The sequence below is a fragment of the Podarcis melisellensis genome (assembly GCF_964234715.1).
Source record: "Podarcis melisellensis genome assembly, chromosome: 11".
In the NCBI taxonomy this organism is placed as follows: domain Eukaryota; kingdom Metazoa; phylum Chordata; class Lepidosauria; order Squamata; family Lacertidae; genus Podarcis; species Podarcis melisellensis.
In genome coordinates this window covers 13,798,716-13,920,611 of record NC_138543.1, presented here as the reverse complement: position 1 = coordinate 13,920,611, position 121,896 = coordinate 13,798,716, and the positions used below count along the sequence as shown (strand labels likewise).

The following is a 121,896-nucleotide window of genomic DNA, read 5'->3' as shown; positions in this document are numbered from 1 at the left end:
GTAAACGGCGTTTCCATGCGCTGCTCTGGTTCGCCAGAAGCGGCTTAGTCATGCTGGTCACATGACCCAGAAGCCGTCTGTGGACAAACGCCGGCTCCCTCAGCCAGTAAAGCAAGACGAGCGCCGCAACCCCAGAGTTGGTCACGACTGGACCTAATGATCAGGGGTCCCTTTACCTTTATAGGGGATGAAATGAACCTTGGAAGGAGGAGGAGGAGGGAAGAAACTGAATATAGAGAACATGATGGAAAATGTTTGTGGTGAAACGTAAAAACGGAAAACTCAATAGAAACTATCTCTCTATATAAAAGGTGAAATGAAATCTAATAATAATCCAGGACACCATTTTTCAGAGGCGAATTCCTGGACGTGTCCTGGAAAACACGGACGTATGGCAGGCCTGGGAATTCTGAGGGAAAGAAGCGATTGCGGAGAGGCCGTTGCGGAGGAGCCTCGGGTAGCAGCAACCCCCCCCCCCACCGTGGGAGTGGCGCCGGCTGTAGCCTCTCCTGCCTGAGGGAGGCGCTCGGAATCCACGGCCGGCGGCGCAGAGCGAGGCGGCGCGAGCGGCGGCGGCGCCGGCCTCCCTGCCCGGCTCCAGCAGCAGCAGAAGCAACAGCAGCGGTCGCTCGCTCGCTGGCTGGCTTCTTCTTCTTCTTCTTCTGCCGCCCTTGCGCGGAGGAGGCCGGGCCGTGGGAGGGGCCGCCGCCGCCCAGGTGCCGCCGCCGCCGCCGCCGCCGCCAGCGAAGCCCGACGTGTGCCTCCGCGGCGCCGGCGGCGGGAGAGAAGTTTTCGCTCGGAGCCGCCGCCTTCTCCTCCTCCTTTGCCTCAGCTGCGCGCCGAGAAGCGGACTCTGTGGTGACGGCGGAGAGGCGGCGGCAGCAGCAGCAGCAGCGGGACCCTCAGCTCGGGACGCCGCCACCCGCCTCCCCAGCGCCATGGCCGCGCGCTCCCGACGCCCGTGGCTCAGCGTGGCGCTGGGGCTGGTGCTGGGCTTCACCGTCGCCTCGTGGCTCGTCGCGCCCAAAGTGGCCGAGCTGAGCGAGAGGAAAAGGCGAGGCGGCGGAGGAGGCGGCGGCGTGAGTTCCGCCGGGGCGGGCGTCGTCGGCGGCCGCCTCTGCGCTTTCTACGGCCGCGCGGCTGCGCTGCCCGCGGACAAGAGGCAGCTGCGCCCTGAGGCGGCTGAGGCGGAGAAGCAAAGGCGGGAAGCGGAGGGCCAGCCCGCGCCCGCTTTCGCCGTGGCAGCCGCCGGAGAAGGAGACCCGTCGCCCCCGCCGCCGCCGCCGCCTCTGGAGGCGGAGGAGGAGGAGGAAGAAGAAGAGGAAGAAGGCGGCGGGCGCCACGGCAGCAGCAGCCACAACGGCAGCGGGGACTACGCGGGCGCGCCGGGCTGCGCGCCCCGCGGCCGCTTCCTCTACGTCGGGGTGATGACCGCGCAGAAGTACCTGGGCAGCCGCGCGCTGGCGGCGCAGCGGACGTGGGCCGCCTCCATCCCCGGCCGGGTGGAGTTCTTCTCCAGCCAAGGCTCGGTGCCTCCGGCCGCCTCGAGAGGGGAGCGGCCGCTGCCCGTGGTCGCCTTGCCCGGCGTGGACGACTCCTATCCACCGCAGAAGAAGTCCTTCATGATGCTCAAGTACATGCACGACCACTACCTGGACGCCTACGAGTGGTTCATGCGCGCCGACGACGACGTCTACATCAAAGGTGAAAAGGGGAGGGATGGAGAGGGGCGCCCTGTTTCACAAAGTAAAAGCCAGGACACCCCAAAAGTTGTTGAGTGTTTTTGTTTTTTTACCCGAAATTGATGAACTTCTTTTTAAAGGAAACCCCCAAAAGTTGTTGTTGAGTTTTTTAAAGACAAACCCCAAAAGTTGCTGAGCTTCCACCCAAAAATGATTTTTTTGATTGACTTTGGAAATCCCCCCTCCCAAGTCAATTCCGCCTTTGAAATCTCGGTCATGTCTTTGAAAATCTAGATGTTATGGCTAACCCATATTTTTATAAACATGAAATTTATAATGCAAGTTGCATGTTCTTTGGAGCAAGTGTGAAGTAGATTTGTTGTTTGGCCTGCTAAATGATGCTCAAGCTGTTTTCTGGGTGCAGTGTTAAAACACCTGAAGCTATGGCAGCCCTGTGGATGGATGGTGGGGCTGAAGGGCTGAGCCCCGGGACTTGCTACTGACGTTTCCGGGTTTTTAAGCTCTGAACAACCGTGTGAGGTATGGTGAAACAAGGCGGACCTGGCATGGGCAGAGTGCATGGGCGCACCACTGAGAAAGTCTCGGTAGATGCCTGCACGTGTGAAACTGTAGACCACCAGGCCTTCTGGGCATGCTAGAGTGGAGACTCGATGCCACTCATTTTAGGAGTTGTTCTGGAGCGGCGTCTTACACGTGTCCTGCAATCCTGAGCGTTAGGGCAGTGATGTTCCCCACTGACCTCAGTGCAAACATGAATAGGATTGTGCTGCAGCCCATAGGTGCTGGTGCCCTGGGTGCCCGAGCACCCACCAAATTCCCCATGAAGGGGTTGGGCAAATTTCATTGCCAGGGCCATTCACACTGCATGGCAACCTACAAGTGATTAAGAGTAGCACCTATCCTATTCAGGCCCTTTCTCCAGTTGGCTTACCTTCCAGAGTTGTCAAAAAGGTACACACTGAGATGTATTTCTTTTTTTGCAAAGCTGAGTTTGTTGCATCAGGTTTCAACAAGTTGGTTAGAATCTCAGGTGCTTTGGGTAGCTTTCTGCTGCATCCTACCTGCAATAAATAACTTGGAAAGTTATGCCATTTAATGACCCCTTTTTAAAACAGAAGTGAGTGTGGCAGCATGGCTGGCTTCCTAGATCTCTAGTGGTTTTGTTGAGCACACGCCTGCCTATGCAGGTCCCTGCCCCACCTTCCAAACTCCAGGACTTTGCTTAGACCTGTCAGTGTTTGTCAGAGTTTTAGGCTCTGTTTTTCCTTTGGCTGAGAGCCCATCTTGTGGAAGAATCTTAAGTCACCTGCAGTGTGGGATGAAAACAAACAAATTAAGTCTTCCCTCTGGCCTTAATTGATAGAAATACACACATTCACTTATTATTTCTACAAATTTGGAGTTTTACCTGCATTAACATATTATCAAGAGCAGTGATGTTCACAGTAAATGTTCTGAAGTACTGTAGTCACAGAAACTGTGGCTTGCTTGAAAGTGTGATGGGAGACCTGTGGCAACAACCAGGAAGCTTTAGGACTATTTTGTTGTATATTATTATTAGACTATTATAAAAGTTATACTGGTAGAAGGTGGATGAGTTGGATTTCTTCCTAGCAGTATACGCAGTCTGATGTGGTATTTAATTGCATGAAAGCTTTAATGGTTTGCAGCTTGTTAAGGATTTGCAGGTTTGTGATGAGTTCCAGCAGAACAGCTGGAATCCAGTGCTTAAGGATAAAGACAAACCAGTTTATTGTCTCAGAAAGTTTTGCAAGGTGAAGCTGGAAGTGGACGGAGAAAGTTGTAGGATGCATATACATTGTTGTGACAGGCTGAAGGGAAGAGAAGTGAACAAGGCAAGAGGTTGAAAGTGCAAGGAATAATTCATGCCAATAACTGGGTGTAAAACAAGATTATGATGTCTCATCCATACATAATCTATTCTCTTTTTTTAGATTTAGAAAGCATAGCCTATATTTTTTGTACTCAGCCACATGTAAACATTTCTTTAATGTCATTAACAACAAATACTGGAATTATCTTTCAATTCTTTGCTTATTTTCAAGATCACTTGGCATGTTGTGCAAGTGACATGTTGAGATCCTGGTGTCCGTAGCTCTGTGGGCAATGCAGAAAAGAGCATGTGTTTCAGAAGTAATGTGCTTGTCAGCATAATAATCAGTTTCCTCCATCCATAAGGAGTAAGGAATGTTGATAACATTTCCTCTTAGAAATAAGATTGAAGTGTTCACTTCAGTCCCTGATTTGGTTAAAAAGTTTTTAGTTTCACTTAAGTAACTGTTTATGCATTACAGAGACAGCAAATGGTCAAAGTGCGATAATCCAGATGTTATCGGTTTCATATTTCTGTATTGCACTGGTAACCAGTGGTGTTCTTTAGTCGGAACTTACTTTAAGTTACAAGGCAAAAGGAACTGAGCGGTCTCAAGACTTTTCAAGGAATATCAATATTAGTTATGGAACCAAGGCATCTTTTTGCTCAACTATGTCCCTTTGTGAACTCTATGACCAACTGGGAATATAGCCTTCTAGGAACACAATCACAGTTCAATATGTCTTGGGCTGCAACCCTAGACTCATTTACTGGTAGTAAAGCACATAGAACCTAGTGGAACTTACATTTGAGTTAATCGCTAGTTAACAAAAAGGTGCTGAAACCTGTCAAATGTTGTACAAACATAATTGTTCTCTGGCCTCTCCAGTAAAAAGAAATAATCCTCCCTGAGCCCCTCTGTCAGGGAAAAAGGGCGGGAGATAAACAATCAATCTAGTTTACATGGTGTGATATGTTACTAGGGATATGTTAATTTAGGGTTGATAGGATTTCAACATTGTTGTTTTTTAGTATGCTACAGTTGAATTTCTTGCATCACTCAGCTTTGCAACCTAAGGGTGGCAGTCCATCCTCATCTTACCCTTTGTAAGTATACAGGTAGCATTACATGTTGGTTATCCACTGCTGTCCTTTTTAACTTAGGAACTGGAATGCAAACGCTTCAGTTCTTTAATGACTTTAAATATTTTTTGCCCCCGTTTTAAAATGTAAGGAAGATAAAAGTAAAAAATTGCAAAGTATATGTTATGTTGTTGCTTAATTCAGTGCATTTTTGTTGTTGTTCACCATCTTTCCCCCTCTTCAGCTCTTAATAGAGATAGGCAACTTGTCACATTCCTGGTCTGGGTTTGCAGCAGGGCATTGTGGAAACCCTATACGGATTCATCAGGACAGAATCTGCATGCATAAGTACCCTCCCTTTGTGCACATTGCTGATGTACTTCCAGGTGCACATCTCTGTGTGCATTAGGATGCTTACCTGAGCCCCACTGAAGTGGATGGATGTGTCACTTGTTGCAAATGGGAATGCACGTCCTTTGACTACAGCTGGCTTTGGGCTACTGACAGTATATATGTTTTATTATTGTAAATCCAGAGAGTATGTTGCTTGAGTGGAGAAATTTTAAAGCAGTGCCCAAGGTTTTGCAGTACTTCCTTAAGAAACTCAAGTCCATTGATTTCATTGGGTATGTTCTGAGTATGGCTAAGGTTGGATGTCACACACTGTTATTATGTAGCAAATAATGGCCAATATTACCAGTGATGTTTAGAGACTGTGAAAATTGGTAATGAAGTGGATCAATCTGAGTTACACTGCAAAAAGAATAAAAATCATTTAATTGTGCATTGTGATAATCTCTCTCTCGCTCTATATATAAACAAACAAACTGTGGGTCCTTATATGAAATGGCCTTTGTTACAAGTGTCAGTTTTCAAGTTAACATATTCAGCCATGCAGGTGCAGGGGAACATACTTATTGACAATTCAAATTGCTTTCTACACCAAGGTTAAACTTTTTAAAAATGATGATGATGATGATGATGATGATGATACTTTAATACATAACATTGGACTCTGCAGCTGCTTTCAAAATTTGCCAGGTGCTAGGCACATATTGCACCTGGCTATCAGTCAGTTGCGACCAAGTGAAGATAATCGGGCCACCAGGGTGGTGCCTGACGTCTCCACCATCTGAAGGTGCATGCCTGAAGATCCTTGGATCTTGACTGGTTTCACACACTAGCAACACATCCTGTAGAATTCTGCCTGTGATATTTGATCTGCACAATCAGTCAAAATTTCAGGAACCAAAAGGTTGTATTGAAAAATAGACTTTTGAGGCATCTCGCCCAAAAATGGCAACCAGGCATTCCGTTTTTGGCAACTGTAACTCTGGTTTAAGGAGCCACTGGGTGCCTAGCGTATATACAGTATCTGAGTTTATAACACTGCTCTGCAACAGTGACGTTGCGGTAGCTTGCAACAGAATCAAAAGGAATGGAGGAATGGAGGAAGCTGCCTTATACGGAGTCAAACCATCGTAACTCAGTACTGTTTGCACGGACTTGCATTGGCTCTTCAAGATTTCAGGCAGAAGGACAAACCCAGTCCTATCTGGAGATGCCAGGCATTGAACCTGGGACATTGTGTATCTAAAGCAAATACATTGATACATTTCATGGCCCTTCCCCTTTAAAAGGTTTTTATAACATTCATTTATCCATATAACTATTGCCTTCTATTTTAAATTTAATTTGCGCTTCAGTATATTCAATTAGAATTAAATTCCATTGATTTTAGTGGGATTTACTTTAAGGAAAGTATATAGTTATACTCCCTTATTTTAACTTGCATTATTTATCACTGTCATAAACAGATCTCATCCTTGCAAATGTCGGTAATTTCATTTTAACATTTTTAAAAAAGGTGCATGCTCCAACTTTGCTTGCTTGGGCAGTTCCTCTACTTTTTCCATATTCTTCTTGTGCCACTGTTGTAGTTACTTAGCTCCCTTTATTGATTTTGGATCTAGTTGACGAATGGATCACCGAACTATTTTAGGTTTCGGTATACTTTTCTTCCACCCAGGTGCTTGAATGGCCCTTGAATGCCCAGAAACTCAGCAGTGTGTATATGATGGTAACAGTCATAGAGAAAGGGAAAAATAGGTACAGTTGCATCAGTAACCAAGTGGGGAGAAAGTGGATGGCGGACATTGGTGTATTTTAAGCTTGCCACTTAACTCTTGAATCTGGGAATTAGTTTATATCCACAGAACTCAGAGTTCTGCTTACATAATGGGGCTTTCCATTCCCTTTATCCCACTGCAGATCCTGAAAAGGTTGCTCATGAAGTTTGAAATCCAGTGTAGGAGGATGCGACTGGGGGTGATGGAGGTAGGAAATGTTAGGAGTCTGATTTCCCCTTGTGTAAGCAGAAGTGTCTTTTACTGGTTCTAGGGACTAAGCCACTGTCCTAAATAAACATTGGCTTAATATGACAGGCAGTCATGGCCCCAGTAGCATGTAGAAAGTTTTTCAAAGTCCTACTATCCTTCTCTTCCTTTTGCCTTGGTATGCTTTCATTTTGTTGAAGCGGAAGAGAGGTAATTGCTGTGTTAGAGCAAGTGATTATAGTTGTAATGTTGAAAGACAGAATCTCTTGATTGTGTGGCATAAACAATATTTCCTCTCCTTTTTCTTACAGGGGAAAAATTGGAAGAGTTCCTTCGGTCACTGAACAGCAGTAAACCTCTCTATTTGGGCCAGACAGGACTGGGGAATATTGAAGAACTTGGAAAACTGGGCCTTGAGCCAGGAGAGAATTTCTGCATGGGAGGACCTGGGATGATCTTCAGCCGCGAAGTTCTTAGGAGGATGGTGCCACATATAGGTGAATGCCTTCGAGAAATGTACACTACTCACGAGGATGTGGAAGTGGGCCGATGTGTTCGGCGGTTTGGTGGAACTCAGTGTGTCTGGTCGTATGAGGTAAGGAAGAGTGGATTAGTAATGGTGGTTTTTGAAGTTAAACGTCTTCCAATATATATAGAAGTGTAAAGCTGTCATCACACAGTCCTGATTGGAGGATATGTCCCCACACTGGAGGATTTGTAGAGCTCTATCACAATCCTGGATTTGCATGAAGTCAGGTTGGGGGGTGGGAGAGCAAAAGAGAAGGCAGGTTTTAAAATGGCGGTTGAATAAAGGAAACAGAGGGGGGAGTGGTTTTTTAAAACAATGGCAGAGGTGAGAGCTGGGTGAGCAGGATGGGTTGGGAGAAGTGGCCATTTAAAACATAACTTCTTTGCCTCAAGCTCATTTCCTGCCCCTCCCCCTGCTATATAGGTCCATTCTCTGGTGACACCGATCAACCCACTATGATGAGGGGAGCCAATTTAGGGGTGTGACGAAACTACTGTATGTCTGCTTAATATACATGGAGCAGATAAACTCTGATTTCTACATCCGTAGCCCGCCCTAAAAAAACCAGTTGTGAAGATGTCTACCAAGCTTGAAGCCCTATGCACATTTGATATATGTTTTGTCAAAATTAAATGAAAACATCTGTGTGAGCGTGGTCAGGATCAAGTTATTAATCCCCATAACTTTTCGGCAAGGCGACATGCCTAGATTTTGCATAGCATCAATGGACGACATAAACAGTCATAACTTTTATTATGCAAATGATCCATGTTTTTGTGCTGGTGGTTTAGTATTAGAATATGCTTGCCCCTGTGTCACTATCTCATTAAGTGGTGAAAAAAAATCAATTTAAATAGGCCAATGAAAGAGGTTATGTGCCATGAAAAACAAAACGCAGAAGAGCAATTGGATTTGTGCATTATACAGCAAATTTCAGCTAAGGGTACCCTGTTCTTTTGATTGAATGTATTTTTTAAGTAAAGCCTATGACTTCTAAACATCTATGTTCTATAAATATATTAAAACCAGTATGATATATTAAAATGTAATATGTAAAATATCAGCTTTATAGTTATTTCTATGAAACTCCTTAATTGAGTTGTGACCTTTGGGAGGAAAATTCTAATTTCAGGAGTTTTTTCAGGGCATTATTCAAGAATCTGTTCTGAGCTTTGGAAAGTAAGATGATGTGCTCTTTCTTTATCCAAAACATTTACTTGTGAGTTCATCTTCATTATTTCAGGCTGCAGTCCTAAGCACAACCACCTTGGAGTAAATCTCACTGAATATAGTGGGGTTAACCTGAGTAAATACGTATTTGTTGTTTAGTCATTTAGTCATGTCCGACTCTTCATGACCCCATGGACCAGAGCACGCCAGGCACTCCTGTCTTCTACTGCCTTCTGCAGTTTGGTCAAACTCATGTTGGTAGCTAACATGTTAGTTAGCTACTAATTCATGTTAGTAGCTAAACCTAAATATGTATCGGTTTGCATAATGTGTTGGTTTTTAAAGTGAGAATGTGACCATTTTTATTTGGTTGGCTGTACATTTACATTTTCAGTGTGCAAATACTGAAGTACTTACATTGTCTTTAGTGGGCCTTTGCTGAAAGTAATTTAAAGTGAGTGCAGATTATTTGCCGACCTTAAAAATAAATCCTTAGAGAAGAATCTCTACTGGCATTTTAGATATATTCTTTTTCATTTCATGTTGACTATTAGCACACGGTTTCTCTAGATTCCCTGGGATTAATGGTGTAATGCTAAATTAAGTACAGGATTTCACTGAATTTGCAGGAGCATACGTATTAATGGTACATAGTTCAGGGGAAGACCCGAAAAGGCTTAAAACACTGGGACTATTGGGATGGCCATTTAACCTTGGGTCGTATATGGAAATTTCTGAACACACTGCAACTCTGTGATGGAGGATCTTTGAATCAAATACCTGGAACATGCCACAAACAAGACTGATACTCACTGTCAAACATTTCTAGCTTGAAAATGTGACTGCCATACAGAGTGGGAATATTTCCTGTAAATGCCTTGCTCTTTTGTGTTGGTACATAATTTCTTCACAGCCGCTGCTTCTGTTACATTTTTCTTTGAAATCAGAACCTTGTCTTCCTAGGTGACGGCTGTCAGATTTTGCCTGGTAATGATGTCAGCGAGAACAAACCAAGCTAGTTCAGAGTGACGACAACTTTGTTATCTTCTCTTGTCTCGTACTTAGTTTGCAGCCTTAGGAAAATAGTTCGTCTATCTAATCCAGCATTGTGGTTGCAGCTGCTTTCTGTGTGGCAGAGAATATGGGCGACCGTGGCCCCATGTTTGTCTTAATGTTGTTCAAGGTAGAAAGATGAGGAATGTGTCATTTGTGACTTGGCTCACTTTCCGGAGGTATTTGCTTGAATAGCAAATTCCAACAAAAGAAACTGCATTGGGATGTCTGTTTAAGAGTGGAGGAGCAGTGTGTTTGGTTTTTTGGGGGTGGGGTGGGGGAAGATATGGTTTCAAAATCAGTTTGGTTTGGTTTGGTATGATTTAACAAACCACAGTTACAGCATAGATCTCCCTGCAGAAACTGCTGCTGTGCCATATAGAGTAGAGTGAATTCATGAACCTAATTTGTTTTTATTTTTCTTCAAAGGTAATTAAAAACCCTGGTTAGGGAAAGGTTATCTCAGTAAATACCAGGTTAATGAAATTGGTTCATTTTGACTTTCCACTAACAAGTTTCTATTACAGTGGTATCTTGGGTTACATACGCTTCAGGCTACAGACCCAGAAATAGTACCTCGGGTTAAGAACTTTGCTTCAGGATGAGAACAAAAATCATTTTCTGGCAGCGGGAGGCCCCATTAGGTAAAGTGGTGCTTCAGGTTAAAAACAGTTTCAGGTTAAGAACAGACCTCTGGAACGAATTAAATACTTAACCCGAGGTACCACTGTACTTATTTCCTGCATCCATTCTCAGACATGCAGCATGACTACAAATATACTATACTGTACTAGTACCATCAGATTTCGAGTCCTTATAGTAAATGTACATAATTATGGGATAGTTTGGACATCTTGCTAAACTGTAGTTTTATGAACATGCTGCAAAAAGGCTTACAAATTCTCTCATGCATGGCTGCAAGGAGTTATGAAATTTTTGCTTCCCTTTTAGATTAACTGTAGCTGGATGTGACATTTGAACCTGCACAAACTGTTGTTAGTCGTAACTGTGGCTTACTGAAATTAACTAACTTCAAACTGTTTTTTTTATTAAGCTACTTTGTTTCAACATGCCATAGTTTAGACTCTCCAGTTCAGGATTTGATGACATCTGATCCAAAGTTGGTCTAGGATGAAAATGGAAGCTTCCAATCTCCTTCCAGACACACTGGAATAGGAGAGATGAGCATATGAGCCCGTCTTGCTGCTGTTCGTTCACATAATGCAAATCTATTGTTTAAAGTTCTGTCTCATTGTGGCCATACTGGGGGGAAAATGCAATTATAGAAGCTTAAGTAACTTGCAATATCGCTTGTGAAGCTTCCTGACCCCCCATATGTATTGTTTCTCTAATAGTTTTTGTATTTGTTAAATATATTTTAATTATTTCACATAGATGTATTGGCTTTTCCAGCTGGCTTTCATTGGTATTTGGGTTAAGATAAATTAGTTACAGAACGTAATAGCTTAATATCTTGCACTATTAGGCAAGCTGATGCTTATTTGCTGAATGTGTTGGCCTAGTGAGCTAGTAAAATTGCTAATGAACAAGAACCCATTTTTATGCCTATAACCTAGTTACACAGCAATAGCCTAACTGCAACATAGAGCCAAATATTGCTCTGGGGCTTGTGGACATCACTTGTACATGTTAATATTATCTTAAAACAACAATTTGGCATTCCTTTGTTCTGTCATTATATTCTAAGGAGTGAAGAGAGTACGTAAACAGAAGGAAAAGACTGAGGGAAGGTGGGTGGCTTTTGTGTCCTGGAAATTGGCATTGATTCTGCTTTGGAGTGAGTTTTGCTCTCCCAGAAAGAACAAGTATGCCATTTCATTTCATGGTACTCCTTGATTTACTTGGCCTTCTGGTGGCCAGAGTGTTTTTTACCAGCTTCAGCTGGTTCGCAAAAAGTTACTGTTCCTGGATAAGGATAGCATAGCCATAGTGAGACAGGCTTAGGTAATCTACTACTATATTACTGTAATGCATTATATGTGTGGTTACCCTTCAAGACAATCTAGAACAGGGGTAGGCAACCTAAGGCCCATGGGCCACAAGTGGCCCACGGGGGTCGTTTAACCAGCCCACAAGCCACCCCCGAACCGAGCTGCCTACTTGGCGAGTCGCTGCATGCAGTGTGGGGACTCGCTTCCGTGGCGCCAGAAATCACATCTGCGCAGACGCCAGAAATCGTGGGCGCGATCCGGCCCATGGAAGGATCTCCACTAGAGTGAAATGGCCCAGGTGAGGTAAACCTTGCCGACCCCTGATCTTCATTAGTACAGAACCCAGTTGCAATAATTTTCATGGGGGTAGAAAGAGTTGTTCCATATTTTTTTGAAAAATCTACATTGATATAATCTACCCACTTTCAAGCCCAATTTAAGATACTTGTGCTGGTCTTTTAAAGCCTTAAATGATTTAGGACCAAGATGCTCTAGGAGAGCCTTTCCCCATCTTTTAGTATCCTGCTTTAGCCAAGGGTATGTTGTGGTTTAACGTAAAGGTAAAGGAGCCCTGGTCAGTTAACTTGCAGTTGCTCTGTCCAGCTTCTGCCAACCTAGCAGTTTGAAAGCATACTAGTGCAAGTAGTAAATAGGTACTGCTGCAGTGGGAAGGTAAATGATGTTTCCGTATGCTCTGTCACTCATCATGGTGTCCTGTTGCTCCAGAAGTGGTTTAGTCATGCTCGCCAAATGACCCGGAAAGCTGTCTGCGGACAAACACCGGCTCCCTCAGCCTGAAGTGAGAGGAACTCCGCGCCCCATAGTTGCCTTTCACTGGACTTAATGGTCCAGGTGTCCTTTACCTTTTTTTCTTTTCCTGTGTTGTGGTTTCACTAAGGCAAGGTTTTTTGGGTTGTTTTTTTTAAAAAAAATGGAATGCTTTTCCTAAGAAGACAAGTGTGGCATCACCATTTGTAGGCAAATAAAGATTTAAGAATTATTTAAATGCAACAACATTTAGTAAGCATAATTTGGAGTCGGGATGTGGAACGTCAGTTCTACTGCTTTCAAAACATTTCACATTTCAGGCCAAATCTTGATTTTGTTATTAAGTGTGTCCCTTTACAATATCACAATTTGAAACCACACTGAGGTAAGTGTGCTCACTGTGGCTTGAATACAAACATTAACCATAGTTTGCCTGCTCATACTTCATTAAAAGGAGGAGGGAACTTGCACGAGGAAAGAGCAAAGACTCAGCCTTCAGGTTACAGCAGTGAAAAATGTGAGCCTTCTTTTAATTGCTCATTTGTTTTTAGGAATAAAACATTTGTCATAAATATTGAATGATTAATTACACTGTCAATAGCATTTTAATTTTATGTGCCAAGGAGATTTAAGCTCACTTCTGTTGGACAAAATGGGAATGGCAGCTGCCAGTGCTTATATCTTAAAAGTGGTAACTTGAGCAAATGCTTCAGATATGCTTCCCTATCAAGAGGTGTTATAAGCTGGTATGCAGAATCCAGCTATTTTCCGAAAAGAACCTAGCAGTTTTTCATGATAAAGCAGAGGGCCTCTTCGCTTTGAGAAACTTACAGCTTAGATAACTATTGGAGCGCCTTCCTATTTTATAAAATGTGACATCTTTTAAGAGTTGCCATAATTCAATAAGGTGTTTAATTTAAAAGGTTGAAGAAGGACACACATAGGAGCAATACTGCAAAAATAATTGTATAAGAATAGATCTGTGTTCTTTGATTTCTAGCCTGAGGTGCAGTCCTAGCAGTCCAAACTAATTTTGACCTGTTGGTGGCTTCAGATTAGTCCTGGAGCATAGGTAGGATTTTAGAAACTCTTCGGTATAATCTTTTTTTCTCCCATTAGAGGTAAAGAAGACTGTGATTGTATATGTTGGCTTTTCCATTTGTAAGAGTGTTTTTTCCCTGGATTTAGGAACTTACTCATTCCCCCCTTTATATAGAAAGACACACTCTGATTCCTGCTTTCTAAAATAAAAACAGATAGGATTTATCTAATTGTAAGAGGTTGGAACTGTGGAATGAATGGAAAGATTTTCTTTGTGATCAGATGGAGAGACTAGCACAGTAAACATGACACAAAGTACTTTATTAGTAATTCTTGTATGTATGCAATCTTGGTTTATTATCCTGGTTTCTTAAGTTCTTTAAGGCAGAGTTCCCCTGTTCGGATGTATTTATTTTTATTTTATTTGCAACTGTTTTATACCATCAGTTAACCAAGTTTTCTGGGTGGAGGACAGAAATTATTCAAAATAACAAACTATTATATGCCTCAGGAACATAAAATCAGAAAGAATTTTTTTAAATCATCAGAAAACACCAAAGTAACACCAGCAACAGAGAAGACTAGTGATAAAGCACTAAACCAAATTTTTAAAAGTTGGAAAAGTTGGGGAAATGGAAAAGTTTTCACCTGGCTGCGAAAAGACCAGAAACTAGGCACCAGATGAGTCTCTCTGTTGAAGGCATTCTAGAACCAGTGTGTTACGACTGAAAAAGCCCTTTTCTTTAAAGCCATTCAATTTGCTTCATTTTGTGGGTACACCCAGAGGAGAGCATTTGATCATTATCTTGGGGTCTGGGCACATATCTATGGGAGAATGCAAAAAGTACCGTATGGTGATACCAAATGAGGGCTTTTTTGGGTCTTTTCTCCAAGGCCATCCAAATGTGCCCTTATTTGCTGAAGATACTAAATTGTTCAGAATCATTAAAACAAGAAGAGATGGACTTCTTCAAACTGAAAATGGCAAATTCACTTCAGTGTAAACAAGTGTAAAGTCTTAATCTCACATATACGTGCATAGGACCTGAACGGGCCACGACTGATGAGGACCAAGACCTTGGGATTGTAGTACAAAGCTTGATGAAGACATCGTCTCATTGTGTGTTAGCTGTGGAAAAGCCAAAATCCATGCTAGGGATCATTAGGAAAGGAAGTGAGAACTATTCATACCATAATGCTGTTACACAGATCTATAGTGTGACTGCACTTGGAGTGCTTTGTACAGTACTGGAAGCATAGTTATACAGGTGAAACTAAAAAAATTAGAATATTGTGGAAAAATTCATTTATTTCAGTAATTCAACTTAAAAGGTGAAACTAATATATGAGATAGACTCATGACATGCAAAGCGAGATATGCCAAGCCTTTATTTGTTATAATTGTTATTATTATGGCATACATAATCATCTGTACAGTGTCTTCATTCCTTCCTTGAGGAATGAACCCAGAGTATGGTGCTGCGGGACCCCTGTTCAGTGCCTTGGCTTGCAGGGTCCCTCCCTCAGGGTTCTATTCTGTCTCTACATGCTGTTTGACATTTACAGGAAATCCCTGGAAGATGTTGCCCAGACTTTTGGGTTTCAGTGTCACCAGTATGCTGTTGACTCCCAACTCTATTTTCTCATTTTCTCCTAAAACCAATGAAGGTGTGTCAGTTCTGAACCAGTGTCTGTCATCAGTAATGGACTGGATGAGGGTAAATAAACTGAAACTTAATCCAGACAAACAGAGGTGTTATCTGTCTTTCTTGGGAGACAGTGGAGGTGTGTGCCTTTGAGGGTGAAGTCAAACTGTTGGAAGGTTGCAACACTTGCTGTGGTTGTAGAGACTGATATAGGAGAGACATAGTTTGTTGTAGCTGGGGCGTCTGATTGTGCTGCTGCGGATGCACTGTGGTAGTTTTTCTCTCTGCACTCCTCCCAGCAGTTATTCCATCTCTGGTCACTGCTATGGATTCATGACCTGACTGTCTCCAGACACTGTGGTCATCTGCAAGGGATTTCCGCATGGTGGGGTTGATGTTAACAGCCTTGCAGACATCTTTACAACACAGAGTTGGTCTGCCAATGGGCCTGGTGCCTGAAGCCAGCTCCCCGAGGACAAGACAGGTTGTGGTGACAATGATGGCCGGCGAATGAGAACTGATTTTAATCTCCAGAATACAGATTTTAGCTGACGGAGTGTTATTTTTAAGGCAAACAAGTTTACAGTGGTACCTCGGTTTACGAACTTAATCCATTCTGGAAGTCCGTTCTTAAACCAAAACCATTCTTCAACTGAAGCGTGCTTTCCCTAATGATTCCTCCCACTGCCGGTGCCCTTCTACCATTTGGCTTCCGTTCGTAGACCAAGGCGGAGTTCGCTAACTGGAACACCTACTTCCGGTTTTGTGGAGTTTGTTCACTGAATAGTTCATTAACAGGGCTGTTCATAATCCGAGGTACCACTTGTATAGGGAATTTTTAATTACATCAACTTCTTCATGCGGATTTGGCATATGTTGCTGTTGTTAACTTTGCTGTCTGGTCTTTGACCGACCGCAGTAATGATTGATTGCCAGCTCCCTGTAGAGGACATCCTTGGGGATCCTGCCATCTTCCATTTTGTGGACATTTGGGATTTTTTTGTTCAGAGAAAAGGTGAGTAAGATGCAACATGATATAAATTTATAAAATTATGTATGGCATGGAGAAAGTAGTTAGAGAAAGGTTTTTCTCCCTTAACAACAAAAGAAGTTGTAGACATTCAATGAAGCTGAACGCCAGAAGATTCAGGTCAGATAAAAGAGGGTGCAAAGCACATAGTTAAATTATGGAACTCGCTGCCAGAGGAGAAGGTGATGGCCATCAGTTTAGATGGCTGGAGAAAGCGATTAGAGAATGGAGGAGAGGGCTTCCAAAGGCTGCAAGCCAAGATGGTTATGCTCTCCATATACTAGTGGCTGGAGAACACAGGAGGAGAAAATGTTCTTGTGCTAAGATCTAACCCCTAAGTGTTCTTGAGGGTTCCCCACAGGTATTTGGTTGGCCACTGTGAGAACTTGATGTGTACTGTTTATTAATACGTTGACCTGCCCAAAGGTGCTAAAATGTTCACATTTGCCAGTTATAATTTGGGAGGTGTCAGAATTAAGAAATATTTTGACAATGTGCACTTTATAAACCAAGGGTAACTCAATGTCCCTGTTTTAAAGCAGCACATAATATCCGTTTTGTCTCTTTATCTTTTTTTATTTCTAGGTTCCAGCCAATGCTGGTCTCTTGATTTGTTTACTTTTGCCAAAAACACACATATAGTATAGGCTTATGGGGCATGGGGAAAAGTAAGATTTTTAAAAATAAAAAAACCCAAGTATCTGTAGTTATAAATAGAACTATTGACAGTAGTACATGGTGTTTTCTTGCATGAATATTAAGTGAAACACTGGCAGAAATAAATGTTAAGTGTGGTAGAAAAATATGGATGAAAAATGTATTATATCTTACTGCAACATTGTGCAAAGCTATTTTAATTTGATTCTAAGAGGAACATTGCTTAGTTTATTGCTTCTGTAAATTAGTCAAGAGGGCCACTGGTAACTGAAAATAGTGTTATATTCCTAGCTCTTGCCAGTGCAGATAAATATATATCTCTCACAATTGCAAAATGTGTACTAAGTAGAAACATATAAATAAGCATATCAAATGTCCAAATTAAATTCTTATACAAATTAAAGTTCAGAGCAACCCTTATTTTAACAACAGTCTTTACTGTCACTAGCTTACCTTGGTCTCTGCAGGGAGAACATTCACCTAATCAGCTGAATGCCCTAGTTGGGATAATCGTGAAAAGGTGGCATTCTATCAAAATTTCTGTAAAAAACAGCACAATAGCAATATATAATTGAATGTTTCATTATTGCCATCTCTTCATACAATTTTGGAATAACAAAAACAACCCTCTTAAAACAACCCTCAAGTAGTGCTGAAGACAGCACATTAAATTGTTCTCTCAAGAAAGCACTTCTGTATTTTCCCTTGCTCAGGAAAGCTCTTTCATCTTTTAGAATAGATACATCTTTTAGGTAAGACATCATTGTATTCTGAATGTTATGCTAGAAGCACGTTTTGTTGGACCACGGTTAGCATTGCACATCCTGGTCATTTTCATGGTCTTATATAAAAAAGAGGCCCAATTTGATTTTTTTGGGGGAGGGGATCTGTAAAATTCATTTATTTTGACAATTTATATACCACTTAATTACAGTATAGTGTACAAGAAGCTCAATACAAAACCAATACATATCAGTTAAAATTATAAAACTAGAATTCAGTTAAATTGGCTGCTGGAATTTTTTTTTTTAAGTATTTAGTAGGTGCCAGAATTTCAACAGGGAGTGGACCTCAGCTGAAGTGGAGTTCCATAAAAGTGAGTCCATGATACTGAATGCAAAGCTCCTGGTGGATACAGGCTCTGCATCTGAGCCATGGGGGTGGGCCACCACCACTGACTCCCCTGAAGACCTCAGTGATCAGGCAGGGATATAAGGGTACAGGTGGTCCTTGAGGTCTCCTGGACCCAAATTGTTAATGGCCTTGTGAATTATTACAAGACTTGGATAGCTCAGTTGGTTAAAGCATGGCGCTGATAATGCCAAGGTTGCAGGCTCTATTACTGCATGGGACAACTGCATATTCCTGCAATTCCAACTATGATTCTATGAAGAACCTCAAACTTGGTTGCAAAATGTATGGCCAGACAGTGCAAGATGATCAGCCCTGGAGTTATGTGCTGGAAACAGTCTGTCCGCATCAACAGTGTAGCTGCTAACTGCAGTTTTTTTCACCAGTTGGAGCTTCTCTATTAGGCAGAAGGGTAGCCTTAGACCTAGTAACCAAATATATTTGGGTCAGTTTTACTTAAGAATAAGCAAGGGTGGGAAGCCTGGTGCTATTTTTCTCATATAGTTTGATGCAGTTTGCAACAGACTGCTAGAATAGGACTGAAAATTACTAAATAGCTCTCGTGAGGTTTCCAGGGGAACCGTGGATTGTGAGTCCTAAAACGATGGCTGCAATCCAACGCGTAGTTTTGTGAACATATAAAACCCATTAAAATCATACTACCTGTGTACGGGATTGCAGCCCTTTTCTGTCTTTCAACTTGCACTGTTTGTCATTGTGAAAAAGATTGCGTGGTTAGAAAGCCCAATAGATTACTTTGCAAGCAATCATTTTCACACTTGCAACAATACCATTATTTCAGCTTCAGAAAGCAATGTTTCCTGTTTCTGTAATGTTATTATAGCAGTGTTTTTCTTAGTTTTAATGTGCACTCTACATAACTAATATATGCACCAAGATGCATTGATGTGCATAAAGAAAAGAAGCAGGATTAGTAAAGCACATTTCCAAAAAGTGATTATGGGATTACAAATCTAAGCATGGTTTTAATCCCATAATGGTCTCATCACCCTTTTGAACATTTTTGGAAATCTATATAGGTTTAGGAGTTGGGACTTTTTTTTAAAAAAAACCCCAATGTGCTTCTTGTCAATTTGTCATCTATTTTCCAAGATGTATCTTAATGCCATAATTGTTTTGCAACTGTTTCCTTTTTAATTAGCCAAGTTTATAAAAGTGATCTGCAACATTGGAGAGGAGTACAGAGGAGGAATGCTTTTAGCTTTGGAAAGCATTGGAAAGAGAATTTCTTGGAAGTATGGAAGGAGAAAGTAAGATTTTCTCTGGAAAGTCTTAGCTCCCTCCCCTCCCATTATTATTATTTTATTTTTGCAGTAGTGATTCTAAACTATGTAGTGAAGGGTTAGATATCTCTCTCTCTCTCTCTCTCTCTCTCTCTCTCTCTCTCTCTCCACAGTTATGATTACTTATTTAAATTCTACCCTTTCTCCAATAAACTCAGAGCAGTTTACATGGTCCCTCCCCCCTTTATCTTCATAACAATATTGGGAGGAAGATTAGAGATTGTAATCAGCCCATAGACACCCAGTGAACTTCATGGTTGTGAGGATTTGCACCTGAGATTCCTGGTCCCAAACGAACGCTCTGAGCACTGTACTACACTTGCTATGAGTCTGTGTCAGGCAGCTTAAATAACTTTTTGCCTGGATCAGGCAAGTGTGATTTTTAAAATGGTCGAATCATGCTTTATCCAATAGAGAGTGAACTGTTTTCTCTCCTCTTGTCTGTAATACAACTCTTGTCCGGAAACCTATGTCCCCTCTGTGGAAGGTTGTGCGGAAGGTTGTGCGGAAGTGGCTGTGTGGAAGGTTGTGCGGAAGTGACCTCCACAGTCACTTATGGACTCACGGTTAAGACCGTGTTCATGGAAGACAATCTTACTCAGCTATGAGTGATCACTACAGGCAAAAAAAAAAAAAAAAAAAAAAAGGATATACAAGATAATTTAAATGGCAACATTTCCACTCCAGACCACCACTGTAGGATCACCTTATTGATTTAGTGACACCCACTGTTTTTAGAAGCTGATAAGCTCTCCAAGGCATTCCTAGGAGAAATAAAGGGGACTGGCAACATCACTGGGGAGCTGCAAAATATTGGTAGATGAATGTGAAGTTGGCTGGATCATGGTACCTTTGTATGTACATTTGCAGCATATCTTCAGAGTGCCTTTTTGGTGTGTGTTATGGATGAAAGCGATTAATTTTTTATAACTGAATTACTATAAATGATAAAATTATGTAACATATAATGAGATATTCCATGTTTTAAAGCCTCCATGAACTTGCTCAAAAGGCTTAAAATGTGGGTAAAAAATAATAATTCAATCACATTCCTTTTGTCCGCAAATGGTTTTGTATTTTAAATAACTTGCAGCTGTAGATTTTCCAAGTGTGATTGGTTTTAAAAATACAACTATGGCTGCTGTGCTGCTGCTGTGAAAAATCATGTGTGACCAACAAGAACCCCTAATTTGAATAGTATCTGATCTTATTTATATATAATCTGGTGCACAGATTTGCCTAGTCATTGGCACATTTGCTTTCATAATACAACCAAGGTACATCATGCTGAAATATATTTACTCTGTGTAAATATAGAAGTGATTTTGCTTAAACTGCAGAAGAGGAAATTGGGAGAAGAGGAAATTCAGAATATACTAATGAGAATTCATTGAATTGATTTCCTTTTAGCATGTGCATTAGAAACTGCATAAAATGGCAGGTGCCATCTATGTACCTAATAAGCCATGTGCTCATGTTCAAATCTGATGCGTGTGGTAATGGTGGTGGAAGACAAATGTTTTCGCCTGGTGCCTAAAAATATGTAAATTAGAAGATGATACTATTTGCTTGAAGATATTACATCAGGATCCAGGTTGGCTATGGAATTTTGTTGTTGGATAAAAACTGAGTGGTTTTTGTAACAGTTACTATCCTCGATCACATTTTTGAAATATATCCATATTTCACTCTATTCATTCTTTATGGGGGTATGGAAGGTGAAGGAATAAGGATATTGGGATGATAAAGATAAAGGGACCCCTGACAATTAAGTCTAGTCGTGAACAACTCTGGGGTTGTGGCACTCATCTCACTTTAAAGGCCGAGTTTGTCCGACAGTTTTTCCGGGTCATGTGGCCAGCATGACTAAGCTGCTTCTGGCGAAACCAGAGCAGTGCACGGAAATGCCGTTTACCTTCCCGCCGGAGCGCTACCTATTTATTTACTTGCACTGTGTGCTTTCGAACTGCTAGCTTAGCAGGAGCTGGGGCCGAACAATGGGAGCTCACCACGTCATGGGGATTTGAACCGCCGATCTTTTGATCGGTAAGCCCAAGTGGCACAGTGGTTTAACCCACAGTGCCACTTCTTTTGACTAGAAGTGAACCAGACCAGGATCCTGCCAGCAAGGTGTCTTTAAGGGGGCCTCTTTTGGTGGCATGTGTGGGGAACTGACTCTGCATGCCCCATGACTGTGGTTAATGTTGGGCAACCAAGTGTCCAACCAGCTATGACAATTCAAAGTGACTGAAGACAGTGATGGTGATAGTTACTATAACCACAGCCTACTGGAAAGGGACTGGATGAAAGATCCTCATATCACTGTTTCCTATGAAAAAGGCAAAAACCTTTTCCTAACTGCCCAAATAGAACGCAGGTAATTATTATTATTATTATTGGCCTTGTCCGCTGGTAGCTGACAGAGATCCATAGCAATATGAGAAGTGGATAGAGAGAACTTACTTTACCTCTTTCCCAACACTCAGCAATGTGGAATAGTGGAAGATTCTCGATGGATAAAAGGAAATATTTCTGTACGCATGTGTACAGCTAAACTATGAAGACCGAGTGAGGGAAAGGTGGGCGAGCCTTGAACTCAACTTCACTTTGGACCTATTTTTGTAGCTTTAGGAATAGATCAGAGGGAAGGAGTTTTTCTCCCACCCCTGAAGCTTGTCAGCTGAAGAGAGGGGTCAGTGTGGTGATGTGGCAAGGGACGTAGGACTTAGAAATTGGGGTGGGGTGCTGAAGCCACATCTTTATGTGCTTCCCTCTTTCAGGCACAGTAAGCTTAGCTTATGGTCAGTGTGTTCAGTCAAAGAAGTGGGCTTAAAGTTGAATATCCATGATAGAAAATGGGGAAACAAAGGTGCTGGTTTTTGTAGTGAAAGTGTATATATAGTCATACCTTGAGTTACAGACGACTCAGGTTGTGCGTTTTTGGGTTGCGCACAGCACCGAACCTGGGAGTACTGGAACGGGTTACTTCTGGGTTTCGGCACCCACACATGTGCAGAAGCACGCTTTGCTCATGCACAGAAGCACCGAATTGCAACCTGCGAGTTCGCAGACGTGGCGCTGCAGGTTGCGAACGTGCCTCCCACATGGATCACGTTTGCAACCCGAGCATCCACTGTATATTATTTTGTAGCCAAAAAGACATTATATTGCTGATGCAATCAATTAGATGAAAATAGCAATGTATCACTGGATTCTGTCTCTTTCTGGCTCTGATTATATTATGGCTAGAAAACTACTTCTAAAAACTAGTAAACATTTCCATAGACATGGATTTTTGTAGTGAATAAATGCCTTTATGTGGCAATAAGTATGTTTCTCAGAAGTTGTGAGCTTTCTGGTGGATATTAAAGCCTTATTCATGAGCACTGGCAGACTTCTCCCTCTCTCTTGGCAAGGCAGACACTTTTGACATAAACGATGTGGTTGCCACAGTCAGGTTTTTTTTAATAGAAAAAACTGAAACACTCTAAAACAGTTTTAGGCACTGGGCATGACTTTGTGCCATGATGCCATAATTTACTCCTCTGACCTTAATATGTATTTAATAATCTTAATATTCCCACCAAACCAAATATTCATCAAAAACAAGAAAGCTGAATCATAGTTGTGAGTGCTTTTTAGCATGATTTTTTTAAAGCTTAGCTGTTTGAGCAATCAGTTCAAAGTAGGTGAAATATTTTCTACCCTTTAATGAGAACATAAATACACCATTGTTGCATGCTTCAAATGCAGCATACAGAACAGAAAATACTTTGTTACTGTACAAATTAAAATAATGCATGTTGCTCACCGATCTAAGAGGACAGATGAGATTTAAACTAAATGGAGCTCCAGGTTAAGAACCTTCATTTGTAAGGACCAACCTGTTTTCTTCCCAATAGCATTGATGTTCTGTTGTCATGATTCCAAAGAAGCAAAAAACACTACTCAAAACATCAGTTCATGCTATAGTACTTTTTCCATTTGTTTCCTGAATTTTACTTCCTTTGTATGGATGAAGTTACTCTTCATGACCTTAAAAAATTCCCACACTCTTGTGGTTCTAAAAACACCTTATGCATCCTATAGATACAGCTATATCACCCATGAATATATCAACAAACTGACCATCCTAGCCCTAGACAGCATCTTAAAAAGCAGAGACATTACCGTGCCAACAAAGGTCTATATAGTTAAAGCTATGGTTTTCCATGTAGTGATGTATAGAAGTGAGAGCTGATCGCCAAGGAATTGATGTTTTTGAATTATGGTGCTGGAGGAGACTCCTGAGAGTCCCATGGACTTCAAGAAGATCAAACCTATCCATTCTGAAGGAAATCAGCCCTGAGTGCTCACTGGAAGGACAGATCCTGAAGCTTAGGCTCCAATACTTTGGCCACCTCATGAGAAGAGAAGATACCCTGGTGTGCTCTGGTCCATGGGGCACGAAGAGTCAGACACAACTAAACGACTAAACAGCAACAACAACAAGCCCTTGTGCAAAGAAAGAAGGAGTGATAGGGGTCCAGACTCCTTGGTGGATGAAGACTATTAAAAGGGACCTCCACTTTGACCTTGGCTAAAGTTATAGCAGAAGGATAGTCTTGAGTCATTGGTTACCTTACCTCACCTCATAATCTCAAGTTGCTGTGGGATCCAAGCATCATCAAGAAATTGTGCAGTGTGCATGTTTACTGCTAAGGTGTGTTTCAGTATGTCATAGTCCAGGATGTTTGTTGCTTAACCTGCTTCAATGTATGCAGGAAGAAAGACAGGCTATAGGTTAAACACTTAGCTAGGATGCAGACGGCTCCTCTTAGCGCTCTGGCTTTATACTCTGCAGATGACCCAGTTCCATGGAAAACCAATCCCGCATTGAAAAATTTGGACAGTATATGGATGGTTGCAAGGGAGCCAGTAAATTTTTTCTGCCTCTCACTTTCAGCAGAGGTGAGAGTGCCTGCCAATTGCACAGACAAGCTGATGAACAATTAGGGCACAGTGTCTGAATCAGCAGTGGTTGTGGGCGCTGTAAAAGGCAGACTGGCTGCCTAATATTTATAATTAAAGTATGAAGAAGGGACAGTCTTGACCTTAATGGGACTCTTGAGAAAGTAAACCAGGGGTGTCATCCATGCCAACCATTTTCATGGTGGTTTATTGAATCTTTACATAAACACACACAGTTTTTGAAGATGTTTCCTTGATCTAAACATTGTATGTGGAGGGAGTCCCATCTCTCTTCAGGATTGTTGGATTCTTCCTGCAGATAGAGATTTTTGAACTAGGAGATCAGTAGTCATGTATCTCCCCCACCCCAGAGTTTCTTTACTGGCATAAAAACCACAAGGCATGAAAGATTCTTTCTATTGCTTCATGAATATGCGGTATCTAACTTGGATGCTAAATCAGGTAGACTGCTTTATGACAAGGTAGCATTATAGGTTTATTCAAGCCATTGCCATGTACATTTCCACTGATTAATATTTCATATTGACTGGGCAACATTTATTGCAGTTACTTTAGTAGTCTTCACATTCCCCTGTGCAGTGCTCCCCCCCTAAAAATGTTTAGGGGTACTCTCCTTTTCCTACTCATATTGAAATACTGCCCTTCAATGAAGCCAAAGTTTAATTCACAAAATGTTTAGGGGTATGCGTCCCCTAACGTCCTTCCAGAAAAAAAGCACTGAGCGTGTGTATAAGTTCTGCAGCATTGGATGGGGCAAAATTATAAAAATCCTGCCAATTGTTGGCTTCCTTATAGGCTTGCCTTGGGGAAAATGAACAGCTGTCCCTATGACAGTGGTACATAAAATATGGAAGACAAGAAATGCGTATTTTAAAGCAGATTCCTATGAGTGGCATATGTAGTACTTTTATGTTCCAAGTTATGGAGAAAATGTCAACCAATCATCAGATATGAAAGAAATCTGAATCCATGTGAAGAAATGTTCAAAGTATGTGACTTGTCTGGGGATTAGACTTTGGCTTAAGATTTTCTTCAAGAACATGCTGTCTCCTACAGAGTGCCTAGGACTGTGATGAATTAATAAACTGGGAGATATTTCACTGAGCATTTGCCAGTACTAAACTGAAAAGACCATCTGACTATGAGGCACTAACTTGTAACAGTTCTTTGCATTTCACATTGATACCTGGTTAGTTATAGTAGCGGTCTGGGGGTAGAAATAGCAGGAAATGGAGGTTTTCTTACAAAGTCTCTTCATTTGTAGGTTATGCATTCGTATGTGCCCTACAGTCAGCCAAATAAGGATACAATTACCACATTTTTCTATGTATAAGACTAGGTTGTTGTTGTTTTTTAACCAAAAAATTAGATTTAAAATTGGGGCTTGTCTTATACTCGGGTAGTGCTGAGGGGTGTTTTCGTAATTTGGAGTCCCCCAAAATACATGAAAAAACCTCTCACAGAAGGCAAAGCTACCTACCTAAAGTCGCTTCTGTGACTCAGTTTGTGAATGACTGCTGCTGAAGCATCATCTGAGCATTGTTCTTATTTGAGATTCCCTGTATGGATCTGTTGAAGTCTTGCCTCTCCTTTGTACTGCTGAGGCCATTGCTGAAAACAGAAAAGTGTGTGTTGATCAGTTATTGGATCACAGAGAAAGAACAGAGATCTTATTGGTGTATTGCCCATCCTATTTCCCAACATTCTGCATGCTAGAGCTGGTTGAAATGTTATTGGAATATCCCCAAATAGTAGTGTGGGATGTGTGTCCTTCAGTTTCTATAGCAGTGTTCCCCAACCTTGGGCCTCCAGCTGTTTTTAAACTACAATTCCCATCATCCCTGACCACTGGTCTTGCTAGCTAGGGATGATGGGAGTTGTAGTCCAAAAACAGCTGAAGGCCCAAGGTTGGGAAACACTGTTCTATAGTAAGGTTGCAGTGCTAGGCCCAGCTTGGGAGTTCAGGATGATAACTGGAGGACTATTCCAGCACATTATTGGTCCAACACGCTTCACAGGTCACTTCCCTAGGTTAGGGGGTTTTTTGGTGGGGGGCTAGTCTCGGCTCCATATTAGAGGTGTTATGTTGTGAACTGACCATTTCCTGGTGAGGTTTGATCTCCCAGTGACAGCCGTCCCCTGCACAGAGGTAGGGAAACAATTAGAATGGTTCATCTCCAGAGACTTATGGACTCTCAAAGATGGTTTGCCAGTGAACTTCAGCTGGGGAACACACTTGAGAAGGTTGTGAGTGTGCAACTTCAAGTGTTCTTGGGTGAAGCTATTTAAGTCTGGCTTCAGACCTGGTTTTGGCATTGACACAGTTCTGGTGTCACCCTTTTGGTTCTCCGCTTTTTCTTCTATTTGTTTTTAAACACTGCATTATTTTGACGGAATGAATTTTATGGTGCATTGTTCCTTGAAGAGAATTGTAGGCAATGTTTGCCAACACAGGTGAAAGCATTTAATTAGCTGAGGGTATGCCTCGTAGTCCTGCTTTAGGATTATGAACAGGACTGCCGGGCATGAATGTTTAAAATGAATTCTGTGTCTGGATTCAAAATAATAAATGTTAATATAGTAGACTTGAATGACTTGAGGTCTGTCTAATGGCATTCTTTTTTATTTTTAAGTTTTCCAGTTTTACATTTGCACCTTTTCCCCATTCTTATACAGTAGTTCTGTTTGACTTCCCACCCAGCATTCCATGACAGTTCTTTTTACATCTTACTTAGCTGCATATACATTAATTCCTTCACCTTGTTTTCCACACTCTCGTATCTTTAAAATTGTCAACTGTTGGTCACAAAGTGCCCCCTACCTGGAATTTATATTTGAGGTCCTTTTTTTGGGGGGGGGGTAAATATTGCCCTAAGTACTCCCATTCACTCCTCATCTGTTTATCATATTGATTTCTTATTTTAGATGTCATGCTGGCAAGCTCTGCATATTCAATTAGTTTATACAGCCATTGTTCTTTCCCTGGGGTCTCTTTTTATTTCCAGTATCTTGCATATACTATTCATGCTGCTTCTGTTGCATATAAGAATAGGTTGTAGGCTTTCTTTGGTAACTTTCTTTGGTTTCTTGGGGAAAGTAAATTTAAAGATTTTCTTTAACTCGTTGCACACCATCTCCCAGAATTCCTTTGCCCGTTTACATTTCCACCATAAATGATGTCTAATGGCAATTCTGTGCAGCTGGCATGTTGACATATGTATGTTGAAAAGTGTTCCATAAATATACTAAATAATTAAATAACATAGGCAATATATAGAATAGTTTGGCATAATGTCAGAATATAGCCACTGTGTATGTTTTTTAGTTCCCCAAGTTCTTATAGAGTGGATTTTAAGAGGGCAACTGAGAAACAACAAAAATCTTACTTACACATATAAACAGGATATTAAAGAGACTTGGGAAAACTGCATATAAACCACTCAACTGATCTTGATAGTAGCCAACCTTTAAGGATTTAAAGGAATTATTATGCTTACGAAAGTCGTGGAACAGCAGATGGCATTTGAAGATTGGGAAGAAAAGCCCCGAATCTACTGCATTTCAAAGAGAGAGAGAGAGAGAGAGAGAGAGAAGAAGAAGAAGAAGAAGAAGAAGAAGAAGAAGAAGAAGAAGAAGAAGAAGGATGATCCAGATAATGTTTGATTATTGATGTTTGATTATTAAGTCCCTATCCTTTATTCTTTAGTAAGCAACTAGCAAATGCATCAGAGGCACATAATGTGTAGTTGTGATGCTTTTGTGTGCTGAACTAAAAGAGTTGTTTGTTAAATATGGAATAGACGTAAGCAAGCAATTCCAGCCTAAAGTCACCTACTATTTATACTACTACTGCAACTACACATCTGTTAGTGCAACAATTATGGTACCCACTGTAGCCACGGCACAAAACAAAATGTCAATCCGGAGGGAAGGGACAAACAACACTGATAAAGAGGTTAGTACCCTGGTATCCAACTAATTTTTAACAAGGGCAGTTGACTAAGGGCTGAAGGGGGACAACAACACTTTTTCTTGTTCCCATTCGAGACAAACACAGGAAATGGATTCCTGAATCTCCCAGTGTGCCTAGGAACAGGGCCTTTTCCAGATTTTATTTTTGCTTCTGGGCTGCTTGCACTCATCTTGGGGATGCTTGGGTGCATAATGGGATCAGAACCATACTGGGGGACAGAGTTTTGTGGGGCTGGGCTGAGCCTCACAGATAAGGGACCAACACTGCCCCTCTGTAGAAGTTTTCCTTCATATACTGAGCTTTGCATAGAGGAGAGAGCAGTACTGTGGTTACTAGCAGCGCTCTGACATTGTGCGCCCTGCCTCTGCCATAGACTTGCCTTTTGCAAATATCATGCTTCGTGCAAGCATATGTTGGGCTGTGTGGCTTGCAAGAATGGCCCTGCTCTTTTCTCCACATGTAGTGTCAACACATAAATGAAAACATCTGTATAGAACTACTGAGAAATAGGGATACAGTAAATCAAGGGTGGTCTTCCCATTTGGCCTGTGAGCCCATTTACCCCAAACCACACCCAGCTTCCCCATATTGGCAGGTGTGGAGCAGGTGGAGGTGTGGCTGGATTGGCTGCATATGCACCCCAATCTTGCAAAATTCAGCATTAAAATGTATAGGGAGTTCAATTCTGCTCCGTTCAGTTGCACCAGTGAGTCAAGGATGGAGCAACATAATCAAGAAGATGGGAGATTTTCATTTATGTTAATGACTAGAACCTTGAACTTGACACAGAATAGAATAGGAAACCAGTGCAACCAGCCAGATAGAGAAGAGACATCTTTACATCAGTAGACAGTGTGGTGCCCTCCAGGTGTTGCTCATCTACAAGTCCTCATCAGCATGGCTCATGGTTAGGGTTTGTGGGAGTAGTAGTTCAGCAATGTATGCACACCATATTGACTATGCTGTGCTAGCATAATGGCAGAAAAGACAGTTACGTTTGGAGAGGCATTCTGAACTGCTTAGAGAGGGAAGGTGTAATAAATACTAATTATAATAATAAATATTATTTATCCCCTGCCCATCTGGCTGGGTTTCCCCAGCCACTCTGGGTGGCTCCCAACCAAATATTAAAAACTTCTCTAAACAGGGCTGACTTCAGATGTCTTTTAAAAGTAGTGTAGTTGTTTATGTCCTTAACATCTGATGGGATGGCGTCCACAGGGCAAGCACCGCTACTGAGAAGGTCCTCTGCCTGGTTCCCTGTAATCTCACTTCTCGCAGTGAGGGAACTGCCAGAAGGCCCTCAGCGCTGGACCTCAGTGTCCATGTAGGATGGAAGGCAATCAAGATGGGAATTGCATTCGGTGCTTTAACAGTCACATATGGAGGGATGGCTGTATAGTGGACATTGTGAGAAGGAAAGACTACACGGGGTTTGGAAGCTGCTTGGATTTGTGAGGAGGTGAATAGCTTGCGTGAATTCAGGGATGGGGTGATGCTGTACCTCAAGAGAAGAGAATAAGTGTGGGAAGGAGAGTATGATGTTGGCAATACACGTAGTAGCCAATATTGTATCACCTTAACATAATAAAAAAAATATTTATACTGTAAACACTTTACATAGAAGCTATACAATGTAGAAAGTGGGCTTGGGATACAATATTTCATGTTAAGTTGCAGAATGAGAGAAGTCAGGCATAGAGATTCTATCTAAAAGAAAGAGAAGAAATGAGGTCACCCAGTGCAGGGTGACAGAAGAAGAGATGTATCAAATCCAAGGGCTAAGCCCTAAAGGGCCAAAGCAGGCAGGGAAAACATTGAATGGAAACATGCCCCAAAGAGACAGAATGTGTACTGTATTTAGGAAGACAGAGAGAAGGGGACCCAGGAGATGGTAGTCATAAATATTTTTTTGGAAGACAAAATTAAAAATAAGCATCAATTGATTGGAGCAAGAGTTAAACTCCATAGAAATGGATTTTTTTACTTGTTTATTTGTACAAATTTGTACACTCCTTATTCATAAAGACAATATCAAAGCAGTGACGAACAGTAAAACTGAACACCAAATATCGGGATAAAATTCCACAGAGCAATAAAATAAACAGTAATTGTTTATAGAGTGAATCCAGTAGCTTATTCATGCTACTGGATAATTTCACAGACTTCCCCTGGGCATGTGTGGGCAAAGAAAGGACTCGGCAACTTGTAGAAATACATTTTTTTTTAAAAAAAAACAACAACCAAAAACCCCCAACAGATGCTTAGTAGCACCTAGAGGGTTATATTGTGAATCCAATATTTTGTTATAGGAATCTTCACACTTCAGTTTATAAATCAATCACTGATTGCCTGAAGCTAGAAATAAACTTACCTGGGCTCCTTTTGCTCTTCTGAAACATGAAATAAAAGCTGTTTTATGAGACAGAGTGCTAGATACATTGTACTACTAGGTAAATCTTTTATGGCATCTTCTCTCAGCTGGATCTATCAACCAAAGCAAACATGACACGATGCAGTAGAGAATAATTTATAAATCCAAATGATCGTTTTTTTAAAGTTTACTTCTGGGATCTCATAAAATAAGGATTATACAGTATTTTTTTTTCTTGTGAAGAGGACAACATATCACCCCCCATTTTAAACTCTGCATTCACAGTCACCTAACATTTGAACAAGTACTTTGAAAATCCGCCTCTTTTCCCAAAGCTCATGCAGATAGAACATCCTTTTTTTAAAAAAAAGAAGAAGAAGAAAAATAAGCTTCTGAGGGCATTTGAAGAAAGTTGACTGATTTTTGATGCAGCTGGAAACTATGAAGAAAAGATTGCAGTGTCTATGAAAAGCATAACTTCCAAATCTAAAAGTTCTGAAATAATACTTTGTTAGGTTCCACATTTACCCCAGAACACACATTTTTTATTTCTGGAACTGCACTAAAAATGCAATGTTCAAATTGCTGACGGTTTTTATGGTCTCATCAGTTCTGGAAGCTGCAGGGCTCATATTTAGAACCTGGACCTTACTACAGCTGAGATTTATGTGTCAGTGAAGATTACATCTGTAGTGCGGATACAGATATTTATCTGGTTCCTCTGTCAGAAGTACTGATAAAATTTGATATCTGAATTGCCTAGATTGAGTAAGGAGTTTAAGGGCACTCAATTTATCTGTTACTTTTCTTTTGCATGTGGATACAAAATAGATAGAATATCTGGTGTTGAGATAAACAACAGAGATGCAGTTGAAATCTGGTAAAAACTGCCGAATAGAAGGAAACTAATTTTCGTATGTTCCTTGTGCTAATTTTTGTATGTTCTAACATCATAGCATCAGCTAACTACACATTCATATGAAATTTCCATAGTTGTGAAAACATAATATAAACGAGTGATTGCAAATAAATTTCTTTTAAACTTTATATTTCTTCTCAGTTTAGAAACTGGGATTTGGGGAAATCTTCTTATACATAGCCTTTGAAGCAAAAGTAAGCAATCATTTATATCCTGTTTCTAAGGGTGAAACATTTGCTCTTCTAGTAAATGAGTCTAGAGGTCTACAGATTGATCCTCTGGTCTTTCAGTTGGGACTAAGAGTGACCTAGTTGATAATATCTGACAAAGGGTTATTGTAAGATGAAAAACTGCAGAAGTTGTTCTATCTTTAGAACGTTTGCTAATGTCATTTTTTGCTTTTTCTGTCAAATGTGCTACATTTCTTAAGAAGAGGCAACTTAATCAGTGTCATGCTTTACTCATCATATAGCAGATGCAGTCCTGAAATTTTCTAAACTGTTTTAAGCAAACAACAGTTGGGTCATCTTCAGTGAAAGAAACAGCATGCAGCGTTTATCCATTCACACAACAACTTGTGCAATATGCATTTGCCAGTGAAAATGTGCTGCTTTATGCTGTTGATGGCAAGGAAACTAAAGAAGTATGTGATTCTTACTGCATAATTATATGAACTGTATTAAATGATAATATTAAATATAATATATTTAAATACTCCTAATTAAATATGATTTAAAGTCTTCATATAATTTACTATTAAAAATATAAATCTTTAAAAACTTTTTTTATATGCAGAGATCAGATTTACCTGCGCTATGGAAACGAATGTGGCTAAGATTGCAATCCTATATATGTGCACTCAGAAGTAAGACTCCCTGCATTCAATGAGGCTTATGTCCAGGGAAGTAGAAATAGGATTACAGCCTTAATTGTACAGTGATGAGCTTACAATCTCGTTATTTTTACTCTGTTAATATTTGATAGACATATAGAACAATTATTAACTATTGATGAAATGCAGATATGTTTAGTGTCCCCATACAAAATCAGTTCAAGAGTACATAAGTGGGTTCAAATAGAGGTACAGTGGTCCCTCGCAAGACGAAATTAATTCATTCCGCGAGTCTTTTCGTCTTGCGATGTTTTTCGTCTTGCGAAGCACGGTCCGTCGCAACTGCGCCTCTTCAAGCGGCTTTAGGAAAAAAGCGAACAAACTCGCAAGACTTTTCGTCTTGCGAAGCAAGCCCCTAGGGAAAATCGTCTTGTGAAGCGACGCAAAAACCGAAAAACCCTTTTGTCTTGAGCGTTTTTCGTTTTGAGAGGCATTCGTCTTGCGGCGCACCACTGTAGGAGGTTTAGAGAACCACCTAAAATTATAGGAATAGGATCATCTTGTAGGATATTCACCCTCCCTGCTGGGAAGGCGCTCTGGTGATCCTCAAAGGAATGCCTGTGTGTCCCGGCAGGATTGGCTGTCATGCATGTGGAATGCTCCCTCCCATGTTGGGCCCTACTCAATGCGCCTGGTGATGTATGTGCATATACTGAATATTAAAACTTGGTTTCATTTGCGTGGTGGATCTTGGTAGTACAGAAGTTGATTGTTGCTGCAGCAGATACTTTATTTTTAATAGTTATTTATAAACTAAAATGGTGCATAGCCTACCTTGCACAGTACTAAGAAACTGGTGTTGAGCTTTTATATTTTCCCTTGCTATTCAATACTTTGGAAATGAAATAAAGCATTTGTCATTGGCTGCATTCACACTATACCTTTAAAGCACATTTGAATAAGAATTTCCCTCAGAGAATTCTGGGCACGGGAGTTTTGTCAAGAGTTGCTGGGAACTGTAACTCTGTGAGGGTTAAACTACAGTGCCCAGAATTCTTTGAGGGAAATAAGGTGCTTTGAAGGTATAGCGTATACACAGCCAGGATTTGTTTTGCTTCCTTTAACAAGGGTGGGGGCGTAGGGAATTTTTTTTTTAAAAAAATTAAAACAAGAAACTGTAAAATGGCCTGGATGAGTTTTCAATTATTTCCTAGTCAGCATGATTACTGATTTATTAGTGCCAGCATCAACAGCCTGGCAATCTTGTATAATAAGCAGTTGTCCTTTAGAGCCAATATGATGCATAAGCTTGTTAATTTAATATACAAGCTGCTAAGGTAAGCAGAATTTGCTATGATATACTGCACTTCTGAATTAATAAGTGCATCCTATAAATATATCAGGCCTACTTCTTACTGAAATACTAAACCTGTGTCTGGGCCTGTACCACAGACTGCAAATGGGAGCTCTAGTTGATATATTTCTTCTTGCAAACAACAACAACAACCCTCTGCAGATAAAAGTACATGTCAGTGGGAAGGCTGGCCTAGAAGCTTTCTCCTTTTACATATATTTTATATTGATTTTTTTGTTCAGAGTATTTGGTCATTTCAGCCTGAGTTTGTACAGGCCAGGCACATGTTTAGCACCTCATTGAGAACTAGGCCTTGGACTCAGCTACATTAGGAAAGAATAGGCATTTTAAAATATGTTATAACACTTTGATGGCACTGTGGCATCCGTCTTTTGGCAACATGGTTTTCCATTATGAGGTCTATAATACGTTTTCCTGAAATGCTTTGTTTGATGTGTCTAGATCCAACCCTTGATAGGAAAATTACACAAACTGCAGGTATTTGAGACTTCACATAGAATCATAGAGTTGGAAGGGATGCCCAGTGTCATCTAGTCCAACCCTGTGCAATGCAGGAATCGAAACACACAGGCCTCCATCCAGTTTGAAACCATACTGGACCCTGCTTAGCTTTGCAAATGTGCTAGCGGTGACATCTGGCTTGTATGCACATTACACTGAGCCACAAACCATAGCTTAATATGCACAAGCCAATTGCACTTCTCTCTCTTAGTACTGGGAAGAACAAACAATGAAGCAAATCATGATTCCTGGTGTAGTGTTAGTTTAAACTTAAGGTTGTTTTAGGAAAACAAACAACAATCCTTGTTTAGGATATAGGGACAAACCAGAGATTGTGGTATGTTTCTTCCATGCGCTAGTGGGGAGGAACAAAACAGCTCAGATAGGCATGTTCATGGGTTTACTGTGACATGTGAACTGAACCAGTATGAAAATTCTTGTAAGTGTTGAGACCAGATAGTTGTTTCCAGATAGCCTCAATATCTCTGAGTAGCACGTTACTAGCTTCGGGAAAAGGGCAGGGCTTCTCTGATTCAGCGACAGCTTGCATGGAGTCTATAATATCTGGAGGTCACCAAGCTGGTAACCCCAACCATAATTTGTGCTGGGGAAGCTAAAATAAGAAAGAAAAAGAGCCTTCTCTTCTCCTTGTTTACCTTCCTCAAATAGCTGCACAAGCAGAGGAGGAATCAGTGTCTGGTCTGAGTTGCAGGGTATTGCTTTGACAGCCTGAATGGTGGAGAGATCACAGGGGAAAGGAAAACCCATCACAGATTTCTCAAGCAAAGTGTAGCCAAAATAGAAATCAAGGTTTCTATACTCAGCAGCTTGCTGCAGCTTCAGTTTAGGATTCAGACACAATTATATTAGAATTATGACATTTCTTTTGTTGTACAAAATTTCTGTACCATTTTTTACTTTTCCAGTTTTTAATTTGGAAAAGTATTTTTTTTGTTTTCCATTCAGTAAACTATTATTAGGGGGTATTTTAATATTAAAGTCATGCAGCTTTTTATTTTGCCAATTGTGTAGGCAAACCCTTCAGGGCAATTTTCATATATGATACTGTTTGCACTGGTTTAATATTCTAATCTAGAACTCTTAACTGGTTGGTTTATACGTATATGATTCATATTCAGCAAATTAAAAGGTCTTTCAATTGTCTTTAAAGAGATATGGTGTAGCCAGAATGACTTTTACTATGGTTGTTGCTGTAAATGAAAAGTGAATAACATATTTGTATGGATAATTATTGTAGTTCGGGCAGGGAGGGGGAGCGAGAACTCACTCTCTTAATTTCTTTTATATTTTTTGCTTCTTTGTGACTTTTTATCAGTTTTTTAGGTATGCCTTATACCAAAAAGTAAGATACACTGATAAACAATTCAGTGTTAAAATGCAAAGTTTGATGGGCAGAAAAGCTCCAGCAAAATTAGATTTTGGCAGCTTATTTTTTCCTTTGCTGCTGTAGTGTGTATTTATGTATTGGTTTCTACATAATCTCCTGAGTCTCTCTCTCTCTCTCTCTCTCTCTCTCTCTCTCTCTCTCTCTCTCTCTCTCTCTCTCTCTCCAAATACTAGAAGTAATAATGACTTGTACAGCAGCTGTTTTGCTGTTTTTTACACTCAAGTACCACTATACACTTTTAAACCTTTTGCATTGTGACTGTCTTGCTTTCTGTTTGTACACTGCATGTTTGTGTGGAACTGCTTCCCCTGAACTAAGGCAAGTGCCCAAACAGACGTCGTTGGGCTAATTAAACTATCAATGGCCTTGATTGAGGGGGGGGGGTATTGTTTTTGTTATTATGGAATGTATTTTTGTGTTTTTATATTGTAAACTGCCCTGTGATCTTTGGACGAAGGGTGGTATATACGGTAAGTTTAAATGATGATGTCCCTTAAAGTGCTTGCACTATAAAATTTTCTCGGGGCTTCACTGTAGGGTGGCCAGGTCAGGAGCATCCCAGACCCTGATATTTTGATGTGATGGCAGATCTAGAGAGTGGGACAAAGCAGATTGACTTTCCCAGCTTCAGCTTTAAACACCCCACTTACCCACCCTACCCCATGTATTCCCCAAGATCTTTGTTTAAGGCACAAGGGGCAAGGAGTCAAAAGTACCACAGGGGTAGCAGAAGGCCCCTTTGTGATAAAAAGACTACAGTATCTAGGAGTTGCTGTGGGTGGTGGAGACTCCTGCTTTTCATATGTTCTCCTTCCTTCTGCAGCCTTACACCTCACACCAGGCAAACATGGGCACTCATAACTCTCCTCTTCTTGAGCTTAGCCCAGTTATTCTTTTTCCTCTCTGTTCCCTCTGACTACTAAGTCCAGGTGATGGAGCGTAATTGGGAGAAGGCATGAATGAATGAATGAAGTCTACACAATACTTTGGAGCTGGCTTCTGCCAAACTGAAGCTTGTAAGCTGCATGCACGTTATTCTTAATTGAAAAAAAGTATTTTAAAAGGAACTCTCATCCGCCTGGGGATTCAAGCACCCCCCCCCCAACACCTGGAGGTGTGGCAACACTAACTTCATTGATATCAGTTGGTTATATTTATTAACAGCCAACTAATACCAGTGGAGGCTTGACCTGCTGCTTTATTTTTTATTGTAATCTTAATGTACCTTTTGCTACATACCAATACTGTTGACTGCTCTCCCTTTTCCCCATTGCAGACAGCATTTTCAGTGCAGATTTCTCAGAAAGATGGAGACGGAAATAATGAGCATGTTTAGAAGGAAGCTAGGCATTCCACTAAAGAGTAATGACTGCATATTTTATGTAACTTGGGATATAAAGGCCAGGATCTAAAGGAACAGTTTGGTGTTTCGCATTAGCGTTTCTTAGACAGTAGCTCCCTGTGCTCTGCAGCAAACCACATTTGAAATTGTGGAGCTCATAACACAGCATGGAACCTGTGGCACAACACCCAAAAAATGAATAAAATAATTAAATTAAAAGCAAATTTAAAATCTCTGTAAGCATGTGAACCTCTGGGTTTGCCAGAAGTAGTAGTACTTTTGATCCTCCCCCAAAACAGTAGAGCCCTTTTCCTAAAGGGTAGCAATTTATTATTTCCAATACTGATATGTACAGTAATATCTACAGAATGGATTGAATGTTCATTCAGGCTCCTGGAAAAAGCTAAGGATATATTAGAGTAGCTGTCTTTTGGGAGGTGTTGTGAAGAAGAAGAAGAAGAAGAAGAAGAAGAAGAAGAAGAAGAAGAAGAAGAAGAAGAAGAAGAGGAAGAAGAAGTAAGAGTGCCAGATTTGTGGCTGCACAGCTGTTCACTCTCCCAGATTAGACTTTCTCATCTGTTTTCTTGCCATGTCGACCTACCATTACATTCTGCATGCACTGAGCTTCAATCATAAAGCTAACAGGCAAGAATATGCTGACTGCAAACAACTTGCAAACTGGATTTTATTTTACAATGGAAGGTCCAGCAAATCTGTTCACCTAGAAAATTCATTTACACATATTATTCATTGCACAAAACAGAGATTGGATTAGGCAATGAGCTAGAGAGTAGTACTATTCTCTTCTGTTTCTTTTTTTAATAAAGAAATGAGAGTGTTTATGGAATCATAGAGTTGAAAGGGACCCAAGGGTCATCTAGTCCAACCCCCTGCAATGCTGGGATCTCAGCTAAAGCATCCATGACAGATGGACATCCATAATGTAACATTGCTCCGTAATAGGCATTCTCATAAACTTCACATTCTTTGTTCAGTGCAGGAAACCGCAACATCTACAGAGAGTTTGTGGTTAATGTATTCATTTCTCAGAGTTGAAGGGTGTTTCGATGTGTGGTTATTTTGTGTGTGTGTCAAAATAAGAGTGGAGTGTTCATTCCACTCTGAAAAAATATTCTATATGACAAATATATACTGTGGACCAGGCATCTGTCTTTTGCATTGCAATAGACCGACCGAAAATTAATTTGTGTATTGACAAGCACAGTGCAAGTATTTCAAAACTACCCATATTCGATATATGCTTGCTTGATTTTGTGGGGTAGCTATACATGTGAAGAAGTGTACATGTTTCTTCTCATCTCCCAGGCAGCCTCTCTGTGTTTCATCCAAATCTGCTAGAAAGTGTCCCTACCAATCTTCTTGAGTAGATAGGGTGCGTGCAACAGCAGTTGTGCATTTTATTGGTGGGAGAGCACCATGGATATGTTCTACTTGCTTTTGCAGCCCTTTCTGGTTAGAATATTCTTTTGTGTGACTATGGTTTGTTCTCGGCTACAGCTCATGGTTAAGAAGGACAGAGTTTATCCATAAGTCCTGGTTTGGACAGAACACTAAGTCAAACCTTAGATTAGATTAGTGTGCAGATTTCTATCTGGAAACCCACTTGATTGCATGGTTTCATTAAGCCAAGGTTTGCCTTAGCATGGCATGCAAATCATGTTTAAAATACAGTGGGTTACATATGCTACAGGTTACACACTCTGCTAACCCAGAAATAGTGCTTCAGGTTAAGAACTTTACTTCAGGATAAGAACAGAAATTGGGCTCCAGCAGTGCGGCAGCAGCAGGAGGCACCATTAGCTAAAGTGGTGCTTCAGGTTAAGAACAGTTTCAGGTTAAGAACGGACCTCTGGAACGAATTAAGTACTGTATTAGAATATTAACAGTATTTGATCCTTCTTATAGCCTGCTTTTCTGAGGGCCAAAGTAGACACAAGGAAACTATTAGAACTGTCCAGTGGAATGTGATCTTCACTTGTAGTATGTGCTGCACACCTACGCATTACAAATGTGTGTGCGTGCGTGCACTTTGTCACATTTTATGATACTTGGAAACATGCACCCAGTGGAAGAAAATCCATAAAACTGGAAACTTTAGAGTAGTAGCACAGAAACGACAGAAATAGCTGAAGGATGGGGGAGAGCTTTTTATTTGCTACTCATCTAACTTGTCTCTTCCTGTTTCTGTTAGTGGGTAGTGCAGGTTAGCATGCACACACCAAAAACATTTCTCGCTACTCCATAGGTTCCCTAAGCTCTTTGTTACAATATGTTAAGGTTTTGTGTAGCATAGATCAAATTGTAAACTAAAAAAAAGTTAAACTCTGCCCTTCTGAAGGCAAGGTCAGCAGAAACTCTAAGCCCAAGTGAAAAGCTAGGACATCTTGAGGATTATAGTAGTAGAAAAAATGATGCGCGTTGCTACATTTTTGTCAAATACAGAAAGTTTTACCGTTAGTGTCTTTTTTCATTAGACTATTAAATCAGAACAGCCCAAATCCCCATTAGATCTGGTCTATAACAGTGCATTTTGTGTTGAAGTGCACATTAGTAAAAGTCCTGACTAGACATGAGACCCATCTACACTAATTGCTTTATAACATTAAGGGATCATTATGGAAGGGTTATAACATGTATAAAGGCAGACTACGTCCTTCTATAATGCTGCTAATGTGTTATTACCTTGTATGTTATATCACTTCTCTTTTAATCATTTTGTAGCATTTTACATTCTTTTCTGCATTCTAACGCTGACCACCATCCAATGGTATTTGAGGGGCAAAGTTAAGTAAAATCGTTTTATTCCACAAGCCTGTCCTGTGATGTTTTAAAACGATCTACAGTGGTGCCCCGCAAGACGAATGCCTCGCAAGACGAAAAACCTGCTAGACGAAAGGGTTTTCCGTTTTTCGATGCGCTTCGCAAGACGAATTTCCCTATGGGCTTGCTTCGGAAGACGAAAACATCTTGCAAGTCCTGCGATTTTTTTCGCTCCCCCCCTTTTTCTAAGCCGCTAAGCCACTAATAGCCTTTTAGCCGCTAAGCTGCTAAGCCTTTAATAGCCGCTAAGCCGCTAATAGGGTTGCTTCGCAAGACGAAAAAACCGCTAGACGAAGAGACTTGCGGAATGGATTATTTTCGTCTTGCGAGGCACCACTGTATTTCAGATCATTTTGAAATCATTCTAGATGTCTATGTAGATCCAGCCATGGACTGTATTAATGTGCACATTTTGGATATATTACAGAAGCTTGGCTAGCTCACAGATCCTTTAGGTGGAAAGAGACAATGTAACTCCCCCCACCACAATGGTGAAGACAACCTGTCCTGAAGCTGCTATCTGCATCTTGTTGAGATTTTTCCTTTCTGCTCTCGTGGTCCTGGGGCGAGTTGGGCTTCTCCACAGCTGCTACTTACATAAAAAACAAAAGTGCAAATTAATTGCATCCATACAATTAATGCATTTGATTTCACTTTGAGTTTAATGATTTTGCTGGTGTCAATTCATAGTCTCTATAAGCTTCTCTTGATTGTGCACATTATATATTTCCTTCTAAAAATGTAGCACTAGAATTAAAACCTACGGAACTGATATACCCTCAAGATACTGAATGATTTTTGAAGAATATTACAAATGAGTTCTCTCAAAGATGCAATTTAATTTCAAGGCTGTAGGGCCTGGGGTTAACCCAAGTTTTCAAATTGCTTTGAATAGTTTAAACCTATAACATCTTGGATATATGTCAAAGTGAAAGGAGGCTGACTTTTGGCAAGTATTGGTTCTCTTTAGTCAAAATCTGTTCTCTGCCAAGACAGTCGTGCTTAAATTCCTGTTTACCAAATGTTGCTACAGAAATGTGCGCTTGTGCATATGAGTGCACGTCTTGTCATTTGTCGGCTTTTGTTTTCACTCAACAGAGCATTTTAACTAAAATATGCACTGTGGAGAGTGCTGGGCTCACCTCAATTTATGCCCCAGGGGGCGGACTCAAGCAAAGCCCATTGGCTGGTTGGCCCCACCCCCGGGGAATCCCCAGACCCAGGCCTGCCTACAGTCATCCTCAGCTGGCTGCTGGATTGCTAACCAGGTTCGTGACCAGGCTGCAACGCCGCCTGACCATTTAAAGTAAGCGGGCCTGTGGCATAAGTTTAAGCACACCTTGTTTATTCAGTTTATTTCTTGAATGGCATTGTAAGAGTTGTCCTCTTACTTACTACATGTGTCTTTAAATCACTTTTCTTATCACATTTTGCTATACTTGTGTGCACATAATGTAATTTCAGTAAATACAGCAATTAGAAAATATAAAGCAACGTCACACAAGATGCTGCATTTTTTTAAAAAAAGATTGGCTGTTTATGTGTCTGTCTAAAATATTAGACAGTAAGCCAACACTTGTAGTTTAAATCTTCCAATATCCTGATCAAGCCCCCAATGATTATTTTGTAAACCCATCTAATTAATATTTTAATATTTAATATTAATATTTTAAAACTTAAAATTAAGTGGTACTTCTCATTTTTCGTTTTGGGGACTGGTTCATGATCTGTGAGGAGCAAGCTTTCACCCTAAGATTTGAGTTACATAAAATGTTCTTATAGAACATGGATGGGGGAAGACTTTGAATAGGTGAATAGGAAGATGAATGGAGTAGTCTTACAACTCATGCCCCCCCCCCGCTGCACACCTACATCACATCAGTTGTTTTTCTGCCAGATGAACTATGAGGATGAGTACAGACTATATATTTATTATTATTGTTAGTATCTATTAAATTTATATATGGCCCTTCATCTGAAGATCATAGGGTGGGTTACACTGTAAAAACACAAAACACAAACCATAATAACAAACAAAAACAATACCCCCTCCCAAGTTTAAAGCCATAGATTGGCTAATTAAATAAAGGGTTGGGAGTAGAGGAGTGTTTCTGCATGGTGCCTAAAGATACGTATCGAACGTGCCAGGCGAGTCTCCCTGGAGAGAGCGTTCCACAAGCAAGGAACCAGCTCAGACAAGACCAGTTCTTCTGTTGCTGCCCAGCATCTGTGAATAGTATCCCTTGGGTGAACGTGCACAATTTTCCTCAGCGTCGTATTCTGAACTAGATGAAGTTGCTTCAAAGGTAGCCATATACAAAGGGACGCGGGTGGCGCTGTGGGTTAAACCACAGAGCCTAGGACTTACCAATCAGAAGGTCGGCAGTTCGAATCCCCGCAATGGGGTGAGCTCCCGTTGCTCGGTCCCTGCTCCTGCCAACCTAGCAGTTCGAAAGCACATCAAAGTGCAAGTAAATAAATAGGTACTGCTCCGGCGGGAAGGTAAACGGCGTTTGCGTGCGCAGCTCTGGTTCGCCAGAAGCGGCTTAGTCATGCTGGCCACATGACCTGGAAGCTGTACGCCGGCTCCCTCGAACAATAAAGCAAGTTGAGCACCGCAACCCCAGAGTCGGCCATGACTGGACCTAATGGTCAGGGGTCCCTTTACCTTTACCTAGCCATATACAAAATGTATTGCAATGAGCCAGTTTTGGTGCAACTAAGGAATGTCTCGCGGTGGCCAGGTCTACACACCTACACAGGAAATGGCTCATTTGCCACACAAAGATGATTCTGGCTATAGCAATCATCATAGCATCCAGCTGCAAAGCACAACGAAACTGCAAACCTAATTCTGCAAAGGGAGTACTGTCCAGTAGAGGCTGTCCTCCTGGGGCTACTGTGGCACAGCCCTCCCAAGGAGAATGTCATGCAATTAAAAACAAAACATAACACCTGAAATGGCTAGTTCTGACATGCGTCTTTGCAACTGAATCCCCAACACAATTGCATTATTGCTTTGCATGTACTATCTACATTATTTATAAGATGGCATTTCTAAATGATACTTTCTGAAACATTTATATATAGCCCAAGTTATAAAACACAGCAAAACCATATGTTTCTGGGACTAAATAAACCTGCATTTTCTAGCAAGTTGCACAAAATACCAAGGAGCCGAAATGAGGGATGATTAGTGTGATTTAAACTGGAAAAGTAATACACTTAGGTAGCATGTAATTATCTGAATTGCAAGTTGGCCCAAGACATTAGGGTTAGCTCCTCACCCTGGAGAATAAAGAACGTTTTATTATAGCTAGCTACATTGCAAGATTTAGCTTGCTGAATATATATATATCATACACACACGCATATATATACAAGATTAACTGTTCATAATCCTAAATGATACTTACTGACAGTGCAATTTGGCAAGCTTTATTACTATGCAGTGTTTTCTACTTCTTGAATGCATTAGCACTTTAATAGCATGTATATAATTTCTGCAGCTCATCTGTTGTTACCAGTCTGTGTTACACAAGAGAATTAGCTTGAGCAAGACAAATAATTCACATTATTGCTAGACATACATCGTTACCCTTTTACTGTCATTATTAACGCAATGCTAATTTTCATTTTCCATAGGTGAAATACTCCCACTGGTCAGCAACATGAAAGTCCTACTCTCTTTTGTAGAATAATATAAAACTCCTATATAGTACATACGTTGCTAAAAAAAAGCAGTAATGGATGGTACTTAGATCAGTGTGAAGCCACAGTGTTTAGCTGGCTTGTAGCTAACATTTGGCCCTCAGTATTTTTTTGACTCAAACTATCATTTCTGACCATTGGGCGTTGTGGCTGATAGGAGCTGGACAACAACATATGGAAAGTGATAAGATAGCCTTTAGTGCCCTAAACTATAGTTAATACTAAAGTGGGAAGCGGGTGGCGCTGTGGTCTAAACCACCAAGCCTCCTGGGCTTGCCGATTGGAAGGTTGGTGGTTCAAATCCACATGATTAGGTGAGCTCCTGGTGCTCAGTCTCACCTTCTGCCAACCTAGCAGTTCGAAAGCACACCAGGGCAAGTAGATAAATAGGTACCACTGCGGTGGGAAGGTAAACAGCGTTTTTGTGCGCTCTGGTTTCCATCACAATGTCCCGTTGTGCCAGAAGCAGTTTAGTCATGCTGGCCACACGACCCGGAAAGCTGTCTGCGGACAAATGCCAGCTCCCTCCGCCTGAAGCAAGATGAGCACCACACCCCATAGTTGCCTTTGACTGGACTTAACCATCCAGAGGTCCTTTACCTTTTACCTACCTAGTTAATACTAGCCAGGTTCAGACATGGGAAGTAACTGTAGTTAGCTGAAAATGGAAAACAAAGCTTCCCATCTCATGTCTGTGCTGGAGGAAGAAAGGACATGGATGAACTCAAGAATCTAAGTCTGACCCATATAACACTAGAGAGCAGTGTTTACCAAATTTGGGTCTCCATCTGTTTTTGGACTACAGTTTCCATCGTCCCTGAACGCTGGTCCTGCAAGCTAGGGATGATGGGAGTTGTAGTCCAAAAACAACTGGAAACTCCAGTTTGGGAAACCCTGGCATAGAGTTATGTCCCATCATAACCATATTGGCTGACTGCTTTATAACTCTTTCCCAGATAACTAACAAACTAAACATAAAAACCAAAAAGCTCTCACTGTCACATGATGCAAATAATCTGTCCTAGTGGTTAAAGCTACCAGTGACCGCTCAGTTCTAAACTGTAATTTCATTGTGTTTACACATGTTTCTGTAAGTCTGTAGCTCTTTTTGAGGTGGAGGTTTCTCACTCATTAATTGGATACAAGAAAAACATTTTAAATGTATATGACAAAGATTATTGCTTGAATATCTTTACTGGCAGCAAATATTTCAGAAATGAAGTGTTTTCGTGATTTGAAGAAAAGAGGCTAATAAAGCAGTGTTGGCATTTCATTACAAATTGCAGTCGAACGTCGGGGGTTTAGGTAATTGTACAGTTTATCTTTTTTTCAGGGTTAATGGAATAGAACCAAATTCTGATTAATTCACCTTATGTGTCAGACTTATGTAAGGGAAGTGCAACATTGTTTAATCATTTATAATTGTAAAAGTACAAGTGATTTTGCTTTTTTACTTGCAGGCATTAATAATAAAGAGATGTGAGCAAGTTTATATCCTTCATACTTCTGGTATAGCTTAGTGGAAAAAATATAAGTAGTACTAGTAACAAATTTTATTTCTGTCTCTTAACTGTATTACGTTGAGTTATAAATGGTTAAAATAAGAGGCACTTTGTTAGAATCATAGAATTTTAGAGTTGGAAAGGGACCCCAAGGGTCATCTAGTCCAACCCCCTGCAATTCAGGATTTAACCAGAAATGGCTGCTTTCACAAGTGACAATAAGCCCGAACCATGGCTCAGTGCAAATGTGCTTTACTGCTCTCTGGACCTTCCAATATCCGAGCCCCAGAGTATGGTGAAGGTCTCTATTCCTTATAGGCAAGGATTTTCCTATGGTTATAGATTGTGGTTAAACTGGTTTTGAAGTCATTTGTTTCAGCTAGCCATAGTCAAGATGAATCCTAGTTTTTCCAGGATCGGGCAGCATGTCAAGAAAAGAATCTAAAACAGAAGCAAAAGCTTCCAAGCTCTCCTGGTGATTGGAGCAGATTAGCCAGAGGTTCACTGCAACTCATTCCTGTATTGTTAAACTATAGCTTTTAGAATGCTGGAATATTCCCCTACCCATGCAGTTAATTGTGTTAAAACTATCTTGTTTAATAAGATCGCATTTCAACAGTAATGATTGTCCAGTAGTGCATTGTTTATCCTTAATTTAATAATTGAAAGATTAAATGAAATCTTAAATGGGTGGTTTGGTGTTATGTAATGGTTCACTTGCTTTGGTAGCTGTTAGAAATTCAATTAACCTTAGACTCTCTTTCTAGCTCCTTGCCAGCAGAGACTTAAGTATTATGAGATGCTGTATTTGACATCTGAGAAAATGGAATTAAATGTACTAGATTATATATAAAAAAGGTAAAGGACCCCTAGACTTTTAAGTCCAGTCAAAGGCGACTATGGGGTTGTGGCTCTAATCTGGATTATTATGTATGTAATCCTGTTGTGGGTAATGCCTCTCATGGTAGCTGGTCTTCAAGAAAGAAAGAGTGTATAAAAAAGGTAGAAAGAATACTGATGGGAGGGACTGATTTATTTATTATTTAACATAATTGCATACCAAGAAAAATGTAAGAGGCTATTACAGTAATAGAGAACAAAACACTAACATTCTTGATAAAAACAGGCATATGAAAGACAATTAAAATCAACAGTGGCTAAAAGAAGTGGCTAAAACACATAACTTCTATATGCAAGCTGCCAACTGAGCCACCTTCATGATTATGTGCACTACCCAGCAATTGGTTGGCTTCAGAACAAGACATGCACCATTCATGCTCTAGTTTTCATCACTATGCTGGCATGGTGATGAAAATTAAGAAGCATCATTTATCCATAGTGGGGCAAAACTGATAGATTTATGTCAGAGATTAATTGGTAAATATAATAATGATTGCACAACTGTATAAGCATATTAGATTTATTTTATTTGTCTTGAACTCTTACTACATTGCTACTTACATGTTGAGAAAATGTTATGCTCCCAAGCTTTAAAACTTCATATTGCAATTTCTTTTCTGTGCATATCAGTCTCTTGGCCTCAGAAAATACATGATGGCATCCCCTGGTTATTTAAAGGAAAGTGTTTTGCTCCATGGGTTATCAAGAATGTGCCTTATCAAGAATAGTGTCCTTGCAACTCACTCATCTTTTAAGAAGTGTGAGAGCATTTTTTCTAGCTTCTGTTGCTCTTTCTCTCCCTCCCTCTTTTTTTCCTGAAAATCTGAAAGGGTGGTGCTTTATAATTCTTCATGCTGAGCAGGTATTATTCACAAACATTCAAATCATCTTGCTCTGCCTAAACTCAGAGAGCACAGAACCCCTGACTTCCTTGAATTTTTGCAACCTGTCCTATGCTTTCACAATAATGTAGCATGATTTTACTTACAGCTCACAGTAACCTCTTTTTACATTATGAATCTCCTCCATGTATAATGCTTAAACCAGAACAAGGAACCCAGTGATCATGGAATATTGGCACATTCATTTAAAGAAATCTCAGAGTAACTTTATGATGCAAATACAGTAATGGCCTATAATTCTAGTCTAAACTGGTTTATCCTTTAATGCCTGGATGATCTTTTATTTAACTTTGCCATATTTAATACTCTTGAGTGGGAAGTAAGGCAGATGCACACTTAAAGATTTTCTTGTAGCAGTCTTGAAATATTACTAGGACTTGAATTCATAAGAGTCATTGCATGAGCGGAGTCATTGTTGGAGAACTGGGAAACCCCCAGAGCAGATTTATATAGGTTTGCAGGGGAGGAGGAATGAGAAGAAGGGGAAACTTCATTGCACAAGTGGAAGTTGTGAAACTCTAAATCATTTTATGATGATTCATACATCTTTTTGGGGGGGGGATTTTTTATTATAATGAGCGAATGAATGAATAAAAACAGAACTGCACTTCTAAAAAATGCATTTTGACTGCCAATAATATTGATGCACAAAATGGAAAAAGAAGCTTAATAAAACACAACATGGTTACCTGTATTGACTCCGTTGCTTAATGAACACATTCAATACTTTACCATAATCTCCCTTCTGGTTGAAGCGACAATCATAGACACACTCCCGAAACAGAAGCAACACCGAACAATTGTTTAGCCTTATGGGAAATGAGCTTGCTGAAGCCTTTGGATTTAGCACTCCCCTTTCCTCTTTGTGTCTCCAGTGCGTCTCAGATCAGGAGACTAGAAGCATATGCATCCTGCTTTAAGCTAACTATTGTGTGTGTATATCGATGGATTCTTTCAGGGATGGGCAACTGCCATCCTCTTGCTTGGCTTCAGCCTGCAAAGCCTTTCTATTTGGACCACAGCACCTCCTCTTTCATCAAATTTTGCCACTAGATTATAATTGCCCTTATGAAAACTATTCAGTTACTCAGGGCTGTCTTAAGCATATCTGGCGCTGTGGTGTATGTGAGATTTTGACCAGCTTCGGCCCATCTGAAGCTTATACAGGCTCGTCTTATCTTGAGCCCAAGCAGAGTAGTCCACACAGCAGAAGGATAAGCAGTATGTGCCACATTCTTAACTTTATTTCCACTCTATGCTGAGAGAATACAAACATGCATCTTGCCTCTGTGAGAGCAGAGAAGCAACTGTCTCTCTAACAAAGAAACCGAGAGAACAGTGAAAAACAGGAAACCAGTGTACGTCACATCCAGTCTCCCATTCCCATGGGAATCCAACAGTAACTTGGACTGTGGAATGCAAAACAATGTCTTGTGACTGCAGTTGCTGCTCAGTGAGGGAAATAGAAACCAACAGTGTAAAGTTCCCTCCGGCGCCCCCCCCCCCTTTTCCAGAGTTGTTGACCAAAGGGCTGGAGGAGGCAGGCAGCAGCTGGAGGGTGGCTCCTCTGGAGGGGAAGAGGCAGAGGCTGGACGCGGCGCCTCTTAGCTCAGCTGGCCGCTTTGTGCTGCGGTGGCCACGGCAGGCAGCACACCGAGCGAGCGTGCCTGCCCTGAGTGAGGGCACGTGCGCCACTCCCGCTGAGTGTTGGCTCGGTTTTGTACCTTTTAGCCTTCTGCCACCACGCAGAATTCGGAGGCTGCAGGCTAAAAGGGGAAAAACTGAGTCAACGCTTGGCGGGAGCGGCGCACACACCTTCACTCAGTGCGCTCAGTGGACTCTTGCCTGGTGCCCTCCAGAACCTGGCGCCCTGCTCCACTAGCCTCTATGGATAAGACGGGCCTGCAGTTACTCTTCCAATGTCTCCTGAGACAGATGGATGCCAACAATTACCCTTACAAATACTAATCAGTTTGTGGCATTAACAACATCCTATATTTTAAGTAGTAGGTAAAGGTAAAGGGACCCCTGACCATTAGGTCCAGTCGTGATCAACTCTGGGGTTGCGGCGCTCATCTCGCTTTATTGGCTGAGGGAGCCGGCGTACAGCTTCTGGGTCAGGTGGCCAGCATGACTAAGCCGCTTCTGGCGAACCAGAGCAGCACATGGAAACACCGTTTACCTTCCCGCCGGAGTGGTACCTATTTATCTACTTGCACTTTGACGTGCTTTCGAACTGCTAGGTTGGCAGGAGCAGGGACCAAGCAACGGGAGCTCACCCCGTCGCAGGGATTCGAACCACCGACCTTCTGATCGGCAAGTCCTAGGCTCTGTGGTTTAACCCACAGCGCCACCCGCATCCCTTTAAGTAGTAGATTCTCCCTCTATTCTCTAGAGATGTTTACTCTTGAGGCTACTGTTCTGAAGATACATTTGTTAATATTTCAAACTTTTCTTTGTTCACTTTATATCCAGATTATTTAATATAAATTCATATTATGCTTTCTGAATTAACAGGGTCAGTAATTGAAACAACACTGTCATTCACATATAACATAATTAAAGTCATTGTTGTGAACTGTATTAATTTCTCATTGTTTCCCTCTGTCCTTGAATAATGATAGTCAAGGGCTTCATCAAGAATATGAATATTATAGGAGGGAATGGACTCCTAACATATGCTGCTCTGAAGATAAAAAGGTTCTTTGTAATTCACTTTCCCTGCAACTTTCATGTGAATACTTCCTTTAATAGAGAAAGTAGGCTATCATTCACAGGATTACCTGATTTATGAGGTGTGACACAGTATGGGAATTGACTCAATTTTGGCTTAAAGCAACAAAACCAAACTTCCCATTGCTATATTCTTCAGCCATCTGAACAAAATCTTTATTATTTTTTTAGTTTCATTTATACAGTAAATTGCTTGATACCACATAGAATCTATGTGAAACACAAACCATAGCAACAGTAAAAGCAAAAATAGGAATAGCAGCAGTTCTTTCTTTTCTTTTAAAAAAGGATCAGTCAAAAGTCAGCACCATCTGTTTCACAAAAGCCAGAGTAGATGGAAAACTTTCATTTTGCTTGTAGAGAAAGACAGTTGCTGTTTCACCACATCATGCTAAGCCAAACCGTAGCTTAGTGCAAACGTACAAGGACCTGAAAAGGCAATCAGCCACTTTGCCCCTCTCCAATCATGTTATCATTTTGCTGCTGTACTGTGCTTTGGGTTGCCATATTTCAAAAAGTAAAAACCAGGACACCCCGAAGGTTGTTGAGCCTTTTTTAGACAAACCCCAAAGTTGTTGAGCTCTCCCTAGACTTACCGGAACAGTAACCCAGATTTGTCCTTCCCTCACAGAGGGAAGCATTCACCACCCCACAGAGCCCATCGCCCAGCCCTTCCCAGCTCTCTTTTACTAGCCAGGATGGGCAAGGATCAAGGAGTCAGGTGGTTGGTTTCACTCGTCCAAACAGCCTGTCCACATCCTCGGAGGTAATAGCTTGGAATTGATCCCATGTAACATGACTAGACAGGACTCTAGCACTCTCCCCTGCTCCCACGGTGGAGTCTACCTCCTTCCGAATCTGAGCGACTTTATCTGCGAAACACTTTGCAAAAGCAAAATAACTCTCTTAAAAACAGCACTGGGGGGTGGGTGGGGGGACAGCACTAAAACATTTCAAAACCTTTACAAGCACACGCAAAAGTACAACACCCATCCTCTAACTGATAACAGCCAGTTAGTGGACTGTGATAACAGCCAGTTAGTTGTCTTTTAGAACAAAGAAGTATTTGCCTCCCGGCAAAAGGAAATCGGGGAGAGAACAAGTCTAGCCTCTTGTGGAAGGGGGTTTCACAATTTTGGAGTACAGTGGTGCCTCGCAAGACGAAAAGAATCCGTTCCGCCTCTTTGTCTTGCGGTTTTTTCGCCTTGCGAAGCAAGCCCATTAGCAGCTTAGCGGATCAGCTGTTAAGCTGCTTAGCGGATTAGCTGTTAAGCGGCTTAGCGGCTTAGCGGATCAGCTGATAAGCGGCTTAGTGGCTTGGGGAAAAGGGGGGGGAACCCCGCAGGAACTCGCAAGACATTTTCGCCTTGCGAAGCAAGCCCATAGGAAATTCGTTTTGCAAAGCACCTCCAAAACGGAAAACCCTTTCGTCTAGCCGGTTTTCCGTCTTGTGAGGCATTCGTCTTGCGGGACACCACTGCAACTACCGAGAAGGCCCTCTCACCTGTATTCACCAAACGTTTCTGCGAAGCTAGTGGGATCAAGAGAAAAAGGCCTTTTCAGAAAATCTCACAGCGCAGCCAGGCTCATAGAGGGAGATATGGTCCTTCAGTTGTAGGAAGATGTGATCTTTAGTTTTAAACTTAAACATGAAGGTATGAGAAGTGGCCAAGGAGGTTAACCAGCCGTCAGAATAATATAAGATTCACCTGAACTGTTATGTGGTGGTTTAAACAGTGTTAACTCAACCATCATGCAAGATTAAGAGGATTGCTTGAGGCACTGGAAGACTTTGGGGAGGAGGAGATTGTGAATTATTTTATTGTGATTTGTGTCTGCAATTCCATAAACAGAGGCAAACACATGTTTGAAACAACAACAAAATCCAAACAGTAAAAATAAATAAATAACTAGGTAGGTAGGTAGGTAGGTAGGAAGAGAAAATAATAAGAACAAGCAACAACTACCTTGTCAGGGAAAGAATATGCTGTTGCCATAAATTAAAATTACTTTTAAATGTTGTTCTTTTGTTGATTTTTGCAGAAGGTTCAGGATCCAAATTTTCTTCAGCAGGGAAATATTGCCTGCTTAATGCAGTTTCACATAGGGCAGTACTACAGTTGTGGGCATACTTAACTTTGCTGCCCTATCCTATTTCTGCCCTGCCTCCTGCCACTTAAGAAAACTGTCCCATGGAGTTCAGTGAGGCTTTCTTCCAAGCATATGTGTATAGTCCCCCCCCCAGCATTTCATTTTCTAGAATCTGAATTGTTTTTATATATGCTTATCTGCATAGTTTGAAAATTTGTGTTGTTGTTGTTTTTAATTTTTTTATCATTTGGATTTCCTCGAATCAAGTTCCCTCCCCATCTCACAATTTACTTTCCTGGTGGGAAAGGGGCACAACTGGTTGTTCTGCTTCAGGCAGCAAAATGTATTGGACCTTATTTAGGTGGGAAATTTTATGAGTGACTGCTGTTATGGATAACCATGGGTGTTTTTTCCTTTTCACACAACAACAAAAATTGCTGGTTCGCTAGTCTCTCTCCCCCCCCCCCAGCTTCTTTTGATTTCTTATTTGCTGCAGATGGTGGGAACAGATCATTTGTTCTGTAACTCGTTAGTTTGGCAAAGGCCCATTTTTCCGCTACTGTTGAAGCAACAGATGTAAGTAGCTGAGAACAAATGTTTGGCATAATCTTATTTTTTTATGTGTGCCTTTATTCTAAGAACAATCCACTTTATTGTTAAACTTAGTAGCAAATTAGGCTATAGGTACTAAGGAAAGTCAAGGAGAAAGTGCACCTGTGTTCCACTTTTAAAATGGCAATATCTGTAAACTTTTAAAAAGACAACAACGTGAACATTCTCTGTGTAAGCTTAGGTGTAAAGTCAGTGGAGAGAACAAACACCATGAGATGTAGTGTTGGATAATTGTCTAATTGTTCTTGTTTTTGTATATATTTAAAAACCAGTAATAATAATAATAATAATAATAATAATAATAATAATAATAATAATAATTTTTAAAGGTGTTGGTGTGACAGCACTAGAACAGTTTCACAACTGCAGCATTTAACAGATTTATGGGAAATCCATCACTACAAGTTTAACACATACTCCAAAGATCTTTCGAGTCAATTTCTTTAGGAGCTGCTCTGTTCAGGGCGTAGGAATGGTGAACCTACCTAACAGCAAAAGTTTCAGCAAAGCTCAGTAAAGGCTTTAAGTATCGTATGCAAAAAGTGCAGCATTAACAAATGTGTGTGTTTACTTAGTATATAAAACTGAAGAGGTTGCATCATTAAAGGATGGAATCTACCATGTTTACTCGAGTCTAATGTGCCATCGAATCAAATGCGCACCTCGATTTTCAGAACCTTGAAACCCAAAAAAATGTATTTGCTGGTGGATGTAAATGTGTCATTGAATCTAATGCTCACCTTAATTTTCACAACGTAATTTGGCCCGACATGGTGAGCATTAGATTCAAGCAAATACAGTATTTTTTATTTGAAAGTAAGTCCCATTAAACATGGAGGAACTTCCTTTTTAAAGTAGACATGTATAGGTTCATGCTTCATCTTATCACCCATGCATGGAATACTCCTAAGTGATGGAGAATGGAGGGAATATCCATGGGGATATTGATAGCACTGTCACGTGGCAAATATAGCAGACACCTTCCCTCCCCCTTAAAGTGTGCTGTTGACCACATATTTCATGACCACCAGCCTTACAGTCTACATAGCCACAGTTCATGCATGTGTGGTAGTTTGCAGCACAGTGGTGACCAGCAAAGTCAGCTACACATTGACAAGGTCACTGAGACAGGTCTTGGGGTCATATCTTTCTGCCACCACATTTAGGAAGGAACATGTGACTAGATATACGTACAGAGGAAAATGTAGCATAATAAATGTGCCCAGTAGTTCTGTTTCCATAACTTTTGGGAAGTGAAGATTTCATCTAATGCATTTCTCTATGCTGATATTGGAGAAAAGGAACTCATTGAGCCCAGAAAAAATACATTGTTCGAAAACCATGCTATAAATAGTAGTGGGCATGTATATGAAATACTTCCCTCTCATGAGTGGAATATTTGAGAAGCTTTCATGTTTCACCACCCCACTTCAGTGGTTGCAAAAGAGGCTGCATTTAATCATCCTAAAAAACTGTAGAATCTGATATCTAAGCATTTTAATAAAATAATAAAGGTAGTTTTTCTAAATGCTGAATGTTTTCTAGAAAAGATCCAAAATATCATTTCTTCAGATATTGTCATCAGTGTTGTCACAATAAGCTACAAATCTCGTTAGCAATGCCCTCTTTACTACAAAGCCTTATTTCTTTCTCCACCCATCAGGGCTGGTACCCAGATCTCATTTTCAGAGCAGGGAGCAGATTATATTCTGTCTTCATACGCAAAGAACAGGCATTAGACAGCAGAACAAGTGAACCCAATTATTTCACTGTTCATCTGAATAAAATGAATACAGATTCTGGAGATACTTGCAATTTTTGAAGCTGTTCGCTTGTCAAAGATTCCTGCCTTCCTAATGGTAACCATTGGAAGGTCATTTCATGAGACTTGAAAAGGTATTCTTAATTGATGTGGAGAAGAGGTGGGAAGTTTTAAGTAGTTCCTATTGCTGCAGACCCATATAATAGTTTAGAAAGCTCCAGTAAATGAAGGGGAAACTTGTTGGAATGAAAGTTATTAAGCAATAACTTAAAATGTGCTAAGAAAATAGGTCAGGCCTAATCGTGCTATGCTTCCTTACATAAGCATATCTGTTTACATGTACTCATGTAGTCTTTTGTTTAAAGAACTGTGCGTGCAAGTGTATTCAAGTAGGAACTGAAGTAAGAGACATTATTTTATTTTTTGTCAACTCCCCTCTGCCTCTCCCCAAATTATCATCTGGAAGAGAAAGTGCTTTTGTGGGCAGAAAGGCTTGTTTTAAGTAGGGTTTCCATATGCCCACAATTTCCTGGATGCATCTGGAATACTGCAGTCGGCAGTAGTGTCTGGGTGAAAATCGGGCAAGTGTCCGGGAAAATCCAGACATTTCCCATAAAAATAGCTCTGTTTTTTAGGTGGGTGGGTGTGTGCGTGTGCTCATAAACCAAGAATGTTAGTGGGATATTCAATTAGTTGCTGGTGTGCCAACACCAATTGAGGGAGATTTCCCTGCCCCCCACTGACTGCGTTATGACACTGGACACTTACTGTATGATAGAAATACAGAACAAAATCAGTTAACTTAATAGGATAGCTTTGAGCAATAGATGTGATAAAGATCTATCAGGCAGGGTTACCAAACCACCCGCCTGTGGAGCTTATAGTCTTTCCAGTTCCTTGAAATTGAAACAATTCTAACTGTTCAGTCTATTAAACACTCTTTGCATATAGAACAAACAAACGTTGTGCCTCTTTATGTTCTATATGCTACAAAAAGGAGTCATCAGAATGTAAGAGTGGCTTGCTGGATCAGGCTAATGGCCCATCTATTCACTGTGGAAAAAGCAGTAATGCATCAAAACAAACTTTATCTTCTTGCTTTGCTATTTCGAATAAATATTTTTCAATGCAGGGTATTTCAAACGGGGTGCTTTTAGGAAGTGACCTTAATGTAGACGAAACCTTGACTTAATAGTTTGGGGATACATTTATATAAATTCAAATTGAAATACATACTAATTTTTTTAGTGGAAAATGTTTGTTTACAAGTCAATTAATAGGCAGTGATATGCATATATAGATATATTAATAATAATAATTCCTGTGGAAATGAGGTCACGCAGAAGCAGCTTTAATAATAATAATAATAATAATAATAATAATTTTTATTTATACCCTATCCTCCCCAGCCAAGGCCGGGCTCAGGGCAGCTAAGAAGCAATAATAAAAACACGTTGAATGAATACAACTTAAAAACAAGATTAAAATACAACATTAAAACATTGAAACAATAAAATATTAAAATGCAGCTTCATCACAGGAGGAGAAAGGAAAGAGAAAGAAGAAAGAAGAAAGAGGGGGAGGGAATAAAATTGGCTCCAAGCCAAAGGCCAGGCAGAACAACATAGGCTTGTTTATAACTATGCAGTCAATAGATTAGGCTTGTATATCTTCGGTTATACAAAATATTATAGACTATAGCTCCTAGGTTTATTTTTACACTGCCTGAAGGCCTCCTCCTCCTCCTTTTCAACAACTGGAACTGGAATATTTTAACTATGCAGGTTATTGCTGATACAGTATTGTAAGGGTCTCAGCCCTTCATTCCACTTCTCACTTGTTATTACCATATGAAATGAATGGATAGTTATAAGATGTTAAGATGCTTATAGTGCATTCAAGTATCTTGAGTATTTCTAACCATTCAGTCTCTTAAGCACTCTCTGCACATAGAATAAAGAATAATTGTGTCTTTTGTTGTCCTATATACTACAAAAGCAGACTGTATTCGTTCTGCATTTTCAAATAGCAAAGTATTACAGTGTAAGTGTTTTCCTACTTTATTAGGTGTTATATGACTACTTCTATTCCATTATGGCTGGTATCCAATAAATATTTTGACAATCACTTAGTTGTATGAACATGGCAGCCTTTAGCACAGGGGTCAGCAAACTTTTTCAGCAGGGAGCCGGTCCACTGTCCCTCAGACCTTGTGGGGGGGCTGGACTATATTTTTTTCGGGGGGTGGACAACAACAACAAATTCCTATGCCCCACAAATAACCCAGAGATGCATTTTAAATAAAAGCACACATTCCCGGACCATCCGTAGGCCGGATTTAGAAGGCGAAAGGTCTGTATCCGGCCCCCAGGCCTTAGTTTGCCTACCCATGCTTAAGAAGCACAATGGTTTTCTATAAAAATGATAGTCTTATCTAAGAAATGGTGGAGATATCTTAAAAACAACAACAACTACAACAACAACAACAACACCAGAGCAAGGAATGTTTGTATCAGATTAAGTAGTAAAGTGATTAGTTGCTCACCAGAGAAGTAAGTGCTATATTTATATTTTAGAAAACTGTTAAAAAAGGAAAACACCTATTGGTATTTTTTAGAGATCTTTGAGAATTTGTGAATTGCGTTATGGCAAAATAGAGAGAGGGGGTTCTCTAGTCACTTACTGGCAGAAGTTTCAGGTTTCGTCACCATTTGGGTTCAAACTTGGGATTTAACTGCCATTTCAAAAATGTTTGGAATGCATGAATGAAAGATGGGAAGTTATGTACTGAAGTGCAATCACAGGTCACTTATAGGCTGATATCATCCACTTAAACTGTATTCCAGAGTCCTCTAGTATGCTTACCTTAAATATTGATGGAGGCAACTTTAAACAAGCCTTGATAGTTACTTTTCAGGCACTCTCTAGCTTGCTTTTTTATGAACTCTTGGGCATGAAATTTTAAATGCAAGTTGTATGTTCTTTGGAGCAAGTGTAAAGCAGATTTGTCATTTGGGCTGCTGAAGATGTTTTCTGTGTGCAGTGGTAAAACATCTGAAATCATGTGAAGCGTTCTTTGCACATGACTGTCAGGAACAGTGGAAAATACAATTGGAAGAGATGGGCTTGTGAAATATTTATAACGACTACTTTAGCAGCAGATAAATGCTAACGAAGTTGGAAGCACTGCCAGGACAGCTCAGATTCGTTTCCTTTAAAAACCTTTTCAGTTCTTGTTTAACTGAAAACCTCTTGGTTTAATTCCTGCTTGCATAAAGGAGAGCTGATGTTACATACAAGGCCAATAAAAGGTGGTTTCATATCTTGCCTTATTGATTCAGTCACAAACGCAAGAGCTGTAACATCAGGTCATTTTGCTGAGGGTTAAGTTCAGTCATCTGATACTACGAATTGAAAGGGCTGATATGCTTCTGTAATTTTAGTGATGGATCTTGCTTTTCATTTATATCAAGAATTGGGGGGGGGGAATTAGTTTAGAATAAATAGGTTCTTAACCTTTTATTAGTTCCTTTAAAGTAGCATAGATTGATGATGATCTACCTACTAAAGTCTTCTTCTTCTTTGGCAATCACTCGTAGCTGAGTAAGATTGTCTTCCATGAACACTGTCTCAACAGTGAGTCCGTAAGTGCCTTTGGAGGCCAATTCTGAATCCACATGTCCTTCCACAGTGGGGACATAGGTTTCCAGGTGGAGGAGTTGTATCACAGACAAGAGGCAAGCAAACCCCTAGAAAGTTGAAACCATTTTGGGATTCAGGAAGGATATCCTTGGCTATAGTTAGACGGCTTGCTAAGATCCTTGCAAGAATTTTGCTGGCTGCAGATAATAAAGAGATGTTTCGATAATTTCCGCATTGTGTTCTATCCATTCTATAACCCACTAAAGGAGGAGGAGGAGTGGAAAACACTGATCTGCAAAATTCTTCCATCCTCATGGCTAGATGTTGCTGAATAACTTCGAATGCCTGGAATGGATCTATAGGAACACAATCTGGGGCTGTTGTCAGCCTTGTGGGATCTGGTTCAAGTGCAGCCAATTGATTACTAGTGGGGGTATTACCCTTAATAGGAAATGCTGGAGAAACCAAAAGGAAACTCTTCTACTTTGTTTTGGCTTCAGCACATAAGAAATAAAGCTGGGTCTACCTGAGCATTTGGCACCTGATAAATTGAGAAAAAATATGATTAAAACACAACTTATCAAAACACCCCAAATTAACTGAAATCCACAATATGACTAAAATAAAGGATGAAATTTTAAATCTTGGTATGTCATATATATTTCAGAACTCTGAGATTAAAAGAATTTATATAAAGGCAGTTGATGATTAAGATACATTCGTGTGTGTTTCTCTAGTTCTCTAAAGTTAGTGTGTTACACACTGCCAAACATTCTTAAAACAATGAGCAGGTGATTAGGCAGCTATATTTTTTTATTTGAGCTTTCTAAATCTGTACTGCAATGAAGACAACTCCTACAATTATATTTTCATGATATATCTCATCTAAAGGACAAGTTCTTATTTTCAAAATAGCAATTAATTAGAAATGGTGTGATACAGTTTCCATAGCAGCTTTACAGAAATGATGTACTTTTCACTGGTTTCTGGCAAGAATGTTATCTCTTTGAAACTTCAGAGGGCTTTGTTTGATTTATTGCTTACACAAAATTACATTTTCCCTCTAATCTCACACATATGCTAATTTTTCTCTCTCTCTTTCAATGCAGATAGTTTCATAGAAAATAGTGGAGCTGTTGATCATTATTTTAAGGTTTATTTTAGGATGTAACATTGTGAGGTCAGAGCAACTGGTTTTACTCTTAAGTACCACAGAGCTGCATGCTGTACTAATGGTGTAATAGCTAGTTCATGTCTTCCATTTCTATGCAAATGTCTCAAAGAATTAATTAGATTAGATCACTATTGTGTACCTATTTTTCCCAAAGGCACCAAAAGAGGTGTAGGAAATAGTGTTCTCTCTGAGTGCCCCGGGGATACATGTTTGATGTCTTGTTCAAACTGGGTTCCTCAGTTGCAATTCCTACACTACGGTAGCAATTTCCACTATTTTAGTTACAGATAGGTAGCCGTGTTGGTCTGCCATAGTCAAAACAAAAAAAAATTCCTTCCAGTAGCACCTTAAAGACCAACTAAGTTAGTTGTTTCCACTATTTTAGTTCAACTTCTTTTATCCCTTTGCAATCACTGGAATCACCCAAGAATAATCATTCTCTGTGTGAATGCATCCCTGAGACCTTTGATGAGAATCACACGGAGACAGTGTTGATAATAGTGCCAGGCTGTTGTCTAAGAAACGCTGAATTATAAGTAATAATTTATCTACACTGAAACCGTGACTGCATTAATAGGGCAGGAGATGAAACCACCTTTTGTCTGCCTTGTATCTAACATCATCTCTCCTCCTTTATGCAAGCAGGAATTAAATCAATAGGTTTTCAGTTAAACATGGCTTAGCTCTCTATTTGCATCTAAACCAGGAAACTATTTGAGGGAAACCAGGGCTGGATCTACACAGATATAAAAAATGCTATGAAAAAAACCGCTATGAAAAAATACAGCTTCCAATGGAAATTTTCATTGAATTCAGATCTCTGCTCTACAGTGCCATCTGGTGTCACCTTTTTATAACGCATAAATAGTGCTATAAATTTACCTGTGTAGCTGAGTCCCAGGTCATTAAATCACAGTTTATGCTGCCTTGTTCTGAAGCTGGTACATAATCAATTTCCTGGTTTGGCAAAATGGTTAATTGAAGGATTCCTGGTTTGTTTAATCATTCCACAAAGGGGGATATGGTCAGTGACTCATTCATATCTCTGCTTGTTCAGTTAATATGTGATCATCCAGCAGGGCTTGTCTCTTTATTCAACATGTATTATTTGTCACTGTTACAATTCATTACAGTGTTGTTGTTTTTTTGCATTAATTTAAAACTGAATGAATGCAAATTAGACTAGCAGAATTTGTTGTTCTATATTCAGAACTCAAAGGAGACCTGAAACTCAGTGCAAATTTACACTTGGTTTCTCAATACTCATTCTTTCTATCATCACAGAGAATTAAAATGTGTTTCTTGGGTGGTTCATTCAATAATACCGTATTGGCCTGAATATAAGCCTCACTCCCCCCCCCCCAATTCTGACCGTGAAAATTTAAAGCGCAGCTTAAATCTGTGACCTTACAAAAATTGGCTTTTACGATATCGTTGCTGAAACAGACATACGGTAAAACGGAATGGGTGAGTGCCTGTGGAATTTTAAGGGAGTGGCTTCTATTTGGGTATTGACTTTCTCCCCCCCCCCCCAAATTTTAAAGGTGTGGCTTATATTCAGGTGTTGCTTATATTCAGTCCAATACAATACTAGTGTGACTAAAAATATCATAGCAATGCTTTAAGTCTGATTGATGGAGCATAATATTATATGATGTACAACTGAATCAGGTTGTCATTGATATTGCTTGCTGCTCCAATGTTGCTTGCTTAAGGACACTAAAATCAGTAGTAATTAGTGAAGATTTTGGAAGTGGCAGATACTTGCCTTTCACCCCTAGTTAACTCACAGCCTGATATTTGAAACTTCCTAGAACCCTTGGAGTAACTTTCTGCTTTTGGTAACCTATTTGCACACCTTGTTTGATTTTTATTTACTGGTCATCTCAGTGCCTGTAGCACATAAAGGAAGTCAATTTAGTGGAGTTGATGTTTATCTCACTTCCTTAAAAAAAAAAATACTTTAGGTAGAGCAAATGCACTGCAAATTGGAACAGTGTGGATTTCTTATATTGCAGCATTTGCAATATGTTCTCAAAACCATAATATTTTCTTTTAGCATTTCTAAGGTTTTACAGATGCAGTACAGTCAGTGAAAGTTACTCTTATAAGTGAAGTTTATTTTACTCCTGTATAGTAGATCTGGTAATTCTTTTTCAATGTTTCCCTTTACAGCATTGGTAGTAGCACTGCAGGCATTTTTCATGGAATAAAGATCCATAAAACAGAAAACACAGTGAGTGATTTAGTACAATGCATTAGAGTATACCAAAAGTACATAGGGGGGGTAATTTTGTATTAATTCTAACATGAAAATAATTGTGTTGGCTTCTGTTCCATTGTTTCTGCAAAGGGAACAGTTGTCACATATGTCAATAGGAATCTGAAATTGAGTTTCACTAGCCCTTCTACGAGTCTTGCCATATTTTTTCACTGGACTCTAAGGAGAAAACATGACTGAGAAAAATACTTTGGCTTCCATTTAGAGTCACTGATTGGTAGTCAAAATGCATTTGCTTTCTCTGGTGATACATTCACTTAAAAATGAAGACATCAATTATGTTCCTATGCATTCTTAAGTACCACTGGTGTTAACTGAATTTATGAGTCGGTAAATAATTTTATGACGCTAGGCTCTTTCCACTTTTATTTCCTAATTGATAAAAAGGCTTGGGTTTTGATACGAAACACATACGTACTTGGGTTACAGAATGTACCGTAAATGTCAACTGCTATGAGCCACAGTATGCAAAGCAATCAACTTCTATATTTGAGTGATACAAAAGCCAGGACCAAACATAGATTAAAATGCTTAGTGAATGAAAATACGAAGCTGGTACTTTAGGTCTGTTATGTCGGGTTTAATAAAAATGAAAGAAATAGCTGTTCTCAGAGAAACATGCTAAGAATTGAAATATATTTCATCTAAGGATGCAGTCTGTCAACCATTTTTCTTATTGAAACGAAAGGGGGGGGTCACAGTTTTTGCACTACTTATTTTTTTTTACTAGGGGGTGTCTCTCTGCTTGCCAACTTCCTCTTCATGCCTCAGTTTTCCTTCCCTAGAGATTCCCTCTCCAGGATCATATCTCCTACTTGCCTGCCTCATTTCTCCCTCACAACCATCTTGCACCCTCCTCACGCCTCAGTTTCCCTAACACCTTTCTTCTGAACTCACAAAAGATTCACAATATCTGCCCTACCTTAGACCATGCTCTCTCCCAACCACAGCTTCCCACCAAAGAATAGTGATACAGTGGTACCTCGGGTTACATACGCTTCAGGTTACAGACTCCGCTAACCCAGAAATAGTGCTTCAGATTAAGAACTTTGCTTCAGGATGAGAACAGAAATCATGCTCCGGCGGCATGGCAGCAGCAGGAGGCCCCATTAGCTAAAGTTGTGCTTTAGGTTAAGAACAGTTTCAGGTTAAGTACGGACCTCCGGAACGAATTAAGTACTTAAACTGAGGTACCACTGTATCTCCCTTTCTCCGTCTCCCTCCTGCTAAGCAGAAGAGAGAGAAGAGAACCCCACAGCAGGTCTTGGCAGTGCCTCAGTCTCTATCCTTCCCCCTGCCAAAGTGACCCATTTGGGCTATGAAGTGGATTGCTGCAGGATATATCTTTCAAGTCTCAGCTCAGTCTTGTGCCCTCTAGCGACTCATACAGACATCACAGTATGATGGCAAGCCAGATATTTCTTGGACTTGTTCTAAGATGAAAGGAAGTCCCTCCCCCCCCCCCCCAGCAATGAGCGCTGCAGCTACTAGGCTGCCTTTCAAGGTTTGTCAGCTCTTTACCATATTGCTGTAGTGACATTATTTACTCTGGTGTGTCTGTCCAGCTCGTCTGTGTGTGTGTGTTAGAGAGAGAGAGAGAGATAGCCTGTTGGTAAAATAATGGGAGCAGTAGATCTATTACCTTCTTTTTTTAAAAAAAAATACTAGACAAATAAAAACCACCAACCATAAAATTGGTTCATTTTGTCTTTGGTGGCAGATACCAAATGTTTTATTTCTTTCCACAAGCTGCAAATCCATCTCTCTGGCAGTTGAGTTAATGAAACAGGTCTCGGGGCTTGAGAATGGTTGGACTTTTGTCTTTTCACAGCAACCTGTTTTTGAAACAGGATGCCTGGCCATCGTTCCACAGCAGACAACTTGCGCAAGAATATATAGTGTTCAGTATTTCAGCTCGAAAGATATGTATACAGACAAATTCCTACATGATAGTACACACTGCGTTAGATTAGATTTTATTTAGAACACTTTGCCAAAACAATAACAACTGTCAAACATAAAACCCCCCGCCAAACTTCTAAACCCGAGGATCAAATTCAAAGTTACACATGGATATGTGTGATGTTTTCTCATTAATTTTTCTTAAACTGAAAAGCAGCTTTGGAGCAGTGTTAGAAACTGAGATACGATTGTTAGGAGATAAATGGCACCTTAAACCTAGGTTATGGTGCAACAATGGAACATCTAGGCACACTTTTTTATAACAAGAATACAAAGCTGAAAATTAATGAACTGCAGCAAAAATATTATGCTCATTTTTCACATGGTCTAGTCCTTCCCTTCCCACCCCCTAATATTCTTAAGAGAGTCATTCTCCAGCCTCCAGAGAGTAGCTGGAAGTGGGGAGGCAGAAAAAGGTCCTCCTTTCTTTCCACTTTGCATTTTTAATCTGAAATCTTAGGCGCAGTTCTGCACCCAGAGCTCAGAAACTGCTCGCGCTAATGAAATTCCCTGTCACAAAATGCGCCTGGAACAATGAAAGTTTCAAACACTGCTTTGGAGGTGACTAGTTTGATATGTCATGGGGCAAGGGATGGTGGTATATTCCACTGAACATAGCTTGTTTTCGCTGCTACCTGCCCCATAAAACCATGCAAGTTAACCATGCTGATCTTGATTTAACCAGCTAACTGCATGGAGAGGTACATGAAGGCAGATGTGATGCTATAGTAGTATCTGGTGGGCTTTAAAAGAACTATTGGAGCATGTCTGCTTCATCTTTCAGTCTTACCTATTATGTTTTTAGTTAACATGTGTGGGTACCCATATCTTTGTCCCCACAGGGATGAAAATTATCTGGGGGCTTGGACTTTCAAGTAGAAATGCAGTTGGTGAAAATGAGTTAAGTATTCCTTTCTTTCACCGTAGTCCTCCTATTAGACAAACAGCCATCCTAGGTTGCTTTTCTTGTGCATCAAACGTAGTACAGTTTTGATAACCAATTAGGTAACTAAGATTTGATTAGCAACCAAGAGCTTATTACCTTTATTTGAGGTAAACCTGAGATGTTAATCTTTGCATAAAGAAACCTTGATATATTTTGATATAAAATGGTGCTTTTTGATCCATTAACTACTGTAGGGGCTTATTTGTATTTGAATAAAGATAGGCAATGAATACAAATGAATGACCGATTGCATTTTCGCTCTTTCACCCCTATGTGTGCAAATTTGGCACATACCTGCAGTCCTTAGACAGCGTCAAGGCAAGGTTATGCCTGTTTCTCATAGTGACAGGAAGCATGAAGGCAGGTTAGATACATGAAATCTAGTATTTTACTTCTTCAAGAGTTCGTTTAGAGTTTGCTTCTCTAAAAGCAAATGATGGCAATGTGATTTGAAAACAGCAGTAGATTGCCAGTGTTAACTTTTAAATCGCCCCAGGTAATCACTCCATTTCGAGCTTGCTCTGTGTGTGGCTTGAATTCTAAGAGTCTCATTGCTGTTAACGTAGGTTTATAAATAGCACTTTAAAAGTGCTTATAAAAAGCTTTGCAAAGTATGTTCAAGAATACTCTGCGAGAAGACTTCAAAATGGCATTATTTTTTAATAATCCCTAAAATAAAGATTAATTATTTATTTAAGTATATTAGGTGATCGTTTGCATAACATTATTCTTAAAAATTGTATTGATCCTTAGAAGCAGAGTAGCAACCTGGACATAAAGAAAGCCATACCCTCAGGGATGATAATCAAGAACCAGGATCCAATAATGATAGATTATTCCTTCCCAAGGGAAAAGTTTTCTTGAAGGGCTAAGCCGCTTTCCATTTCTGAGGAACTGCAGAATCTTGACCCAGCTCAGAAGGAAGCATCCTGACAGTCCACCGTTGCTTATGCTGTTCCTCTGTGTCCATTTTCCCCACTGTCCTGATGAGTGCAAAGTGACTACAGACTCAGCTACACTAGTCAAGAAACAGTGTTTTGAATGCGTTATAAACATGCAACACCAAATGGTGCCAGAGAGAGAGAGAGAAAATTCTGAGCAATTTTCCATAGCATTTTTGTTTTGTTTTGTTCTAATGATTTAATTTCTGACTTACCGGTATTTATAGTGGTTTCCCCCCAGTGTGTAGCTCTCATCAGAGATCTGCTACTATTGCAAACACCACTCCCCATGTCCTCTATTTCTGCTTCCAGAGCAGCTATCTACCACCATGTGGAGGCCGCATGCTGAGGGCCTTCTCAAACTCAAGTTCCTACATAAAGAGGAACAAGAGGAGACACAACAGACCTCAAAAGTCTGAAATGCTCTTGTGCAGATGGTTACTTTTTACCTGTTGCAACAGAGGACAGGACTAGAATTGATGGTTGGAAATACTTGCAAGGAAGCAATTTTTGGCTGAAAATTAGGAGAAAGAGCTATTTGATAATGAAACAGACTTCTGCTCTTTCAGTGGAGTTATTTAAGTGGAGGCTGGCTAGTCACCTTTCAGAGCTGCCATAGTTTCATACTGCACTGTAGATCCTGCATTGAGCAGGGAGTTGGGGTTGGGCTAGATGCTCTTCTGTGTCTCTTCTAATGTTATAATTGCATACTTCCAAAGAACAGAGTTATGTGGTAGTGTCCGGTCAGTTCTTGTTCAGTTGCATTTTATGTGCATTGTTCCCCCCCTCCCTTAAACCCCTTAAATGCAAATCATATTAGCTGGAAGGGGCCCTGACAATTAACTGGATCATATCAGGTGTGGAGGTGAAATTATAACCCTTTTCTCCCAGAGTTTTGGAGGAGCATAGTTGAATGTGCCTGTATGTGAAATTAGCAAGTACCGGTAGTTACAACGTTTTGGAATCAGCCCTGTCCAAATACCACTGCCATCCGTTTTGTAAGCTGAGCCATAGGACAAGAGAAGATTGTAAGGAAGGCAGCTGAAATAGTGCTGCAGTGCCCTGTAGCTAGGTCTCTGCTATCCCTCTCTGATAATGAACTCATGCTGCAATACAATTCCTGTACCATCACATTATTTCTGAACTTTTCACTACAACATAGTTATTAGCCTTTCTTGGAATCACTTTCTGTGACTACTGTTTGTGTGGACACACCTTGGCACCTTTGGATATTTACAATGGGAAAAGAAATGGGTGAAGGCAGAAGCATCAGATATTCTGGAGTTACCATTGTGGGACAGTTTGTTGGGGCTTGCATAAATGTTGTTAAACTTCAGACCATATCTTCTCATCAGTTTTCATTAGAAAAAACTCAAGTCTAATTTTCTAAGTCCCATTGAAGTCTAGGTTTCAAAAGGCAGGTTACCATCTTGTCATTGCTTAGATTTCTCTTTGCATTGTAGTATTAGACTAATAGCCTGAAAACTTAAAATGTATGTAAATTCCACATTGAAGACAAGATGGCATTCTAAAGTAGTACCGTTCTGCTCTGTGAATGCTTAAGTGTCTTCTATACAGATGGAGGTAACTAAGCTTTTATAACAAGTTCAGTCTCTGAAATCAATGTAATTAAATTTGGACTTTGGTTAGGGCATATGTACTCTGGTTTTAACTCATTCAGCTTTTAAGCTGTTTATAGACTGGTGTTTAGACGTATGAATAAACATATCCCAAAATACCACTGAGCTGTCAAGTTCGCCAAATGTTTCAGAAATAAGAATTTGGCTGAACTGACAAAACTCATTCATACAGCTGCATGAGGCTCTCATTGGCCCAGAAAGACAGGCAAAAAAATATTTTAGAAAGTCTAGCTGCCATTAGAATGACCTAATTATCTCTAGTTTGCCAGCTGCTGAACTGAATAGGGCTTGTTTTAGCACAGCAATTGATTGACTGAGGTTTCGGTTATCTATGTAGTGCAGCTTAATGTGCACTGCCTACTCTCAAGATGATGCTCTAAGGATTCAGACAAAATGCTCTGAGACACAGGGACAGCTCAGAGTTATTCCAGTACTGCAACAATTTATTACACAGCTACAGCAGACTGCTGTTTACTGCTTGTTCTCTTCGAGGCCTTCATCACATACTCCGGGTCCTGATAGAAATGGTACAGATTCATAAAGTCAGCAGCCCCCAGCCATGTTGTGATATTGTCACACACATCCCAGAAGCATGGCAGCACAACGCAGCAAACATGTCCTCATGTAACTGTGTATGTGAAGGGGCCCCTTCTATTAATGAACAAAAAGGCAAGTGACTGAAAGAATGGACATAGCCTGTTGTACAAAGGTAGCAGTCGCATCAATTTGCAAACCCTCCAATTGTCCCTATTTTCAAAGGGGCAATCCTGGATTTACAGACGTACCCACTCACCCACATTTTCTGATTTGATCCCGAAATGTTCCAATTTCCCTATTTTCATCAGAGAAATGTTGGCAGGTACGGAATCGGCTGTCCCTATTTTCATTGGAGTAATGTGGAAAGGTATGCAATTACGCCACCCACTTTGTCTCTGCTGCCCCCTTCCCATTGGCATGTAGCCTCCCAAAGTGCAGTGTTTGGGCTGAAAAAGGTCCCCCACTTCTATTTTAGGGGGATGGACTAGGAGTAATTTTGAACCATTTCCTTCTGTAGTTCATTCATCTTTTTTCTTTTTAACATTGAGCTTTATGATCATAAATAATAGTTCCTGCTTTTCCTTTTCTTTTCTTCTCTCTCTCTCTTAAAAAACACATTTGCTGGATAGTGTGCTTTGCTAGGAATAGCTATTGATAATTATGCTCACACTTTATGGCTTTGTAACATGAAAAAAAAAATGAAGTGTATAAAAGTATGCTTATTAAAACTGATGTGCACCGCAGTCTGTCTATAAAAGCTTTCAACTGTAAAAGCCTTTGATTGGTGTTTCGAGTCACAAAATGAAGTGAAGAGCACTGATTGTTCCAGATCTTGTTTGCCTCTACTCCTGCAATTAGAGCTTATACAACAGTTTTGATGTTTTCCTTCATTTTCAAAAGGAAGGGTATACACTTCCAGCTTTATTTCAGCAGTTCTTCCTCCTCCCACCATTATTTATGACTTCAAGGCAATTGCGTAAGACGCCTGTTTAGAGGATAGCTTTTCAGTCATACATAATTATCAGTTAGTGTGTGGTATGATATTTTATGATGACCCCAATCCAACCGTGTGCTTTCAGCAGCTGAGGCGGTGCACATGGAGACCTGTCAGAATAACAGTAATTACACCAAACAGAGGCGAAAGTCAAGGGGACTGAATATTGACTTGGTTTTCTTTACTGAACAACCGTGTGGCACAATTATTGCTGTCTTAGCATAGTCCCATGGATGCTAGAATTGCAATTGGACTGGTGGATAGAAGATATGATGGAATGTCATTTGTGCTGAGTTTTCCTCCCAGGTAGGTAAACAGCTGTCCCCATCATGGTGTCAGGAATATGTTGTCTGAATATAAGCCCCATGAGCCCTGACCATTGGCCATGCTGGCTGGAGCTGATGCGATGAGTTCTAGTTCTAGTTTGGGAAGGATGAGCAAGAGATCTGGTACACAGATGTTTATGGTCAATGATGGCCATCTGTGGGCCTCACCCAGTGGTGGTGCCATAAGAATAGTGCATTCAAAACAATAACTTTCTTAGGATTAGCCAGTGAACTTCACAACTGAGCAGGAATGTAAACTTGCATTTCTCAAATCCACACACAAGTAGGCTCTCAAGCCACATGGTGGTGACCAACTATTCAATAAAAATGTTCCTGTTGCTACTTGCCAACAAAATGTCATGTCTCCCTTTCATAAACCAGAAAAAATATAACAAATGACACTATAATTACAATGCAACCTCAGGAGCAGAGAAAAGGTAATCTTGCTCTATGATGAGTAAATAGCACCAGTATATGAATGCTTAATTGAAATTACCTCCTCATTATATGTAGAAACCTGGCAGCAAAAGCTTGCAAGAGGGTTTATGTTTTCTTACATGGCTTCATACTTTCTGATATTTCATTATTTAGCAATAATCACAATTAAATATATTCCAACTATCAGTTTGTGGGTTCTTGAAGTCCTAAATGTTAAGTCATGACTTAATCATAATTTAGGGCTGCCATATGTCCAGGTTCTCCCGGACATATCTGGGCAGGAAATCGGTGTCCAGGCAGATTTTCAGCAAATAAGGAAATTACCTGATGTGGAAGATACCATATTTACTCGAGTCTAATGTGCCATCAAATCTAATGCGCACCTCAATTTTCAGAACGTTGAAACCTAAAAAAGCATTTGCTGGTGAATGTAAATGTGCCATCAAATGTAATGCGCACCTTAATTTTTGCAATGTAATTTGGCCAAAAAAGGTGAGCATTAGATTCAAGTAAATACGGTAGTAATGGGGTTCAAATGTAGGCTTTCCTTGGGCTTAACATGGAAGCTGTAACTGGGACAGAACGCAGTATAATATCCAGGTTGTTGACTGGGTCATGCTGTCAGGCACCCTACAATGCCTCTTCTATGGGAGGTACTGTGCCTCTCCTTATGCTGCTGGGTGCTCTTGAAGGTTTTGCTATTAGCATTTGGAGCCCTGAAGAACTTGGGACCAGGTTACCTAAGGAACTGCCTCACCTCATGTATTCCTGCCTGCCAATAGCGCTCCTCAGATGTGGCACTGTTGAGAGTACCAGACGCCCTAGGTGTGCTCTTGGTTTGTACTAAAAATCAGGTTACTAGTGTTGCTCTCTGGAATCAATTGTGTGCCAAACCGCAGAACTCCCACCTGGCACACCTAGAATCATAGAATCATAGAGTTGGAAGAGACCACAAGGGCCATCGAGTCCAACCCCCTGCCAAGCAGGAAACACCATCCGAGCACTCCTGACATATGGTTGTCAAGCCTCTGCTTAAAGACCTCCAAAGAAGGAGACTCCACCACACTCCTTGGCAGCAAATTCCACTGTCAAACAGCTCTTACTGTCATGAAGTTCTTCCTAATGTTTAGGTGGAATCTTCTTTCTTGTAGTTTGGAACCATTGCTCCGTGTCTGCTTCTCTGGAGCAGCAGAAAACAACCTTTCTCCCTCCTTATGAGTGGGAAACTACCTAACTACTGAGTGGGAAATCAATGGACACGACAACTGTCTGGGATTTAGAATGGCCACAACATCATTGATTTCAGGTGTAGGAAGCCTTGGCATAGGCATTGGGCGTGTATCCCTCTCACCCCCCCCCCCCGCCCCGTGAGGGGACTGAGGCATGACATTCGGGGGGGTAAATCCATCTCAAAACACAGGTTTAAATGGATTGCCCTCAAATGCTGAAGGCCCGCTAGCCCTGTGCAACTGGTTCTTTGGACATAGACTTCCCTCCCGACCCCTCTATTATCACCGCCACAGACAACAAGGGGTGGGTGAATCACCACTTTACTGCACCCCAATTGGATCCCAGCTGACCAGATGCAGCGCTGAGTGGTTGGCTGGGCTAACTAGATGGTGAGCGGACCCGAGGGAAGCCTCCCTCCCTCAGGTCCACTCACCATGCTCTGCCCCCCTGGGCTGCCACGAATTGGCCCATTTGAATGGACGGGTTTGGCGGGAACTTGTGAGCCTCTGCGGTGGTTGAAGGTGATGGGAAAAACAGCAAAATGGCATGGTGTGTGCAGGTGAGAGTGGAGGTGCCACATCTGGCCTCAACCACCGCTCAACAGGAGGACGGTAAGTGGCCGTTAGTAGGCAAAATTATAGGTGCTCCGAATAATGATGGCTAGGCCCCAACTAAAGACATTTCTGTTTTACCTGAGGTGTGACCCACCGTACATCTGTAGGACTGGCTTTTTGCTTATAATTATCCTTATCATTATTAAATTTATATACTGCCCTCCGTCTGAGGAACACAGGGTGGTTAACAGTAGAAAAACACAAAATACATAACATTATAACAAAGAAAATGAAACAATCACAGCAATCTTACAGGGTTTTTGCAGTTCACAGTGGACAATGCATGATGGACAGATCCTTTTTTCTTCGTCTTCATCTTTTTATTCTTCTATGATTATATTTGTTGTTGTTGTTATTACTATTTATTTCATTTGCACCCTGCACCTCCTTCCAAGGGGCCCAGGGTGGCAAATACCTCTTTAATGAATTGTTTCTCACAGAGAAAGAGACCACGGGCTTCATCATGCTATAAGACATGAACAAACCCTCACGCCAGTCGTGTATAAAAAGCCAAAAAGCTGTAAAACGTTGTTGCCTGTAAGTTTAATATCTGCTTCTGTTTTTCTATCAAATACACCAGCTTTTGAATTTAATTTAAAATACACTTCATTTACCTTGTGGCTTCCACCTTCAATAGCAGCATAGAGCAAACATTTTTATTAACACACCAGCTAGATATTAAGTTAGCATCCCAATCCTTTTTAAACCTTTCTGTTGCGCTAGCCTAATATGTTTTGGGAAAATGAATCTTTCATACTGCTATTTGTACATTAAATTATGAACTGCGACATTCAACCAGGTAAAGTCTTATTGATACCATCACAGGCTAGGATTTGTAAGCACCTATTCAGCACTATGATGTAATATATTCAGATGAATATGTAACTGTGAAATTATGTAAGTTACTGTAAAAGCAGAGTATAATGTTTGCTCTTTTGGCTGCTTGCCCCACTGGGTTTCATTCAGATATAAGGATCTTTGTTCTGTGTGAAGACTTTAGAGCTTTCTTCTGAGACTGCTCCAGTTTATAGCCAAGTCTCTCTTTCACTCTGTCATAATTAACTTCACAGCAAAAAGGAAAGTGTGTGTCATATCCAGAAATTAACCAGTGTAAAGTACAATTTTGATACATCTTCTGAGGTGACTTGTGATACAGGCAATATAATTCCAGGAATCACTGGGAAATGTGTTTATTTAATTTGTTCTAATATTATTTTTTTTAAGTTGCACACATTTTTCCATTGTGGAAGAAAGGTTTACTTGTTTTTTATTTTATTTTAAGTTTAATGGACAAATCCTGAGTTGACCAAAGCTTGAAGCAAAGACAAGAGAAAATGACTGTCACCACACTGTCTGAGCAAGGGCCCCTGAACCTTTGAAAACGTCAGCATAGCCCTGGGCTCTTCACCACATTTTAGATCCCTGCCCCCAGCACTCCAGTGATTGTGTGATGCTGACCCAGCAAGGCAACTAATTTTCTTATTCTAGCACCCAAGTTAAGGGACTGTGTTTCCCTCCAGCTGAATGTATATGTGTGTATGTCATTGGAATAGATAATGTATTTTGTTGCCGCTGAGCTTCAGAGTCATAGGTGTAGGTTCTTAAGAATGCAGTTCTTGAATTAGACATGCAATTATATGAACTACAAGCAGCTCCCCGTTTACGCGTGCTCTATTTGTACACAACCACATACACACATGGTGCCAGGACTCTGGAAGTGGATCCCAGAAATGGAGAGCACCCTGGAGAGTCCTTCTGGCTTGCACGGAGACCCTTTCCAGAGCCCAAAGAGGGTGTCCTCCTCTTCAGGTACCTAACTAGCTGGTGTGCACAGTAGCGGAAATCGCTTCTCCGCATGTCAGCTGACATGCATGGAAGAACTTTTTGCACCCATCAGCTGTGTAAGAGCCGCACTGTAGGGTATGTGTGTGAGTGTGCATGTGTGTCTTTTCTCAGAGCAATATATTCTGGATTGGTGTCCAAAAAAGTGCCTTCATAGGTGCCACTTTCTGCAGCAAATAAATGCTAACAAAAAAATGCAAAGCTATTTACACAGTGGCATAGTTCACCTCTTGAATTGACAAGGCCATATTCAGCAAATTTTGAAGCAGTTGTTCTGTGACTACAGTACTATGTAAGCTAACAGCCCAGGTCCAGCATACCTTAGGAAAAAGTCTCTCTATGTATAGACCAACCTATTCCATGATATCTCAAGGAGTACCTGGTAATGTATGAGTCCATGTGAATGGAGGTTCCATCTGAATAACCGCCTTTGGTGTGTATGAGACATGAATGGAAGCCTGTTCACATGCCAAGATTGTACTTAATTGAGTTGATAACAAAATTTCCTTTATCATATCCTGCTTTTTTTTACCTAGGAGATGATGTCTGCTTTACTAGGAATAGTGAAAGCTATTTCATTTTCATTTTCTCTGTCTTATTATGCTGTATTTATGGGCAGTCAGTTCTTCATGCATAGACCTTCCAAGACACAGCATCACTTTCAGGGCATCACTTCCAGAGAAAATGAAGTTATTGGAATTCCTAGCCATGAGTAATAATAAAATGTGTGTGGTTTTGTTTCTTAATTTTAAATAGGGGCTAAGGGGGTAATTCAGGGTTTAAGATGCATGGATAGAATGCGGGTGATGAATATAGACTACATAAATTATGGAGAAAATCTAGAGACCAATATTTTAAAAGCAGTTTTTGAACATCCTACTGTGCCTTTTTATTTGTTTATTTATTATAGATATTTAGATATTTGCTGTTGCAAGTGTATCTGTATATGTTGAACAAGACACTTTCCCAGCAGCAAAAGCTTCCTTACATAACATTTCCATTATTAATCCAGGAGCTCCTTTTCACTCAGTTAAATGATAGTTCTGTACTTGGTCTATAATCCCAATTAGCATGCTAACTGCTGTAACCAGTGTACATCAGAATATTTGTACATAAACACTTAACCACAATCATCTTCCATGGGGAAATGACCATTAAAACATAGTTGCTTTTTCTATCTATGTTGCTGTTGAGCACGATTGAAATAGAGAACGGCCTGGAGGCAATTTTGCAGTGAAAAGCAATTATAAAAATATATACTAAATTCTAGGAGCTGCATATAATCCCCAATTAGTCTGCATTTTAATGCCCCAACCTGTCTCCAGTGTTTTACCCCAATGGAACAGATTTCCTGACAAGTCATACAAATTTAGTCCTGCATTTTCTTGTCAAGTCGAAGGTTTTCACTATTATATTAATAACAAAGCAATTTCTGCTTGTGATAAAACCATGCTGTTATATAATTTGTCAAATCAAACTACATCCTGAGGGTCCTAAATGAAGGATTTCCCATGCAAGAATTCTGGTTTCATCTTGAAGTCTGATTAAGAAGAAACATTGAAGTAGATTTTAGCCTATAAAAATGTATCCCACGAAAAGGTTGTTAGTTTTTAAGGTGTCACAAGACTCATTGAAAAGTTTCAAACAACTTATATCAAATAAAGCAATATTCAATAATCCATTAGTATCTGAAGAAGTGTGCATGCACATGAAAGCTCCTACCGATAACAAACTTAGTTAGTCTCTAAAGTGCTACTGGAAGGACACGGCTACCTAACTGCTATTAGAATCTAATAATAAACAGTAAAATTAAACATCAGCAAATAATAATTAAGCAGTTTACACTTATCAGTTACAATAAGGAATTACTAATCTGTAATCTAAAAATAACAACAAATCACAATGCATAAAATACCACAAAACGTACAAAACCATGTAAAACGATCAAATTGAGAAACAAGGACACACAACTTATTTTTTTTTTTAAAAAAATATATCCTTGAACTCTTCTCTTCCCAGATGATTCTGCAGTCTTCAAATTCATGCTCTGGGAAAGGCTCCCATGGTTGGAGTTGGAGCAAGGCGAGTGGAAAAGCCATTGCCTGATGACCATCAGAAAGTCTCTCTCCCCTCATCAATGTCTGCCTTACTGTCCAAAATGCATACTTCCTCCACATTTTTGTCCTGACCCAAAAAACCCCAACAACAATGTAGCGACCGCTACACTATTGTACTTTTATGGAAATACATATATTGGTGTGGCAAAAGCCGTCTTAAAACTTTGGAAATGAAAAGAACCTGTCCCAAACCACAGAGTGAATCACAGGTAGATTAGAAAGAAAAGACAGAAAGACAATTCCATCTGTTTGTTAACCTAGATAAAGCCTGATCTTACATAAATCAGTTTTATTGGATCGAAAAATATTTATTTTGAAAAAAGATAATATTGGTGCAGTATCATAGTAAGCTTGGACCATAACTGGTTAGATGAAAGTAATGGTTTGCTGCCAGGGCCAGGCACAATTTATGCAGTTGGCACTGGTCCGACTTCTCCTCTTCTCTTCTATAAGCAGTTTCGTGACAATCTTTCAATTTTATGCTTGTGTAGCTTATATTAAAGAAAGGGGTTGCAATTAATTATTTACCTTGGAGTGGCAATGTTATATTTTGTTCAGCCTATTTTGCAGATTATTCAGCACCCTTACTTCTGCTTTGAAGAAACTGCTTTATTTTGAAGAGTATTCTGCACTCAAGCAGCAGTCCTACAAACACTGAAGACCCACTGAACAAAGTGAAACTTATTTATGAGTAAACTTGAAAGGGTTCATACTGTTGGCATCAAACTATCCAGAATATTGTGCCTTTTATTTCTAGAGAAAATTATTTTCTACAAGTAGCTCTTGCAGCAAAAGGAGTGTATCCTTCCTCCTAAAAAGAACTGCTCCTGTTCAGGGTTCCAGTTTGCCATTCCTTCCTTGCAGAACATTTAAGCCTTACAGAGCTACAGTTCCCAGCACTCTTGAAAATCTACAGATCCCCCATGACTCTTCCCATTGCACCCGTCTTTTCCAGTCCCAGGGCTTAAGGCCTTGTTGGACTGGTTTTTGTTTTGCATTGCTCCACTGTTTTTTAAAATATTCTTTGTACTTCTGTAAACCTCAGCGTTTTCTCAAGCATGCTGATACTTTCCTCTTGTTTCTCATGACCCCGTTCTGGCTTCAGTCCTGGTGGCACAAGTCTTGGGAATAATACAGAGGATTTGGGTGTGTTTCTTAACTCATCCCAGAATTCATAGATTGATTGATTGATTGATTGATTGATTGATAGAATAGAATAGAAACACTACACACACACACACACACACACACACACACACACACACACACACACAAACTTACTTATTTGGAATCAGAAAATATCCTGTAATCTCCTGGCAGTTTTTCTGGAAATTACAATTTTCAGTTTCTAATGTTACTGAGTCCTGGTAGAAAAGTGAACCTTCTAAGGAAGGAATTTTCAAAGAATACTAACTTGCTTTTTAATGAAATGGTGCCTAAGTCTTGAGTTTGCTATAAAAGATGGGATAATACAGAGGATTTGGGCGTGTTTTTTAACTCATCCCACAGCTGATAGATTAGATAGATAGATGATAGATAGATAGATAGATAGATAGATAGATAGATAGATGATAGATAGATAGATGATAGACAGACAGACAGACATACTTACTACATTATAAATTACTTATTTGGAATCAGAAAGTATTTATCCCATAATCTACTGGCAGTTTTTCTGGAAATTACAATTTTCAGTTTCTGATGTTACTGAGTCCTGGTAGAAACAGTGAACCTTCTAAGGAAGGGATTTTCAAAGAATACTAATGGTGCAAACTTTTGAAAGAAGTTCATTTATTTATTTTTAAAAAATTATACACCACTTGACTGTGGCTGGGGGAACCCAGCCAAATGGGCGGGGTATTATTATTATTATTATTATTATTATTATTATTATTACTATCACTTGTTTCTTGTAGTGTTCAGAGCCAGTCAATATTGAATAAAAGAATCTAGGAAATAAATGATACGATTGGAAATAATGTTTTTCAACTGATTTCATTATTATGCACACTATGGATTTTTTAGAAGGTCACAGTTGGGGTGGTTTTAATTAACCATATGGTTTGAAATTGACAGATGTGGGTTGTGGATTTGTCGGAGGAAATAAAACTTGATTCCCAGAATTAACCAGATGTTCTATGCAGTAATACAGTGACCTTGTTGATTAAGCAACATCTATGTAATGCACACAAAGTAGAAACTGGAAAATTTGTTTGATATATCCTATCTGCTTCCCACAACAAATTTACAAGTATCATTCACTGAAATATGAGGTAGAAGATGACAGATGTGGAACTGTGACTAATAAACAACTTGTATTCCTCTAATAAGATTTCAGTGATAGCACTGACTTAATATCGCTGGGATTCTACTGAGCATCTCTAGTGCAGCTAAATGTAGTTAGATATTTGTACCATACAATAGAGCAATAACTGGAAATGTCTCAAGCACAAGATTGCTGGTTTTATGATATATCAAGGAGTTGTGATCACATTTGTTACTGTATTAGACCATCAGCCTAGGGATTACATTGCTTCTAACATCATCTCATGAGTCACAAAATGTATTAAGACTATTCTATTCAGACTGGAATGACATGGACATAAATGAAAATGTAACCCCAAGAGGAAAAATAAAAGATCAGTTTGTGAGAACATTTACACCCCATCTTTCAGTTCTACAATAGAACCTCCCACAAACATCTTATGATCTAAGCAAAAAACCAAAACCAAAATACATACCATAGTTATAAACAGAAACAGTAACACAGAGAGAGATTAAAAGGTTATAGATGTTTCTTGTACAAGGTGTTGAATTGTGTGGTTGCTGACTAACTCCAGATGAAACTAATACCTATATTTGTTGCAGTTTGAAATCTCACTCATATTGGGAGCTGAATCTACCTTGGTTGCCGTAATCGATGACCTCTACCCAGAGAAGCTGGGTGAAAGCAGCTGAATTGATTCTGCTGGACTTCTTGGTGGTATTTAATACCATCGGCCATGGTACCCTTCTGGATAGGCCCTCTGGGATGGAGATTGGAATCACCATTTTTCATTAGTTCCATTCCTACCAGGAAAGCCAATTCTACAAAGTAGTATTAATGGGCTTTACTTTTCTCCCGTGGCATTTATGTTAGGGGATGCCCTCAGGGATCCATTCTACCCCGCTTAAGTTTTCAGCATATTTATTTGAAGCCAGTGGATGAGGTCATCAGAAGATTTGGAACTGGTTGTCACTCATATGCTGATGATAGTTGACGTTAGAGAGATCACTTTCAGGATAGTAGCATCCATAGTAGGATCAGCCTTGCATTAAGATCAGCTTTGCGTAAAGGGTAGGTTAGAGCAGTGTTTCCCAACCTTGTGCCTCCAGCTGTTTTTGGACTACAATTCCCATCATCCCTTGCCACTGGTCTTGCTAGGCAGGGATGATGGGAGTTGTAGTTCAAAAACAGCTGGAGGCACAAGGTTGGGAAACACTGGGTTAGAGCAACACTCTTATAATTTTGGCATATGCTGAGCTGTAAAACAGAAGAGGTGTGGGGTGCGTATGAGCTGTTCTTAATATATCATGTAGTATTGTCTGTGGGTTTTCTTTTGTTCATTAGCGGTAGCAACTAATTCATAACCCTTACAGTGCGACAATCCATAACATCCTGTTAATTCTCTATTAAGATGGAAGAGGAATTGTAAATGTGGTATTTTCAGTCTCTGTGAAGCATGTAATTCCAGCTTGGATTTTACTTTTTTGTTTGTTTGTTAAGACTGATTCTCTATAAGGTTTTAAGAATACATTTATGCTAATTAATGCTGTATTTTCATCTCATCCCCTAACAAAACATAACTATGGCACTGGAAAAGTATAATGGCAATATAATTAAAATTTCTTCTAAGAAAAACATTGTAATAGACATCCTGCCATGCTTATGCTATTTTAATTGGATGTTTAGCTCTAGGGATGTTCATAATTTATCATAAAACTTTAATGTTAATAAAATCAGCTGGGAGGAAGCTGTACTTAATCTCCCTGATTACACCATAAGGGCTAAAATCTTAATTTGATTTTTTTATGTGCTAACAATGGAAGAAAGAGAAGGCAGGATGTTCGGTTCCTCATTTGTGAACTGGCTGCTCCTCTGTGTGTGAACATGTGTCTGTATGCAAGAAAATTAATTCTGAGCTAAGATAAATCTTGTTATAGAAGCCATGCTATATGTTAAACAGTTTTGGTTTGTAGTCCTGGGTGAGTTTCCCAAAGAAAGTTTGATATCATTGACAGTGTTCTAACAACGTTTAGCATGGTTCCAGTTTCCCTTTCATTCCCCTGCTGTTATTGTTGAAGTCACTCCAGTCCCCTCTTCCCATGGGTTTTTAATCTAGTCCACTTAATCAGTTTTGAAGAAGCATTTGCACATGTTTCATCTGTCGTGTAATGACACCTACTGTTGTAACATAGAGTTAAAGTCGTAGTGGTAATTTAAAGAAGGTAAATTTCCAGGGGGGCGCTGGGTAATATATTTTTTTCTGAAAAGAGGGTGGTAGTCCAAATACGTTTGGGAACCTCTGATCTAGTTCAACTCCCTGCAATGTATGAATTTTGCCCACAGCTGTCCCTGGGTGAGCGGGCTTCAACCACCCACCTTCTGGTTAACAGCCTGATGCATTGACTTGTGTGTGAGAGAGAGTGTGCATGTGCGAACACACAACCCTTCAACAGTACACAGCTACCCAAATTAGTGAACAATGCATGTCTCTGTGTAAGCCGAGACCCTTTGGCCTTTGGTGGCTGAGATGGAGCCACCAGAATGGAGTCTATATATTGCCATTCAGTTAACATTATCTAGAGAAGTTTACAATATAAGAGCAAAAACAACCCTAAAATAATATTCCAAATATTATTTGTCGTAAAACTCAGTAGATGTATAAAAAGCCTGGGAAAGCAGAAGGTCTGCCTGGAATTGAAAAGCTAGCAAAATGGGTTGCCAGGCAAGCCTTGGGGGGGGGAGCGGAATCCATTGGTGAATGTCATCTGTTGAGCTGCCTCCCATCCTCCTCAGATTGAGGGGGTCATCTAAAGATACGATCAGTCATAGACACAGAAAATCCTTCAAGCACCCAGATCTTACATAAACTATGTAGGGCCTTAAAGCTAAGCCTCAAACCCTTGCATTTATCCGTTAAGCATACAGCTGGGTAATTGGTAACCAGTACAGTTCTTTCAGGGACGCGGGTGGCACTGTGGGTTAAACCACAGAGCCTAGGACTTGCCGATCAGAAGGTTGGCGGTTCAAATCCCCGCGATAGGGTGAGCTCCCATTGCTCGGTCCCTGCTCCTGCCAACCTAGCAGTTCAAAAGCACGTCAAAATGCAAGTAGATAAATAGGAACCGCTCCGGCAGGAAGGTAAACGGCATTTCAGTGTGCTGCTCTGGTTCGCCAGAAGTGGCTTAGTCATGCTGGCCACATGACCCGGAAGCTGTACACTGGGTCCCTTGGCCGATAAAGCGAGATGAGCGCTGCAACCCCAGAGTCGGTCACGACTGGACCTAATGGTCAGGGGTCCCTTTACCTTTACCTTACAGTTCTTTCAGCAGTGGTGTAACATGGTAGCGATCAGCTCCTCCAGTGAGTAAGTTGAAACTTCCTGGCCTTGCTGAAACTTCCTGGCCAGTCTAAAGGATATCTCCACAATAGAGCTCATTGAATTTTACTTAGAAATGGATCAGGAGCTGTTGGAACTGTTAAGCACTGACAAGAGGTATTCACAACAACCAGTTTGAGTTGGTGTCTGTGTTGTACCAGATGCAGTTTTTGAACAGTCTTGAAAGGCAGTCCAGTGTACAACACTTTGCAGTAGTCCACCTTAGAAGTTACCAGAGTCTGGGTAACAGGAGTGCTGAGTCGAATAAGATATTGTGGGTGCCCAGGTAAGCCCCATACCACATAATTGATCACATGATGCAGTGCACACACACCATTGAATGGCAGTGGCCACCAACTTTGTGGGGAGCCAGCCTCATCAAATATTTTATTGTGGGGGCTGAAGCCCCCACAGCACCTAGGAGTTGGCTCCTATGCTGGGTAACTGTGGCCAGGCTATCTCTGTATGCAAAGAAGAGCTCCTTCTTCTATTTAGTCCAGAAAGTCAACTTACACCTCTTTGGTCTCAGTGGTGCCCTTGTAGAACTCAACAGGGAGGAGGATGGGGACAATGACTAGAATGAGTCATTGGGTCTGGTGCAATCTAGTGTTGGCCTTTCTGTCTTCTGCCCGACCAGACCCAATGGGTACCAGCCCCCATTGAAAAATGCATAAATCAAGACAGCTTATAAAGCCTTGATGCAGGACTTCAGAGCAGTTGCTGCTCTTAGAAAGCTCCAAAGTGCCCTTCCCTTGCTTCAGGGACAACCCAGTTCGCTTTGGAGGAGGTCCAAATACCAAACTGAAGTGGAGCTTCACTTTAGCATTCGGGCTTTGTCTGAAGCAGATGCATATTGCTAATACGTAATTGTACAAGTTAGCAATATGCATTCAGGAATATTATATAGCTAGAAACCATAAACCACAGCAGCCTACAAAGAGTGTGTGTCTTCTGAGTTGTCTGTGCAGTTTCTGCCATTGCTGTTCCAGCTGCAAACCACAGACTGCTTTTTAAATCTAATACTTAAACAGTGGTTTGGATTTGCTAAACTTCAGCATCAAACACTGGGGGGGAAACTAGGTTATTTGACTTAATGATTAACATATTTTGTACAAGGGAACTGGCTTTTAGTTTGATTTTCAGTTTTTATTTTGTTTTTATATACTGGTAATGAATTCTGCAGGGACACAGGTGGCGCTGTGGGTTAAAGCCTCAGCGCCTAGGACTTGCTGATCGAAAGGTCGGCGGTTCGAATCCCTGCGGCGGGGTGCGCTCCCGCTGCTCGGTCCCAGCGCCTGCCAACCTAGCAGTTCGAAAGCACCTCCGGGTGCAAGTAGATAAATAGGGACCGCTTACCAGCGGAAAGGTAAATGGCGTCTCCGTGTGCAGCTCTGGCTCGCCAGAGCAGCGATGTCACGCTGGCCACGTGACCCGGAAGTGTCTCCAGACAGCGCTGGCCCCTGGCCTCTTAAGTGAGATGGGCGCACAACCCCAGAGTCTGTCAAGACTGGCCCGTATGGGCAGGGGTACCTTTACCTTTACTTTAATGAATTCTGCAGAAAATGTTTATTAGATTATGGACTACACCATCTCTGACCTGTTGTAGATAATTAAACTTCTATGGGGGACAAAGAATGGATTGTGCATTGTGACCTTAAAATTGAAATATCCTGCTCCATTTACAATGGAATCCTCTACTGGACTCAGAAGTCATATACTTGCAGGATAAATACTATGAATCATTGCTAATTACAGATAATCACATAAATTGTTATGTATTACTAGAATGAAATATACGACTTAAACTGAAGTAAAAGGGTCACTACAAGTCAAAAGCAGAAAATTTTGCACTCTGTAGGAGCTTTCTACATTGCCTTTGATTGTATTCCATTTTTTGACTTAAATCAATAGGCCAGAATTGGATTTGTAGTGGTGCAGTATTGCCTAAGGGCCCAGCATAATTGTGTATTCTGTACTTCAACAAAGTTTCTAATGGTTTAAAAGGAGGACGGAGACTTATAAAATCCATTGTACCAGGCCTCTGCATGTTTGCATAAATGTTTTTGAAATGTCCTCTTTTTAATAATGCTTTCAAAACGTTGTGGTTTTTTTTCTTACGAGGCTCTGTTTTGTAATAATGTTTTCTCCCAAAGCTAAAAGGATTTCCCATTTGAGAAGATGGGAATATAATCCATAGAAATACTGAGTTGCTTTAACTGTAGTCTGAAAGCCGGGAAGTGTAATCAAAACAGAGAAAAAACAGCTGTCATTCCCTTTATTTCTGATGTTCAGTCTCGAGTGCTGATACTTATGTAGACAAAAGGACATCACACAAATGGGGTGGTGGCGGTGCTGTTGGCAAGTTCAGAAGAACTCAGAACTTTTCAGAAGTACATTTTTTAAAAAAACACACCAAAGGGGTAAAACCATATCCAAAATAATCTGCGCTTGCTTGTACTTGCATGTGTGAAGGGGGAGAAGGAGAGAGAAAACATTAAGGAGGTGATACTTTGAAGATGTGGATCTCCGCTTTCAAGGCCTCTCTGGTATCCCTCCACAAGCAAATAAATTTCCTAGAACTGTACACTCTCACCTAAGAAGGGAGAGCATTGAAGATGCTATAGAATCATAGTTGGAAGAGACCATAAGGATCATCTAGTCCAACTCGCTGCAATGCAGGTATATTTTGCCCAATGTGGAACTCGAACCCACCACTCTGAGATGAAGAGTCTTATGCGCTACTGACTGAGCCACTCTCATTCCTGATATGCACACACAACTTTGCATATACCGTACATGCTCCACATTTTTTGGTGGGGTTCAACTTATTCATATTAATTCATCAAGAACTGCACAATTGTATAAATAGTAGGAATGATCCAAAAGCGAGTATTGATGATGATAATGATGATGAATGTCCATGCTTTTTGTATGTATGTAGCAGAGCTGGAAAAGCCTGAGCAGTCTTGGGACAGGGTGGGTCTTAAGAGATGCAGTTTAACTCTGCCTCTCTCTGCAAGTGATTTAACATTAATCACCTCAGGAAAGCTATTGTTTGCACTAGAAGAGAAGCCTCCTTTGGCACCAATGGGAGCTTCCTTTGAAATGCAAACAATAGCTTCAGAGAGGTGATTTTTTTCCAGGACCATGGAAGGGAGAGAGCCAGCAGGCTAACTCAAACCTTCTATGGTGCCAAGGGTCCACAGAGCTTCTATTTACATAACAAAAAGCATGCACATGAATTTTATTAACACAATTAATACCATGTTTAGTTTTGCCTTCCTTAACTTCCTTCTGGATTGCACTGTTTCTTCTGGCATATCTGGTTAGCTTCTCCCTGCGAGGCTGCTATACTATGTGAGTCTTTTTACTCACTAAAAACAGAAAGCGCAACAGTGTGAATTGCCATACTTGAAAAAGTATTGTGAACTTTTCCCAGAAAGTGACAACATCATTTTTGCAGTTGAATAGATAATGCTAGATGGTATGGTCCTACTGAATCAGCAGCTAATAAATATTTATTGTTGTAATAAACAAGCAGCCACAACCTCTGTAGTGGCTGTTCTCCGCTTACTGGATATGCAGACTACTATAGGAAAGAATGTCTAACTATTATGTATAAGGAAACAAAGGTGTTTTCTGAAATGGAGGCCAAATATTATTGGGCCATGACTGGCCATAATTCAGAACAAGTTGATTCTTACAAGTACCTTGGGATCTGATTTCATGACTCTACCAATTGCATTGTTCCAGGCAAGCTAGGAAAGGCCATAGTGGTGCACTCAGTGCAGCTAGAGCATTGCTCAATTTTTTTTTGCGCTAAAGGAGGTGCAATTGCTCTAGCAGCCGTAGGGTATGCACGGCAAAAGTTGTGAACCAGATTTTATATGGAGCCTCCATCTGGTTCCTGGGACTTAAATTTTCTTTGCTCTTCTTTGAGGTATAATTGTTGTTTTGTTGTTGTTTAGTCGTCTTAGTCGTGTTCGACCTCATGAACCAGAGCATGCCTTGGAAACTCTCACTTTCTTCTCAAAGCTTCTCCTTTTTTTTATGTCCATGGAGTTTTCTTGGCAAAATACTGGAGTGGTTTGTCAGTTCCTTCTCCAGGTGGATCACATTTAGTCTAAACTCTCGGCTATGACCTGTCTGTCTTGGGTGGGCCTGCACAGCATAGCTCATCGCTTCTTGGAGTTATTCAAGCCCTTTTGCCACAACAAGGCAGTGATTCATGAAGGGGTTGAGCTATAATAGTTACACCTAAATATGTTGCTAGCACTGCTCTTAATTTTGAAGTGGATTCAGTGCATTCAGTAGCTTAGCATAAATATCCTCCATTCATTATGGTCTCTGAATCTGTTCCTCTGCCTCTCCTCTGCCTCTGGCATTGTTGCTTGAGTCTTTTGTATCCACATGGAGAACAGAGTTGCGTGTCAAGGTCCCCAGGGCCACCCCAATAACTCACACATCACACAGAATTTTTTGTTTAAGATTTTTGGCATAATTTTAGCCACAACTTTATTAAAATACAAATTTGTGAGTGGTCGCTTAGGCATTGGTTGCGACTATCTGCCCCCACCATGGGGGACAGACTGACATTCCGCACGATGCGAAAGTCAGAATAGGGGAATACACTTGGGGGGAGCGACGGAGCAGGGAACCTGTCCTCACCCCAAATGCAACCAGGAGCTCATTGCTATGGCCCGAGCCCCCTTGACAGAGTGTACAAGCAATAGTTAGCCCCCAATTCCTTTAACGGAATCCCTTGCAGCAGCAGCATTAGAGGGGCAGGCACAGCCAATCCATACCCCTCAACCAACCAAACCATAAACCAATGCCTAACCACAACCTTACAAGTTGTGACGATTTGCTATGCAGTAGGCAAAAACCAAATGGGCCCAGCCAATCAGCCAGATGGACAAAATTCCTACCGGGCCCCTGCCCCAAGAGCAGGCGACCCCATGACAGGCATAGCAAGGTCAAAGCGAACAACCCTATTCTAGGGAGGGAGGGACGGGCAATCCGATGCACTGTCGAAAAGAGGAAGCCCTAGCCTTGTGCAAGGAGTTTTAGCATTTCTGGCTGTCATTCAACAAATGGCAACATTAATTCTTCCCAACAACAAGGGAAGCCCCAATCGCATCAGTGGCCAAAGATCAATTAGCCTGCCCCCAACTTTGGAGTGTCCTGGCGGCCCCCACCGCAACACGTGCTCTCCATGAAGGAGAACACGCTTTGTGGGAAAGATTTCAGCAACACGGGTTGCCAGTTTCCCCCCAAGTCCAGTTCAATGTGTTCACATTAGTCTTTAAAGTCCGGGTTATTTGTGGGGCCTGTCTGGTGTTTTTACATGAGTAGAATGTGTGCTTTTATTTAAAATGCATCTCTGGGTTATTTGTGGGGCATAGGAATTCATTCATTCCCCTCCAAAAAATATATATAGTCTGGACCCCCACAAGGTTGAGGGACAGTGGACCGGCCCCCTGCTGAAAAAGTCTGTTGCCCCCTGGGCCACGTACACCACCCTCATTGTGCCATACTTAATCTACTTCAAACAAGTGTACGCCATATCTATATATTTTAACAATAGCCAAGTGCAGAAGAGTAGTTTGGTTGGCACATTTTAACATTTTATCCTCCAAGATCATGGACGACAGATTTGCGAAAGTTCCTTCCAAGGACAGATGGTGTTCTTGCATTCATTCAGAGCTTGAAACAGTCTCTCATGTGTTTTTCTATTGTAGATTCTATAAAGGGGTCAGAGGACACAATCTATCCCCTTAAGAGGCAGTTTCTTGCTTGATCCTTAGAGATGAGACCCTGTTGAGTAGAAGGGTTCTAATAAATTCAATACTAAACAAGTGGCAATATGTCTGAATGTAATACGTCTTAGACTCACTCTGATTGTTGGCTCCTAACTTGACACGTTTGTTCTTCTGATTTTGTATTTTTTTTATACTTTGTACTTCCTTTAAAACTTTGATTAATTGATAACAAGTAGGAGCAGAAATGTACAGACGATCGATCACCCAACTGTAGTAGCAATAATAGGTCAATAAAAATAGGAGACTTGGACGCTTACAAAAATGTACTTGAAATAGTGTTTTCACATTTTAAGATTAGAAGAACTGATTAGCTGGTCCTCCCGTTCCCTCTTCTCTCCTTACTCTTCTCCCCAATATACACATTCGTACTCTAAAATAGAGTAATTTTCCTGTAAAATAGATATAATTTCTATTCCTTACATGAGTGAGTGAAGAGAAACCTTTTTTTTAAAAAAAAAATCAGTGGTGAAAAGCAAGCTTGCAGGATAGTGTATTATTTAGGTAAAAATAAGTTAATATAAGTGAGTCATTGTTTTTCCTGATATCTCATAGCTGGAACAAACACACCTAATAATAGTTATTATTTTTGTTTTCTAGATGCAGCAGTTGTTCCACGAAAACTATGAACACAACCGGAAGGGTTATATACAGGATCTTCACAACAGCAAAATTCACACAGCCATTACACTTCATCCAAATAAAAGGCCAGCTTATCAGTATAGGCTTCACAATTACATATTGGCCCGTAAAATTTCAGAATTGCGTTATCGTACCATCCAGCTTCACCGGGAAAGTGCCCTCATGAGCAAGCTCAGTAACGATGAAATCAGCAAAGATGACCAGCTTCTTGGAATGATGCCATCTTTCAACCGCTTTCAGCCACGTGACAGGAATGAAGTCATTGAATGGGAATTTTTGACTGGAAAGCTGCTGTACTCAATGGCTGAGAATCAGCCACCTAGACAGAGTATTAATAGCATCCTGCGGGCAGCATTAGATGATACTGTAATGCAGGTAATGGAAATGATCAATGAGAACTCTAAATCTAGAGGAAGGCTGATTGACTTCAATGAAATACAGTATGGATACCGTAGGGTTGACCCTTTGCATGGTGTGGAATACATTCTGGATTTGCTTCTTTTGTATAAGAGGCACAAAGGAAGAAAAGTCACTGTTCCAGTTCGGCGCCATGCCTACCTTCAACAGTTATTTAGTAAACCGTTTTTCAAAGAGGAAGAGGAGCTGGATGTAAGAAGCCTGGTAGAAAACGTGAACAGCGACATGCAGTCTTTCTCCTTTCTTTCTAATTCTCTGAACATTTTTTCATCATTCCAAGGCACCAAAGAAATAGGGGGAAGCAGTGACAAGAAGATTCACATTCTTGTCCCTCTCACAGGGAGATACGATATATTCCTAAGATTTATGGAGAATTTTGAAAAGACCTGCCTTATTTCCAAGCAGAACGTAAAGCTGGCAGTCATTCTCTTCAACTCTGATTCTGGTCAGGATTCCAGCAAACACACAGAGCTGATCAATGAATATCAAAAGAAGTATCCTATGGCAGACATGACCGTCATTCCAATGTCGGGAGTTTTCTCTAGAGGTTTGGGTCTTGAAATGGCCGCCTCTAAGTTTGACAATGACACTTTGCTGCTATTTTGTGATGTTGACCTGATATTTACCCCCGATTTTCTCCAGCGGTGTAGAGCTAACACCATTCAAGGACAACAGGTTTATTATCCTATTATTTTCAGTCAGTATGACCCCAAAGTAACACATGGGGGCAACCCTCCAGCGGACAGCAACTTTGTTTTCACAAAGAAAACTGGGTTTTGGAGGGACTATGGGTTTGGGATTACCTGCATTTACAAAAGTGACCTTGTGAATGCTGGTGGATTTGATACCTCTATTCAAGGCTGGGGACTAGAGGATGTAGACCTCTTTACTAAAGTAATAAATTCTGGACTTAAGGCATTTAGGAGCCAAGAAGTGGGAGTTGTACATGTATTTCATCCAGTTCATTGTGATCCCAACCTAGATCCTAAACAATACAAGATGTGTTTGGGGTCCAAAGCAAGTACATTTGCCTCTGCCATGCAACTAGCTGAAATATGGCTAGAAAAACATTTAGGTGTCAGGTATAACCGAACACTCTCCTGACATTCTAACTTGTTCTGCCATCCTAGGGGATTTTACCTCATTCCTTCTTTCTTTTTGTTTGTTGCATACTTACAACTCCATTTTTGTCTTCCAAAGGATATGTTTTTGACCTCAAATGAACAGAGTCTGCTGTCGGGAACATTACAGATTCCTACTGAACTGATTCAGTGTGGTGTCTTTCTACTCTCTTTGATCAATAAACTCAGTAAAATCATGGCAATCAAATAATCCCATGGAGCACATCCGTCACGTGGAGCTGCATCAGAAGAATGTTCTCTTTGGGCTGTAGGATTCCATATCAATCTTCATCATGTCTGTCAAACTTAATGTGATACAAATATTTTCTGGTGAAGATACCACAAAAGTGCTTTATGCTTCCTCTGGGAAAGAGACTCTGCCAAACTTGAGTTTTATAATTTATATGAGAACTAAAATAAACAGTATTATTCTTCATCTTTATAATTTTTAAAGTAAACAAATAACTGACTGTATCTCTATTTTTTTAAAAAAGAGGAAAAACCACATACAAACTGAGGGTTTTCTTTCCTAGTGCAACTGGTACTGGCTACCAAGAACCTTAAATGTCGTATGCGAATGATCTCCTTATTACCGTCTACTCTGAATGCAATTGGACTGTGTTTTCTCAAGGAAGCATGACTTAGTCAAATATTTACATATGCTGAGAAGGTTTCTGAACCAATGTCCTTCATTTGCTGGCAAGAAGAAATCATGACACAGTGTGGTTATTTATAATAAAAGTACAGACACACCATATTTTTTTGTCAAAGACAAGAATATGTTGCTTTGTCTCTGTTTAGAATGAGCCTCTAATATATAAATAATTTTATATTTTGTTCCTTTCATAAGACTGCACTTGATACAAAGGGAAATAAAAGGGTACTTAATATTGTCTTTTTATAATTGTGCATTAATATTGATATTCTGAACCAATCCTTGTTAAACTTAAAAGGAAATGTAATTATTTAAGTATGAAATGACTATTGCTGGTCAAAGTTCTTGCCAATATATTTATATTAGTGAAGATTTATAGGAAATGGAATGTGTTAAGACCTCTCTCTCTGAAGAATACAGAAATGTCAAGGTATATCGGTGGAATACTGAATGGAAAATCAATTAGTTACCAAAATGTTAGGTCTGTTTTTTGTATTATTTTGCAAAAGCAAAGGAATAGCCATTTCAAACCATTTCTTGCCCAAATTCTTTTAAACTGCATTTATGACAGAGAGGTAGAATATTTTGTAACAAAACTGTTCTAAGAATCCAGAAGACATATCCAAGAAATGTAAAAATATATATATCAAGATGCATATGTAATATGATGCAAACAACATGAGCATATAATATTTATGGATGTTTTAAGGAAGCAACCCCCCTTACAATATGAGTTCAAATGCATTTCGGTTATAATAACTTTTGATCCTATTTCCATAAGTTTCCAATGAATCACAAATCAGCAAATGCCACACTTGAATGGGCTCATAAGGCTTGTAAGGAAATGAAGGGGAATGGGCATTAAAACGTGTATCCTCAAAACTCCTTTTAAAAATGACAAAGTCCTACCTAGCAATCATGTATCTAGATCAGGCATAGGCAAACTCGGCCCTCCAGATGTTTTGAGACTACAATTCCCATCGTCCCTGACCACTGGTCCTCTTAGCTAGGGATGATGGGAGTTGTCATCCCAAAACATCTGGAGGGCTGAGTTTGCCTATGCCTGATCTAGATACCCTTAAACCAGCATGAATTGTAACTGGAGAGACATCACATAGATGTAAGAACTAGAAAAATATTGTGAATTGATTAGAATATTTAAGTCAGAGCAACATTGTCCCCTGAATATTATCAGCAGGTTCCCAAAGCCATTTTCTGCCATATTTTAATCTTCCATTCTTTTCGGTGTTGGGGACCTATGATGCTGTTCTTAAATTATGATTTACTGTTCCTGCCCTTCATCTCTCAGAATCTCCCTGCAGATCTGAACAATCTACATGTTGCTACATGTTGCTCCCTGCATTGCTTGCACACTTCATCGAAACCAGGTTGGTGCTGTCATGAAATAACTAGCATCTAGGGGTTTGTCCCTGACATATATTTAGCCTGAGGTGTAAAACCTTCTGGCAGATGACACTCATAGATTCTTGCATGCATAATAAAAGTTTAGGTTTATCAAAAACTTCACTAATGCAAAAGCTAGATCTGGGTAAGCCAACACATTAGATTGATGTGTCCATCACAGTACTCCCATCGCCTTATATGAAGTCAGATTAGGCACCACTCATTTTTCTGGCATTTAGACAAGATGTTGAAAGGCAGAAGAACTCACAGTCTCAGTCCTTTGTCTCTGAACTATGTTGTTCCCCAGTTACTGATCTAAATTCTTCAAATTGAAATGCGTAACCATATGTCAAAGCAAAAACCTTTACTTTCCAGGATCTGCACATTCTTATGTTGTTCTGTTTTAATTTATCCAGCCAAGCCAAGCTTTGTTTGAAACTCCAGATAATTTACAATTTGACTATATATGTGTGTCATTTGACTATGCACAGTAGTTGAAAAATTAAGCTCATTTCTGATGGCAAATAAGTCCTGGCAGTCTGTCTTAATTATTCCTTTATATACCTGCTAAAATATTTGTGCTCACCTTTGGACTAAATCTACATTGTTTGATCAGACTAAATTGCACCATAGAACATGAACTGAACTGGGTGACTGCAGAGGGAGTTCTGTGTATTAAGGACTTGCCGGATCGGGTCCTGTGTTGAAAAAAAAACTTTAAAATGTTAGTTCCTACTATTTAGAGATATTTATTTAGTGTATGACGAATTCATTTGTTTATATGATGGATTTCTTTGTTACAAACTGGATTATAAATGTTTGTTATAAAATATTGCATTGTGTTTGGAATAACTGTTCTCAGATGAATCGTGGTAGCTATTTTGTGGTAGCAGATACCGTACCTTCTATAGATGACATTGACATAATGGTTGTAGTCTACTGGGGTTTTGCCATGTCCAAGTCCTAGTGGGTGAATAGGAGCTGTGCCCAAAAAATTACAGCTGTTGTCCACTCCAAAGGATCCTGCTGAATTGCAGGTCGATTCCTGATGAGTTACACCCAGAATTAGAAAATACAACACAGCATTATGTTGTGAACATACGTCTCAAAACTACATTATCTTATAGTTCCCCTCCTTTCATCTAGTGTGTCTTGTTCAAGCATCATTGCTTATGTTTCTAGCGTGTCTTTTTGACAGTATAGATAGTAATAGCCAATTTCTCCAGACATCCTGAAGATAAAATGATACATTATTTCTCACACAATTCTCTATTAATTTATGGTTGGGGAAAATGTGTAATTTGAAGTGCAAATGAAAACTGAGATATTTTGTCCTCTCAATTCAAATTAGTTTTCATTGTAGTTTAATTAGCAGTATATCTGGCAGAGAAACTTTGGTGCTAGCTAGTCATGTTGATTTTAGCCATTTGCTTTTGGTACAAGTTTTACGAGAGACCTAATGATGGTTCAAAGGTGTTCCCTCCTCTTGAAACAGTTTGGAGTATTGCAACTGAGATCAACAGTCATGTGGGACTTAGGACCCTGTTTTATGTAAAATTCCCAATTGCCAAGGTCAAATGACTGCATATAAGAGTAGGATATATTCACTCCCTCCCATGCACACCCACAACTCATTACTTCAAGAGTTGTATTGTAAAATACTATCTGCCCATACACATTACCCACCCCCATGAAAGCAGTGAGTAGGTTTTAAGGAGAGAAAAATATTAAACCTGTTCAACATCATGCTTGTATTTATCCTTTCATTTTCCCAGCAACTGTGTACCTCCATCATGTCTACCCTTGGCATATTTCAAGATGGTTAGTCAAAAATGCTACCGACCTAATTAGCCAGCAATCTGATTAAAGCCACCGATCTAAGTAAATATTTCAAAAGAGGGGAAAGAGGGATCAGTAATACAAGGTGATAGGTGTGCTTTTCAAGGTTTAGTTCTGAGAGTTGTGAAAAACTCTCCAGAAAAACCCTACCTTTAAGTTCGCACCCCCATTTTTTTTATTCCTGTTTGGAAGCATTGCTCAGCTGATGCTTTATTGTCATTTCCCCCGTTAACATGGAGTTGTTGATAATGTAATGCATATGATGATTTCACAGAGCTACATATCCAGTTGAAGTTGACTGTATGCTGCCTTCAGCGAAGAAAAATCTGTATTTCCCCCACTCTGAAATGCCAAGCCAGCTTTAATTGCACCAAACAACATCTGGGCATAGCTGCACATGGATGCACATTGAACCCAGCCAGTTCAGACCACCGCTAGTTCAAATGGCCAGTCAAATGATGCTGAAAGGTAAAGGTAAAGGACCACTGACAGTTAAGTCCAGTTGGAGATGACTCTGGGCTCATCTCGCTTTACAGGTCAAGGGAGCCAGCATTTGTCCGCAGTTTTTCCGGGTCATGTAGCCAGCATGACTAAACCGCTTCTGCGCAATGGAACACCGAAACCAGAGCAACGCATGGAAACGCCATTTACCTTCCCACCAGAGTGGTACCTATTTATCTACTTGCACTTTTTTGGTGTGCTTTTGAACTGCTAGGTTGGCAGGAGCAGGGACCGAGCAACGGATGCTAAAACCAGCTCTCAAATCTAGTAAACCAAACAGCTAGTTCCCAAAGTGTTTTAAAACCAGAACTGGCCGCCAAATCAAACCAACTGAAATACATAAACATCCTCTTTCTTTCTCTCATTTGTATCCATGGTAGTGCAGTTGATGAGATGATTTTGGAGGAGGAAAGTGAACAGCTTTATCTCAGCTTCACTGTGCTCATCCCATCACTTAAGTCTCCTCTACTCCATGTTTGTTGTTAATACCTCATTCTTGCCTGCTTTCCCTTTGTCACATGCTTATGATAAAAAAGTACTTGGAAGCAACACTAAATGAAGCAGAATATGAATAACAACGCTGGTTTCTCCACTCTTTAGAACACTCCCAAGCCATGCACCTCCCACAGGCCTTGTCACATGTCCTCTTCAACTGGTTTGTTTGTTTGCTGAATTTCTATATCACACTTCACCCAAAGATCACGGCTGAAATGTGTTGTTGAACTATGGTAGATAAAGCCTTTTGCTTGTTTCAGAAATGGAGAGGGGTATGTTTATAGAAACATTTGGATTTTGCATGGCTAGAATGTAGGTATGAATTCCATCATCCATGGTCTCATCCACTTTTGGCTTCTGGCTCCAACCAAGCATTGTCATGTGACACCCCCCCCCCAGCATTACTTCCAGACTAGAAAAATCTGCCCCTGTTCTCTATCAACACCAATGTCCACTCAAGAGAGGGGAGTGCCATATTCCTGAAAGGGTAAAAATTCGGAAGGTAAACTACACCTGTCTAAACTTCCCCTAAATGTTCAGGTAATGGAAATTTGCAAGGGGTAGTAGCGGAAGGAGAGTTCTACAACATGTTCATGTACTTCCTGTTTCAAATTGGGTTCCCATCTATTCATTTTGTAAAGACGTATTCCTATTGTGGGAGCACCTGTTTCAAGGAGAAGACATAGGGTATATTCAGATGTGAGATTATTGCATTAGGGGACCCTCAGTTAAGTTCCACTGCCTGGCTCCCTCAATTTTAGCCAAATCACCTCCCCATAGTCTTCTGAAAGCAGTAGCTAAGTTGAAGCTTTCTTGTGAAATCACACAGTGATGAAACTTTTAATTGTAAAGCGAAACTATAACTTAATTTAAATAACAGAAAACTGTGTTTTCACTTTACGTAAAAGCAAACATCCATGCAGAACCAACGATAAGCTTTGTGCATTTTTTTTTCTTCATTCCACAACCTAGTTTCTTGAGTAATGTTGTTCCAGGACACATAATAAGGACAGAAAGTCATGTCTGGCTATATTTCTGTATAGATGAGTAAGGCTTTTAAAGGGTTTCCTTGACTCACTGGGATTCCTGGATGAACCAGGAAAGGTTAGGGATGAAATAATACCATTCATGAGGCTATTAAAGTATTGTTGACAGGCAAATGGAAATCATTTGCAGCAGAAGTAGAAACTCATTCAAGAAAGTGCTCTGCTTCAGCTTTTTTCAATAAACCAAAGCCAGAAATATCATTTTAGGAGAAGTTTGTGGCAAATCTAAAAGGGTAAAAGCCAGAAAGTAGGAAAACTTGGAAAAGTGGTACTGAAAGAGTGAATCATGGAAATTTTTCAGCACTGCAGTAGCACATTAATAAATACTAGCCTCAGAAATGTAAAAGACTCCAGACTAATTGGCAAGATGGTATAGCCATTCATCTTGACATTAGCAGTGTTCAATAGAGTATTTTTGGTCACAAAGTTTAAAGTACTCTTACACCACTTTAACAGTCACGACTTCCCTCAAATAATCTTGCGAGCTGTATGTTAAGGATGCTGGGAATTGTAGCTCTGTGAGAGGTCTCCTAACAAATCTCAGAGAGTGAGTTCTTTAAATGTGATGTGTATGTGATCAACAGTGGAGGCATTTATATCTTTGTGGGAATCCTCATGTAGGTTTTTGGAATTGACCAGCGCTAATTTATATTGGACAATACAAGGCTTCCATAACATTAGCTTAGTTGTTCAGGATATTTAATTGTCAAGGTTCTTCCATGGCTTAAGCTGGTATTTATTGTGTGGCTGAGCTTTAAAAAAGGTAAAGGACCCCTGACAGTTAACTCCAATCACAAACGGCTTGGGTTGTGGTGCTCATCTTGCTTTACTGGCAGAGGGAGCCGACGTTTGTCCGCAGACAGTTTTTCTGGGTCATGTGGCCAGCATGACTAAGCCGCTTCTGGCAAACCAGAGCAGCGCACGAAAACACCATTTACCTTCCCGCTGGAGCGGTACCTATTTATCTACTTGCACTTTGATGTGTTTTGAACTGGCAGGAGCTGGGACCGAGCAACAGGAGCTCACCCCGTCACGGGGATTTGAACCGCCGACCTTCCGATCGGCAAGCCCAAGGCTCAGTGGTTTACACCACAGTGCCACCCATGTCCCTTGTGGCTGAGCTTACTTTAATCTATTTATTGTGTCATAGAAAGGAATCCCAAGGTGATTTACAAGAACAGCAAAGTAGGAAATAATTAAAAAATTGAAATACAAAACAAATATCCTAAAATGGTTCATTCAAATTCACCAAAAACAAAAATACCCACCCTAACTGAGCACAATAATGAGCACTGACAACATCCACTCAAAGCAGGACTACTGAAACTGTCGAAATGCCCAGCAAAAAACACAAACACACACACACAAAAATATTACTGCCTGATGCCAGAGAGCCCTTGGCAGGCAAGTCTTAACAGTTGCACTGATATAATAAATCTCATATGAGGGATTGCATGTACTGAAATGAAATGAGAAAAACTGGGTTAGGAAACGACCTCATTTTGATTTTACCAAGTATGGGAGTATCATGAGACCCAGACCTCAAATATAATTGTAAATTACTTGCAAGTCTATAGGATATAGTTAGGATATTGGTAAGAAGGGGAGATGTCTAAAAACAAATTCCTTCTTTGTTCAAATTGCAGCTTTGATTGTAGCTTTCTGTCTCTTCCCATTACGTAACTAACAATTATCCATCCTGAAAATTGAAATATTTAGAAAGACATTTCCTCTTATTTCAGGAAAGCTCTTAAAAGCCAAGCTAAATAGTTCCAAATGTGTTTCATTTCTACAGACAGGGCAGGAAGATTAATAGGGAAGTTCCTCCCCATCCTTCTTAGCAATATCATTATTATCTTATAACCCATGGCAATCTCTTAATGTCTTGAGTTCTAAATTGGATTTCTTAGAACTGGCCTCTTTTATCAAGAAAGATGCGTAACTTCATGAATGAAAATTCTGGGCTCCGTTCCCGTTTTAGAAAAATTGATTTTTTTTTTTTACAATTTGAACCATTAATTGATGCAAGTAAAAAATCGCAGAAGCAAATTCCTTTGCTGGAAGCTCAAATTAAAGAACACTAAGGCAAGGGTTGAATGGAAATATCAGCTAAGGACACGAAGGAACAGGAGAAGGGGTGCTGTGTTTGTTTAAACCACTGACTTGGAATGGCTTATCAAACTCCTTCACAATTCTATTAAAGAGTAATATCCTCCTAAATAAACATGTTGTGCTGTAGCAGCCTGCAGACTGTCAAATGGTTGGGCATGTACTTGTTAAATTGCTGCCTTCTGTCAAGGAAAAGGGTAGGTTGTTTTGAAGCATCTGAGGAGTAGTCAGGGCAGAGGTCCTGCCAGGATCATCTACAGCAGTGATGGCCAAACTTGGCCCTCCAGTTGTTTTGGGACTACAGTTCCCATCATCCCTGACCACTGGTCCTGTTAGCTAGGGATGATGGGAGTTGTAGTCCCAAAAACAGCTGGAGGGCCAAGTTTGGCCATCACTGATCTACAGCGAAACATTGAGCCATTATACTAGAGCCAAGGTGGTTGTGTCATACAAAATACCTTCTTAGGCAATACCCAGTGCAGCTCCGCTGACCTCAGTTGCCTTGGACCGTTAGAGAGGGAGCAACTTCAGTGTGGTTTAGGCTAACAGAACGTATCATTAATTCTGTCAATAGCAGCAAAGGGAGAAACGTAGAAGAAGGAAAGCACAACCTTAGACACAGAGCCAAAGCAGGCAGCATGCAGGAAGTCTGTGATCAAATTTCCTCATCCTCTCTTTCCCCTACTGTTCTGGGGCATAAAATACTGTGCTGTAGAATTACAGAGCTGGAAGGCTCATCTTGGAGAATCCCCTATAATGCAGGAATCTTTTGCCCAATGTGGGGCTCAAACACACAACCCTGAGATTAAGGGTCTCATGCCATAGCAACCGAGCTACCCTGGACTTAGTATTCCGGAGCAAAATGGTAGCCACTCCATTGCTAGACAGCTGGGTTTTTCAGATGGCACCACAGCTGTATGGCAGCATACATACAGTTTTGTTTTATTTATTTGCTAGTCTGTTATGATGCAAACTGCACATCTATGATCATGTATTTTACCTGGTGTTCCTTGGTTGTGCATAGAGGGGCTGTACCTATGATTGATGGGCAGGAGAGGAGCCAGAATAAAACTCTGACCTCTAATAGATCCTGTGCAGCTAACTCAAAAATTCCTTTCGGCAAATGAAAGAAGGGGAATTCAATGCACCAGAGGCTGCTTTGCAGAAAAATCAAAACAAAAGTCTCTTTATATTGCTTATTCCTGTGACCATATGCACAGGGAGAGGGAATCTTTGTTTTCCTGACTTCTTTTCTTCAAACTGTACATACTATGGCTTCATATATACTAGTTAGCATTAATCATGGAAACAATAATATAATATCGAAAACTACACCAAGTTTATTTAGCAGTACTGGTCTGGTATGAGTCTACTGAACTATGTAATTCAGTAATGGACAGAGAAAATTGAATGGATAAATATGATTTTCCATTTTTCTCTTTGATTCCTGCATTGTGGGGGGTTGGACTACTAGATGACCCTCCAGGTGAGAAGACAAGTTTTATCTGCTGATACTGAATTCAGGGGCATACGAAGTGGGGGGGCAGAGGGGGCTGTCCGCCCCGGGTGCCACTCTGGGGTGTGTGTGTGTGTGACAAGATGACCCCTGCCTCCCCCCAGCTGTAGAGCAGTCGAGGGTGCGCACAGTCAGTATAGGTGCCGCCGCTCTCACGCGCTGCCCATACAGGCATACGTATGGGCTGCCTCTCGCACAGCGACCATACGGGCTGCTGCACGTGCACATTCTGTACGGGGTGCCACACATGCGCATGTGCAGCATCCCATACGGATTGTGCATGTGCGGCAGCCCATACCGAGTGCGCATGCGCGGCAGCCCCTACGGTCGCCGTGTGAGAGGCAGCCCATATGGGATGCTGCACATGCGCAGACCGTATGGTATGCCGCTTGCGCAGCAGCCCATATGGATGGCACATGAGCGGTAGCCTGTACAGACTGCGCATATGCGCCAGCCTGTACCGAGTGTGCATGCATAGCAGCCCATATGGTCGGCGTGCGAGCGGTGGGCTGCTGCACATGCACACTCTGTACGGGATGCCACACATGCACAGTCCATACGGGATGTTGCATGTGTGCAATCCGTATGGACGTCGTGCGTGCACCACTGGGCGGTTCGTCCCACCCCTCAGCGTTCCACCCTGGGTGCCAGAGAGGATTCCTCTGCCACTGATTGAATTATGCCTTACATTTTTGACAGTGTTCCAGTGGTGCTTAAAGTCATTATGTAGGAGGCTTATATGTTTTGATTGGAGATTTCTATTGAGCCAGAGTTGGAGGAAGGATTATTTTAACAAAATATGCTCCATGTAAGAGCAGCTGTGGGAGTATGCATGTGTGCAAGAACACTGATTTACAAACCATATGGGAAGACATCAAATGTGCTCGCCGGTGTTTTCTTACTAAAAATGCATTTATTCAGTTATTCTGGTTGGATGTGAAATCCAGAATAAACATGAATAATACCGAGGAATCTGTTTCTCTATAAAACCTATTTTAAGTAACTGGTCCAAATGGAACAGAAGATTTGTTATTGAACTCTGTCCCAGACCATGTCTCGAAGATAAGATATTAAACAAAAGACATACACACACCTTGGATTAGAATAATTTTAATATCTTGGAAATAGGAAAAAGGATATCATCGCATCTTTACAATCTAATACATTTTGTAGGTCCTTCACTTTAGATGGTTGTGTTTGTGTGACAAATTCACTGCAGTCATTCTCTGAAGATGAATTTATATGTTTCCTCACCTGCTGAGAGGTGTTTAGAAAGAATAATCAGAATCAGCAGTTGCTTTCGGGTATCTGATATTTGCTCACCATGACAGCTTTGTATCAGATTAGATTTTGTAATATCTTTTATGTAAATTTATCTTGCCCTGAGAAAAATTCAGGGTGGACAATGCGTGTTTCATTGGTCATTTAAGGAGATAAACAGATTACCTTTCCAGATGTTTGCCACAATATTAAAGAGTTGGTGTGGTACAGTTTACTAAGGTTTCAATCTTATGAACAGTTACTAGGAAGTAAGTCCCACTGAAAGTAAATTTTGGTGGTGGGGATATTATTCTTAGCAAAGAACCATCAGGTATATTCAGAATTAACTATAGCAATAATATCAACCAAGGACAAACACACACCCTTTCTTTAAGCAAACGGATTTGTGAATGTGTGAATGTGTTCGTACATTGCTGATACACTCTCATGCTGTGGCAGTGTTTCTTGTGGTGGGGAGCCACATAATTTGGAGGATAAATTACCAGAACCTCCATGGTAGCTGGATAGGAGGTTTTTTTTGGGGGGGGGATACAGGGACAGGGGAAAAACTTAACACAGCAACCCATTGAATGTCTACTTAGAAGTATGCCCCACTGAGTTGAATTGGATTTCCTCCCAGGTGTGTATAGTAGGGTTACCAGACGTTCTCAGGGACAGTCCCCAGATTCACCAATCTGTCCCCAGACAAAATTTGTCCCCAGAATGTCCCTGGATTTTAATTAATGTCCCCTGATTTATGCCTGGGGACTTCCGGCAAGGCAACATGGTGGGCGCCATGGCAGCGAGCAGCACCGGAGGTGAAGGCCACGTCAAAGTTCCAGCCAGCCAATCCACTGGCCGGGGGGGGGGGGCGCTATTTAACTGAGGCACGAGCCAGAGAGCTTCCTTCTGGCTCGCTTCCTTGATCAACGCTCGCCCTGAAATTGTGCAGAGCCCGCGGCGCTTTTCTGCTATGGGCTCTGCACACCCAATTTGGAGGGGGGGAGTGAGGCGCTGAGGCGGTGAAAAAGAGGAGAAGAGTTGTGCTGCGTTGTGAGAGAGAGAGAGATATGGAGCCTTGTGTGTGTGATTTAATGCGTGTTTAAAGACCAAGACCAGCGTGCGCCTTTGCTCGATCTCCCCCCCCTCACTGCTTTCTTTTGGGCGTTTGTGTGTTTGTAGATGGGCTTCTCTGCCTGCCTTGTGTCAAGGTGAACGCCCGACAACTTTTGGGTTCCACCCTCTAAAAAAGGTCAAGAACTGTGGGCAACCCTTTCCTAAAATAATAAAGCATGGGGTTTTTTTTTAAGTGTCCCCGGATTCCTTGAAAAAAATCTGGTAACCATAGTGTATAGGGTTGTGGCTTTCTAGAAGAATGCAAACTTTCAGAAAAACGTGCTTCCCCGTTTCAACTCTTTCCTAGTTTCATATAGGACAGGGGAATAAAATGTCTTTATTTTTACTACTGGAAGGAATTGTGTCTGTAGGCAGTTTTGCCCATGTGCCCATTTCACACAGTGTTACATAAATCTCAGCTAGACCAACTTTTTCCTACACCTCGCAGCCTATTTATAAAACTGCAATGAGTTTGTATGCTTTTACGTCACTGCTTCATAACAGCATGGTCAAAAAGACTGCAGAGGGAGTTGTCAGGTCAATTACTAATGGTTTTGAAATGCCTTTCCCTGAACGTGAAAGAATTCTGGGTTTTATTACTTCACTCTTTCCTCTCTCGTGTACTTTTGTTTGAAACCCTCAACTGAAAAGGAACAGAAGAAACACAGCCGGCTCCCTTCTGTGGAAAAAGCAAGGCCAGCTGTACTAGCAAAGTCTGTCTCAATCCTCAAGTGAAGCACACAGGTTCCCTGATGGGCGAAAAGCAGGAATAATGAGAAATTGGGCAGTCTTTATATTAGCAAAAATGGACCTGGTGGTGTGCCAAGTAAAAATAACTGAGTAGCTTTTGCTAGCGTTCGGAGAGTATGTTCTTTTGGAGAATAACGTTCTGTTCTTTTCCTGCTCCAGTTTAGGGTCCCAGTTTTCGACTGCTATATCTGCTTCTTTCACAGTTACACAAAGGCAAATAGTGTTGGCCAATATGGAAAAAAATAAAAATAAAAACCATATTAGGCCAATACATTTATTAGGCCAATCTAAATAATACAACATAGGGTACCAGTTTTGAATGCTTGAGAACTCTACATCAGCCTAGTCAATAAACAAAGGGCAGGGGAATGTGTTCTAAGCAGTATTAAAGGCAGCACACAGAGATGTGAAACCTCTCACATGTACACACTTAAAGCCAAAAATAATACAAGCATCAGCCTGAGGACACAAGTAGAGTCCTGTTGAATCTGCCCAGTGATCCATCTAGTCCAGAATCCTCTTTTCCACAGGGACCAATCAGGTGTCTCTGGCTAGCCTGCAAGCAGGGCCAGAAGGCAGGAACCCTCTCCCATTTCTGCTCCTCAGCAGCTAGTTTTCAGTAGCATACTCAAATACCTCAAAGCAGTGAGGTGGTCCCACAAGAGGAGCAGAGCTACCACAAACCTATTGCCAGGCTAGAAACCTGCAACAGTGTCTTTCATTGTTCCACATGAGAGCCTCCTTGCACATCATGTTAGTAAGAGTGCATAGAATCACATAGCATGGAGAGGGCACTGATGGCCTGAAGGAGCATCTCTAGCCCCATCCTTCAGCCCGGACACTGAGGTCCAGCACTGAGGGCCTTCTGGCGGTTCCCTCACTGCGAGAAGTGAGGTTACAGGGAACTAGACAGAGGGCCTTATCGGTAGTGGCTCCTGCCCTGTGGAACGCCCTCCTATCAAATGTCAAGGAAATAACTATCTGACTTTTAGAAGACATCTGAATGCAGCCCTGTTTAAGGAGGTTTTTAAGGGAGCTGCCCAGTGTGGCTGGGGAAACCCAGATGGGCGGGGTATAAATATTATTATTATTATTATTATTATTATTATTATTATTCCGCCCAGGAACTCCAGAGTTGGAGCATCTCCAATAGCTATCAAGCTTGCACTTGAAGACATCCAACAAGAGATCGTCCACCAACCCTTTATTTTCTTTAACAAAATTTGTATACCTCTTTCTTCAACAGAAAGCCTCTAAGTGCTATGCCTTCAGAGCAGTGCCATTTTTCTAGAAAAAGAGGTGCTGGAACTCATCTCTTTGAATAGCAATGGCGCCCACCTGAGAAGTGCTGGAACTCACCTGAGAAGTGCCAGGACTGAATTTTGGCGAGTTCCCCCTGAAAGCCCAGCTTCAGAGTAATATGTCCTGTCTAGGAAATAAGGCTCTGTCTTAAGAGTGTGCACCCATCACATTTCCCAGTGACTATGTGCCTTTGCTGGAAAATAGCCACATTTGAAACCTTTTCTACTTGACATCCGCTTGCTCCGTAAGACGCAGGTACGAGCCACTACTATCTGCTTGTCGGCATCTGTCATCTAATCTTTAAGCTGCTTGTTGGCCGGCCAGCAATAATTTAGTGCTGTTCTAGTTTTGCAGCGCATCATCGTGGTTTTCCCTCTGCTCTGTGCTGACCTCGTATCTTGCTGCAAGTATTTCGTAGCATAATCTTACCTCGAGGGCTGTTCTCTCATGGAGGGGATTATATACAACTCCCATTAATGCTAATGGAGTTATATGCATCGTTGGCTCCAGAGACTATAAAATGTATGCACGTCACACTCCTCCAAAGTATAATCCCATTGAATAGCGATGGTACATTTGTGTTTCTCACAGCAAATTATACTGAGAGAAAGGCAACTGTTCTGTACGATGCTGAGATCCACTCATGTATTTTTATCTTATTTCGCAGCTCATGATTATATTAGGATGGGCACACATTCACAGAGCCATGTTTTCAAAACAGTTTTGCATAAATTCAGTGCTGATAAAGAATGCTCTGCTTTGGGGGTTATTTTATTTCCAAGTAACTTGGCTCAGTAATCCCCTTTCCTGACTGCCTCAACAAAAGCTATCTGGGCCCCAGGGAGTCTTCCATAAATGCCCATTGTTAGTTTCAATAGGTAAGTCAAAGAACAGAAACAGATTCAGAAGCCGTAAAATGTTTCAGTGCAAGGGGTGGTTTTAAAAACAACAACAACCTGACTGAACAGAACGAGAAGATTGCACAATTAGCTTGTTAGAAATCTCAAAGCTATATGCATGGCATCGTCTTCAAAAATTATCATACTGGTTGCAAAGGAACAACATTATTCATGAAGATCAAGCAGGGTTCTATATTTATGTTAAAAATTAATAAAAAGATCAAGCAGGGTTCATAGGAGGATATAGGTTTTTTTTTTTTACAGTACCATGGATCCATGTTTTAACCTAAGCCATATTATAAGGAAATATACTAAGAACAGTAAGAATAGTCTATGTAGCTTTTATTGATATTTCTGCTGCATTTGACTCTATTGGTTGAAATAGACTGTGGGAGAAATTTCAGTTTGCCAACATTGACTGCAGACTTTTGCTATGGACCCAAGAACTATATAACAACACAGAAATGAGGGCCAGAGTAGTTTTAAATGGTGGTATGACTAATAATAATCTTGAAGGTGATTAATAATAATAATAATAATAATAATAATGTATTTATTATATTCTGTCCATCTGACTAGGTTGTCCCAGTCACCATGGGTCGCCTCCAACAAAAATACAGGAACAATAACAACAACAAACATTAAAACCTTTCTTGGAGTGTCTGGAAGTGGTTGGAGGATGGATGGCAGCTAACAGATTGAGGTTTATTCATGACTAGACAGAAGTACATTTCTTGGGGGACGGGGTGGGCAGATGTGGGGGTCTCCCTGGTCCTGAATGGGGTAAATGTGCCCCTGAAGGACCAGGTGCATAGCCTGGGAGTCATTTTGGACTCACAGTTGTCCATGGAGGCGCAGGTCAATTCTGTGTCCATGGTAGCTGTCTACCAGCTCCATCTGGTACACAGGCTGAGACCCTACCTGCCTTCAGGTTGTCTCTCAAGAATGGTGCGTGCTCTGGTTATCTCTCGCTTGGACTACTGCAATGCACTTTACGTGGGGCTACCTTTGAAGGTGACCCAGAAACTACAACTAATCTGGAATGTGGCAGCTAGACTGGTGACCAGGAGTGGCTGCTGAGGCCATATCACACTAGTCCTGAAAGACCTACATTGGCTCCCAGTACATTTCCAAGCACAATTCAAAGTGTTGGTGCTGAAGGAGCGTCTCCACCCCCATCGTTCAGCCCAAACGCTGTGGTCTAGCTCCGAGGGCCTTCTGGCGGTTCCCTTCCTGCAAAAAGTGAGGTTATAGGGAACCAGGAGAGGGCCTTCTCTGCAGTGGCACCAGGCATAGGTGGTGCTTTGATCAGCAGGCTCTAGAACAGGCTTCCTCAAACTTGGACCTCCAGATGTTTTGAGACTACAATTTCCATCATCCCTGACCACTGGTCCTGCTAGCTAGGGATCATGGGAGTTGTAGGCCAAAAACACCTGGAGGGCCAAGGCTGAGGAAGCCTACTCTAGAACAAACTCACTCCTTTTGATACCTGGGTGTACTCTTTAATGAAACCCATATGAAATCATATGTTGGGAATGAAAGTCAAAATACAGAAAACCACAGGGGCATTGATGAAGTTCTATTACAATAAGGGAGGACAGCTGATTGAACCTGCCCTAAAGTGCTTACTCAAATGCTCTACAGTGCTGAAATCTGGGACTATAATTCAAACTCTATTAAAGTTTTGGAAACTCTGCAGAATATTTCCTTTCCAGAAGCGACATTTGCTACCATCAGGAATATCAACAGTTTCTCTTTGTACAGAATCCGGTTGGCCAACAATTAAGGCAAGAGTGGATTGCACTCAGTCAAAATATATTTTTAAAATTGCTGCTATGCCTGTTGAGCATTTTTCTGCTCTGTGATATATGAAACTGGATGGTAAACAACTCTCGAAAGCAGCTTGTCAATTTAGACTATTATTATTTTCCTGAACTGAGCTCTGCTTTGACCGTAAATAAGTGTCATCTAAGCATTTGGCTCTTCTGGATAGAATCCAGAAGGAATGTGAAACTAACTAGAAACATTTTCCCCTTGGCATCTACTCTTCAGACTAGAGCATTTTGGAGCTGGTTATACAGACTCACTGGAAGGACAGATCCTGAAGCTGAGGCTCCAATACTTTGGCTACCTCATGAGAAGAGAAGACTCCCTGGAAAAGACCCTGATGTTGGGAAAGATGGAGGGCACAAGGAGAAGGGGACGACAGAGGATGAGATGGTTGGACAGTGTTCTTGAAGCTACCAGCATGAGTTTGACCAAACTGCGGGAGGCAGTGGAAGACAGAAGTGCCTGGCATGCTCTGGTACATTGGGCCACGAAGAGTCGGACACAACTAAACGACTAAACAACAACATCAGACCAAACTCTCACCAGCTTCCCTAAGAAATGCCTTTAGTGGTGTCCACTGCAATCTTAGGTGGCTCCTACAACTATGAATGCTGTTTTCTATTAATATGCTCAGTAGAGGAATCATAAATGATCACTGTGTTCATTTTCAACAGTATTGCCTGAACAAATCATTTGCTGGATGACAAATATGCCTTGTTAATGATTTAATAACAATACACCCATAAGTCATCTTATATGTTTCTGACCCAATATTGACTTTCTAATTTGATCTTTGGCCATTGACAACTGTGGGGAACACATACGAGACACCTTTAATCGTTCAGGTAATTTCATTTTATACAAGCAAATGTCAGGTGTCAAATTCATAATTAACTGAGCAAACACTGTCTTCCAGAACACTGATGGCAGAAATTATGGATAAAATAGCTTTATTTCTAATTAAGTGATTATCACTGATGACATTTTTAGCAAATAAAAAGGGCAGTAATGACAGTTTTGTGAAGCTGCAAAGATTACCACTAATAATGTAACATCTGTTGGAACTTTATATGAAAGTTCCCCTAATTAAAAAAGAGAAAGCGAGAGAACTGATGAAGGGTTGCAAGCTGTAAAATTCATATCTCTGTCCCATCCCATGTGCAGAATGCTGGTTGATGGTGTGCTGCTAAATCGCTGATTATACCCATCAGAGTTCTGCAGTTTCAAAGTAACGTTAGCTTTCACTTATTCCCAATGACTAGAACAGAATCATTCCTAATTCCAGTTGCACTGCTGGAACATGATATACCAGTGGAGCAATATCCCTTTGCTGGCAGGACACAAGATGGCCACAGCAAGGTGGAAAACTGGATAAAGTTGGGGTCGGTTCGGTACTCATGTCTTGTATATCAAGACACTTGGCTTGGAGTTATATCACTCATTCTCCTTGTTCAGAGAACTAGAAGCACACAATAAGGAGTTTCGGTAATGACTTAGTACAGACGGATAACGCCTATGTTCCCAGAACTCTGAAAGGTGTGTTAGGGTTTGGTTTTACCCAGGGGTGTTCTGAGGGGTGGGGTGAGGGTGGGGCGGTCTACCCCGGGTACCATTCCAAAGGGGGGGTTGACAAAATGTCAACCCCTGATCGGTGGCATCCCCCAGGGTGTGCACCACGCACTCCCCCGGTACACGCACCATGCGCCAGGGACACACACCATGCCCCCCGCGGGTGGTGCGCCATGCCCCCTGAGACGAGCGCCGCTCCGGGTACCAGAGCAAGTTGCTTCACTTCTGGTTTTATCTATGGCAATAGCAGAGCTCTTACAAAGATTAGGTGGACTATGAAAGAACTTAAGGCAAGGAAGTGACTGAAGAACAGATGTAAAGGCGAATTAGATAACCAAGAGACCTGTGGTGAATGCGGTGGAAGTCTTTTATAATATTTTAACTAGGATTTATATGTTGTAATGTCTGAAGTATGAATTTGGAATTATTGATTATGAAAAGTATTTTTTCTCTTCATCCTTTTTTTGTTTCTTCCTTTTATCTTTCTTCTTTTCTAGTCTGCATTCTGGAAAATTGAGTAGATAAATGTTTTATGTATGGTTATGTAGTGTTTCTATTTTGTTTTTTCTTTTCACTTTTTTTTGTAACATCTAATAAAATTTAATTAAAAAAAAGAATGTGCAGACACAGTTTCATTCTAAGAAGTGATTGTCAGGAAATCTGGGGCTCCCATGGATGCTTTGTTTGGGAATTCTGCTAATAAAAATAAAAATGGCAGTTATGAAGTTGAACTGTTGCCGGGTGGTGAGTTTGGTCACATCCCTGAAAAGTTGTTGAATTTTTCCAATCTCTATTTTTCCTGCTTATAAATGGGGTAGTAAAATGGAAGGGCATTTTAGCTCAGCCTTAATTTTTATAGGGGGGAAAGGAAACAGCAGCAACAAAGCAACAAGCCAGGAAAAGAACCCATGATGGTGGCAAGTTTCTCCCATTGAATTACTTCTGTTCCCTGTGAAAGTTGCAGGGTGGTGGTGATTCAGTCAACCTTTGGAGCCCCAAGTTCAGTAGTTCTCCATAGCTCACCCTCAGCAAACACTCAAAACCAAAACATCTAATTTCTGTTGTTCTCTTTGGTTTTTCAGACACTGAGTCACAAGCCCTAATGGACAGGATGTGTTTCCTAATATTGATTTATTAGAATGACGCTGAAGCACCTTAAAGCATTAGTAAGCTGAGAGCAGCTTGCAGTTTGATGAATTCCTTAAGTTTTATGAGGTTATGTAACCTGAATTTTAATAGCTCTAAGTGCTAAAAAAAAAATCTGTAAAACTATCACCCAGTTCCACAAGTGAAACACTTTCTGTCTCTTCATCTGCTCGCACTTGAAAAGTAAGACAGAAGGAATGGCTGTTTTTATTTCATGGCTGATTTGAAGACTTTGATGTAGGATTTTTCAAGATTTTTGCAGGGAGAGGGTTTGTTTTTTTTACATATTAAAAAAACCAATTCTGTGGCGAAGAGGCATGGACGAAAGGATGAATGTCATTTGGATGACATTAACTGGCAGATTAAAAGAACACAAGACAAGGTTTGAAAAAACTGAACACAGTCCTAAATAGTCTCAGAGGCGCTTCCAATTCTTTGTTGTTCTGACTTAAGAAGAGCAGAATTTGAGAGACGGTATTATACCTGATAGTGATATTCATTCCCTCTTCCTGCCAACACACACACACACACACACACAGTAATCTCTGTGAAGGAGAATTAGTGTAAAAAGTTGTGAGACAACATACTATATTAAGTTATGTTGAAGTCTACCCCCTACCCCCGTCTCACCCCAAAAGCCATCAAATCTGACAATTCTTGTGGAATATTTAAAAAACCCAAGTAGGTAGCTGAACCTATTTATCTGCGCTTGCTCCTTTCCTAAGCCCTCTCACTCGAAGCCTTACCTCGCAGAAGGGAAGGAGTAGCAGGTGTTGAAGAAGACCTATTACCACACAGGGGAGACCCTTTAAGTCAGGCTTTCCCAAACCTGGGTCTCCAGCTGTTTTGGAACTACAACTCCCATCATCCTTGACCACTGGCCCCACTAGCTGGGGTGATGGGAGTTGTAGTCTAACAACAGCTGGAAAACCAAGTTTGGGAGACCCTCCTGTAAGTTCCCCCAAGCTGACCCAACCGCCAGGCAGAATGAAGCGGATGCCTCAAGCAGCTGATCTGGAGTGTCATGACAGCAGGGAATTTTTACAATAATGTATTATTGCTGAATTTGGCTGCCAGGTAGGGGGAGAGGTGCTGGTGGGAGTTTCTGCCTAAGTTCCCCAGAATAACTGAATTAGCCTTTAATGCTAGGCTCCTTTGGTGTTACATTCCTATGGATTTGGGGGACTGCTATTTGCTGTTCTAATTCAGATAGCGAGATGCCTTGGGTCAGCCCTGGTTAGCCATCATGGCAGGGATCTGCCGACATGCAGAGGGCCAGGAGACCAGCTGGCTAGCCCCAGCTGGGCCTTCTCCTTCCAGCTGTCCCGCTGCGAAGACCCATCGGCCTCTGCTCTGACTTAAATCAGCGACCCAGGCTTCAAAGCCAGGGCACACTATCAGCAAATTGAACTGCACACACAGAATAGGCGTGAGGCTTGTGGAAGCATACTACAACTACAGATTTATTAATCATAAATCAGGACAAAGAAACATGTCGTCTCTCTCTCTTCTTGTCTTCTCAGAGAGAACAGGGAAAAGCAAAAGCTATACACACAACGGAAGTTCCCAGCAAGTTGTGCTGGAATGTAAACAGACATGTGACACACAACAGTTCCACACGTCTGCTCCTTAAGGTGGAATGGAAATCTCAACAGGATCCTGCTGTTGTCCATCTGGCAACCATAAAGAAGCCCTTCTCTCACCATTCTCTGGAAAGGCACTCTCCCAGAAATAAGGCACATGCCAGCATTACTGCAGTTTTGATGCACATTGAATATCTTATTTACCTTGGCCTTTGCTGGTTCATCAGCCATCACTAGTTTACATTTCTTTGGACTACTGATTGTATTTGGGTTTTCATTTTATTGTGATTGTATAACATACCGTCCAACATTTCTCCGATGAAAATAGGGATGTCCCATTCCACAATGATAATTTTAATATTTGTACCCCACACATCTTACTGGGTTGCCCCAGCCCCTCTGGGCAGCTTCCAACATAGATAAAAACATAACAAAACATTAAACATTTAAAAACGTTGCTGTACAGGATTGCCTGCAGACGGCTTGGGGGTTGCATAACTCCATACCCTTCAACATATCTCCAGTGAAAATACTGGTGTCCTACCATATCCTTCAACATTTCTTCAATGAAAATAAGGATGTCCTACCATATCCTTCAATATTTCTCCAATGAAAATAGGGACATCCTGGGGGAAAGTGGATCAAAGCAGAAACCAGAACTTCTTCTCTAAATCAGGGACATCCCTGGAAGATCGGGACACTTCTAGGGTCTTGTGTAGTGCCTGGAGAGCAGACCTTTTCATGCCCGAGGCCCCAGGTGCAAACCCTGGCATCTCCAGGTAGGGATGGAAAGGTTCCTGTCTAAAACCTTGTAAAACCACAGCTACAGCAAAAAATATTGAACTAGGTAAAGGTAAAGGGACCCCTGACCATTAGGTCCAGTCGTGGCTGACTCTGGGGTTGCGGCGCTCATCTCACTTTATTGGCTGAGGGAACCAGTGTACAGCTTCTGGGTCATGTGGCCAGCATGACTAAGCCACTTCTGGTGAACCAGAGCAGCACACAAAAACGCCATTCACCTTCCCGCTGGAGCGGTACCTACCGTATTTTTCGCTCTATAAGACGCACCAGACCACAAGACGCACCTAGTTTTTGGAGGAGAAAAACAAGAAAAAAAATATATTCTGAATCTCAGAAGCCAGAACAGCAAGAGAGATTGCTGCGCAGTGAAAGCAGCAATCCCTCTTGCTGTTATGGCTTCTGTGATAGCTGTGCAGCCTGCATTCACTCCATAAGATGCACACACATTTCCCCTTACTTTTTAGAAGGGGAAAAGTGAGTCTTATAGAGCAAAAAATACAGTATTTATATACTTGCACTTTGATGTGCTTTTGAACTGTCAGGTTGGCAGGAGCAGGGACCGAGCAACGGGAGCTCATCCCCTTGCGGGGATTCGAACCACCGACCTTCTCATCGGCAAGTCCTAGGCTCTGTGGTTTAACCCGCAGCGGCACCCACTGAACTAGACAGGCCAGTAATTTGCCTCCATATAAGGACACTTCTTTAATTGCCTTGAGTTATGAATTCCTCTCACACTGGATATGCCAGATGGTGTACTACCACCAAAGATTTGCACAGTACCGACTTATAATGAACTAAGAACTCCCCTATATGCTGTACTTTAAAATAATAGTAAGATATTTTTTAAGGGCAAAAATCAATGTGACATAACAAGTCTCTTGTGTTCTAAATAGAGTGGAATTAATTAATCCTCCTCCTTGTGAGTGGGAGGCTTTGAGGGATTTTTGTGCTCCATTTTATGACAATAATATGAGACAATTCTCCTGACATGTGGATCATCATAGCTCATGCAATTCGAACTGTAAATCCTCACTGTCAATTCATATCCATCTCAGTTCTAGGTCTGTAGGTTTCTCGATCTATTTTTTTGGAACCCACAGTCTTAGGGACAAACTACATGTTACACCCAACCATACCACCTTAATGAAAAACAAGATGGAGGAACCTGCAATTCTTCATGAAGGAGTGGTGAGGGAAGAGAGAGGCCAGGAAGCTCACATATCTGAAAAGTGACTCCTGAACCAACTCCAACTTGCAACCTGGCCAATCAGCATTGGTGTAGGTTGCTCTGCTGCCCAAAACACATATTTTCATTGGACTTTAACAAACTGCCAAATTTTGATTGGCCAAGACCAGTATTGCAGTGTTTTCTTACAAAAAGTACACAGGCTTCCTCTGCTACTGTTCTGCCTGTTATGTCAGCATACAGTCTGCCAGAGAAGCTGGGCGCTCCATCTCAAGAGGACATAGCAGTCTGGAGTAGTTGGAGACCGTTGAATCAAAACGCATGAAGGCAAATATGGTCTTAAGGGGAAATAACTGTAAATATATAAGGGTGTATGTGGTGCCTTCATTCACATTTCCGTCAAATCCCTTCTAAAATGTGTGGTTGTTTGGGGGCGGTTTTTTTGCATGCATTTTGGCCTAGACTCTGAATCTCTATCCCCTACTGTAGTGAAGTACACATAATGATAGGGTTGCCATGTGTCTTCTTTTTCCAGGCACACCCTCTTTTACCGGGGTAAATTTTCTGTCCAGGTGGATTTTTTAAATTTGCCAATATGTCTCTGGCTATACTTTCTAGATAAGAAATAGACATACATAACTGGTGGTTGAAGATTTGCTTTCCTCTTCTCTTCTCCTGCCCCCTTCAGCAATATTATCAAACCTTCTATAACCGACATATACGGTAGTAGGAGTATTTAAAATGAGAGTCGTCAGGGCATCCTCTTTTTTGCTCTTCAAAATATGGCAACCCTACGTAATGATATCTGCCCCCCTTCATCCCTTCCTATCAGCAGTGGTGTTTTGTTTTTAGGAAATGTCATTGATGTGTTCTATTCTTTTTATGCAAAATGCTTAGAATTTTTTTATTATATTAAGCAATAAATAATTGCCATACATTAATGAATGAATGGCAGATTGGTAGTAGCATCCTCCCAGTGGCAGGGCTTAGAATTTGCCTGTTTGGTGGTGAGGTGTGTGAGGTAGTGGCAAAGTTGAAGGAGCTTCACAACTTCACCAACACTTTACTTCACCCTTCCCCAGCCCAGTGAACAGCAGCAGCACTGCTGCCAGGGTTAAAGGTAAAGATAAAGGGACCCCTGACCATTAGATCCAGTCGTGACCGACTCTGGGGTTGCGGCGCTCATCTCGCTTTGTTGGCCAAGGGAGCCGGTGTACAGCTTCCATGTCATGTGGCCAGCATGACTAAGCCGCTTCTGGTGAACCAGAGCAGCACACAGAAACACTGTTTACCTTCCCACTGAAGCGGTACCTATTTATCTACTTGCACTTTGATGTGCTTTCGAACTGCTAGGTTGGCAGGAGCAGGGACTGAGCAATGGGAGCTCACCCCATCGCAGGGATTCGAACTGCCGACCTTCTGATCAGCAAGTCCTAGGCTCTGTGGTTTAACCCACAGCGCCACCTCACCCCAAGCTTACAGGGGTACAGCACTACAACTCTGCCCCCCACCCCATGCCACTGCCGCTCCCTGTCCCCACTTTCCTCTGTCTTCCTCAGTTATTTCCCCGTTGTCTATTTGATATTGTACACTTCTTGGAAATGGATGTGTCAGACCCTCCAAGTGTCCCTATTTTCCAGAGATGTCCTTGATTCAGAGAAGCTGTCTCGGTTTCCAATATGATCCTGGAATGTCTCATTTTTCCTTAGGATGTCCCTATTCTCGCTGGTGAAATGTTGGAGGGTATGGAATTATCTGACCTTCGAGCTGTCTGAAGGCAATGCTGTATAGGTTAGATTTTTTTAATGTATAATGTTTTATTACGTTTCTTATATATGTTGGGAGCTGCCCAGTGTGGCTGGAGCAACCCAGTCTGATGTGTGGGGCATAAATAGTAAAATTATCATTATGGAATGGGACGTCCCTATTGTCATTGGATAAATGTTGGAGGGTATGGGGTTATCCGAACCTCGAGCCATCTGAAGGCAATCGTGTATAGGGAAGTTTTTTTAGATGTTTAATATTTTATTATGTTTTTTATATATGTTGGGAGCTGCCCAGAGTGGCTGGGGCAACCCAGTAAGATGTGTGCGATATAAATAGTAAAATTATCATTGTGGAATGGGACGTCCCTATTTTCATAGGAGAAATGTTGGAGGGTATGACATGTTTATGTTGCCTTTGTAGCTCTGTAAGGCATTGAATATATTGCACGCTGGTTGTACGATATAATTAGTAGCAGTTAGGAATAAATCCCCATGCAATTAAAGTAGCACTTGGAAACAGAAAATGCTAAGCAGAATACACCAGCGGAGGGGCAATATCATTGAGCTGAAATTGAATCACTTCTGAGTTTTCTTGGGTGGTGGGTTTTCCAACGCAGGCCTGTGTCTAGAGAAGTCAGGGGGCATTTCCAGAATCAGAACATGGGATTTGTACTTGAGCAGAAACCAAAGGTGACTGTGTTAACAAATGTAGTCTCGGTATGGGGAACAATGCAGTTTTAAATGTTAGCTGTAATTGAAGCAAATGAGATTTGACAACCTTTATTTTTTATAAAAAATGGATCAGGAGTTTTTCACAGCAGCAAGATTCTTTTTAAAGCGTCAGCATATATATATATTTTGTCACCACAGAAACTCTCCACAACCTTCACTGTCATCGCTTTCAAGGAGGAGCTATGACTTTTTCTGAAGCTGCCTGTTTGGCCTTGATAACCTTCAACTGCTTAGTAACGCATTCTCCATGTTTCACAGAGATTTTTGTTAATTGTCTGTAAATCACAAAAAGCATATCATTTTGACAAGGACAATTATGCTTATTAACCCACACACAACTCTTCAAAAGGTGTCTTTAATTTGCTTGAATGTCATGAGGAAGAATCCAGAAGCCATATCTGGGATGAAGAAACAAAACGAAAAGATTGGTTCTGGCCTCTTCCAACATCAGCATAAAATTTGGAAGTACCCTGAAGCAGTTGCCTCTCAGCGGTTAAGTGATGACATCACCCACTTTAGCCACATGTGTGATGAAATCAACATGCTAAGTCACATGATGCACCTTCTGTTTAGTAGAAGGCAATAGAAACACAGAGTAGAAGATGATATTGATGGTGGTGGTAATGGTGGTGATGATGATGATGAATTGAATTTATATTCCACCCTATACAGGGAGGTCTCAGATGATGGCAGAGTGGGAGAAGCAATTAGCAAAATATTGCTGCGGGCAGGAATTATGGACCTGAAAGAGTATTGGGAGATCATCTCGTCCTATTAGCAGAGTGACTGGAATAAAGCAGATGGAGTCCAGAGAGAAAAACTGATAATACTGATAATAACTGACGGAAAACAGTATTATTATAACAGTGTTATTGATTTGAACTTAATAAATGGTAGGATTTTGATTGATTGGGATATGGATGAAAGTAGAAGCTGCAGAGCTGTGCCTGACAAGGAATCCCTAGGCTGGTTTATGCTGGGAAAACCCAGCCAGATGGGCAGGGATAAATAATAAAATTATTATTGTTGTTGCTGTTGTTGTTGTTATCATCATACAAACCAGCCTGGCTGGCCAAGTGAAAATAAAATCTGTTAACATGACAAAAGGGGTTGATGGGAACACCTGAGAGGAAACCTTCGGCCTAGAGAGACAGATGTAGTCAAGGTAATGGGTGTGTGTGTGTGAGGTGACAGGAAAAGAGAAGTTTTTAGTAGGGTGCTTTGGGAAGATGAAGAAGAAAGACTGGGATCCATCTTGGGCAGGTTAGCTGAAGGCAGGCTGGGAGTCTTGGCCTCCAGGGATGCATTGCTGTGAGGGACAAGTCCCTCTTGAAATGACCATGCTGGAAGATCTGGACTCCCTCCACGCAGACTGAAGGTGTAAATGGGTGAATAAACCATATTTCTTAAAGTCTCCACCATGTCTCAATTCTCCATGGAACACAGATGCTGGGTAAGTGCCTGGAACCCCCTGAGATCTTGCTATCATACACCCAACTTTTGTAACATTATATAGCATGAGGAGAAAATAGAGAGTACAGTATTGTCTTTCTTAGGTCGGGAGGGGAAGAACACTTTCAGAACCGCTTCACCTGGCTTTCGGCACCAAATGTCAAATGCCAATTGCCTTCCTCACTGACAGCTAACTCCCAGCTGACAAGAACCTCCATCCAATCAGAGTCTGCTGTCACTCAAGAGAATTAAGTCACATCCTGAATGCTGCCTGCTCAATGCAGGTTCTGTAATGCAAGATGCAACTACACCCTACAAGGCACTCCTGATGGATGGCCATTCAGGCTCTGCTTAAATACCTCTGGATGCAGCTGTTGTACCTTCTGCTGTTATCGTAGTGCTATTGTTGCCATAGCTGAGCTGAGCTGAGCTGGGTTGAGAAGGAAAAACTCAGTGGGATTCTCCCACGCCTGGGCATCAGCCACAGTGATAGCAGACCTGCCAGTTGCCTGAGAGTAGCCTGGCACATTTGTAGCTGTCTCCTCATTTGTCTAGGAGCAATTTGGCTACTTAGGTGCACTAAGTACAAGTTATGCAAATTAATGCTCAGTAATGTTAATGGTCATAATAAGTGCGCTTGGGAGTTAAAGTACAGGTGGCACGATATTTGTGGTGTTTATGTGTGTGTGTGTGGCCACAACCAAGCAGCCAAAGCAGCATCAGATTTCGTTTTACAACCTTTTAATAATTTAACAAGGGCATGTTGCCGTGTCGTCACCCCATGTCAGACACATTTCTGTTATGTGAACAGGGAAGCGAGGGCTGTTGCCAAGTCAGGCCAAGAGCCAAAATATATTCAGCTGTGCTCTGCTTTGCTCTCTCTTTTCATGTAGAGCCAGGCACAAGGAAAGCAGCTGATAGAGGAATAAGATACCACTTTCATGTCCAAGAAAGGAGAGTCTGCCTCTGTGAGTGCAAGGCTAATGACTTGATCTAAATCAATTTACTTGGGAGTGAGGTAAAGGTAAAGGACCCCTGGACGGTTAAGTCCAGGCAAAATCGACTATGGGGTGTGGCACTCATCTCCGCTTTGAGACCAAGGGAGCTGGCGTTTGTCCACAGACAGCTTTCCAGGTCATGTGGCCCGCATGACTAAACCGCTTCTGGTTCATGGAGCACCGTGATAGAAGCCAGAGTGCATGGAAACACCATTTTCCTTCCCACCACAGCAGTACCTATTTATCTACTCACGCTTTTGAACTGCTAGGTTGGCAGGAGCTGGGACAGAGCAATGGGATCTCATTCAACGGGAGTGGATTCAAACTGTTGATCTTCTGATTGGCAGGTCTAAGAGGCTCGGTGGTTTAGCACCAGGTTTGTTTGGGGTACCTGGGAGTGAGCCCATTGAATTCAATAGACTTGGCTAGGATGTTGTAACTCAGTAATGTAAGAGAGCATGGCATTTGGCTCTTAGGACACTGTTCTCAAATGCTATCCTACTATAGCTACTTCGAAGCATATTTCTCCCCTCACAGAGCTCTGGACACTGTACTTTGTTAAGGGTTGTTGGGATTTGAAACTCTGTGAAGGGTAAACTACAAAGCCCACAATTCTTTGAGGGAAAGAATGCGCTTTGAATGTGCCTCACAAAGTATAGTGCATACCTAGCTGCCGCCACTGGGCCCATCACCTCCTGGCAAATAGAAGGGGAAGAAATGGAGGCAGTGAGAGATTTTACTTTCTTGGGCTCCATGATCACTGCAGATGGTGACAGCAGTCAAGAAATTAAAAGACGCCTGCTCCTTGGGAGAAAGGCGATGGCAAACCTAGACAGCATCTTAAAAAGCAGAGACATCACCTTACCAACAAAGTTCCGTATAGTTAAAGCCATGGTTTTCCCAGTAGTGATGTATGGAAGTGAGAGCTGGACCATAAAAAAGGCTGATCGCCGAAGAATTGATGCTTTTGAATTATGGTGCTGGAGGAGACTCTTGAGAGTCCCATGGACTGCAAGTAGATCAAACGTATCCATTCTTAAGGAAATCAGGCCTGAGTGCTCACTGGAAGGACAGATCGTGAAGCTGAGAGGCTCCAATACTTTGGCCATCTCATGAGAAGAGAAGACTCCCTGGAAAAGACCCTGATGTTGGGAAAGATGGAGGGCACAAGAAGAAGGGGACGACAGAGGACAAGGTGGTTGGACAGTGTTCTCGAAGCTTCAAACATGAGTCTGACCAAACTGCGGGAGGCAGTGGAAGACAGGAGTGCCTGTCGTGCTCTAGTACATGGGGTCACGAAGAGTCGGTCACGACTAAACAACTAAACAACAACAACAAAGCTGCTGATCGAGGGAATCACATTAAGCTCAGTAGGACATAGGAACAGAGGAAGATGCTTTATATCACATAGAACTATTTGTCTATCTAGCTCAGTGATTCTCAACCTGTGGGTCTCCAGATGTTGTTGGACTACAACCCCCATGATCCCTGACCACTGGTCATGCTGGCTAGAAATGATGGGAGTTGTAGTCCAACAACATCTGGGGACCCACAGGTTGAGAACCACTGACTGTTAATACCAGTTACTGTAATTGATATTAATATTTTCCTGATATGCTTTTACCAAAATGCTTCATAATATATCATTACATTGTTTGGGTTTTGGGTTGTAGAGCCATTTTGGTATTCTCTGGAGCACTAGGTGGTATAGACATATCTTTATAAATACATAAAAATAAGCTGCCTACTATTGCTTACTGTGACTGCTGGCAGCCCTCAGGTCTCAACCAGAGAGAGGTCTTTCACATGTATTGATCCTTTTAACCACAGAAACTAGACATTGCACCTGGGACAATTCTTTCTATGTGCAAAGAGCGTGTTCTTCTGAGAGCATTTATTGAACCTCACTACTTTTTGGCTACTAAATAATGGTACAGTTGCATGCCAGGACTCCTTGCTCTCCGGCCTCCTGGAGACATAACACAACTTAGTTTTTGGATCGGAGAAGGCCACAACTTTATTGAATACAGATGAAAGAGGTTTGGCACAGACATTGCGCAACCTTAACTCCCAGTCCATCTGCTGCAAATGACACCAAGGGTCAATCTGTCAGTACAGTGGTACCTCGGGTTACATATGCTTCAGGTTACATACACTTCAGGTTACAGACTCCACTAACCCAGAAATAGTACCTCGGGTTAAGAACTTTGCTTCAGGATGAGAACAGAAATTGTGCTCCGGTGGCGCGGCGGCAGCAGGAGGCCCCATTAGCTAAAGTGGTGCTTCAGGTTAAGAACAGTTTCAGGTTAAGAATGGACGAATTAAGTACTTAACCCAAGGTATCACTGTACTGGGACCAGGGTGGGCTGATTTAAATAACCTGGGAGCATATCTGAGGGATGCCTACATGCTCCATCAGGTCCTCCCCCAAGACAGATCCAGCCTCGCAGTCTGCTGGCTGGGATTGGCCAATCGTGCAGGCAGGCTTGGATCCAACTGCCAATAGGCACGGGGTACAGGGGCACTGACTTGGGCTCCAGATTATGGGTGCCCAGCGTCGCATATAACATGACATCATGACATCACATTGCTCTGTGATGTCACTACATCAAGTTATTTTGCACACCACAGCAGCACCTGGAAGTCATGTCGGAGGGCTGAGGATGCGCGTCCCAGGGCTTGAGGATCCTTGGAGGTGGTATCCAAGGCTTTGCGGTGCCTCTGACGTGACCTTCGGTGCTTTGCGAGTCCCTGAATTCACCTCGGAGGCCCCACAATGTGAGTGCTGAGCACTCACAGCCATTTTTTGTGGGTGCCTGGGCCCATTATAGTTGGCATCAGTGATGGAGAGCGTTGTACCACCGACCAGGCCAATCCCAGCAGCTTGACACTACCGCTGGAGGCAGCAGAGACACCATTGCTGGCCCACAATCCTGCCACGCCTTTACAGGCTAAGCGGACTTATGTCCCCTGGTCTCTCGCACTGTTGCAGTTGTGCTCACAAATCTCCATTTCTCTCCCAGCCTCCACCCTCCTGCTACCACCATCAAAGTGAGTTCAAATCACTGTAAATGTGGAGAGTGAAACATTCTGTGCAGGAAGCACTGTAAGACCTTTGTCGACTGGGGTTGCTGTTGAAAGAAGGCAAGGGTTACCAATGAAAGCCTAATGGATTGCAGCAGATTGCAAGCACTCTTCTTCATCGCAGACTTGACAGCTATGACAAAACAACTTGGGCAAAGATGGAAGCTCTTAACGGGTTCAGTTCTCTGCACTGTCGAGGCTGTCATCCCTGACATGTTCACACACACGTTTCTGACAATTTTCAAAATATGTTCTGTGCATCATAGCATTAATGCATTTCTGTAAAATTACTGTTAGCATTACTAAAGGTTGCTCTGATAGATTTGCATTAAGAGGACCAGAGAACAAAATTTTACAAGGATGCTTTAGGAAAGAAGAATCAACAATGTCTTGGCCGATTTCCTTGAGCACTTCTAATAGCCCAATAAAACTGTTCTCTGGGAATACTCTTCTAGGTGGTTCAATAGCTGCATCAACCACTGAATTTAACTAGCATCATCTGTTAGAGTTCTAACAGTATACCACATGTACTATGTGGGGTGAAACCTGTGTTTCTTCAAATGGTGTTTGACTATAGCTCTCATTATCCTTGACCGCTGGTCATGCCTGCTAGGGCTGATACATATTGGAGTTCTAAACATTTAAAGGTCAACAGTCCCCAATCCCTGACATGTACCTTAGATTTGTCTGTCAGCAGGACCCACTTTGCAAGTACAGGAATTTAGTCTCCACCCTGTGTGGTCTTCCTCTTGCTTTACACTGAGAGCCAATTTGGTGTAGTGGTTCAGAGCGGTGGACTTGTAATCTGGTGAACCAGGTTCGCTTCCCCTCTCCTCCACATGCAGCTGCTGGGTGACCTTGGGCAAGGTCACACTTGTTTGAAGTCTCTCAGCCCCACTCACCTCACAGAGTGTTTGTTGTGGGGGAGGAAGGGAAAGGAGAATGTGAGCCGCTTTGAGACTCCTTCGGGTAGTGATAAAGCGGGATATCAAATCCAAACTCTTCCTCTTCTTCTTTATATCTTAATTCTATTTTCTACAAAAGGCATGGTCACCTCAATAGTTTTTGAGCAAAGCTGAGACACAATGGGTTAGAAAAATCCTCCAGTTTGCACAGATGAATGCTAGAATCAAGGTAGCTGCCGTTATACACACTCTTCTTTGGAGAACCGTTTGGGGAAAACCTAAGGCAGGGGGTGAGTAACCTGTGGCTCTCCAGATGTTGTTGGGCCACAACTCCCATCATGCCTGACTATTGGCTGACTGGGACTGATGGGAGTCCAACATCACCTGGAAGGCTATGGATTAACCCATCCCTGGTTGGAAAAAAGGGGAATATCTAGGAACGAAGGGTTATTGGCCTGGAATTGTATCCAGTGACAGAGTCTGTGCTTCCACTGGCTTGTTTGGTATGTAGCAGAATTCCAGGCTTGCAACCTTTGAGACCAACTGGAATTACATGCTAATTCCCATCATCTATTATATGGGTCGGCAAACTAAGGCCTGGGGGCCACATCTGGCCCAATCGCCTTCTAAATCCGGCCCACGGACGGTCCGGGAATCAGCGTGTTTTTACATGAGTAGAATGTCTGCTTTTATTTAAAATGCATTTCTGGGTTATTTGTGGGGCATAGGAATTCGTTCATCCCTCCAAAAAATATAGTCCAGCCCCCTCAAGGTCTGAGGGACAGTGGACCGACCCCTTGCTGAAAAGTTTGCTGACCCCTGATCTATTACATTCTGCTGTGCTGTGGCAAGAGACATTGTATTCTTATTATTGGTTTGATTCAATCATCCTCTTGCCCTGGTATACTGACTCCGTCCTGCTCCAGCAGTTCAGGAGATCCTTATTCTGATGCAACTAGCTTGTCTTTGGGGGATTCTGGGATTGGGATTGCCCCACTCCTAGTTAGTGACTCGTTTTGTTGCTTTAGAATGACAAAATTACTTCTACCTATCCCTCAATGCAATTTTGCAGTGTTCGGTCCCCAATTCCTGCCTATTTGTTTATGGAAATTTATTCTCCCTTTGCTGTGTTAAAAATGGGCTCATATTGATAATTGCGGTGTTTGCATTCATTTACAAATGGAAATATGCTTTCAGTAAAACATTTTCTCCCCTTTCTTTGTGGAGGCTTCCTTCTCAGTTGCAGCATTTAGCCTGTGCAAAACATTCCCCCAGGAGGTTTAATTTGGCCTCTTATTGACCTCCAGACATTTTGTGAAGCCCTCTCATGTTTTAATGGGCCCTCAAGAAGGATGGTTTTGTTGAGGCTGCTGGCTGTTAATTTTGCTTCTATTTGTTCTGTTTGCATTGTTTGTGGAATTGTTAATGTTTATTTATTTTGTTGCATTTTTATTGTATTTTGATTGCTTTCATGTACACTGCCTTGGGGGGTCTTTGGTTAGAAATGGGGCTTATGCATTTAAAATGAATATAGTTTTATTTTTTCTGTAATAAATAGCAGTGTTTGCATACCTCTGAAGTGGTGGGTGGTTTTAATTGGAATTAACTCCATGTAATTTCTAAGCACATGGAAAAGTGTTT

At 41.1% G+C, this 121,896-nt stretch overlaps 1 protein-coding gene across 1 annotated transcript; it reads left to right on the top strand.

Annotated features, from left to right (window-relative positions):
* Positions 1–912: 912 nt before the first annotated feature.
* Positions 913–90,047, top strand: CHSY3 (chondroitin sulfate synthase 3). The gene is made up of 3 exons (XM_081930503.1): positions 913–1,704; positions 7,268–7,551; positions 86,732–90,047. Exons 1-3 carry the CDS (start codon positions 939–941, stop codon positions 88,292–88,294), a joined length of 2,613 nt encoding a protein of 870 aa, XP_081786629.1. The 5' UTR covers positions 913–938; the 3' UTR covers positions 88,295–90,047.
* Positions 90,048–121,896: the final 31,849 nt, after the last annotated feature.

What these genes read in the sequence shown, in the direction of transcription:
- CHSY3 (XM_081930503.1), top strand. Translation starts at nt 939, where the DNA reads ATGGCCGCGCGCTCCCGACGCCCGTGGCTCAGCGTGGCGCTGGGGCTG. An exon ending in CGACGACGTCTACATCAAAG is followed by an intron (nt 1,705 to 7,267) that starts GTGAAAAGGGGA and finishes TTTTTCTTACAG; the next exon opens with GGGAAAAATTGGAAGAGTTC. An exon ending in AGTGTGTCTGGTCGTATGAG is followed by an intron (nt 7,552 to 86,731) that starts GTAAGGAAGAGT and finishes TTTGTTTTCTAG; the next exon opens with ATGCAGCAGTTGTTCCACGA.